This window comes from Neolamprologus brichardi, chromosome 12 (genome assembly GCF_056152115.1).
Source record: "Neolamprologus brichardi isolate AB-2024 chromosome 12, ASM5615211v1, whole genome shotgun sequence".
Taxonomy (NCBI): Eukaryota; Metazoa; Chordata; class Actinopteri; order Cichliformes; family Cichlidae; genus Neolamprologus; species Neolamprologus brichardi.
In genome coordinates, this window is record NC_142115.1 from 26,036,674 (window position 1) to 26,160,088 (window position 123,415).

General features: G+C 40.2%; 9 protein-coding genes across 16 annotated transcripts; 2 read left to right on the forward strand and 7 right to left on the reverse strand.

The window, feature by feature from the left end:
• Nucleotides 1-8,872: 8,872 nt before the first annotated feature.
• Nucleotides 8,873-21,707, reverse strand: ark2cb (arkadia (RNF111) C-terminal like ring finger ubiquitin ligase 2Cb). 4 transcript variants are annotated; one of them, XM_006789857.3, is made up of 8 exons: nt 20,951-21,599; nt 16,989-17,319; nt 16,688-16,816; nt 15,925-16,054; nt 15,637-15,741; nt 15,205-15,300; nt 14,571-14,674; nt 8,873-12,616 (listed from the first exon to the last, which is right to left on the reverse strand). In XM_006789857.3, exons 1-8 carry the CDS (start codon nt 21,009-21,011, stop codon nt 12,499-12,501), a joined length of 1,074 nt encoding a protein of 357 aa, XP_006789920.2. In that variant the 5' UTR covers nt 21,012-21,599; the 3' UTR covers nt 8,873-12,498. The 4 variants fall into 4 exon arrangements, 3 of the variants coding, with proteins under 3 accessions (XP_006789920.2, XP_006789921.2, XP_087705352.1); XM_006789858.3 differs by lacking the exon at nt 20,951-21,599 and adding an exon at nt 17,443-19,743 and having other exon boundaries at nt 16,688-16,819; XM_087849226.1 differs by lacking the exon at nt 20,951-21,599 and having other exon boundaries at nt 16,688-16,819; nt 16,989-19,743.
• Nucleotides 21,708-24,001: 2,294 nt separating this feature from the next.
• LOC102784348 (ATP synthase F(1) complex subunit alpha, mitochondrial-like) lies at nt 24,002-28,380 on the forward strand. The gene is made up of 11 exons (XM_006789859.3): nt 24,002-24,157; nt 24,629-24,704; nt 25,141-25,310; nt 25,490-25,663; nt 26,139-26,305; nt 26,411-26,711; nt 26,833-27,057; nt 27,155-27,262; nt 27,378-27,522; nt 27,608-27,758; nt 27,841-28,380. Exons 1-11 carry the CDS (start codon nt 24,098-24,100, stop codon nt 27,917-27,919), a joined length of 1,656 nt encoding a protein of 551 aa, XP_006789922.1. The 5' UTR covers nt 24,002-24,097; the 3' UTR covers nt 27,920-28,380.
• A 5,533-nt stretch (nt 28,381-33,913) lies between these two features.
• LOC102784633 (phospholipid phosphatase 1-like) lies at nt 33,914-41,967 on the reverse strand. Its single transcript, XM_006789860.2, has 7 exons — nt 41,855-41,967; nt 41,480-41,667; nt 39,039-39,190; nt 38,660-38,940; nt 35,157-35,214; nt 34,887-35,063; nt 33,914-34,801 (listed from the first exon to the last, which is right to left on the reverse strand). The coding sequence occupies exons 1-7, from the start codon at nt 41,878-41,880 to the stop codon at nt 34,676-34,678; spliced, it is 1,008 nt and encodes a 335-aa protein (XP_006789923.2). The 5' UTR covers nt 41,881-41,967; the 3' UTR covers nt 33,914-34,675.
• A 3,780-nt stretch (nt 41,968-45,747) lies between these two features.
• On the reverse strand, nt 45,748-54,484 carry LOC102794433 (chondroitin sulfate N-acetylgalactosaminyltransferase 1-like). Its single transcript, XM_035907356.2, has 10 exons — nt 54,366-54,484; nt 51,773-52,361; nt 51,599-51,699; nt 51,318-51,496; nt 50,954-51,170; nt 50,377-50,478; nt 49,730-49,911; nt 46,832-46,926; nt 46,669-46,750; nt 45,748-46,070 (listed from the first exon to the last, which is right to left on the reverse strand). The coding sequence occupies exons 2-10, from the start codon at nt 52,133-52,135 to the stop codon at nt 45,790-45,792; spliced, it is 1,602 nt and encodes a 533-aa protein (XP_035763249.1). The 5' UTR covers nt 52,136-52,361; nt 54,366-54,484; the 3' UTR covers nt 45,748-45,789.
• A 1,140-nt stretch (nt 54,485-55,624) lies between these two features.
• On the reverse strand, nt 55,625-78,115 carry rnf122 (ring finger protein 122). Of its 2 annotated transcripts, none has more exons than XM_006789862.3 (6): nt 77,720-78,115; nt 70,222-70,378; nt 59,857-59,902; nt 59,727-59,768; nt 59,530-59,609; nt 55,625-57,775 (listed from the first exon to the last, which is right to left on the reverse strand). In XM_006789862.3, the coding sequence occupies exons 1-6, from the start codon at nt 77,742-77,744 to the stop codon at nt 57,661-57,663; spliced, it is 465 nt and encodes a 154-aa protein (XP_006789925.1). In that variant the 5' UTR covers nt 77,745-78,115; the 3' UTR covers nt 55,625-57,660. The 2 variants fall into 2 exon arrangements, with proteins under 2 accessions (XP_006789925.1, XP_006789924.1); XM_006789861.3 differs by having other exon boundaries at nt 59,530-59,612.
• Nucleotides 78,116-78,654: 539 nt separating this feature from the next.
• gghl (gamma-glutamyl hydrolase like) lies at nt 78,655-85,715 on the reverse strand. Of its 3 annotated transcripts, none has more exons than XM_035907308.2 (10): nt 85,686-85,715; nt 84,938-85,136; nt 84,681-84,795; nt 84,257-84,307; nt 84,081-84,165; nt 83,485-83,623; nt 82,114-82,220; nt 81,640-81,733; nt 81,412-81,549; nt 78,655-79,136 (listed from the first exon to the last, which is right to left on the reverse strand). In XM_035907308.2, the coding sequence occupies exons 2-10, from the start codon at nt 85,053-85,055 to the stop codon at nt 79,018-79,020; spliced, it is 966 nt and encodes a 321-aa protein (XP_035763201.2). In that variant the 5' UTR covers nt 85,056-85,136; nt 85,686-85,715; the 3' UTR covers nt 78,655-79,017. The 3 variants fall into 3 exon arrangements, with proteins under 3 accessions (XP_035763201.2, XP_006789926.2, XP_087705353.1); XM_006789863.3 differs by having other exon boundaries at nt 84,938-85,113; nt 85,686-85,714; XM_087849227.1 differs by lacking the exon at nt 85,686-85,715 and having other exon boundaries at nt 84,938-85,594.
• Nucleotides 85,716-87,618: 1,903 nt separating this feature from the next.
• Nucleotides 87,619-92,646, reverse strand: nmrk1 (nicotinamide riboside kinase 1). 2 transcript variants are annotated; one of them, XM_006789864.3, is made up of 8 exons: nt 92,510-92,646; nt 90,393-90,483; nt 90,264-90,312; nt 89,298-89,466; nt 88,863-88,934; nt 88,636-88,742; nt 88,424-88,507; nt 87,619-88,062 (listed from the first exon to the last, which is right to left on the reverse strand). In XM_006789864.3, exons 1-8 carry the CDS (start codon nt 92,536-92,538, stop codon nt 88,052-88,054), a joined length of 612 nt encoding a protein of 203 aa, XP_006789927.1. In that variant the 5' UTR covers nt 92,539-92,646; the 3' UTR covers nt 87,619-88,051. The 2 variants fall into 2 exon arrangements, with proteins under 2 accessions (XP_006789927.1, XP_006789928.1); XM_006789865.3 differs by having other exon boundaries at nt 92,514-92,618.
• A 310-nt stretch (nt 92,647-92,956) lies between these two features.
• ostf1 (osteoclast stimulating factor 1) lies at nt 92,957-101,441 on the forward strand. Its single transcript, XM_006789866.3, has 10 exons — nt 92,957-93,228; nt 96,419-96,465; nt 97,844-97,894; nt 98,178-98,241; nt 98,386-98,439; nt 98,683-98,790; nt 99,018-99,067; nt 99,347-99,425; nt 100,089-100,187; nt 100,597-101,441. Exons 1-10 carry the CDS (start codon nt 93,195-93,197, stop codon nt 100,653-100,655), a joined length of 645 nt encoding a protein of 214 aa, XP_006789929.1. The 5' UTR covers nt 92,957-93,194; the 3' UTR covers nt 100,656-101,441.
• Nucleotides 101,442-104,662: 3,221 nt separating this feature from the next.
• On the reverse strand, nt 104,663-119,877 carry mapkapk5 (MAPK activated protein kinase 5). Its single transcript, XM_006789867.2, has 14 exons — nt 118,941-119,877; nt 117,073-117,146; nt 112,402-112,477; nt 111,536-111,633; nt 111,313-111,421; nt 111,012-111,101; nt 110,464-110,559; nt 110,274-110,354; nt 109,994-110,181; nt 109,024-109,144; nt 108,356-108,486; nt 108,113-108,228; nt 106,746-106,850; nt 104,663-106,441 (listed from the first exon to the last, which is right to left on the reverse strand). The coding sequence occupies exons 1-14, from the start codon at nt 118,974-118,976 to the stop codon at nt 106,347-106,349; spliced, it is 1,416 nt and encodes a 471-aa protein (XP_006789930.1). The 5' UTR covers nt 118,977-119,877; the 3' UTR covers nt 104,663-106,346.
• Nucleotides 119,878-123,415: the final 3,538 nt, after the last annotated feature.

Below are 123,415 nucleotides of genomic sequence, written 5' to 3' on the forward strand. Positions count from 1 at the left end.
TGGACGTCCTCGTACATGGACTAGGCTGGCAGCGAATGACTGGTTGGCTGGGGTGCGAAGGCATCGTCTCCTCTTCTTCATCGTCTTGAAGAGCGAAGGAGAAGACAGAACTTAACCCATGCAGAAAGGTCTGAACGCTCTTTAACAGAGGCTTACCAGGCTTGATGTACTGCAGCCGATCAGGAGGATTCCTGGCGCGGGTTGAGTGCCTCAAGGGTGGTTCTGCCCCAGGACTGAGAGGTTCTGATTCAGTAGGTGAGTGTTGTGACAAGTTATTTCTGGATGCTTCTGAATCGGCAGACAGACTTTCTTCATCGGGAGAAGTTTCAGCAAGAGTAACTGGCACAGAGCCAGCTTCCAATGTTTCGTTATCAATGACTTGTTCCTCTTCAACAGGTACAAGTATAGGTTCCTCTGAGAGAATAGCGTTCTCTTCCTCTGTAGCCAATACTACAGGGACGTCTGGCTGGTTGATAACTGGAACAGGTTGCGGAGTATTGGGTAAGTCAATGGTTGTTGTGAAGGTAACAGGTTCAGCACAGACAGGAACAGGTAGGTATGAGATGGGTTCCTCTTCATCATTGTCATCATCATCATCATGTACAGGAGACACAGGTAAGGCAGGCATTTTTCTCTTCTGCTTAGTAAGCATGTCCTTGTCAGAAGGTGGTAAATACCCACAGGGCAGTAGGAGGTCTCGATGTAAAGTTCGCAGGGGCTTGTCTTGGCCTTCGGGTCGAACTGTATACACAGGAAGAGTGCCGGCTTTCTTCACTACAATGTACACAGATGACTCCCATTTATCTGCAAGCTTGTGTTTGCCTCTTAGCCGCACATTCCTTACAAGAACTCTGTCTCCAACATTCAGCTGTGACGCAGTGACATTTTTATCAAATCTGTTTTTGTTACGTTTCATCACCTTTTCTGAGTTTTCGATGGCCAGCTTATAACTTTCTTCCAGGTGGGACTTTAGTTTTTCCACATATTGTGTGTGGGATGTTGTTCCTTCTTTGGCATGGGGTAGTCCAAAGGCCAAGTCCACCGGTAAGCGAGGTTGGCGGCCAAACATAAGCTCATATGGTGAGAAACCTGTAACATCATTTCTTGTGCAATTGTATGCATGCACCAGGGGTTTTACGAAATCTTTCCAATGAGATTTCTGTTGAGCTGTCAGTGTTCCTAGCATATCCAGTAATGTTCGGTTAAACCGTTCAACAGGATTGCTTCTTGGATGGTATGGAGTGGTTCTTATTTTGTGGATCCCAGCCATTTCACAAAGCTCTCGGATGATTCTGGATTCAAAGTCAGGGCCTTGGTCACTGTGCAAGCGTTCTGGGATACCATAATGCACAAGAAAGTTGTCCCATAAACATTTGGCAACAGTCCTGGCTTTCTGGTTTGGTGTTGGCACAGCAATGGCATATTTTGTGAAATGGTCAGTTATGACAAGTATGTCTTTGACTCCACGATCTGGTTCCACAGAGAGAAAATCCATACACACCAGTTCCATGGGATGAGAGGTTTTGATATTGACCAGAGGTGCGGCTCGTTCAGATGGGGATTTGCGTCTCACGCATCTTTCGCAGTGTCTTATTTTATTGACCACATCACTAGTCATCTTAGGCCAATAAAACCGGGAACGGACCAAGTCCAGCGTTCTGTCAATTCCCATGTGACCCATTTGATCGTGTAGGTGGTGTAGTACAACTGGTCGATATTCCTCGGGTAGCACTAGCTGGTATGTGAAGTCACTTCCCACTTGTCTCTTCCTGACGAGAAGGGTGTTATGGAGCTCCAGTTTATTTACTTCTCGCAGTAATAGAGGTAGTTCGGGAAGTTCTTCCCTCAGGAATGGCGGTGGTGACTCTCCTCGCTCAAGCTGAGCTATGACATGCCGAATGACAGGGTCAAGGCGTTGTTTGTCTGCAAGGTCAGCTGTTGAGATTTGGGGGAGTACCATGGAGGTGAACTGGATGTCGTCCGTGAAACTGTCAGGCAGACTGTTGACATTGACAGACATGGATAACACCAGCGCAAGATCAGGATCAGTGCTTGAACTGTACACCAGATGACGGTCACAAACTGCGTTGATGGTATGCTGGTCAATAGAGACATGATCTGGTTCATTGAGATATTGCCATGCGAATCTCCAGATTCGCTCACGTTCTTTCTGTGACAGAGGATCATCAGACAATCCACCATGAGGTCGGCGAGACAGACCATCAGCATCCGAGTTCTGCTTTCCTGCTCTGTAGATTAATTTGAAGGTGAAAGGGGACAAAGCTGAAAGCCATCTGTAACCGGTAGCGTCAAGTTTTGCTGATGATAAGAGGTATGTTAATGGGTTGCTGTCGGTCACAACTGTAAACTGAGCACCATAAAGATAGTCGTGGAATTTTTCAGTCACCGCCCATTTCAAAGCAAGAAACTCCAATTTGTGGGCGGGATACTTTGACTCACTCTGGGAAAGACCTCTGCTGGCATATGCTACAACTCTGTTTTTTCCATCCTGCTCTTGATACAGCACTGCACCAAGACCTGTGGCACTGGCATCAGTGTGGAGTGTGTATGGTTTTCTGGGATCAGCAAATGCCAGAACTGGGGCAGAAGTTAGGGTGTCAATAATGGACTCAAAAGCTTGTTGACACATTTGCGTCCATCGTCCTCCAAATGGCTCTTTGGGGTTGAGGTAATTCTCTGGCTTTACTGTTCGTCTCAGCTTCCTCTGGGAAGGTGGATAACCAGCAGTGAGATCATGCAACGGCTTGACAATGGCTGAATACCCCTGGACAAAACGTCTGTAGTACCCAGCAAAACCAAGGAAAGATCTTAATTCCTTCAAGTTTTTCGGCACTGGCCAAGAGGTGAGTGTGGAAATCTTGTCCGGATCAGTTTCAACACCAGCCTGGGACACTACATGGCCCAGATACTTCACAGATGTCTGGAAGAACATGCATTTCTCAAGTGAAAGCTTCAAGCCAAAATCTTTCAGTCTGGTGAGAACGTTCATCAGGCGAGCTTCATGTTCCTCAAGAGTTGGTGCAAAAACAATGAGATCGTCAATGAAAACCAGGACTTCTTTTAGATTCAATTCTCCCATGCATTTTTCCATTAGCCGTTGGAATGTGCTTGGTGCATTAGTAATCCCCTGTGGCATCCGATTAAATTCCCAAAATCCTAATGGGCAGACAAAGGCAGTCTTTGCTTTATCCTTCTCCTCCATTTCAATTTGGTAGTATCCCGACTTGAGGTCTAGCACCGTGAACCACTTTGATCCTGCAAGTGCAGAGAAGGTGTCTTCCAATTTGGGCAGAGCATAAGCATCTTTGATTGTTTGCAGATTGAGTTTGCGGTAGTCAATACAAAGACGTACACTGCCGTTCTTTTTACGTGCAACCACAATTGGAGAGGCAAATGGGGAGTCTGATTCTCTGATAACGCCAGTCAAGAAGTTCCTGCAGGTGTTTCCTTACAGCATCAAGATCTTGAGGGTGAATTGGTCGTGGTCTTTGCTTGAAAGGAGTTGGGTCAGACAATTTGATTTGGTGTTTAACTTTGTCGGTCCTGCCGAAATCCAGATCGTGTTTGGCAAATACTTCAGGAATACTGTTGAGTTTATGAACAATGCGTTCTTTCCAGTCTGGAGTTAAAGGGGAATCTCCAAAGTTGTAATTTGGTTGAGATGGCGGTAATGACTCTGTAGATGGATCTGAATAACGCATGTGTTGCTCTTTGGAAATGACTTCCTGGAAGGCGCTGATTTCTGCAATAATAGCTCGAGCTGGAATATGGATTTCATGGTCAGACTCATTACTTACTACAACAGGCAGAAAACATGGCCGACATTTAGGTAAGTCCACCAGGCAGGTTTTTACTAGGAGTCCACCAGGCAGAGAACTGGAGGTGGGGTATTCCAGAATAACCGCTTTCTCGCCTTGGAATAGCCTTGTGACCAGGGATCCCTCAAGGACAGTGGTTTGGCCGGCAGTAATGGTATGTGGTTGGTCTGACTTCAAGATCACAGGAGCATACTGGTCATCTGAATTCTGGAAACGGCGACACTGGAGGATTCTATAAACTGCAATGTAACCGGAACCAGTTGGCAGGAATGACTGCTCAGAGTGGGTATCACAGTGTTTGCTGTACGCAACGTCAAGAGTGTTGGTACCAACAAGTATCATTGGGTGTGATTGCTGGACGTCAGGCACGACAAGAGCAAGTGTATCAACATTAATAGATGAACCAAGAAAATCAGCTGGGAACGTCATGTTAATCTCAATGTATCCCAGGTAAGGTACGGCTTGTCCATTTGCTCCTTCTATTTCCAACAGATCATTTAATGGTTTGATTGGATGGTCTGAAAGATGAGTATTATAGAAGGAATAAGGAATGGTAGTAACCTGAGAGCCAGAATCAAGAAGACAGCTGAAATGGTCGCCCTTGATTTGAATTTGTCCTGTGCTTTTGGTCCCCACCAGCCCTTTTGGCAGCAATGGAACTCTCTTGTGGTTTCTGGGACTGTTAGTGCACGCAGCTCCTGTGTGTCCCACCGCAGAAGCTCCTTCTAGTTTAAAGATGAAGTATTTCTAGCATCCCATTCTTGCTGTTTTTTCCTTAATTGGTTCTTTTTCTGTTCAACGAGACAGGGGTTTGCTCTGTTGTTGCAGGTGGAAGAAACATGGCCATCTTCTCCACAGTTAAAACAGTACCATGGCTTGGGTTTGGTATTTGACTGAGGTGAAGAATGACAGGTCTTGTTTTGTCGTGGCTTAAACTTTGACTCGGTTGGACTTTTTCGGGACAAAAGTTGGGACATTCGCTGTTGGAGGGTTTGGAGTTGTTTTTTCATTTCTTTTAGCTCTTCATTGGCTGTTGAGTGCCCACAAGAACAAGTACTTTGGGATTGGATGTTGGCTTTTTGTTTTGATGAACCGATGTATTTTTTCATAAGTGACTCCTTAGCAATTTGTCTGTCTTCTTCTGTCCGTAACGACAACAATAAGTCAGAGAAAGGTGGTGGGTTGTCCTTTTGCTGTTCTAATTGTAATTTGGTTAGTATAGTGTTATCCCAACACCCACGACAAAACTGCTTCAGCAGATGTTTATCCATGTCAGCAGCTGCAAGTCCTCCTTGCTTTACAACAGTGCTGAGGGTTAGCTGCAGTCTTTGGAGGTAAGCGGATGGTCGTTCACCTGGATTTTGGAGAATATTTAAATATTGAGCATACAATTCTTCACCATCTTGCACTGTTCCAAAAGCTGAGTCAAGTACACTAAGGATGACTGCAGGCAAGGTGTTGGGACTTAGACCTTTAACCAAATCAGCAGCAGGTGACAACAGGCTCTCTATAATACGTCTGGTGACGTATAGAGCTGACAAACTGGGGTCGGCAAGCAGTAGCTCAATTTGGGAACGCCATGATTCAAAATCTGCTTCACTACTTGGCTTAGGAATCCTTCCTGAAAAAGCACGGAGACGTAGTGAAGTTGTGGCGCTTATGTCTGGGTTTCGGACCACATGCTCAACAACAACCCTTTGTATTTGTGGTGGGTTGAGATCATGTGCTGTGAGTGATACTCTTGGAGCTGGTCCAGTCTGGCTCTGACGAGGTCGTGCCCCCTGCTGGTCAGTGGAAACCTGTCTGGCAGGAGGTGAAGACAGTTTCTGCCGCTCCAGTTCCCTTTCTTCTTCCTCTACGCCAATGTCCTCGTCTGCTCCATTTTCTTCATCATATTCACTTTTTCCATTATCACCTGCTCCTGCGTCATGCAAATGTTGACCAATCTGCCCCATTACTGTCTTCAAGACATCTTCAAACCGGTGCCCGCTACGATCAGCAATATGCTTGAGCTCCTTGAGGTAATTGGGAGGGGGACTGCTGCTGTCCTCTGTGGTGGCGTACTCACAGGCCAAAGCTGTGACGCGGAAGACAAGGTCGGCAACAATTTTAGAACAGTGGGTGTAAGCCAGAAGCGGCTCTAGAGTTGTAAAAGCAAAGGTATCCACAAACTCAGCGATCAGGTTTTTAAAGAAAGTACTCGCAGGATCATTTACGTAAAAATGACGCTTAAGATTACCATAAGTACGCAAGTAATCAAGTATTTCAGTATCAGCTTTTGTGTTAGACACACCGGAGATCATCACAGACTGTGATATATTTATGCCGGAAAGTGCAACTGAATCCATTTCTGATTTTCAACTAAAACGAAGCAATTAAGTAAAGAAAAGTTGTGTTCGTGACCCCAAAATATTCACACACAAAGGCTCCTGGCTGGCTCGCCACTTGTAACGCGGTTGCAGGACCAGGGCGCCTGACTGCAGCTACATAGACAATGAGCTCTCAGAAGTAGTCTCGACTATGGAGCCTGAGTGTGTGAAGAAAACACAGGAAACCAAAAGTAGAGCTCAAAAATATATATATATTGTGTTTGTTATGATAAATATAGAGACAGATATACAAAAAAAATATATGTATAATATATCACAAACAAAATAACGCTAACAATACAAAACAGCTTATTATGGTCCAAAAGGAGGTGGGATGAGGTTTAGTCCAGTATGAGATTTGGTTCGGTTCCATGGACCTGTGATAGGTCACGTGACAACAGTTTTTGTAATTCAGTCCATAGGTTTATGATTCCTACCGCAACATAGCGGTGGTCGGGTGGCTCGCCATCCCGCGCTGATCAGGACTGATCGCGGGAAAAAAAACCTGACCGTTGAGTCGATTGTGAGGTAGTGTAAAGATGAATGAATCGGCCGGGTTATTGCACGCTGTCAACTAGTATGCAATGTAAAATTTGTCAATATCTGACAAGTACGCCAACCACAGGGACAACAGCAGCCGGGGAAGCAGGGAAGATGCAGCTGATTGACCCGGAAGTTATATGGGGTTCATTCCCGCCACAATAAAGGGACTAGCGGAAGTGGGAACAGAAGTCACCGTGGTTACATTCAGGAAACCTGAAGGGCCATGAACGCACCATCACGCCTGGGCATATTTCAAAATGGTGCTCTATGAGATTGGTATGGCCGGGCAGGAGGGAGAACACATCTGCAAAATGCTGTTGCAATGCAACAACATCCGCTCTCTGAGCCTGTGTGAGATGGTTATCACAATGAATGGAGGATGGAATGGTGGAATTTGCCATCTCTGGTCCTAACTCATCTGTCTCCTTCACCAGAGTCACCAGAGAAGCAATCTGAAGGTGGTAGATGTTGGTCCAAACAGACCAGTACCTACCAGTCAGTCAGTATCTCTTTCGGGATGCCAAATCAGGAGAGGACCTGAAACAGCGCCTGCGCTGCACTCTTAGAAATGGTGCACAGTGGCACTGCTTCGGGATATCGCGTTGCATAATCCACCAGAACTAATACACAGTGATGCTTCATTACATCACAGATCAAATTTTGTTGACCGTTAAGTATGGACGAGATACATTGAACGTGACACGTGAAACAAAGACAAAAGGAGAACATATAACATTTGTAGGGGGATGATGAAATAAACATAATATAAACCAAATTCAAAAGAATGTATTCATAATTTATAATAAATATTCCAATAAAAACTTTTTTTAACATACAGATTTCATGTTTGTGCAGTCTTGTTTCGATTGGCCCACCTGTTGAGGAGTAGATAAAGACATACACATAATCACACGCATAATGTGATCATTAGAGTAACATTTTACAGTGTCCCAGTTATTTATTTATATGTTGATTGTTTTTTTTAAATAAGTGTATCACCACATGGACATTATCTATGATTTTCAGATTTCAGGCAATCTTGGATTGCATAAGAAATACAAAAAACAGAACTTCATTGTCATAAGTAGCTCATCTGGCTTACTGTGACTATTGTCTATAACAATTTACAAGGTATTGTAATCTGTGAAATACAGAAAGAATGCGATATAGTAGGCTTCCTTGTCATTGTGGCTATATTGCACAAACTAATCAGGATGAAAATCCAGTGAGAACAATAAATGTGACCTTGAGCTTGACCGTGAGCACAATATCAATCAATCAATCTTTATTTATAAAGCACTTTTCATACAAAAAATGTAGCACAAAGAGCTTTACATGGTTAAAAGCAGCCCACCCCACCCCGCCCTCCAACTCACTCCCCACACTGTAATTAACATAAACAATCACGAATACACACATCCCCCCCCCCCCCCCCCCCCCCCACACACACACACACACACACACACACACACACGCACACTTAAAGAGTAAAATTGGGCTGGGTACGCATGAGCCAAGTGGGAAACCCACTAGGTGATCAAATCTGACCAATACTCCAGGAGGATTAGTGAATCTTGTCAGCTGTGGATGGATGGACAGATGACGGACACCTTGCCAAGGCATGACTTTATCGGTCATGCTTGTCTTATTTAGTGAAGATACTTTAACAAGTGGGCAATATATTTGTCAACTAAAAAAAAAAAGTCCTGATTTTTCTTTTAGCTGCTCCCTTTGGGGATCGCCACAGCAGCTCATCTGCCTCCATCTCACCCTATCCCTAGCATCCTCCTTTGTCAAGCCAGACCTCGGCATGTCCTCCTTCACTGCATCCACTAGCACACAGAGCCTGTTTCAGGTACTCCCTCTCCTCTGCATTCCTGATTCTACACCTTCCACTGTTTAATAACATCTTGATTGCTTAATTTAAAATCCAATACAGTGGTGTACAGAGGCAAGCTTGGAAAGATTGTGCCGTTTTCCAAAATGTGTGGACCCACTGTATGCCGTTACAGATCTGTCTGTGATATGTTGTCCAACAACAATTCATATAGCTTACAGTTCCATAAATGAAATGTTTTTTCTAAATTAAAATGACTCCAAATGACACACGGATCAGATTAGTTCTCAGCATTTTAGGCAGTTTATTTGAAAAACACATACAAAAAGATCATATACAAGACAATAAATAAAAAAGAGACAGAACAGTTTGGGTTAAGCTATGCAACTTTTTGCATCATCATTAGTAATAAATACAGTACAAAATCCACCCAGAGTGAATCTAAAGATTTTCCACAATATTCACTGATCATGTTATTCTTCATTATGATTTAGCTATTGCTTTCATATTATTGATACATACTTCTACTTTTCTATAAAATACTCAAGATCATAAAACATTGCGCGGTTACAGCAAAACAGCAGTGTGTTGTACAAAGATGGCCACTTCCCTTTTTCACTGGCAGGTTAATAATCAACATTTTTTCAGCAGCAAAGAAACATCTGAAATATTCAAGAAGGTACAGCATCATATTAAACACATCTACAGAGCTACTCCCACATACACATAGGAAAACCTGAGAAGGACATGCATTAAAAAGCTTGTGCTTTAAGTTCTACTGTTCATTCCGGTTCATCAGCTTGAGTTAATACTATGGCTACTGTCCAGTTCGCTCTGGAGTTATGGGGTACACTGTGGAGGGCACGGGGTAAGGCCAGTGAGAGCACGAAATGAAATCATAATAGTAAGACCAGCCAGCTTCATTCCAATCCAATATATGTTATAATAATTTGCAGGATTAGTAGAGTATTAATAAGAAATGCACACCGAAAACGTAGTTAGCTTATTATACCCAGGTGTAAAACATCTATATTGTATAACCACAGTACACCAGAAGTTTGCTCAATAAGATCAATGGCTCAAGTTAGCATGTTAGATATACGTTCCATAATCCCACACAAAGCAACTGCCAGCAACAAATAATACAGCTTGTAATGTGGGCCGTAAAGAGAAGCACTAAATTGAGACCCAGATATGATTTATATTGTGGTCAACTTAAAATGTGGAAAAACTAAAATAAATGTGACTGATTATGACAACAGAAGCGAGCTAAGACAAAAAACAAAAAAAAGGGCTGCACCCTGACATCTGCTTTGCATCAAAGCAGGGATGATGTCTAGAAAGTAAAACATTTATTAACAAAGAAAAATCGAGAGATGATATGAATGGAATGTAATCCAGATCAACAGCACCATGCTGGCTAGAAAAAATGTGTCGGGGGAAACAACCCCAGTCGATTTTTCAACAAGTTTCTTTTTTTTTTTATCTCGCCTCCGAAAAAAGAAAACACAGACGGCATGCAAAAGCATCCCCACCGACCAATGCATAATGAGGTATTCTTTTTTTTAATATTTTGTGTTATTTTAAATAAATATATTGATTAAATTGCAAAGTTATGAGATAGAGACATTAAATATTCCACCACAATAGCTAGCTAGCTACAGTTAGTAATAAATAATGATTGTTAAATACTTAAGGCATCTTTAATCACAGCATTCTATGTGAACTAGCAAACCTCCATTTTCATCCATCTGTAGTTTTTTGGATGGAGGTTTCATACGAAAAGAAAGGGAAAAAAAAAACGAAAAAAACAAACGCAACACAAACAGTCAAGTTACCCTCCAATAATACACAAGGAAGCATGAAAATATTTAACTGAACTGGAACACAAACTCTAGGACAAGAAGAACCCACACCACCAAAACAAAAAAAGAAAAAAAAATCAGGCAACTCCATATTATAGTGCATTTACAAAACACAAGCTACATTAGAACAACAATAAATATGTTTTTGCAGCATTGCAGCTTTTTCTTCACTATGGTTAAAGTGGACAAGGACTCGGCATATTAGTACCATGTCCAGATTGGCATGTGAGCAAAACAAAAAGAAAAAGAAGGAAGAAAGAAAAGTGTACAGGTAATAAAAAAGAAAGAACGAAATGGCAGGGAAAAAAAGACAATTAAAACAAAATTAATGTTAAGAACAATTGTTTGGTATTTTTCAAATGGATGGCTTTTTCTCCCTTTCACCCTCCTTCAAGTGAACTACGCCAACATGGTTCATGCATGATATAGAAAAACAGCTTCTATCACTGAACGTATCACAGTTGTTCTAGCAATACCATACACTACGACCATGGGGGGAGAGGGGGTGGGGACAGTCATACACATTCTAGCACATATCACAGGCAAACTAGTTTGTATTGTCCCTGTAACACCAGAAACAATCTTTTTTTCTTCTTTTTTTGTTTTTAAATCAAACAGTGGGAGCAACTCAGATTGAAATGAAAGGAGCCGATACACAACAGAGGCCATTCACTGGATATAGAAATCACGTGTGCTTGTTCGATAGGCAATAAGGTTCTGGTGATAGGTAATACAAATGTCAGGTACTCTGATGGCAAGACTCAGGCACTGCATCCTCAAGCCCATGCCGGCCTCTCATGATCACGAGCGTGACCATGACCATGAGCGAGGCCACAGAGAGGAGTTGCTGTTAGACACGGATCCACCGGCAGCTCTTTGAGTCCTGTTAGGAGCGCAATGCTTAGCTGGGCGGTGATCAGTGTCTAACGGCAACTTTGGTCTACTCGGGATGAGTGGGGAAGGGTGCGGGGGAAGGAGTGGGGAAGGGGGTATCAGGTGCATTCTTGTCCTCCTCTATGAATGAGTGGGATCATCAGAGTCATAATATACGGTTCACATGCACAGACACAGTCCCTGTTTCTACTGCTCCACAATATTAACGACACAGCCCAAGCCTGCCATACAGCATGCACATCAGAGGCCTCTGCTCTAGATTATAGAGGCCCGACTACGACACTACACAGATCACTGGAAGCCATGCCTGCAGTTAGCGTTTTTAGCATCAACTCTGATGGCATCTACTAACTGTAAATCCAAAACCATGTTAGACAAGAAAGAGGGATTTTTGGCCTTTTTACATGACTAGCTCTTTCTCTGGTTGCCTACGATTAAACACACTGAATATTCTTACTGTTAGAGCTGTATTCACCCTCTCTGTAGGTTTTATTTTTCACAAACATATTTCTCAAAAGGCTTTTGCTTGCTACACAACACTGTTACTCTGTAAATACTTATTCAGTACTATACTCCATTACACCACAAGCGTTCAGCTACAAGAGTTCACACCAAACAACCTCATGCTAATCATTTGATAATGTTCTGTACAGATGTGCTGAGGGCTTGGGCAGAGTGCAGCTTCAAGGATTTTTCACAGGCCTGGGGAGAGGGATGGGGCAAAGGGTTTGGTTATAGTGGCAGAGAAATGGCCTTGATACACCACACTGAGCTGGGGAGGTTGGTCGTCAGAGTACCCTTTCTCTTGGCGGCTGTATGGAGAAATGTACACAATCTGACAGAACTGTGTGAAGCCTCAGCACATCTGTCCATATGTCCATACACGTCCACTCCTACCTTTAACATCCAGCCAAGTCCATTAAACCGAACCTCAGTCCAGGCGCCTATCTGTGCATCAACCCCCCCGTCCCTCTTTGCGTTGTAGGTGAGTGTGCTTTGTTGATCCCTCTGTCACAGCTGTCTCAGAAGGCAGGCTCGTTGAGTGATGCAGAGGGGAAGAGGGGTGTTTGGCAGAGCCTCTCCCCTTGGAGGGAGGGCAATGGAAAATTAACAAGACCAAGATCCATAGCTGCAGAAGTCAACAGGAGCTATCAACTGTCGGGGGTCAGCTGAGTCTCAATGTCCACTCTGCAGATGGGGCATTTCCTGCTGGTGGCCAACCACTGGTCCACACACGCCTGGTGGAAGAGATGCATGCAGGGTAATCTCCTGAGGAGACAGGAGAGACATGGTCAGGAATTTAAAACAAGCGTAAAAGCATCCTTCCAAAATGTCAAGCTGTGTAATAATCCCAGAGGTTTACGGTATAAGTGGCTGATTGATCACCAAATCTAAGCAAAAGTCACTTTTCCTGGAAAAAAGAACATTCACAGAAATGTTGATTGCACACCATTGCTTTCTATTTTATAACCACAACATAATCAGCACATCTTGAGAAGATGTTAAAGAGCAATTGCAGTGAAAGTTTTTTCACAGTGTGCCAATTACTTGCTTTTAAAGTACAACCTAATCACTGCAAGATTATTTACATTCGAAATCTGAATTTCCTAATGTTTTCTAATGCATTTACTTATGCAGCTGAATTAAGTTGTTTTTTTTCATGTGTCTACAACAGCTGTTAAAGTTAAATTTGATATTTCACTAATTGTTAAAAAAAAAATACCAAAAACACAGAGCTGCTGCTTCGTCAAGGTGAGAATTTGTTTTTCTTCACCAATGAGTGAAAGTAACTAAAGCTTTTTGACAATACAAGCACACCATTTTCTCAAATAACAAAAACAAAACTATAAATGGACATTTGTATGATTTTTTTTCCTATTTACACCTTTTTCTCACACTCTTAGGTTGAATAATATTTAATATTAAACATTTAAACGTGGTTTCCTGCTTGATGTGAACCCAGAAGTGACAACAAGCTTCATCCTTCAGCTCAACTGGATACACAGCTGGATAAAACAACTGTTGTTGCTCTGCTTTGTTACACAAACTTCACGGTCTTTAAGGCTTCCACATGCGTATGATTCATAGGTCTGTCATACCCAGGAATCCATTTGTACCCAGAATAAATCCAGCCATTGGACTATGATTCACGTTTGACATCTGAAAGCAGCTCACATTTGACTTTCATATGTGGGGGGAATAAGCTTAACGTGTACGTCATAAGGAGGATATCTGTGTTTGAGGTACAATAACGATATATTTACTGTAGGTGTTCCCTCATATCAAATCACCCGATATGTATTTTAGGACCACACGTGCCAAGATTTGCTTGTGTCATAAATAATGGAGGATTTTCAACATAAACCAGAGCAAACGTAACACAATCAACTGAGATGTTGGGTGTATGCTTTGTTTGAATAGAATTAAAGTCTACTACCATATCACAGCTCCATCCCTCCCTTAAATGCAGAAGATTCTGTTTATTCTTGCCTCTTTTCCGCATATTCAGTGGGTAAAATAATTTGCTCTGTCACTTCTGAACACATCACAACACCGGACACACATCAAAAGATTTTGCGAGAAGCTAATGCTGCCCGCGGGGAGGGTTTTTAAGATGAGGTGCTGGGAGAAATCCAGTGATGGGATTTTAAGACATGAAGCTTTTTAACTTAGGTGGCAGAACCAGTTTAGGGTTTAGAAATGCTTTGATCCTGTGTCTTTATATCCAGTTTATGGGAAAGAAATGTGGTTAAGGATAAATTAGTAAATTAATCTCTGAGGACTAATCATCAGCAAAAGCATTTACCCTGACAGGCTTTGGGAGAAATTGTTTTTTAGAGGGGTAACTAAACCCAGTTGTCTGTGAGGGTAATGCAATTAGTTTTGTAGGTATTAATATAGTCATGAACCCAAGTTAAGGGACACATTTAAGTTTAGTTAGGAGATGAGCAAAGTAATTCCGATTCCTCCTGAGGGGGACATGAATGTGTAAATTGAAATTCAATGCAATGCATCCAAATCCACAAATCAACCTCAACCTGCTGTTACAGGCACTAATCATTTAACTGAACCACAGTGGTACATTCACTGAATGACAAACAGACTGATAATGCGATACTATTTCAGGATGTGAGAAACAAATACATCCTTCTAGGGAAAAAAAAGCGCTTTTATGCACAACCTACATCAACATCTGCATAACCAACCAAAGAAAAAGCAGTACCTGACATCCTCGCCATCCTCCAGCATCGACAGACATATGGTGCATTTTTCATCGGTGTCAAGCTCCTCATCATCCAGACACATCTTCAGGTCCTGTGGTATTCTCTGCACAGAAAACCACACAAGAGCAAACACACTTTAATTACTGAAGTGTGCAGTGTTTATGCCACAGGGGTCTCTGAGTCAGCTCAGGCAGAATAAAAAAAAAAGTCTTTGAATTATACTTCCCAGAAAAAAAATAGACATCAAGATGGAAATGACTCAATTACTCCTGCTCACTCAAAATGTACCAAATAATCTTGCATTCTGAGTATTTGGGTCATATTTGGCATAGACGTTTCTTTAAATTCATTCCACGTACATATCTGCAGACAGCTAGATGAGTCATCCAGCGCCTTGAACTGTGAAGACTGCAGCCCTGTCTCGCTAATCTGGCAACGGAAATTAGTTTGACCTTTGAACTATAGTGAGAGACGTGACCTTCATTCCACTGTCGTCTTTGCTCTTTGATCCTTTCAACCTGCTGCTGCCTTTCGCTATCCCTTTCTTTCGCATCTTCAGTTCTTCCCCTTTACCGTACCCCGTCAAAAAGGTATATTTAATCCAGCTAGGAGCTAAAGAGTCTCCAGCCCTACCTTTTTGTACTTGTGGGGGAAAGTGAATCTCTCGATGGTGGTTTGGACCGCTCCACGGTTTACGCTGCCCAGTCTGTCCTCCAGCTGCAGAAGCTCCTATGAAAAAAATTCCAGTTGCCTTTAAAGGAAGGACCTTTCTGTATTTTGCCACTAAAATAACACAAATAAATATGCACAATAAAAAGATATTAAAGTGTGTAATGTAATCATATCGGTGCCTTAAGGAACAGGACACCTTGCTTGAAATGAAAACAAATGGCATAAGATTAAAGGCAGCTGGACCATTTAAAGAATCTGGAGCCCTGGGTAATTGGAAATAAGAAAATCAGCTACCACTCAAGCCTATCCAGAGATTGGTCACAAAGAAAACAATGATAAATTAGTGTAGACTGGTGCGTCTGCTGAGGAGAGCGAGGAAATAGGCGCACAAACCTCATAGCTCTCTCTAACTGCAGATGCGTGGCGGGAGGGGTTGAGACTCTGCAGAGCCAGCAAGTGCAACTGGGGATATGGGTAGTTTCTGATCTCATGGACAACCTAGGAGATGACAGATAAAAGAAGCTAGCGTCAGCTTTGCAGCAGAAATCTGAAAGAACAATAGGGACACGGGTCATCCCCGGTTGCTGGGTGTTGAGATTAATCTCAGAAACCAGGAGAAGAGTCGCGGTGAGTTCATCGAGATGAACATGATTGATCATATGGAGGCAGAGGGGAGCTCACCACTTGCGTTGAGGCATTGTTTCTAGGGAAGTGGTGCATCCTAGGAGAGGTCAAGTAGTGCTGATAGTGCTGCGGCAGCGGGTGGATGTGATACTGGTGGGGGGGAAGCCCAGCGTCCACACTTAGATCCCTGGACAGAAATGGAAAAAACAAATCAGCCAGTGGAACACTGCGAGGTCTCTGGAACACTGAGTTTCGATAACAGCAGACTTGTGTACTTCTGTAGCTGCTCAATGGGTAAATCTTTTAAACAGTGAGATTGTAATATGATTTTTTTTTTATATATATATCCCCATACCAGGTCAGATACAACAAATTTGATTACATGAAAATTGGTTATCATGCAAGCAAATGTGTGAGAGTTGATATTATAAAAGTAATCAATACACATGGACCAGCAGAAGGTAACTGGACAAATGGCTGTAGCACACATAGCTAAAATTAAGTGATGAGCTACTTAAATAAATACATTAAGAAGAAGTTTGGGTTTTTTGAGTCATTATTTTGTGTTTGTTTTTTGGTCTTTATAAGTTGTACTCTGTGATTTCACTCAAGACTCCCATTGACAAGAGTGCTACAACAGCAATTTATTTGCTTTCAACTCTTCATCTTGAACTCATTCATTCAGATCTAAAATGTGTCTGTAACTGACATTTATCTTAAATGGTCTAAAGATGAGCTGGTAAAAAATTGTTTTCACAAGAAAAATAGCTTTTTGCATCTGTGGCGCTGCATGTGTAGTTGAGAGAGATGCACTGCTTACCAGTCTGTGCCCTCAGCCAGGTAGCGGGGCTGCTGAACCACAGGCTGCGGAGGGACATGGAGGGGGGGAGCAAACTCATAGCCGGGTCGCAGCCTGTGGGGTTGGTGAGGAACTCTCTCTGGGGTCCGTCTACTAAGACAAATAACTAAGCATTTGAAAACATCCTGGAAAATAAGAGTTTATCATTTAAATTTAAAATGTCACTGCACAACTCCAGTAGTTACCAACGAGGTGCTTAAACTAAATATTTTTCCTTTTCCTCTTTATTTTTTTTTTTTGTACCATAAAGCTGTGTGGATACCTGGAGGGTGGCAGGATGTGTCGGTGCTGGGCCTCGAGGATCTGCTGCTGGAGGAGGTATTGCTGGTGTAATGCCTGAGGTAGGAAGGGAGGGGCAGGGATGTCCTGGAACTGGGGTGCAGGCAAAGGGTTGAGGGGCGAGTGGAGCGGAGGGCCGTGTTGGTGGCTGGGCGGGGCCAGGTGGGGGTTAATGCCTGACTGTGGCTGCCCTGGGTGGGGCATGGGGAAGTCCATGGGCAGCGGGGCCTGAGGACCTAACTGGAAGTGCCGGCAAGAGGTAGCATGGCTGTGCTGCTGCTGCTGTTGTTGCTGTTGCCGGTTGAAATGGGATCCTGTGGAGTATAAGGAGAAGTTATCAGGTACCTGAGGGGGGAAATTAGTTGGAATTAATAGTAGGTGAAATGTGGTGTCACTGTGTGTGAGATATAGCATGTTAATGAAGCCCTACCTCTTACCTAGGGTGAAAAATACTTCTGTGGGGGTGGGAAAATGATGGTTACCACAAGTACCATGAGAATGAAAACCATTTTTGGTGCTCCACACAAAGCGCAAGCGTTCATTTCTTTAAATGTATTTCCAGCCCCTGGATCGACTCCTCGTCTTCACAGACAAAGGAACTGGATCAGAACAGAAGAACTGTACCCCTATACGGATATTGACGTAGCTCAGTTCTTGTAAATTCTGCAGCTGACAGCAGGTCAGTGCACTCAGAGGTAAACCATTATTACCTCACTGCCTGTAAGAAATACATTAAACTGTTTCTCTGCCAAGTCTCTATCTACACAACTGTAAAGAACAATCTGTTCCATATAAAAAATTAAACTAGACATTAAATTCACATTATAAATGTGCTCTACTGAAATCAGCTGTCTCTCTGCGTTATACACTTCCAGTAAAGCTCTGCTATTCTTCTCCCATATGAACATTCAGGAGTTGACAGGAAATAGCTTGAATGCTTTTTTTAACTCTCTCCAACCACAGCTATTTGGCAACTGCAGCGAACAGACTGCTGTCGAGACTTGACAAGGAGTGGAAAATAAAGACATAGGCTAGCTTGTGCTGTGTTGCAATATGGTTTTAATACCCTGGTTAAGCTTAAGGAGACCTTATTGTATCATAGTGGGACTGAGAATAATTAAATTTAGCTTTGATCAGATTTTGGGGGGAGGGGATCTCTGCCAGAGGGAACCACAGTTATGCTCTGCCATGTCTGACTTTTAAACAGTTTCTTATAGAAGTGCAAAAGACAAGACTACTTTGCTCGTAAACACTTGATTTCTCCAAAAAAATAAATAAATAATAATTTATGAAGAAAAAGGCAAAGTCTACATTGCATTTACTCGGAGCACGCTTGAAAATTGCAGTTTGAATTTTAAATACAGGAAAGACAAGCAGTGTAGCTTTCCAGATTTCGCATTTCAGCTTGACAGTTTGTCAGCGTAGCCGAGCAAACAAGATATGACCTTGCTGCCGTGGGTCAAAGTCTCAGAGTCTAGACTGCAAGTAGCACACTGCGTTTTCAAGCGTCTCAGTGAGAACGATCACCATGAATGACAGCAGATAGACTCATTCAGGGCCCTGCGATGAAGTAAGCGTGGAAATCGTCTATCTTTGTCACAGCAGGAGAGGAGGTGGGTAGGTGGGTTGGTGGGGACAGGGGTGGAGGGAGGGGAAGGGGAAGGAGGGGAGGGAGCAGATAGGGGACAAGGGAGAGGGAGGACAATAAATGGAAATCAGCAAGAAGCACACTGAAGGTTAGGAAAAACACTATATTCTTTATTGAAAAATATTAGTATTTGTGGAATTTGTGTTTTCTTTCTTGTTTGTTTGTAATAATAGTATAACTCCATGCAACAAAAATAAACAACATACACTGAAGGCAAGGCCCACCATGCTCCATATAGGGTTAAAAAGAACAAAAGCGGCATCCAATGAGCAGACGTGTTGGCTACAGCACATGATTTCAGTACAGCAGGGTACATCTTTTCTACAGAAAGATTACATTGGATTTTTCACTAGTCAAATGTAGAAAAAACATAAACAAAAAATTATGAATCATAAATGTGACCATGCATTGAAAGTACTATTACCAGAACAAAAGGTAAAGAGAAACCACAACCAAACAATAAAGACGTTATTACTAATAGAGGATCTCTTTAGCAGTGCAGGAAAAATAGGCATCCCTGTGAAATGGATAGCATTTTGGTCTTATGTTAGTGGGGTAAATTGAGAAGTGATGAACCACCAGTGAGCATGTTTTCCTACTTAAACGTTTAGAGTTTCAGATGCCAGTAAAAGGGCAAAACAGGCCCTGACAATTCAGTGTGATTCAAAGCTTGAAATTTGCAAAAAGGGAACAAAAGGATTACACAAAAAAATGGAGACAGTTATGGCAGGTTGTTGTGTGGAGGTGCAGTGTACCTTCAGTCATTTCAAGTGACATCGCCACTGGTTTAAATGTTACGTTTTTAACAGTACAAAATGGCATGCACGTGGTCCCAATTTGTATGCTTTAATTTATTTATTTGTTGTTTTCAATCGCAGGTCACTTTAATCATGTACATTGCACCTTGTGTGAAGAGAAGAAAAAGATGAGCCAAATTCTGGTGTTCAACAATGCAGTGCAGTATTTGAGATCATGCAAAATGTATCCACTTTACAGGAATTTACAGCATGTTGTCTATCAAGACTGGATGGGAGGTACACAATGACATTCAACTGATCTAGAAAAGAGCTAAAAATGTTTACTCAGTGCTACAGCAATTTGACAGAAAAAAAGACAAAAAAAAGGTGCTCTGTCCTAGGTGTTAGATATTGTTTTAGTCTGTTTAACATGGAAAGTCTATGGCTGAGTACATCTTGGGAAAGGGGGGGGGTGCTTTTTTTAATACCAATGTCGTCTTCTGATGGAAAGAGGAAATGAAGAAGGGATTCACAATACAGCTAAATGCAGAGAACAGGCAGAGGCCACGCCACACCACACAGCAGCAGATGATCATTAGCTACACAATGGGGGGGACGACAAAGATCTGATAAATGCAGAATGTAGAGCCAGCCTCCATACTATGAAACAGGGAAATAAGAACAGAAATAAAAGCACAATGAAAATTACTGATGCCACTGTTGTGAAATTAATGTTGCACTGTAGCTTTATCATTGTTTAACTGATACCCCACACTCGATTCTTTTTCTTTTTGCAATTCGGCTGCTTCAAACAAACAGCTGCTGAATTGCCAATTAGCAAATGAGAGAAAAGGGCGACGGATACACTGATAGCCCGGAATTAAAGGCTCCCCGGTCGACTGGCCACTTATCGATTAGCACACTGGCCAATTGAGAGGGGTAATAATTGTAATAACTACTGAAATCACGGTGGAAAAAACGGCGAGCGTTAGCAGAAGCAGATGATCTTCAAATGACATCATCCGTGCACAGATAAGCTGACTGGCTGGAAAGGCTACGTCTATTTTGCGGTATTTTTCTTTACAGCACAAACACGGTAGTTTCGAGGAAACGTTGGATATTTTTCTTAAAACCTCACAAATAAAAATGCACCGCACGTTAATAAAGACGTCTTTTTATGTAGGAATGTGTTTCTTTTTCTTTTTTTTACATGAGGCATTTTGGCCGCATGTCGCGTGCATGTGCAAGCCTTTGTGAGAAATGTTTCAAGAAATAGTCTGAGCCCAAGAAGCCAGTTAGCTTATCTGTAACAACGAAGTTAATTTTTAATTCGCTGTATTTGCACCAAGCAAACCTTATAATTCGGTGCCTTATATTAATCTGCGACGGATGCGAATATAAAGCGTTATCGCGTCGGCAAGCAATTTGACCGTTAATTTCATGCTAGCTAACGGGAGCTAACCCAACGGCGGAGCTCGAGCTAGCTAGCCCAACAGCTGCAGTGAATATTAAGATAAACAGGGCACATGTTTTGGATCGATATGAATATTAATACCGTACCTCTGTTTCTTACTGAGCCGAATACAGGAAGAACCAGATATCCGACATGCACTAACACCATCCTGGGATCCTTATTTTATGATTCCGCTGGGTTATTTGGAGATATACAGTGGTAGTAGCCCATGCGGATCTACATTCAGGCGGCTGGTTGTTGCTGGCTGGCTGGCTTGGCTAAACACTACAGGCGAACCAAACGACTGTCTGACTCGCCTGGTTGTCGTTGACAAAAGCAGACATGTCATTTGATGTACGGAGCAAAAGAGGGCGATGTTGCAGCGCTACATGCCAAAGCTGCAGCTATCTCTGGGTTAACCTATCCGACCTTGCCAAGTTAATCTTTATAGAAACAATGTAAACACATTAACAGACTTAAAAACGCAAACGGCACATTGAAGTAACTTGTAGTCTTGACTTTAAATAATGAAATCTTCACTTAAGGACCACTGTTGTTTAGTAATGTATGCCCGCAACATTAGCAGACTCACTGGAAACCTATTTGAAAGAAATAGTAGAATAGATAAATAAATAAACACATTAGAGACAAAGATGTCCTGGCTAGATGCGCTAAGCCCTACAATTCCCATGATTCAACGCAATTGCTCCTTTCTTAAGCATTCGCGGAGAGTAGGAAATAATCAAAAATATGATTTCCCTGTTAGCAAAAAAAAATCACACTTAAGGTACCCTCAACTCGGAAAAGCAAGTTAATAGATAAGATAAATAAGTACGTATAAGAATGTTATCGCGTGTACTTCAATATACTCACTGACCGATTTGTTTGGTTTTGTTTAGTTCCCTGTTAATATAAATAATCAGCCAATCACATGGCATCAGCTCAAGGCACTGACCTGCTGAAGTTCAAACAGAGCATCAGAATGGGGGAGAAAGCGAATATAAGTGACTGCGAAAGTGGCGTGGTTGCTGGTGCCAGATGAGTTGGTATGAGCATTTCACAAACTGCAGATGTTATGGGATGCCTTGTTGATTTTAGAGGCCAGGGGACTAAGGTCTGGCTGCCAAAAACCACAACAACAAAAATGAAAACAGCGGGCTGCTTTGAAAAGGAGAAGCGCTCTTCATTTAGCACGGTAAACAAGAAGCTTTGAAGTCAGCCATTTAAAATAGGATTTACATGAATAGGAAGGCAACAAACTCACATAACCTCTTTTACAACCAAACTTGGAGAATATAAGTTCTTCTGATGGCTGTTATCAACAGGAGCTTTCATTGTACTCAAATGGTCTCCACATTGACCAGATCTAACTCCAGTAATATACTTTTGGGATGTGGTAGAACCAAAGATTTCCACCATGGATGTGCATCAGACAAATTTACTATGATGCTGTATGGAGCAAAATCTCTGAAGAGTATTTCCAGCACTTTGTTGAAACTTTGTCACGAAGAATTAAAGCAGTTCTGAAGGCAAAGCGGGATTCAAACAGTACCAGCAAGGTGTAACTAATAAAGTTACCAGTGAGAAAAACCTTTTATTGTCAGTAACCCCAATAACAACTAAAGTAAAGCATTATCTACTATTATACTGGGAACTGCTTTTGACTGGTTGTTTAAAGGCATTAAATTAAAAGAGAGGATTATCTTCACATGCATCGAAAATATATATGCATATAAATGTTCTAAATTCAGAACAGCAATGTACCAAATCCCAGTCTGTTTTGTTAGTTGTGCTTTGCTGTTATGCTTTCTCTTATTTTTGTATATATTTCTCTTGTTTTTTATATTTCCCTCTTAATTGTCTATATTTCTCCTGTTTGCTATTTATTCTTGCTGTCTACTATTTATTACTATACTTTACTTTACTTTACTTACTTTACTATTTTATTTTGGCACAGTTGGTGCAATGCACCCACAGTTTAGTTTTACATCTTTTTTTTTTGCCATTTTCAACGCCTTCTGAACACACTCTTTTCACTCATTAGTATTAGTTTTATTTTCATCCTTAATCACTCTAAACTCCTGCACATCCCTTCCAGCTTTCTCTCTCTGTCCAGCCAATCAAGACTTTTTCTCCTTCCTCAAATACCAGCCTTACATGTAAGTCAGTATATTCCTTTGCCTTTGCCACCTCTCTCTTAGCCATCTCTCAGCCTCCCAGTATTGCTATTTGCTCCGAAGGCAACAGTTTCTTCCCCTACACTCTGATGAACAGAGCTAAATAACCCACTGTTCTATCATTTAGGTCATGTGGACATATGCACATTGCACTACTCAATTTTGCAATTATAGTTTATACAGCTTCTTAAGACTTTCTGTATATATTGCATATACTGCCTATGTTAAAAAAAAAAAAAAAGAAAAAGAAAACATTTATTTTTCTTGTATGCAGAGAGCAAAGTGAACCGGAGTCATATTTATATCACTCCGGGGAACAACTAAGCTGTAGTGCCTCTTCACTTCACTGTGCAATTACCTTTTGTGCAATACTTTTTGTTAATAATCAGCGGTGCAATAGACTCCATACTTGAAATGTGCAATTCACTTGTATTTTTATTTTTATTTTTATTCCTATTTATCCCCTTTGTATATTTTATCTATATATGTATTTGTATTATATATATATATATATATATATATATATATATATATATATATATATATATATATATATATATATATATATAATATTCTGTAACTCTGTAACTTCTGTCGGTGCTGTGCTTTTTTGGAAACCAAATTTCCCAGAGGAACCCACCCGAGGGATTAATAAAGTTTTATCTTATCTTATCTTATCTTATCTTATCTTATCTTATCTTATCTTATCTTATTTCTCATTTGCTTACACAAACCTGGCCAAGTAAAGATGATTCTGATTGTAGTCTCTTAATTTCTTTGCTTATCTCAACTTTTATTTACTGAAAAAAATAGGTCCAGTTTTGTACCGAAAGTTTTTTGTTTGTTGGTTTTTATAACCTATTCCCCGATTTAAGTTAAGTTGGTTTGCACAAAATAACGTTTTTATTTTGTGCAACGTATAATTTCCGCGTCAGTAGGGGGCACCGATGAGCATTAAAGTGGGAACCAGGACCACAGTCGCTTAAATAGAAGAAGAGTTCATTCAGCCATTACGTTCACTCACAGGCAGGTCGGAGCTGCTAACAGTTGAGGACAGGTCATTAGCAACCCGAGAAAATGCTATCCGTTAGAGTTGCAGCAGCTTTGGCCAGAACCCTGCCTAGAAGGGCTGGATTCGTAAGTACTTTAAGCAAGCAAGTTGCATTTATTAAGAATATTGCAGTAAGTTTATTTAATATCCGTGCGAGCATTTATGGGTGTGAAGGGTAACGTTAATGCCGCAGGCCGCTAGCTAACCTGTCACCGGCTTATGAATGCTTGCGAATACCCTTCTAATAAGTCCTAGTTAATAATCGATGCTAAAAGTCTTGAAATTGGATGTTTAATCGTGTTTTTTAATGTTGCCCTTGTGAAGTGACTGACCTCGTCCTGTAGCACTAAATGTAGCACTCAAGCTAATGCTAGCTGTCAGCTAACAGCTCATTCAGCCACGCTTTGAAGGTCAGAAAGCCTGACAGCGCAACTCCTCTTCGCTGCACAAACTTACATTTGCCTCACTGCAAGAAGCGCAGTTGTAATCCTTATTTAAATGTCTCTTAACTTTCATTTGCGCTCAACTTTTAATTAAGTGCTTGTTATTGAATCCAGGTGTCAAAGACTATTCCGGCCGCCTGCGTTGGGGTCAACCACCTCCACACACACAGACCATGGCTGCAGAAGACAGGTGAGAAAGTAAAAAACAACAGACCAGAAACTTCATCCTGTACAATGCAGGGCATCTCATAAAGGCGACTTATTAAAATAATTGGTTCTGCTATGCTGTGTAATCCCTGTATATACGTCTAATAACACCTTATCTTAGAAAAGGCATCATCAGTGTTTGGTGTTTGAGACCCATATAACTCTTCATTTTAATTATGTCACTTAGAAATTTAAACCATGCATATTTTCTTTCTTTGATTTTTTTATTTTTTTTTTTTGGATAAAAGCACATTGAGGTGACAAAATTAATCCTTTTTGCAGCATAAAACCATGAGGTTTCACAACTGTTTCTCAACTGTTCCTCTACTTCTAAGTGTTTCAATAGATTATTGGGGAAAGCTTTTCTAATCATTTTAACATCCAGTTGTATTTATTTTTTGACGTTTTGTCTTTCACAGGCACAGCCGAGGTGTCCTCCATCCTGGAGGAGAAGATCCTGGGAGCTGACACCTCTGCAGACCTGGAGGAGACGGGGCGTGTGCTGTCTATTGGTGACGGTATTGCCAGAGTGTATGGACTGAGGAATGTCCAGGCAGAAGAGATGGTGGAATTTTCCTCTGGCCTGAAAGTAAGTCCAAAGGCACAAGGTTTCTCTCCAACCTGCACATCTTTTATATATAAAAATGGTTAAAGAGGAGCGCACCGTGGGTTTATCTTGTTGAACTGACAAAATTCTAAAAAAAATGCTAACAGTTTCAATTCAGTGATGTTATGTTTTTTCAAGAAACCATATTTATTATCCTCCAGGGCATGTCTCTGAACTTGGAGCCTGACAACGTTGGTGTTGTGGTGTTCGGTAATGACAAGCTGATCAAGGAGGGCGACATCGTGAAGAGGACCGGTGCCATTGTGGATGTTCCTGTGGGAGAGGAGCTGCTTGGCCGTGTAGTGGATGCTCTGGGAAATGCCATCGATGGGAAGGTAATTTAAAAACTTTTTAAAAATAATTTTTTGTTTGGGATTGTGACATTCAAGTTGATTAACTAGGGCCTTTTTAAAGAACTCATCACCAGACATTATCTTGTAGAGCAGCTAGACTGCCTATTAATCAGCAAAACTCTGCCAGTTTAAGCTTTCATAAATGACCTTGTCTCTCATTAGTAAGCATCCACATGAGTTATTTGGACCAGTGACGAAATCTTGCCTGTTTTTTTTTTTTTTTGTTTGTTTGTTTGTTTTTGGGGGGGTTTTTGTTGTTGGTTTTTTTTTTTTTGGGGGGGGGGGGGGGGGGGGGGGTTGTTTTTTTGTTTTTGTTTTTTTCCTACCTATTCATGACTAGTTCAGTAATTAAATGGCAGTCATTGCAACAGGACTTTTATTTCCCACCATTATAATACTTGCAACCATTTTGATGTTGAAGTTTGCCTTAAATTAACATTCTCTCTCACTCTCTCAGGGTCCTCTGGGCTCCAAGGTCCGTAGGCGTGTGGGTCTGAAGGCCCCAGGTATCATCCCCCGTATCTCTGTGAGGGAGCCCATGCAGACTGGAATCAAGGCTGTGGACAGTCTGGTGCCCATTGGCAGAGGCCAGCGTGAGCTGATCATTGGTGACAGACAGACTGGGTAATTATCAAAATTCAGAGATGGGTTTTAACAGTGGTTTGGTCTTGATAGGAGAGCTGTAGATGAGTGGAATATTTTTTTTAAGTTCAATATTCCACATTCCAGCAAAACTGCCATTGCCATCGACACAATCATCAACCAGAAACGCTTCAATGACGGAACTGATGAGAAGAAGAAGCTGTACTGCATCTATGTTGCCATTGGACAGAAGAGGTCTACTGTGGCTCAGCTGGTGAAGAGGCTGACTGATGCCGATGCCATGAAGTACACCATCGTGGTCTCTGCCACTGCCTCTGATGCTGCTCCGCTGCAGTACCTGGCTCCATACTCTGGCTGCTCCATGGGAGAGTACTTCAGAGACAATGGCAAGCATGCCCTGATCATCTATGATGATCTGTCCAAACAGGTGAGGATTTGCAGATGATTCTGCAAACTTTGTTCATCAGTAAAGTTTAGCATGTTGTGCAGACTTCTATTGGCAAATGTCACTATTATTCTCAAATTGAATAATTTTCTTTCTCCCACAGGCTGTTGCCTACCGTCAGATGTCCCTACTGCTCCGCCGTCCCCCTGGTCGTGAGGCCTACCCAGGTGACGTGTTCTACCTGCACTCCCGTCTGCTGGAGAGAGCTGCCAAGATGAACGACAATTTCGGTGGTGGCTCCCTCACCGCCCTGCCAGTCATTGAGACTCAGGCCGGTGACGTGTCCGCCTACATCCCCACCAACGTCATTTCCATCACAGACGGACAGGTTTGTTTGAAAAGTGTTTGGAGCTGATGTGCATCTGTTCATGTTTTGTATTGCACCTCTGACTTCTCCATGCCCCCCCCCCCCTCCCCCCCTTTAGATCTTCTTGGAGACTGAGCTGTTCTACAAGGGTATCCGCCCAGCTATCAATGTGGGTCTGTCTGTGTCCAGAGTAGGCTCTGCTGCCCAGACTAGAGCCATGAAGCAGGTAACATCTGGCTGACCTCCTTTTTAAATGTATTCAAGAATAAGATTTGCATGTAATTCAGCAGGAGGCTAAAATCTTAGATTCTCTCTCATTTCATATTTTCCTAACTTTATAGGTGGCTGGTACCATGAAGCTGGAGTTGGCCCAGTACCGTGAGGTGGCTGCCTTCGCCCAGTTCGGCTCTGACTTGGATGCCGCCACCCAGCAGCTCCTTAACAGGGGTGTCAGACTCACTGAACTGCTGAAGCAGGGCCAATACTGTGAGTTACTATTATTATTTTTATTTCTCTAGAAATCCTCATGGTATTTTACAGTGCAACTAACTGTCTTTAATTGTTCTTCCAGCTCCCATGGCCATCGAGGAGCAGGTAGCAGTCATCTATGCTGGTGTCAGGGGTCACCTGGACAAGATGGAGCCAAGCAAGATCACAAAATTTGAGAAGGCTTTCTTGCAACACATTTTGAGCCAGCACCAGGACCTGCTTTCCAGCATCAAGTAAGAAGAAAAACAAATCTGTATGTTTGAGCCTTTAAAAACCAAAATTGTTCAATCTGACCTCATCCGTTTTTCGTTTCAGGGCTGACGGCAAGATCTCAGAAGCATCAGATGCTAAACTGAAGCAGATTGTACTGAACTTCCTCGCCAGTTTTGAGTAATAGCACTTCGATTGATCTTCAGTGAGCTAACTGTCTGTGTCCCCAGTCTGCTTATATATGTGAACACACTGAAGGCCAAAACCTCCATGTACAGATTTGTCCAAATAAAATTTTACAACCCTGCAGTGGTGTAAAACTCTTCTGATTGTTTGGAGTTCAAGTTGGTTCCCTCTGAGCAGTTTTCAGTTTGACGAGAACAAAAGCAAACATGTTTTGAATAAATCTATTTAAACATATCAAAATGGAGAGGGTGATACTGCACATAATGAATTCATCAATGCTGTTTACTGTAAGTTGTTCTTCATAGGAGCATCATATTAAAAGGGGCTGATAAATGAGTATAGATTGACTTAAATGCTTTTCTCTGCTGGTTTCAGAACTTGGAGGGAAATGTAAGCCCAGTTTCTCAACTGTAGGGAGAAAATGCTTAAATAAATTCAGTGACGCTGTCATGAATCAGATCCCTGAGTACTGTCTTATTTTGAGAGATTGAAGAGACAATGTTTGTCTGCCTGGCTTAAATCAATACTGCATTTTACAGCTCAACGCGTATTTATGCAGTTTTTAAATCTGAACGAATGACTACTTAAAGGAGCTGCAACAAAATGTTTCATTGTGTATTGACTTATTCTTTGAAATGTTCCTCACAAAAGGCAGTGCCTTCTAGTTATGCTTTTTCTTAACGAGCTATGTCAGTGGGAGAAATGAAAAGTGGTAAATCTACATATGTTTCTCTTCATGTCCAGCAGGTGGCCATAAAATCTTAAATACTGCTGCTAATGAAGCTAAGAGGTGGTTTATCACTAGATCTTAACTGTTGGCATTGTTGACCTGGAGTACAAAAGAATTGGTAGAAATTACAAGATCACTGTTTATGATGTAAATTAAAACAGAATGCAATGATTCGTGTATCTCATAAACCAAATTTTAGTCACTATAAAATATGAAACAAGTGTTTAAACTAACACATCTGAAGAAAGTTGGGACACAAGGCTGAAAAGTAAGTGATATAGTAGAAGGAACATTTCACAGCTAATTAGGTTAACTGTTAGCAGGTCAGTACTACCTAGTGTAATACCCAGCATTATTGGGTATTTTTTTTAAAAAAAAAAAAGCATCTTAGAGAGGAAGAGTGAAGACTTTTACTATCTCATCATTTACAATATTCTGAGAATATGAAGAAATCTATGTAAGCAATGAACAAGTGAACAAAAAATCAGTGTTGGATGTCTGTGACCTTCAGGTGCTCAGACAGAACTGTATTAAAAGCCATGATTCTGTCATGGAAATCACTGCATGGGCTCAGGAATCCTTCAAGAACTCAATGTCTGTGAACACAGTTCTCCATGCCATCCACAAATGCAGGTTAAAGATCTTCTGTACAAAGAAGTACCCATATTTGAACACCCAGAACACCACCATCTTTTCTGGGCCAAAGCCTATTTAAAATGGACTGAGGCAAACTGGAAAACTGATCAGGTGGGGGGAAAAAAATAAAAATAATTTTGGAAAACATGGACGCCACATCTAAACTGAAGCAAAGAGTCACCATCCAGCTTATCAACTTTCCAAAAACCTGCATCTCTGATGATATCAGAGTGACCAGATATCCCTATTTATGTGGCTTGTACATACTAAAAAACAATTCAGTAAGATATGCAGTTTTAATTGTTAAGTTAGATATAAACACCTCTCAGCACTGTCCCACACAATTAATGTTTTCCCCAATCGATGCTGAAAACTATGTACAGGTAGAGCAATATGTGGACCCATTCAGATGATGTTGTTTTATTTGCATCTTTTACCAAGACAATGCTAAACTGCATACTCTAGCAGCAACTGTAGGCAGGCTTAAAAGGCTAAACTGGTCTGCCTGCAGTCCCAATATGTTATCAGTTGACAACATGTGATGCAGCATGAAACAAAAATATGACAAAGAACCCAGGACTGTTGAGCAGCTAGAATCCTGTGTCACACAGGAATGGGACAGCTTTCCTCTCCCAAAAGTCCAGCAGCTGGTCTTCTAAGTTTCCAGACATTTCTGGACTGTTGTTAAAAGAAGAGGTGATGCTATGAAGGGTAAACATAGTCCTGGCGCAACTTTTTTGAGACATGTTGCTGCCATGAAATTCAAAGTGGCCTTATTTTCCCTTTAAAATGTTACATTTTCTCAGTTTAAACATTTTTATAGGTTCTATTGCAAATAAAATATGGGTTTATGATACTCGAAAATCATTGCATTCTGTTTTTTATTTACATTTTATACAGCGTGCCACCATTTCTGGAAGTGAGTTACATTTTGCGGCTGATGGGAAAGTTAAAAAGTGCTAACGTGAATACAAACTACCGCATACCATTTCTCATTCATAGATGTCTTTCCTGACATACCACTGCAAGTCTACTGCTGATAAGCTGCATTTTTCTCTTCCTCTCCTGGGCGGCTGTGTTTCTCTTTCACACTTCTCTGTTTGTCTCTCCTTAAACAGGACAAAAAGTACATTTTTTGCAGTTAAGAACTTTGTTCTCTTTTGGTTACCATATCAAAAACCAAAGTTTATCACAACGTTGGCTCTCATTATTCCTTCATTTTCTGTAGGGTTTTTTTTTTTCTTACCTTGTTTTTTTTTCTTATCCACATAAATAAATTATCCGGAATTTTTCAACTTACATAACATCATCTTTTTTTCACTGACCACTCTTAAAAAGTTGCCATTTCACATTGTGCTCTGAGTCGCTTGTTCCTCCAACAGCATCACTGCCTGGCAAGATATAGTGAGACATGTGACAGAGAGTGAATGGAGATGCTTTCAATAAGCGCTATTGTTGATGTCAGTGTGACAAGAGAGATTAGGGTGACCAGATCTCAACAAACTAAATGTAGGACAAATCCAGTGTTTGTCTGGGACAAAGTGGGACATGTCAACAATGCTGGGCGGTAGACAAGTATATTTTATTTGAATGCAACTTTTCCATCACTATTGTAAAGGAAATATAATAAGAACAATAGGAAGCTGAAGTTTGGTCTCATGCAATAGTCTATCTCTGGTGACAGTCTTTGGGTTTCAGTAGGGATACATCCATTGCTTGGCATACCTTTTTTGAGCTATATCTAACAATTGTAGCAAGTTTTAGCCAAATATGACACACACATATTTTATCATTACTACATACTGCTGCGTCCTTTTATGTGTCATAGTTTCCGTCATATTCACCATAATCTGCAAAGCTTGTGACTTTTTGGTAACTTCCCTGATTGGCATAGCATTAGACAGGCTAACCTTAATTTGATTATAATAACAAGCTTTCCCTCCACATGCACTGGGAAAATAAAAATGCAGTGTTGTCCCAAATAAACATGGTCATCTGGTCATCTTAAAAGAAATTTTAGGCAACCTAATTGGTCAAAGGTGAAGCTTTTAATCACCAGATACACTTGAACTATCTATATATAATATTATTACTACTATTACTACTTATTATCCTTTAGCAGTCCTACATGCCAAAACTGTGAAACACCAAATCATAGTCCACCTAGAAAGCAAAGTGTGTCTCCAGTGTGCACAAAGGAGCAGTGTGCCCCTAAATCAAATTTGCTCTGTGAGGTTAGGAGTTTAGTCAAACGAGCAACAATAGTCAGCTGTCTCTGAATTTTTCATATCATCACATTCCTCAAAACTGCCACCATGTGTATGTTACTGTTTGTGAATATCCAAAATTATGTGGGAATTACCGAGTCTTTAACAGGAATTGAAACTGTACACGTGAGGTGATTTTAGACATTCAGGAAGGAGGAAGTTTGTCTCTAAGTGGAAGTTAGAGACTGATCTTTGTACAAAATATAGTTATTAGACTGCATTAACAGCCTATGAGACTGATTTGAGGTCAGGTTAGTATGTAGGTTTGTTTATGTCATCTACCCATTCTGCCATACTTGGAAATGAAAGCTAATATAAACTTCTCAGACCAGCAGTGGTTATTCCATAACCATGGCTGGCAGAGTTCCATGGTAGTTACAATATAACCAGAGACACTATCAGTGATCCTTTTAGAGAAACTTTGGTGTGAGTGACCTTTGGTGTGCTGGATCCACCACTTAGAGATTAAACAAGTTGACAGAGCTTTGTTCACATTACTTTTTTGGACCATTAGCAGCAGGTTTGTTTTTTTATTTAAACTTTTTGTGATAATTTGCAGTCATAGAATTTATATTTTCAGATAACTAAGCTGCTGTTGCGCTGGGAGGCTAATGCATCTCAAACCTTCTGTTTGAGAGGGGAAGCAAGTGAGGAAAACAAAGCTGTCTATAAGGTAGAGATGCTAAAATGGCTTTTTAGACAGGGGGTAAACACAGGGCAAGGAATAAAGATCAGTTTGAACTGTGAATCCTGCAAAGCTACTCAGTTAGTTACTTTTGGCTGCTTTCTTGTTTCCCTAACAGAGCACCACAGGAAATGGATCCACATGTTTGATTTGGCACAGATTTTATGTCACAACCCTTTCCTGACACAGCCCTGCCATCTGGGCTTGGGACTGGTATGAGAATCACACCAGCTCGTGTCCACCTGAGGGTGGGTTTGTGTGTCCAACGGGTCTTAAACTGGAGTTATTTCCATGTTCTGTGCAATATTTTTGGCTCATGTGCAATATCCTTGGTATGTGCAATATTTTGGTCCCAGTAGAACTACCATCTCCACCCTAAATGACCATAGCCCCTCCACCCTTATTTATTTATTATATTATATAACTGCCCTTGTATACAGACCCACAATGTTTCTGTTTCAATGTTTCTTACACATACACCCTGTATATAGTTTCACTCACATAAATGTATACATATACATTGCTTTTTATTTTATTTTATTTATTTATTTTCCCCTTGTTGTATATTGGTTTCTCTTCTTCTTACTTTTGCACCTTTGTGGTCCAGCTACCCAATTTCGCTGTGCAAGAAACTACACAATGACAATAAAAAGCTCTAAGTCTCTCTTTTGCATGTAAGGTAAATGTGTTAACCACCACACAGAGTATGTTAATATGTTAAAACTCCAGTTAGCCACAACTCTTTTGTCTAATTTGACAATTAACTAATAATTAACTAGTCTAGTCTATCACTAATGGACGGGTGGAACCACATTTTAATTTGTTGTCCACTTTGACCTTACTTCCAGCAGAGACCTCTCCTGCTTTCATCTTCATTTAGAAATGTTTTTAGTTCACCACAAAGAATCACAAATGTCCTTATGATGCAAACATACTGTAGCTGCTTTTGCATTGAGATTAAGATAATGCTTTAACTATTTCTTTAACTATTAGCAAGTGCATAAATGAGGTGATTTACCCTATTTAGGATCACAAACCAAAATTAAACAACTTTAGTACATCTGAGCTGATATTTGTGTGTTCTACTGCTATTACTGAGTGCTAAAGAACTAGCTAGCGTGCAGGTAATTAAATCAGGTTGATGGGATTTCAACTCTAAAGAACATTCTTACCTCAGTCATTTGCAACCACGGGTGACAAATGTGTAGTGATAGTCTTCCTGTTAGCATGCTTACTGGTGCTTACCCTATATATCCACATAACCATAACATCACTTGGAAAAGAAGTATCCTTTGATAAAATCCTCTACATTTGCATACTTGCGGTTTAAAAGGTCACCTACACTGACTAAATGACAAGCCAAGCCAGTGTTTTGTATTAATAACTTTTAGGTTTTAGTGTGGATTCTAAGAGTATTCTTAGATATACTCTAGAAGAGCATTCTAGAGTGATGGTGATTTTCCAAATCATCATCACTCTATTCCTTCCCTCTTTTTCAAATCTTTTATTTTCCCAAGACATTAAATTAGCTACTCTGCAGCAGCAAATTAGTCTACTTTTGTAAAATAAATAAATAAATTCACAAGTCACTAGTTACTTGCATTATATCTACACTGTATTTTGAACAGATAAGGCATAAAAGAATTAGCTTATTTTCTTTGATTCAAAGTAGCAAAATGACATTTTCTTTATTATTTGTCTCATTTCTTCCCAGTATTGGAAACGGTACTTTTAAAAGCTTAAATGTGGACAGAAACATAGCAATGTATACAATCTATAAAAGAAACAAAAAAAAGTCAATAAACTGTATTTTACATAGATTAAATTATATTGGGGAAATTACTTAACAGCAGGTAGCAGCATAACTCTAAGGCAAAAATAAACATAAGATGAGCACAAGATTTCTCAGTTCACTCTATTTTAAGGGCAGTCTTGGTTTTCTTATTCACAGGTTTCAGGCCTCTAAACGCCTGCTTGCAGTGCACACACAGACACTCTTTATATTCTGGGCAAAAGGAATTCCATTCATTCATGATGGTAGCATTAAACCAATACGCAAGAGTAACCACATTTCCAGAAGCTCACACTGTAAATTAAAACATAAAAATAACTTAAACCCAACATGCTGTGTTTTGTTTTACGGCTGCAGAATAAACAGCATTATATTGGATTTAACTAAAACTCGCCAGGAAGTCATGCTTCTTTTGCGATGCAAGTCTCATCCTCTGTAGTGCATTTTCTTCCTGTGACCAAAGTTTCATGGCTACACTAGGTAGCAGCTAAAGCCTGCAGGCTGTTGCAATGGCTACTGCATGGTGGCAAAACGTGTTCAAGACATGCACACAAAAAACGGACAGCAATTTAAAACAAATTCTTCAGTTCCATGGATTTAAAGGATAGAGGTCCCCACACTGTACTGTCTGTTGGGCCTCATGTTTAGTCAGTGCTGCCATAGTGGTTCCCATTGGAAGGGTTGTCCTGTAAACTGGCATGTGAGGCTTCTTCCGCCTGTGTCACCACTGGCTCCACTGGTTGTGAAAAGAAGTTGGCGACACAGAAAACCTGCAGGAAACGTGAGAAAGTTAGTACTCTAGTATTGTAACTGTACTAGAAATATTTAAAAAAAGAATAATAACATGAAACTTACTGTTAGAGCAGCCACTATACCGCCCTGCAGAAGGCCAGCGAGCACATCACTCCAGTGATGTTTGTAATCGGACACCCGAGATAGACCCACATACACTGCAGTAGCAATCAGGAAAAACTGAATGGTGGGACGCAAAAGCCTCGCCCATTGTGACCTCAGCCGGGCTTGAATGTATAGCTACAGTAGCAAGAGAGCAAATACCAAAGATTTTAGTATCTTCTCTTTAACAAAGCAACAAATCAGTTTGTATTAAAGACAATATATACTTACAACAAGGAACAGCATGCAGTACATAGAGAAGGATGAATGACCAGAGTAGAAGGACAGTCTACAATAAATAAATGAGAAATTGAAATTTAGAAGAAAAGAAAAAAAAAAATCAGCCTTTTATGTTTAAGTCCTTCTGTCATAATCAGTGTCTAAAACTGTCCTGTTGTACACCATCCATCCATCTTCTTCCGCTTTATCCAGGGCCGGGTCGCGGGTGCAGCAGCCTAAGCAGAGAAGCCCAGACCTCCCTCTCCCCAGCCACCTCCTCCAGCTTATCCGGGGGAACACCAAGGCGTTCCCAGGCCAGCCGAGAGATATAATCTCTCCAGCGTGTCCTGGGTCTGTCCTGGGGCCTCCTCCCAGTGGGACATGCCCGGAACACCTCACCCAGGAGGCATCCTTGTCAGATGCCCGAACCACCTCAGCTGGCTCCTTTCGATATGGAGGAGCAGCGGCTCTACTCTGAACCCCTCCCGGATGGCTGAGCTTCTCACCCTATCTCTAAGGGAGAGGCCAGCCACCCTTCGGAGGAAGCTCATTTCCGCCGCTTGTATCCACGATCTCGTTCTTTCGGTCACTACCCACAGCTCGTGGCCATAGGTGAGGGTAGGGACGTAGATCGACCAGTAAATTGAGAGCTTCGCTTTTACACTCAGCTCCCTCTTCACCATGACGGACCGGTGCAGCGTCTGCATCACTGCAGCTGCAGCACCAATCCCTCTGTCGATCTCCGGCTCCCTTCTCCCATCACTCGCGAACAAGACCCCGAGATACTTGAACTCTTCCACTTGGGGCAGGAACTCATCCCCGACCCAGAGTGGGCACTCCACCCTTTTCCGGCTGAGAACCATGGCCTCAGATTTGGAGGTGCTGATACTCATTCCTGCTGCTTCACACTCGGCTGCGAACCGTTCCAGTGCGAGCTGGAGGCCATCACCCGATGAAACCAATAGAACCACAGCATCCGCAAAGAGCAGAGATGAGATTCTGAGGCCACCGAAGTGAAAGCCCTCCGCCACTTGGCTGCGCCTAGAAATCCTGTCCATAAAAATTATGAACAGAATCGGTGACAAAGGGCAGCCCTGGCGGAGCCCATCACCCACCGGGAATGAGTCCGACTTATTTCCGGCAATGCGAACCGAGCTCTTGCAACAGTTGTACAGGGATCGAATGGCCCATCGCAATGGGCCAAACACCCCATACTCCCGCAACACCTCCCACAGGACACCCCGAGGGACACGGTCGAATGCCTTCTCCAAGTCCACAAAATACATGTAGACTGGTTGGGCAAACTCCCATGCACCCTCAAGTATCCTTGAGACGATACAGTGTTCCGCGACCAGGACGAAAACCACATTGTTCCTCCTGTATCTGAGGTTCAACTAGCGGACGAACTCTCCTTTCCAGCACCCTGGCATAGACTTTCCCGGGGAGGCTGAGGAGTGTGATCCCCCTATAGTTGGAACACACCCTCCGGTCCCCCTTCTTAAAGATGGGGACCACCACCCCGGTCTGCCAGTCCAGGGGTACTGCCCCTCTCCACGTAACATTGTAGAGGCGTGTTAACCAGGACGGCCCTACAATGTCCAGAGCCTTCAGGAACTCGGGGCGGACCTCATCCACACTAGGGGCTCTGCCACCAAGGAGTTGTTTAAATGCCTCAGTGACCTCGACCCCGGAAATTGGCGGGTCATCCCCGTCATCCCCAGACTCTGCTTCCTCCTCGGAAGACGTGTCAGTGGAATTAAGGAGGTCCTCAAGTATTCCTTCCACCGTCCGACAATTTTCTCAGTCGAAGTCAGCAGCACTCCGCCAGCACTATACACAGTGCAGGTAGAGCACCGCTTTCCCCTCCTGAGACGCCTGACAGTTTGCCAGAATCTCTTCGAGGCAGTCCAAAAGTCTTTTTCCATGGTCTCTCCGAACTCCTACCACACCCGAGTTTTTGCTTCAGCCACTGCCCAAGCCGCATTGTGCCTGGCCTGTCGGTACCTGTCAGCTGCCTCCGGAGTCCCACAGGCTAACCAAGCCCGATAGGACTCCTTCTTCAGCCTGGTGGCTCCCTTCACCTCTGGTGTCCACCATTTGGTTCGGGGATTACCACCACGACAGGCACCAACCACCTTGCGGCAACAGCTCAATGCAGCAGCTTCGGCAATGGAGACGCTGAACATGGTCCATTCAGACTCAATGTCCCCAGTCTCCCTCAGAATGCTGTTGAAGCTCTGCCGGAGATGTGCGTTGAAGATCTCGCGGACTGGGGCCTCTGCTAGGCGTTCCCAGCACACCCTCACTACGCGTTTAGGTGCACCAGGTCTGTCCAGTGTCCTCCCCCGACACCTGATCCAACTCACCACCAGGTGGTGATCAGTTGACAGCTCAGCCCCTCCCTTTACCCGAGTGTCCAGAACATATGGTCGCAGGTCTGGTGATACGTTTACAAAATTGATCATTGACCTGCGGCCTAGAGCCTCCTGGTGCCACGTGCACTTATGGACACTTTATGTTCGAACAAAGTGTTCGTTATGGCCAAACTGTGATTTGCACAGAAGTCCAATAACAAAACACTGCTCGGGTTCAGATCAGGGAGGCCGTTCCCAATCACGCCCCTCCAGGTCTCGCTGCCGTTACCCACGTGAGCATTGAAGTCTCCCAGTAGGACAACAGAGTCTCCAGGAGACTGGTTCCAGAGTTCCAGAGCCCAAGCCATAATCACATCATAAACATCTTCAGTGTCAGTTACAAGCACTGGTGTACAGACAATAGCATGAAGTGTAGAGGTGAGTTCATGTGAATTGTGAGCCCGACTATATCTAGCCGGTACCTCTCAACCTCACGCACTAACTCAGGCTCCTTCCCCACCAGAGAGGTGACATTCCATGTCCCAATTGCCAGTCTTAGTAGCCGGAGATCAGTCCACCAGGGCCTCCGCTCCTGGCCACTGCCCGGCACACAATGCACCCAACCCCTACGGCACCTCCTGCGGGTGGTGGGCCTGCGGGAGGATGGGCCCATGTCCCCTTTTCGGGCTGTGCCCAGCTGGGCCCCATGGACTAAGGCCCGGCCACCAGACGCTCGCCCTCGGGCACCCTCCCCGGGCCTGGCTCCAGGGCGGGGCCCCGATAAGCCTATCCCGGGCAGGGTAAACTGTTCCCTCTATGTTTTTCTCATAAGGGTCGTCTGAATCGCTCTTTGTCTGGTCCCTCACCCAGGACCAATTTGCCATGGAGACCTGGTAGGAGACCCTACCAGGGGGCAAAAGCCCCCAGATAACATAGCCCCTGGGATCCCTGGGACACACAAACCCCTCCACCACGATAAGGTAGCAATTCACGGAGAGGCTGTTGTACACAGTAATTATTATTAATGTGGGTGTATTTCATATCTCACTTGTAAACAGCAAATGCTAAACAGTATAAAAAAAATATAGGGCAAATCCACTGCAACTATCACACCACATTAAATCAAATATGTTTCATTTGGTTTGTGCTCAGGATCTTTACCTGGCTTCATCCACCAGAAATTCATCGCCACTGCAGGTGAAGTTCACGATGTATCCACCAGCTTTGCAGTTGATACGGTCCCACACCGGGTTGCATACAGCCAGGAAGTTTGGCCTCAAACGACCAATGGAGTATTTGGCTATGTCCGTCAGAGACTGGCTGGCAGCAGCTCCAAACACGTAGCTCCCCACAGCTTTGTAAAGACATGAAATATACTTGGTCCCCAAAGACTGGTTCCTGACGCGCGACAGGTAAACAGAAAGGCACTCTCCACATACGATCTGAGGAAAAAGATCAAAAGTGGGGGGAAAAATAGTCACACATGTTGACCAAAGGCAAAATAAGAGGCTTTGGTTGTAGAAGAATACTCCTGACTTACTACAATCAGTGTGAAGGGGATCATGACTCCTCCCAGCAGCTGGTAGGATATGGTGTCCTCTTTGAGCGGGTACCTGATGGACTCATCGTTACAGAAGAAACCCCGTTTGAAAGGGCTGTGTTTCGGGGTAAGGATAAAAAATGGAAGCCCAACTAAAAATAAAATGGAGCAAATGGAACAATTTCAGGTTTCAGCTCATCTTATGTCATTAATATTTGCATCATACCAACACAGGGAGTGAAGAGGCAATGCTGCTGCTATACAGTGCTTTAAAAAGTGTTATGATTCAGACACAGGAAACATAATCTGTCTGGATCACACAGACAATCTTTCTTCTCGAAGAGACACTTTCAACACTTCTTCATTGTGAGATTTCCCTTTCCCTTTCCCCCCAAAAAGGGCATACTATTTCATAATTAACTGCCTGAGGCCTTGAATTACTGCAAAAACATTTTTCAAAAAGTAACCAGGCAAATCTGTGAATATACAGCAGGAAGACCATTTTTATTGGCATATAAGTCACATGTTTAGCGTTAAACACTGAACCCATGATGTTAATCTGTACAGAAAACACCATAACATATGAAACGTGCTCTGACTTGTGCTCTTCCCTTCCCCTGTGGCTTCTTTAGACATTACAAAACTGCACCATCTCTTGGCTAAACTGAAAACAGTACTGCAATAACAGGCATATTTCCAAACATGAAGACTGAGGAATCATTGGTATTGATGCTTTTAGGCTAAATGACCAAATATAGAGTCACTGAAGCACAAAGTAAATCGTTCTGAAATCCTGAATAAACTTGAACTTACTGTTCAGGACATATGAGGTATAATTGTGCAGACATTTTAATTACGCAAATCAAACAATAAAATAAGGAACCAGTTCATTAACTAGTTTGTTCATTTTCTGTCTTCTTTGTTGACATCAGGTTGAAATCGGTTTAAAAGTACAGTACAGTTTAAAAGTGTACTGTTTTGTTTTCATTTTAGTTAGTTAGTACAAACATCTTAATCTTTGTCAGGGATTTATATGGTTCCCTGGCTATATGGTCCCCTGCTCAACCAGTCAGCTAAACTGGGATCCCCACCATCGTGAACTTTAGAGCTTAACATGCTAAATTGGACCTGGAGAGTCTAAGAGTCTAAGCTCTTGGATTTTGGGAGAATTTTCACAGTTTGACGTAAAGGTGAATTTGTCAGAAGCTCCACTTCACTCCAAGACTTGAGCAATGTAAATGGTAAATGGCCAATGTGTCTACATGCAACTGATTGCTCCAGAGCAGCAGAATGACAAAACTTCTGCTTTTAAAGATATGCTCACCCTTGCTGATGAGCAATTAATCAAGTGCATTTCACTAGCAGCACAAGGCTGCTACTTACCATCTTAAATCCTAGGAAGCAGGAAGGGTGTAGTTAGTTTTTCACAGGTAGTCTAGATATATAAGACTATATATACACATGCACCTTATTGAAGTATGACCATAATACCTTATATGTTATTTCAGAGATGAACACTGTACATCTGTTTGTTTGATAACTGTAAAAAAAAAAAAAAAAAAAAAAACCTCTGTAATCAGTGCACAGAGTTGTTCAGTCCTACTTTTAACACAGCCTTCAAATGCTGCTTATACAATGATTCATCCAGTATTGTTACTGTTTTGCATGGATGCTTTTACTGCAGTACACCTTAAATGCAGGTATTTCACTCATTTCACGTAAATAAATGGATTTCAATATTTCTTTCAATTATAAGTTCTGTTTAAGAATTAAAAACAGGGTAAACATCAGAGACTCAGTTTTTCCAGTCTGACTGTTGCCAGCTCCAAAACAAAACAAGCAATGACATGTACGACTCAGCATTGCACAGTCAACCACAAGACCCTGACTAAGCAGTGAAGCAGGAGTGCCTTGTAATCACAGGGAAGGGCTTGAGTGTCTGCCTGTATCTGTCCTTATCAAACACGGCAACTATCAAACTGAAGTGAGTGTCCCAGATACAAGGTTCAAGGCTTTTACAGCTATCACTAAAACTCCAGTCATTGTCTTTTATTGCATGATTAACTCAGCACTGTCGGATCCCTTTCGCAGACGTGCACCAGGCTCTGTGCTATTATTACATTTCAAACAGTGGGCTAAAAATACGGCTTTGCTCGGGAAACACAAACAGGGTGGGACTTTATCGCCCTTTTTCCATCTTCCTGCCAGGTTACCTAAACATCAAGCCTTCCCATGAGCATTTACATAATATATATCCATACCATTTGAATAGATTTGCTTTGACATCAACTTTATCTAACGTCTCTCTGACAGATCACTCCTTTAAATTCAGTTTGATGTAAAAACAAATCCTACGAAACAAACTTTTTTGTTAGATATTGGTAGCCGATGAATAAACAGTTTACAAGTCTTCAGGCTGGGACAGAATTTGATTTACATACCCAGGATAAGACACGCGATATCCAGCGCGATGAGAGGGATTCCAGTGGATTCAAACATGTTGCTCCTTCTTGCTCTGGGGGTTTCTGCCTTTAGAATAAATGGACAGTCCCGACTGACTCGGCTGCTGATCGGCCGTCGGCTGCTTTTTGGAGTGACGAGATGCAGCCTATCTGCTGCACATGTCTCGCTACTCAGTCCAGAAAATTAAAACACACCAGGGTCATTATCCTGGAACTGCCAAGGAGCTTCTAAATCTACCGGGGAGATAAAATATACTCTGGGAGTTTTTAAAAAAGGAAGAAGAAGAAGAAGACACTTAACTAAAGGCTAAATCTAATCTAAAAACACCACCACACACGTGACGAGCCTCTCACCCTTTGAGCTGCTCACAAACCATCATAACTCAGCGGGATTTCTTCGGCTCATAATACCCTCCAGTCCCCAGATGAAATATTACCGGTGACGCTGTGACACAAGCGCCTCTCTCCAGTTGTGATTAAAGATGCCTTCACTGACAGCTGGGAAAATATGTAATTTCGCTTAATCCGCCATTCAGGCCTACCGATACATAAGAATCGAATTCGGCCATTTTAACGACAATTTAAGTGGATAATTAATCAGCACATAAATAATGTTTGTAATAATGTTTCCTCCCCTCCTGTTTTTAGGAGTTTTGAGGGGCTTAAGACCTAAATCGCAACAAAAACCAATAGAGATGAAAGTTTGTTTAACCGGTTTTAGGGATGTTTAATGCAAACCTGTAAAGTTCCAACTGGTGACAGGTTATTTACTTAATTAACAGGATGTCAAAATAAGTAAAATTATACAGACAGGCGCAAACAGACTAAAGTCCTGTTAAAGTTAAGAAAACACCACGAGGAGTTTAGAATCTCTTTTTGCCCTTGGAAACATTTTGTTGAATTTCCGAAGGATGCCTGAAGGCAGCACTCAACGTGGAAGCGGTAATAGGAATCTTAGACCTATGGCGTGCCTGTGCTCTCTGCGACAGTCATGGGCCGATACAGAGCTGCTCCTCCCTCAGGAGCTGTAATGAGGTTTCAACGCCACTGCTATTAATAGGAGAGAGCTTCCGTAGGCCTAATCGGTCAAACATATTGATCTGATGCTGCTTCAGGGAGCTTCCTCGGGTTGAGTGTGTGTAGCAAGCATTTGAAAGAGAACCAAAACACATTTCCTGTTGGATCAAAACATGGGAAATACTTCTTCCTCAAACATACAGCGTTGTACTGTTTGCCTTGTTTAGTCTTTTGGGGTTTTCTTGGAAAACTGCAGGGAGCTTTAGGGATAGTTTTTGCCTCTTCATTTCCCTTACTCACTTTCAGGAGTTGGGGAGGACCCAGAACCAAAATTGCTTCTTAAATAGGAACTTTGCAAAGTTAAAATAGACCTGTTCTGTTAAGTGACAAGAGGAGCAAAAAAAAAAAAAAAAAAAAGACAGCATGTGCAGGACAAAGACGCAATGTGGAAGACAGCCAGTGATTAATAATGATTCATGATTAAATGCAGAGAGGTGCATAAACACATAGTGAGTAAAAAAGGCGACTCCAGATGAAACACTCAATGCGTCATGGGAATCCCCCAGCAGCCCAGGCCTATTGCAGCATAACGCGAGGATTCAGGGTCGCCCGATCCAGCCCCAAGTAAAAGTTTTGTCCAAAAGGACAGTTTTAAGCCTAAATTTAAAAGTAGAGGCGATTTCTGTCTCCTGAATCCAAACTAGAAGCGGGATATGGGACAGGGGTCTGAAAGCAGAAAGCTCTGCCTCAGGCTCTACTTTTAAATACTCAGGAACCATAAGCAAGCCTGCAGTGTGAGAGCAAAGTGCTCTAATTGGGTGATGCGGTCATTAAGATAAGATGGAGCCTGATTATTCAAGATCTGGTATGGGATGAGAATGATTTTAAATTTGAATATGGATTTAACGGGGAGCCAATGACGAGAAGCCAATATAGGAGAAATATGCTCTCTCTTTCTAGTCCCTGTCAGTACTCTTACTGCAGCATTTTGGATTAGCTGAACGCTTTTCGGGGAGTTTTAGGACATCCTGATAATAATGAATTACAGTAGTCCAGCCAAGAAGTAATAAATGGATGAACTAGTTTTTCAGTGTCATTCTGAAACAGGATGTTTCTCATTTTGGAGATATTGCAAAAATGAAAGAAAGCAGTCCTTCATATTTGTTTAATATGTGCATTGAAGGACACTTCTGGGTCAAAAACGACTCCAAGATTCATCACAGTGTTACTGGAATATCAATCTGTGTAGGATCATATTGTTTACAGAGTTTCCCCTGTTTCCAGCAGTGTTGAAGTATATTTATTTGGCAGTTTAATGTAATTTTTAAATACCATCTGTATTTTAGTGCAACGACTCACCTGACCAAACAAAATAAATCAGTCTGATCGCAAGCTGTAACAATTGTCATTACACCCTAAGCCTTATTTTACCTTAACCCTTTAAAACCCACATATTTCAAACATTGCCTGGACTTATTTTGTCATTTTGGCTGTAAAATTACAAAAAATTCTTATCTTTCAAGAAACATGGTAGCTTTGTGCTGCCGTGATACACACAACATCCCTGTAAAGCATTATAAATTATTTCCTAATTTCCTGGATGCTCCTTTTTCTTAAAGATGAGGTGTTGCAACCTCTTGCTTAAAAGCCTACGTGTGCAAGAGGTGCTACAAAAACCTCTACAAAACATTTATTTATAACTACTTTAAAATATTGAAGTAAGTAAACAAAGAAAAGGAAAACAGATAGACATCAGGGTCTCCAACAAGCAAGATCCCCTCACTCTTACTTGGAAGAAAAATACAATGCTTAAGCTCCCTGGTGGGCCACAGAACAGATTCAGTTTCATTCAAATTTATTTATATTTCACAACAGATTTGTTCTGTTAAAAAACAGGAACAAATCACCAGCAGAACCAGGCTCAGGGAGTGGCAGCCATTCCCTGTGACTGGTTGGGGGTGGGAGGGGTGAGACAGGATAAAAGACACACTTTGGAAAAGAGACAGAAATTAATACCAGCTAATGATTAAATGCAGAGCGCTGTGAAAAAGGTAAGTGAAACTGCAGACAACCCTTATAAATCTTTTCCCCAACACATAGGGAAGTTTAGCTAAACAGAGCAGAACAGGTCTGACAGGTTTCCCATGATTCATCTTTTAAGATCACGTGAAGTTCACACTGACCAGCAATACTCCTGCAACCACACAACACAGAATGCTGTTCAGCTATGGCAATAAGGTGTTGCAAATGAGGACCAGAGAGAGAGCAGATCTGTTTCATGAACAGGCCACAGAGATCAGTGGTTATAGCACCAGGGCCTTTGGATCTGACCGTAAGCAAATGGGGCCATAACTGGATATGACAGCAGTCTGCAGTATGAATTTCTTTCATAGACTTCATGGATTCTCATATTTGTTTTGGGGTTTTTTCTCCCTCAGTCAGGTTAAGTTGCCTATAATTTATCTTAATACTATTTGTGATATATTTCATGTTTTGGTTTCCCTGTTTTGCAAAACATTGGATAAAATAAAATGTTTTGATCTGTCAATCCTGTTTAACTAGCGAAACTCTTAATTACAAACCCTGTTTTTCTTTTTTTTTTTCTTTCCTTTTAAGATGGTTAAGTAAGAAAGATCAGAAAAAAGATCAGAAGCAGCACCTTAAAGTTGTTTGCCAAACTCAAAAAATCGAGGAAAAAAAAAGTTGGGGAGAAAAATGAAATATTTCAAACAAAGACACAGTTAATGCTGGCAGTTCAGCTTGTGCTACAGGGCAGCAGTTTAGGTCACTGGTTGAGCAGGTGCCTGTATGCCATAGAGTGTGCTGGGTCTGACCAGCACCCATATCCTGTGTGTCTTCTCCAGGTCGCTGTCCTGTCTACTCTTCACTGCTGAACTGTCAAATAAACGCTGAAAAGCCCAAAAATAAATCTTAAGAGAGAGTGTATAGAAGTTTTTATTGGTAATAATAATTTATTTTATTTTATTTTTTAATTTTCGCTTTAAAAAACTCAAATGAAACATGTGATTCAGGTTCTTTATGTCCTTTCAACAAACAGGTGCTTTTTGTCATCGCGTCTTTTGCTGAAGAAATTTACAGTAACGATGCCAAAAGAAACTTATTAGATAAGGAAAAAACACACAGGAGACAAGCAGATAAGATATCTCAGTTTTATCAACACAAAACATAACATGAATCTCATCATGAACTCATCACAAAACATCCTCTTTATCAGTGAATTATAATGTTTTTATTATATAAACTAACTTCTCTCATGAAGTTCCTCGTTTCATCTGTTTCTGAGCGTGAACCTGAATCTCTTGTTTGGAGAAGAGCTCCCCCAGCTGGCTGTGCGAAGCTTCGCTCATGGCTTTTGTCTGCATACACATCTTGTACTTGTCTGGAGGAAGCTCATCTGCACAGCTCTTCTCGTGCCACAAATGGAAAAGGCTGCGAGTTGGAAAGCGAATCACCATCAGCTTACTGTGAAGGTACTTCCTGTACAGGTGCACGTCCTCCAGGCCCCAACCTTTGATGCTGCGATCAAAACCACCTGACAGGAGAAAAAATCCCAAGGCTGGATTAAATCAAGAAGTTGCTATTAATTTGACTTCTACTGCCCATGACTGTCTTTTTTTAACAGCCCAATCAACCAAAATTTAAAGCAGATCTGAAGCTAACTAGTCAATTAACTGGTTAATCAGGTAAAGTTCAGTTTTGGTTATTTTAACATAAATGAAAAGCAGTTAAGCTCCTCGGCAGATTATATGTATAAGAAATATCGAACCTAAAATTTCGAACCCATTTTTCTAACATTCTATAAAAATGAACTTGACATTTTTACTATATTACTATGTAAAAATCTCTGGTTTGCTATCTTGTAATGATCCACTGCCTGAGGCTACCAAATCAAAGTCATTTGGCAGTAAAAAGGAAACAATTATAACTTTTAAATAAATAACTGAAAGATAAAAATTAACAATTAACATATTTAAAAGAAAAACATTTTGCAGGGGTTTCTTGTGAATAAATTCGAGGGGTTTTGTTAACCCTGAACTTTAGTTGGTTTTTTTAAAGGCTTATCTTTAGTTGAGCAGTAACATTTAACTTTATTCTGTTCCTTCACATGAAATTAATATATCTGTCTTTACCTATGTTGATGAAATCAGACCTGTACTGGCATGTCATGCCGAACCCAAAGTCACGCCAGAATCCGCTCTCCTTCCTTATCACCTGAGGGAAGAGGAGCAGCCAGAAATCACCTCCGGATGACATTTGCTGTAACTGAGCTGTTTGTGTGTTGTATTAACCTACCAGCTGCTGCTGAAGTGAAGGCAGGAGCGTCTGATTTCTGTAGATGATAGATGGGTTGTACTGGCTAAAGAGCACTGGGTAGTACACTCTCTTACCTACAAGAACAGTTTAAACAGACACACTGAATCCTGTGACAGGTTACTTTAAAACATTTACAGTCATTTAATGTGCATTTTATATAGCATAGAGTATTACAAAAGTATGTAATCTAATTTAAATAATCTCATATAAATATTACCTTGAACTCAAACAATGAATTTCCTGCACTCTGTATGGAAATAAATAAACCCCCACAACAAAGTTCAAAAAGATGGTTTTTCTCATAATCTTAAAACTGACCATCTGTAAAGAGATAATTAATTAATCCTAATTATATAACAATCTTTTTAAAATGTGATCTGCTTTAATAATTGTAATATAGTAGTAATAGTAATATTACAAATAATATAATATTTCTTAGTAATCTGATTGTGCAGCTTTTTACCATCCATCACCAAACATGTCACACTTCTACAAACAAAAAACAGGAAGTGTAAAACACTAATAAAACAATTATTTTAATATTTCACCTAATGATTCAAGCTGTAGCATGCACATTTTCTATTTTTAACACTTGGTGACCGGTGGGTCTGTCTCACTCTCGGTTTTTTGCTGTAAAAAAAAAAAAACTTTGGCAGTGAGGGGAGAGATGGATTTTTCTTTACTGGCAGCAACAGAGGGTTTCATTGGAGTGAAAAGAATAGAACTGTGTGGTTGGTATGGGAAGCGATAACCAGCAAGCCTGAACAAAGAAATGAAAGAACACAATTTCCAGAGAATCACACTTCTGTGCTATAATAAGAGACTGCTAACAAACTTCCAGAAATATCAGAAATGCCACAAAGACTGAGACAAAATCTAAAAAGTTTCATATTTCTCAAAGCAGACACAAGTTCTGTTACCCCCCAAAATGACAGTAATGACTATTCATCCATCATTTATTTACTAAAAGTTAACACCCGTGTAAGCTGACTGTTACTTACATGGTGGATAAAAAAAATGAAGGGTCAACGTTTGTAAATCTTGTCCTTATTAGCCAAATCGATAATCAAACAACTTTTTTTATCTGAAAAACTTGAGATATGGGGTGATGGTGGCTCAAGAGCTGGGAGTTCGCCTTGTAATCGGAAGGTTGCCGGTTCGAGCCCGTCCCGGCTTGGACAGTCTCGGTTGTGTCCTTGGGCAAGACACTTCACCCGTTGCCTACTAGTGGTGGTCAGAGGGCCCGGTTGCGCCAGTATCCGGCAGCCTCGCCTCTGTCAGTGTGCCCCAGGGTGGCTGTGGCTACAATGTAGCTTGCCATCACCAGTGTGTGAATGTGTGTGTGACTGGATGTGTAAAGCGCTTTGGGGTCCTTAGGGACTAGTAAAGCGCTATACAAATACAGGCCATTTACCATTTTTTTACATTTCAAACCTATTTACCTTAACCTGTTTATTGCCTCTTCTTGTTTGATAGCTGTGCCCATGTGATTTTTCAGAACAGACAGTGCAGACACCTGTAGCATGCTAGCTCTGGCAGATGCCTGTTCAGTGGAGCTGGGCCATAATTTATGAGGCCAGGACCGTGCTGCTCGTTGCATAGCAGCAAGAGCAGATGTGACACTGAATCTCCATCAGCTAATAATCACACACCACGAGGTGTTAAAGATACTGATAGAAATGAGAATTTAATGTTGTTGGCTGACACAGTACAGTAGCAGTTTATTTTTTGGATTCAGCCACAATAATTTACCTATATTCTGTCCAAAAATGCAAGATATTCTTTCTACCTGCTCAACAGAGCAAATTATTGAAGTGTCACATGTCGCAGGTAAGCTTTTTGGAGACCACCCAAAAACCTAGGTGAACAGAAATTTGCTAACAGTGGCAAAAAGTGTCCCAGTAAGACTAAAAATGAAGGTCATGCATAAGTTCAATAAGGAGGATCTGTAATCACTCATCTGCTGGCTTTCCTGGGCATTAGGCCCCATGTCTCTGTGTCTTTACATCACTACCACTTTCCCACACTGTCAGGCTCAATACTGACATCATTACTCCAGTCCAGTCATCTTCTTGTTCATCTTCTTTGAGTCAATCAGCCTCTACTCTCTGTGGCTTAAATCTCTGCTCACTGCTATCATCCCCGCCAGACTCTCATGCAACCCACCTCCTCCCCATCTCCACCTCACAGAAACCTCAGTCAGCGCTCCATTCAAGCCTCAGTCTTAATCTTCACCACCTGTGCTAAATCCTAGCACTGCTGGGATTCTGTGAGATGATGTGAGAAACCTGATTCTTAGATGATGGGTCATCTAAGTCTAATCGCCAAATACTTTAATTAATTTCTCTATCTTAGTAAATCATGTTCACTTCTGCAAAGGGATCTCTCCTTACTGAACTGTGGGGTAATTTTGAAACCACAAAGATGGTCAAAGAAGTGTTAAGTTTCAAGGGGAAATTCATTTTTAAATATTAATTGGGTCAGTAAACCCTTTACCAGATTTGACTTGTGATTCTATACATGCGGTTTTGTAAGTGGAGCTAAATAAGTGCCCCGAGGCATCTCAAGGTGACTGTCGGGTGACAGGTCTTCCCGTTTGCATAAAAATCAGTGTAACCATTGTAAGTAGAACCTGTGGTTTACCTTATATGAGAACTTACTACTCTGTCCTTGAAAATGTTTAACAGTTTATATTGCATGTTGATGACTTTACAGACCAGCTCAAAGGAAAGCGCTCACCTTCAGCCTGAGATCTAATCAACCACAATATTTAATAACACCCACAGAACTGATTTTATCTGCTCCATCAGCTGTAGTTTCTCATTAAGCTATCTTATTCATGATTGCAGGAACCACTTGGGGAGGGGGGACTCTCACCAGGTTCTGCATTGAGACGACAGGAAGTTAAGAAATCAGCTGTAAAGTGAATGTCAACATCACAGAAGAAGAGCAGAATGTTCTGGCTGCGCCTCCAGGCCCTGGCACCCACGTCTAAGCCCCGGCCGCGAGAAAACTCCTCATTCAGCTGGATCAACGTGAAGCTCCTGAACCGAGTCTCTCTGAGGGGAAAGACGGAAAAAGAAAACAGGAGGACTTTCATGGATGTTTGATTAGTCTTAATATTTCTGCAGCCTGCAGATATATATGTACAAGCTGTGATGATAACACCACAATAGCCTGCACAGCCACAGCATGTGTGTATCCCTGGAGGTGCAGAAGCCTCACAGGACTTATTTTTGTTTGCCCGCAGCCGTTAAACACTCGTGCCCGAGCACAGACACACTTCTTAAGACTGAAGAGACAAGGGGAGTTTAATATTTTTCTTGCAAGTGCACATTATCATGAGAGTGATAAATCTGTAGAGTCTCGTCACAATTTCACTATAACTGATTGATGCAAAAATCTCCAACTCCTGCAAATTTAAGCGTTATAGACAACTCTGGACTAATCTGCAAGCAATCAATATTAGACATGAGATATTAGAAATTAGATGATGAGTGAACTATAAAATGGTTTGTACATACCTAGTGGTCTGGTCCAGCACAGCTTTTACCTCGTCTATCTGATCTCGACCAAAGTAGACCACGGTGAGATGAACCCTGCCGTCCTGCTGGATGCATACCTCTCTAAATGAAGCAGACATATAAACAAATGTGGGAAAATTTCAATGAAACAGAGAGCTGAAAATGACCTTTTTTTAAAAAAATTAGGGCCGTCTTTAAATCTGTGCATTGTCTCCTTACTAAGAGGCAATGAGTTTTATTGGTTTCCAGATGTATCTCCAGATGTCTGTGCTGGGATCAGATGTACAGCAAAAATCCCCCACTGTGGGTAGCTGTGGGGCTGTGAGGCCAGAGCAAACCCACACTTATTCCAGGTCGACCCCAAGTTGGTGTCTAAACACAAGCCCCACAGCAGTTTTGCTCTTTGGGGCCCTTATATGGGTTTTCTATGGTCAAGCCCACTGTGGCCCTGGAACCAGCATGAAATGTGGAGCAACTCCTCACCACATTTCCGAGCAGTACTGGGGTCTTTCCACTGTGGCCCCATGTGGAGTATGTTTACTGGGTGCCTGTTTGTTAATTTACTTCTAAATGTTACCTGAAGTTTTTGATGAATTGTTTGAATGTGTCCACCCTCTTGGACAGAGGTACGATGATGTTGATGATGATGCTTTGCGTGTTCACAATTTCGCTCTTCACTTTCATCACGGGGCCAAAAGGCCTGAAGAGTACAAGCTGCGTGAAGTCCTGTGGACTGTCACCTTTAAACGTCAGCTCGTAAATGCTTCCTCTGTCCCGCTCTGTGCGAGTCAGCCCTGCGATGGAGCAGAAAGCATCATGATATGCATTCTGTTTTATTGGGCCACTATTTTCCTACAATTTCTTAGCTCTCTGCAAACAAATTAATGCAGTGTATGAAGCTGTGTGTACAACATGAATGAATAACCTGAGGTCATATTCACCTTGGATAAAGTCTGAAGGGGAGAATGTGTGTTTTCTCCTGATGTTGTCAGTGTGATGCTTGGGTCCATTCAGGACATGCAGAGCTGTTTCCACAGTCCCTATCAGCTCATCTCTGCGGTCTTTTCTCACAGGCCTCTCCGCTGGATGCCTGGTCAGCCCTGTTTCCAGCTGGTACACGCTGGATGAAAAAACAAAACCCCATTTAACAGCCAACATAAGGTAAGATTTAAGTGCTACACAGCGCTCCTGGGGGCTCCTGCTGCGCCGCTGTCCCACTTACCTCTGCAGGGTGAAAGTGTCAAAAGGAATTAGTGCATATTCGCTGGGCAGCTTCACACCTGAGTTCACCTCTGCCTGGTTCAGTTGGGAGCGGAAGAACTCCTGGAGGACATCATGTAGCATTTACTACTACAGCTATAATGTCACACAAAATGTATTTATTTTCTTGTCCTACCTTCAGATCAGACTGCGTTGGGGTTTTGTGCAGGCTCTCCAAACCCTGAGGTAGGATCCCTTTGATTTTAGCTTTATCCAGGGACTCCTGAAGCTGCTGCGTCCTCTCCTGCAGAGCTTCCTTCAGCTGGGCTATTTGCTTTGTCAGGCTGTTGATGTAATGTCTGTGAGAGTCTTCCCTCTCCTGCAGTAAAGCCATGTACCTCTCCTTACTGGTGGCACTTCCAGACCATGGCAAAGACTGCTGGCTGCCGTGAGATACAGGTTTGCAGGCCAGGAGATACAGCAGTAGCACGCAACAGCAGAGGGTCAGCACAATGAGGCCAACACGGGCCACCAGGGCCATCAGCCACCGTTTGAACATGGTGGATTGTCTTTTAAGGAAATCCTAAACACTTAAGGCTAAAGATGCACCTAGGAAAAGACAAGTGACCCATTGTTCCTAAAGATAAATTAAAACATGTGGCTTTTAGTCCTCCGCTTTTCTTGTGATGTCCCCTTCTTTCATATCCTCAGATAGCATCTTGGCACGTGGTTTGGATGGTCATTTGTTTTCAACAAATCTGTTTGTCTTGAAGTGCTGAAAATCACTAGAATGAAAAATATACCACTTTAAGTTGTTGTTCTCAATCACTTAGGCTATTTAGAGTAACAGAAGGTAGACCTAGAGATGGCAAAGTTGAAAATGATAGCATTTTTACTGGGAGTGATCAGGATCAACAGGATTACAAATGAGCATATCAGAGGATCAGCTCAGGTTGAGCATTTTGGAGGCAAAGTTAGAGAAGCAAGGGCTGAGATGGACTGGATATGTACAGAGGAGGAAAAGGGGATATGTTGGATAAAGGATGTTGAAGACGGAGCTGCCAGGTCAGAGGAAAAAAGGAAGATCGCAGAAAAGTTTCATAGATGTAGTGATTTAGGACATGCAGATGGCTGGTGTGACAGAGGAAGATGCTATAGACGGGGTTAGATTCAGGCAGATGACCTGCTGTGATGACCTCTGATTGGGCCAGTCAAAAGAAGAAGAGGTACATGAACCTTCATTAGTGGTTGTGAACATACAAAGGTTCCAGTATCTTCCTACAGAAATCTGTCTGTGTGTTTGCTTCTTTGGCCATTAACACATCTAGTCCCATCTACTTGATCAGAACTTGAACAGCTAAAGTTGGCACACAAGTACATCTTAACCCTCTGACGGCCCTTAACGATATGAAATGTTATGATGCCATCATATTACCTCGCAACTACCTGGCCATGGGATAAAATTACCTGTCTTTTACCTTTATGCACCTACAACAACTCATGAAAACATGTTATCATCTTAATTTAATGGCCAGCACCACAAAAAGGCCAAACAACACTGTAACATGGCCATGTACAAGTTTCATCTACAGCTGCAATCACAGTTCTGTGAAGCAGTGCTGGGAGTTAACTAACATTCAAAGGCCAACATGCTGACTGACGTGTAACACCATATAAAGTACAACTAATGCTACGGAAGGGGAAAATACTAGTTTTAAGATCAGCTGAAGTTCACCAAAGTTAATGCAGCTGAATACGAAGGCCAACGTCAGCCTGAAACATGCAGCAACAAATCCTCAAACAAAGATGCCATCAGAAAATGGGGGAAAAACAATCCTCCTAATGACCTTTGACGTCTAAGGGGATTATTGAAGGTTGAAGTGTCTTATAAAATAAGATGTATTTTATGTAAATATGATGTATTTTATACCCCTAGCCTAGAGTTGGTTAGAGGTATAAAGAAAATCTGTACGTGTAAAACATCAAAGAAAACACAGATCTAAGGAGGCAGATTGTGTATCTCTGGACAAACCTGTGCCAGCAGCAGATATACTAGACAAAAAACAAGTCGATAGATAAAAAATATATATATATAAAAAAAAAGAAAAAGCACCAAAAGAAACTGAGATAAAATCATGAAGGAAAATCTTGATGCTTTTATCTTCAGTGTGAGTTTTTGTTACTAGTTTCATCGTTTCATTGCTGTTGGACTGCTGGTTAGATTTAGTTTGGTCGCTGTAAAACACACAGAAAGAGAAATACTCTGACCTGACTGCCACAACCCCCGAAAGTGGGAAGTGACAGAAACAAGCATTTCTCTGTGTGTTTCTCTCCACCCTATGTGTGTGTGTGTGTGTGTGTGCTGCCATAATCAGTTTATTCACAGCACAGTTGGCTCTTTATAACTCAGGTAGAAGCTGATTTTATGAAAGACACTTATGTTTGCACGTCCATCCAGGCGCTATGTGTTAACATACATGTAGGTATGAGATCATAATATGTTGACCTTTAGAAACTGTGTATAATTAATATAAGTAATTACAAGTTAAAAAGTTTACAATCTCACTTCCATTTAAAATCAGTATTACAGTCATGCCTTTAATCTCTCTCTCTTAATGCTCCTATTAAAGTCTTTCATCTGTTTCACATAAAGCTTTCATCCACCTTCTGGCAGTAAATAAATCATCACATTTATAACTAAAACATTGAAATGCGACCTCAAAGCAAAGTTTTCACTATAAATCTGCAATTAAAGACAAAAAAAAAAAAGATGAAAGAAATGCACTCACCTTCTGCTGAAGGGAAGTTATGATAGGGCGTCCATTGTCCTAAACAGCTTGTCTCCTTTACTTTAAAAATGTGTGGAGACATTAAAACATCTCCCTGCCCTATCAAAAAAAGAGGACTGAAGTGCCTTCACAACTGAACTGAGGACCTCCTCTCTCCGTTCCTCTTTCCTCGTAGTCTCCACCTTTTTCCAGCACCTCCTCTCTTCTTCTCTTCCTGCCTTTTCCCTTTTATTACTTTTCATACTTCTACTTGCCCTAAAAGATCTCACACCATCTGCCTTCATCCTTAATTCCCTTTCAGTTCTTCCCAGGCTCCGCTCCACCCTTAAGACTACTTAAAAGGCAAACAGAGTAAAGAATGCCATTCAGACTTCGATGCTCTGCCACCTGCAAGCTGCTGTGAGGGAAGTAGCTAGGTACCCATCCGGTCCCATCATTAGGATGGGGTCTTGCACATTTAATGAGACACTGTACAGATGGTCCTTGTTTTCATTCAGCCGTCAACTCCTGAGGTCAGACTCCTTAGGGGCTTGAAGTTTGCTGATTCGTTACTGCTCATAGATTTTCTTTCTAAGTGCAGTTACTTCAATTTGATATTTAAGTTTTCTCTTTTTTCATCAATATTTTAAATAGTGTTTCTGAAATTTCCATTATTGTAATGTAAGTAAAATTAAACTCAGGCACAGAATAGATGGGATTTAGTTAGTCTTGTTACATTGTCTGATTCACTGCTTTTAATTCACCCAAGCCAAACACCTTCTTTTCACCTGCTTTAGTCACACTTTTCTGGATTTTGAACTCTTAAAAAAAACTGTTAAACACACTTTTGTTCATACTTTTTTGTTTGTTTTTGTCTTTCATCGTAAAGCAGTCTCATGGGTGCTTACTCGTGGAATATCAAGCAAATCATTCCATATAAACATATGTTGCCTGCTTCAGTGCATACTGCTTAGAATTAACTGAAATTTGCTCTGTACTGAGTTTTGATCATCTTGGAGTCTCGGAGACAGAGTCAAAGTCTAAAAAAGATTCAGGAAAAACTATCTGCATGGCTAGATGTCACTGCAAGCTGGTGAGAAACATAAATTGGTTGTTATTTGTGCTATTTGACAATTAAAATCCAAAGTCTCAATAAATTATAACAACAACTGTTTCTAAAATATAACTCTAGTATTAACAAAACAAACAACAATCAAGAGTTTTCTCAAGTTAAAAACAAATAGTGGCTGTAGTGCTGGAAAGAGGAACTCGAACATTACTTGTGTATTTAATTAGTGTATTTAATTGAAAATTCAGTGCAAACAGTCTGGTTTCCACCAAGACTCTAAAACCTTTGACAACTGTTTGACAAGTAAATAAACAACCTTAAAACAATGTACATAACATACACTTGATTTCACCTGATGGTGGTGCCATAACCATGATTTTCAAGAAATAAGCAGGAGCCTGCATGACCAGAGAACTGTAGTTTTTATTGTTTAACTTATTTACATCTGTTGGATTACAAAATGTGGAATGTGGTCAGAATCAGAGTGAACATTTCTTTTTCTTGTGTGCAGAAAATGAAACATGATCAACTCTTTTTTTGTTTGTTTGTTTGTTGTTTTCTTTTCTTTCTTTTTGGCACATGGCACATTTTAATTACAGTGCAGCTGCCTGCTGTATCTGGACAATGTGCTTTGTGAGTTTTGTGCTCAATTTAGGCAGTGTTTTGCTTTCAAATCACAAAATAGACAAAAATAACTTACGACTGAGGAATGTATACCACCTGCAATAATGCCACGAAAACGCGGTTTATGAGAGTGAGATTTAGTTGCTTCCCAGGTGAATTCATTGAGGGCTTGCACTGCTGCTCCCTTTATCACCCAGCTCTGGTACTTCACAGACTTTTATGAAAGATTCACCACACCTCAAAACACAGCTGTGCTGTAACCAAACCGAAGTCTAACATTTATAAGAACAAAGGCATGGAAATGTGTGTGTGTGTGTGTGTGTGTGTGTGTGTGTGTGTGTGTGTGTGTCTGAATTCAAAGTGCAAAACCTAAAAATAAAAAACCTTTCAACACATTTCAACAAAACTGTTACCGTGAACCTCAGGATGTGTTCCTTCTATATTAACATGAGAACACAACAGGACAATAAAACATCCCCTTGAACAACAACAACAGAAAACAGCTAGAGCCTGTGGTGGTGTGAACTGTAGGGGTTGGCACCAGTATGGATTTTAGACATTATATCAGAAATAACTGGTTTGTAAGAGACTTGATGCAGACGTTTACCACACATGGATGAAAGCTGGAGCTGCATCTCGAAGGCTGTTTTTACAAACGTTCGGCAGTCCTGGACTTTTTTCTATATATAGAGCAGCCAACTGTCTGGAGGATTCACAGCAAACGGGTCTTCTGCACATTAAACCTAGGCACCACGCCTCAGCTCAGCCTTTCAGAACATTTCTAGTAAATTCATTACCTTTCGCGTGCTACATGTGAGCAAGGGCAGCTTCATGTCCTGCTCTTTTTCTACCACTGTTCTGAGTTCATCTGAATAAATGCAATATGAATAACCGTTTCCTTGAATTTTAAGCAGCATGACCTCAATTTAATCATAAAAAAAGTATTTCTTAGTTTTATTAAGCCCTCTGTGTCTTTGCTACAGTGATATTTATTCTCCTCGGCTGCAGTTTGTTGTTCTTTTCTACTACATCTTAAAAACTGACCTTGAGCTACTGCTGGGAATGTCAAACACAGACTATAATTTTGTCTCAAAGCTTGTCAACTGAAAATAATTCATGGAGTGCCACGTACTGGAATAATTTTTCCCATTTGAGTTTTAAATAACTCAGCCAATATGGATAATATTTAACCCCAGGTAGAACATGACAGGCAGCATTGATACACACTCAGGGGGGATCGGCATCTTCTTGCGAGCACTGCTGTTCATCAACACTCATTTGTCCACTTCAGTGAGAAAAAACTGCCCTCTGTTCAGTGCTGTTGTTAACCTCAGTCGAACCAACAAGAGAGGATGTGAGGGACGTGGAGAAAAGGCATGTAGAACAGGATCGTGAAAGGAGAGTGCTGGAGTGATGTGTGGGTGGCTGAAGATAATCTCAACCACAAGGTGTTGTGTTGCTATCATGGAGATTGTTGCTAGGCAACAGCATCCTTCAGTTCATTTTTGTGCTTTGCCGTGTTTAAACAGCAAAGCGGTCTCCCTCTTCCTGATGGTCTGTAACTCACACCAGCTAGTTTGGCCGGGCGTCGGCGTCCCAACCAGGCTGGTTGAGGTTGAGAGGTTATACCAGTTCATCCAGCAGAGTTCCTATACTGTGGTGCTGCTCAGGCGGGCCGGCTATGGGTTTGTTGCACATGGGGCAGACGCAGCGCACCTCCAGCCACTTTACCAAACACCTGCATAGAGGAACACAGACAGGACAGGAATGAGGAAAAAGAAAGCTAGACTACCTTCAAAAAAATCTTCAACGTTTAACAGCTTAGTCATTTTTTCACAGAGTGGCAAGCTTATGACCCATGCATGAGTATGTGAGAGCCCTTTAGAACTCACTTACACCAGCAATCAAAATGCGATGCTGCCGCCATTCATGCGTAAGCAGCATTTGCAGAAACTATTTCTAGGCTGGGGGCAGTTAATTCCTGGAGCCTGTGCTGGTTGTCTCACAGTGATGACAAGACTGCAGAAAGTTGGACCGAAAATAGACCTATACACAGTCTCCCCAATGTGTCGGTTTTACAGTTTACGGAATGGACAAGCAGAATGTGCTTTAGCTTTGCTGGTGCTGGTATGAAGGTTCTGTTACCTTTGGATGGAATCAGGTTCCCCACAGTTTTCCAGTGGTCATGGTAATAGATTTTTAAATATGCTACATCTTACTGAAGCTCTCCTTACTGAGAAAACAGCTGGACTGGTCACTTGTGCAAGCTGCTCCTGGAGTCATGTTTTAAAACCAAGAAATCTCTTTGGCCATCTGAATTGATCCAACTAAAGCTGTGTGTAATAAATGAAGGATGCTTATATTAAACAAGACCAGAGTTTCAAATAATGGGATCAGAGTATATACAAATAATACCTGTCTGCCAAAAGCTCAGGCTTCAGATGGTCCTAAAAATCGGCAGATACATGCAGCTCTGGCTGTGAGCACAGCAGCTCCACGTGCCTGCAGTTCAGACCTTCTGTTTGTGAGCTGGAGCCAATCAGAAAAAGGAAGAATTAAAAGGGGAGGAGCTATGGCTCATTTTAGAGAGGGGAATAAATGAAAGGCTGCACCGAAGCCGATTATTCAGAAACTTGCATGAAGTGTAGAAGTGTTCAAGAATAATAATGATCCTGGGTCCCCTCTAATGGGCTTGGTATCCTTGAAACCTAGAAAAGTGACATAACCCTGACAAAGCCGTTTTGGTGCCTAAACCTCAACAAACCACAGGAAAAGTTTAAAAAACAAAAACAAGCAAACAACAACAACAAAAAAAAAAACCCACGTTCTATATGAGAGGTAAACCCCCACACAGATAAGTGTGTTTGCCCCACCTCTGCAACACCTACTGTATCTCCTAATGCAAGTGTCATCTCAGGAATGCTTGACACAAGTGTCTTTAGGCAATAGCAGCAACCCACATATGGTTGTTTACTTACAATATTTGACTCATGGAGCTTTTTCAGTTCTATTTTTCTGTAAGAGTCTTAAGAAACCAAAATAATGTCCTGCTGCCTTTAACTGTAGTTAAAACATGAAGTAGAGAATGTTTAGCAATTTATACCAAAACTACTGTAGCCCAAGGCTGCTAGCCCAGAATATCAAATTGCTCCTCTGATAAGGCCTCTTTGCTTTTAAACTCTTCTCACAGAACCCAGTAAAAAAACACTTCTCACATTAAGAAGCATTTCAATTTTAGACAACTGAAAGCACAAGGATATAGCTTTGCCTCCTCTGCAAGGTCTTCAGACCAGCTCTGTCTGATTTGCATGCTGGGATCCTCAGCAGGAACCAAGACATGAATGACTGATGACGAGTACTCCACCAAAAATTTCCATTTAACTTTTGATCAATGGACTTCACATCAGACGTGACCATTTTCACTTTAACAAGCCCTAGCAGGTGCAAACTGGCAAGCGAGTGTGAAGAAAGACTCCACTGTGCTCTACTCACTTCCTGTGGAAAGCATGTTGGCATGGCAACACTCCCAGCTCGTCTTTCACTTTGAAGTCCTCCAGACACACAGCGCACGTCTGCTGCGTGAGTGACAGACGGAAGGAAGCGGGAGAGGACAGTCGTTAGATTAAATTATCCTGAGTCAACAGCTAAAGCTGAACGCAAACAGGTAGAAATGTCAATTTCATTCTTACCCCATGAAGACTCAACTTTTTTGGATCTCCTTTTAAAACTACCTGTAGGAATAACACAAGACATTTTTAAAGAAATGCTTTTTTTTAAATTAACAGTTTAAATATCTTAAATTATCAACACCAGTCTTACCTCTCTGTATCCAAACCGCTCACTCTGTGCTTGGTGTCGTAGTTTGCTGTGGATGAGCGGAGAAACACATAAATAAACTTTGGCAATTTGTAGAATGTTCCTTTAACCACAGTGTGCATGCATTTCTTGGTTTCTGTCTTAAAATACACCTGTAAAAAAACATAAATTCTTTTTTAGAGGCAAATTTTTATTTTTAAATAGATTTGCACAATTCATTGATCAAAATAATCTTCATTTACTTTAAAGTGGACCCTAATTTTCTTCTGATTGGCTCCCCCTCCCAAACAAAAGGTTTAAGAAGCAGTTGGGTGGGCTGCTGTGCTCTCTCTGTGTGTCTCTGACATCATGCAGATCCAAGATGGGATTGACCCCTTAATGTGCTCACTGTAACGATGTATATATGGCAGAAAATAAGGAAACAGATAAAAGCTCCCTCTTCATAAGACTTTTATTAACATCCTTAATTTTTTCAATAAATACCTAGGGTTGCTGGTTTAGCCCAGATGTTACTAAGCAACCACATACCTTGAGGTTAAATTTAGTAGCCCGGGTTCAACTCTAACTTGAGGCTTTGTCTGTTTCCCCACTTTTCTATCTAATCTTCACTATAAGATCAAATAACAGCAAAAAGCCTCCAAAAATGATCAAGATTATAAATATCTATATAACCATGAACAACTGCCAAGAAATCCTTAATTTTTTGATAATGGAGTGTTTGTTGTACCTTTTAGACAAAAAATATATAAAAATATATCAGATTTGAATCTGCATGTATGACTTTTAATTTGTATCACATTTGCTACATTAGCCATATTTTTGGAATTTAGTCATTAAAAATGTGTCATGCAATTTATATCATTTTTTGAGGGCTAAAAAAGGTCACGCTGATGATGTAGAAGTCTCAAAAACTTACAAAAACACATGTATCAAATACAATACGCTTGGCTTTAAAGGGCTAGTGAAGTACTGTCTGCACAAATATATGGTATCATATTGACTACTCATATTTTCTGTATGCAACCAGAAAAAATAGACAATGTACAAATGGTTTTTGAAAAGCATGTCAATGTGGGACAAGGTTGAAAAAGCAAGCTTACTGATGCTTACGCGTATTAGAGACAATTTCATGCTGAAAATAGCTTAATGATCTTCCTGCAATCTCTTCATATTTAACTTATTGTGTAACCTTCTTGTCACAGTCAGTAGCTACAACAGGCAGGCCCTTAATGACACAGTTAGTCACACAATTATGAGAGCAAGATTGCATAATTGTCCCTTGTGGTTCCACTTAAGAGTTTCAGGCTCAGAAAGACACTGAATGTCCAAAAGGAACTGCAAGGTACTCTCATGTGAATCCAACATGGGGATTTCTTACATGCAGAACCCAAAGTGAATGCTGATTCATTTTAAATTAATTAAACAGTTTTAAAAAGGCAATTAGCCATGAATGGGTGCTTCTTGATGCATTCTCACTGTTTGTGCTCTTTATTTGTTCTGCCTGTAGTTTCCTAATCAGTTTCTGTATCTGTAGCTGTGGTTTATGTATTTTTCAGTCTTACAGCGATTTAAAATGGAAGCTTATGCTAAAAATACTGAGGTGTATGGCATCAGTTCATGTCATATACTCGCATATATTCCCAGTACTAATAAACTTTAATAAAAATGTATCAACCACTTGATTAAAGTAAATACAGTAGACCAAAAATAGAATATTTACACATGAAACTCGATTTTTAACTGACGTTTTGTCATCAGGTTGTTGGTCTCAGATTAAAAAATTGTTTGGACAGTGTTTATGGATAAATACACACAGACACATTGTTCACTCACTTAGGTAATCATGCAACTACATTCAAAAATGCTAACACACACTTACGCGCACACACATGCACAAACAAGCTAATGAGTATGTTGCCTCTTTGAAACTCCGCACCACCCCTGAAACCAACAATGGAGAGATCTTTATCACTTGGCGAGCAGTGTCTATTCAAGAGGTTATTTTTGGCCTCTTGTTTTTGAACCAACCGAACATGGACCAAATGTCTGTCGCTGTCTGTAAATTGGGCCTGAAAGTATGTGCAGCGACAAAATCTGAGAACAAATTAAATGTTTATCTAGGATGATATCCCCCTAAGCAGTGATTCAGCGCTTACAGTAAGGAACTGACAATTTTTTCATTGTTAATGAAATTTGGTTGTAGTGTTTAGAACAGTTACTCCTAACATTTTTTTCACGTGAACAATGTGAGGATACACGTTTTTCTTGTTGAGGTTTCCCATGCTCGAATAATGATGTGAAGTGGGTGAAAGGGGCGCCATGACAGAGATTTCTGTGTTTCCCTCTAACCATTGTGCAGCAACATCTGCAAGACTTAAAATTCCTCTCGACAAACGTCAAAGCCTCTCATGCCATGTCCTGCTTAATTGTGTGCTCAAACATGAGACCCGTAACAGTGTTACAAAACACGGTTAAATGCTCGCATTGCTACACCTTTGAAATATATGTTTGAAATACTTTTTACAGTTAATTCCAAGCCGATTACTTGGTTAATAAATTGATCTGCTAATCTGCTACATTTGTATTAAAATAATCGCATCAGAAACATTTTCATAAACTTTAACTGACAAAAATTAAAAAGTTACTTAGCTTAGTCTTTAATACTGAATATCATTCAGATTTTAAGTATACAGCAGTGGTGAAAAAGGCATGAATGCCATGGTAATTTTGGTCTTTTAATCATTTCAATTTCAAATTTTAATTTATTTTGGATTTTCTCCAATCAATCAAAAGTATAAATTCAGGCTCAAAGATATACATACACCCCCACTAATATTTTATTAAATGTTAAATTTAATTAAATGCTACACTTTTGCTAGCCATGAAAAGCTTCTGACATAATTCTGACTGGATATTTGAACACTTTTTTAAATGAGTTTGTATAAATTGGCTAGTTTCCTTGGCATTCCACTTTGTTCCATGTTGTGTAGAAGATTCCAGTTACCTTCAGGATCTGTCACTATTCCCTGATATGATTTAAACAGAGCAATAAATTGATTAGCCGGAAACAACTTAATCAATAATTCCAACCCTACTACACAGAGACTTTTACGTAAATAAAAAAAAAAGATACTATCCATACCAATCAGGTGGAATTCCTCATTAAAGGGAGTTGGACACAAATCTTTCGTTCAAAAAACCCCAGCTAAAAATACTAAAAATACTCATGAGAGTCTTAAAAGGTCGAGTGAGCACAGGCCGTCTTCTGTGACATAAAGTCATTTGTCAGTATAACCTGGGGAAAATGAAGAGCCCCTCTTATGTGCAGAACATCAGCGAACATAAAACTCAAACTAACACAGCTGAAAAGACCACCACCATAAGCAACTGAGTAGCACAAGGATCAGTACTTCTACATCAATCCGAGCAGAGTTAAAACTGTAAAGGTCCCGACCAAGCAAGTATTTCCAACCAAGAGTCATCACAGGAAACTTAGAGTCCTTCCTGGTCGATGTTAAGATACTTCGACATGGACTCAAAGATGAAGTATACCTGGAGTGCAACAATGACAGAAAACAGTTCCAGGCCCAAACAAAAATGAGAAGCTGCCAAATCTGTGAGCTCCACCATGACTCCAAGACTGCACTAAGCCAAGAGTCCATACTGCATGCCCTAAACATAAATACCATGCCTTTGGCCTCCTAAGGCCATGGCTAAGGTCATGTCTCAACTCAATAAACAGTCTCTTTTCCCTCCCCCTTCTTAACGAATGGTGTTCCAACCAAAGTTCATTTTGGCTTCGCACGCTCTTCCAACTACAGTCTTGTAATACCCGAAAGTTGGCACCAAGACTGGTGCATACACTGTGGTAATCTGTCTTCACCATGCTCGATGGGGCACAAACATGGACGCCATACAAAAGGTATATTTAAAAAAACAAAACACTCCCAACATCTTGTGCCTTAAAAAGATGATCTCTTGGGAAGATCAGATCCCCTGGGCTGAGATCCTTTCCAAGACTAATCTGCATGGAAGCAGCAGTGGCCAAAAACCGCGTTTGCTAGACAAGCCATGGTAACCACATGGCTGACCTACATATACCCTTCCTAGCCCAGAAAACAAGCTGCTGATAGGGAAAAGAGGTGTTATAGAGAGAGAGACAGAAAGAGAGAGAGCAGATTCCTCAAAAAGGAAAGGAGAATTTAATAATTGCCAGTCAACATTCAAACTGGGAAACGTGTGCACAGTAGGCATATCTACTTGCTATCGTAGTAGGCATATAAATAAATGTACATTACATTATTAGCATGGCTTTTTATCAGTAAAGTGAAACCAGAGAGGTTGAGGTCAGCACTCTCGACTAATGAAGCAGTAGTATCGTGTAACTTTCTGCATGCGTATCAGAAGAGAAAAAAAGTTTTGTAACTCTGATTTTTGGGGCAAAGTCGGAAACCATTTGAAGAGGTTTTCATTTCCATGTATTCCATAAGTAACCTTTTTTATATCCTGGAGACCTTTGAAATAAAGGTTATGGATCTCTCCCCATTCATTTCAATAGAGGTTAAAAAATAACTACCCCGAGGCTGCCAACGACTTGCTTGACTACACCTAAAGTCTACTGCACAGGAAGTACCAACTATTTTGAACATCTGGCACTCAACAGATCAACCTGGACAGACTGAGACGACTGAAAGACGTGATAAACCTGGATTACCCCAGCATCTGGGCTCTTTTGCACCACATGTGAGCAAGCACAGCCGTGGTGCTGAACCCCGCCATCCCCCGGTGCAAGCGTCATCATCTGACACCAAGGACAGCTAGAAAAAACGCTGACTGCGTCTCTGTTTTCACAGTAGATGACCTCCAGCATGTCCTTTTTGCTGCTGTAGCATTTCTGAAATAATCATCCTTTTGTTTTTGCTAAACTCAATCTGTCCTCAGAGTGTATGCAAGCGAGATGACGTCAGTTTAATGATGACAGACGAGGTTTAAGAAGCTCAGTTTGAGACTAAACTGTTGTTAGATGCACAGTTTGGATGTGAAAGGCTGCCGTAGATGAGTAACCATTTATATTTCCATGTTTTCAAATTAACTGTCTGTTGCTGTTCTTGTTGTTTTTCTGGGGTTTTCTCCAAGATCTCTCCCAGCAAATTAAAGTTTATTTTAGAAAGCCATTCACTTAACAGCTTAATATCTCTCCTCAGTCATTCTATTGTCTGGACAAAAACACATTACCACCTCCCTCTTGAGCCTCGTGGATCTTAAAATATCTCTCTGACTAGCTGCTGTGCTGCTGAGTACAAACCCTGTACTGCACTGTAAGACCAGATGGGGACGTAATTAAAGTTGTGATATTTTTGGCGTGCCCTTGGTGTGGAACACTTGTGTCTTTTCGGTCTCGTACTTTACAGGTACAGCTGCGAAGATCCCGACTCTGTGCAAGAAGTGGCGTGTATTTGCTAAAGAAAGCTAAATCGTAGCAAACTTTAACCACCGCATCTTAAAAATTAAAATAGTTTTAATAGTGGTGGTCGGGCATAGATTTTTCGGTCGCAATCTAATGTTACAGCTGTGCATCACAAACACGATGACACACAGGATTAAGAAAAGAGCCTGTCTGAAAGAGATAATAGGAGACCTGCCCCCTAACACAGAGCGCCTTTCATCACTCAGTATTCATGTTATGAATCACCCGGTCTATAAATGAATTCACAATCACACTCCCACCCAAGAGTACCTTCAGCATGTTAATGGAGCCAAAGGAAGTGAATCGCTGGTTATGATTCTTCAGAAAGGGCTTTAAGAGAAACAGGAAGGATCTGAGCTCTTTCAGACAGAGTTGATGCTCAATTTAGTGGTGAAGCCAGGTCACAGAAAACATTTTCAATCAATGAAGCGTGTCTTCAGCATGTGAACATGAGTCAGTCCAAACTGAAACAAATATTTACCACTTACAATTTATCATTGTAGCTGCTGATCTTTTGAGCATATGAAGGACTTAATGGTTGAGGCTCAAAGTTATTCCAGATCTTGAATACAAAAAGTGAAAGATTAATCTCGCCACAAAGTCCATTTAGAGCTAGGGTTCGCTTTAGGGAGCAAGCACATCAGCGAGAGACGCAGAGGAAAAATGCACGCCTCAAACACTTTCCATTAGTGTTTGTAATGAATCTGTTCAGAGGATGGTGGTTTATGAATTGTCATTTTCATGCTGCTTTATGGTTGTTTTTTATTTATTTATTTTTCTTACCCATTAGTGCATAGTTGTTGTTTTTTTTAAAATCGGCTATACTTGTCATTGTTAGGACAGCTTGTAATAATGGCCTTCCTTCTTGTTCTGTGGTGCCGCAGTATTACAGTGTGTGTGTGTGCGCCTATCATTAGTGTTATTATTTTCATAATTATCACTATTGCTACTGATTTTGATATCACGTCCATTTTTGGTGCAAACACTAAGTTTAAAAGAATTACTCAGTGATAGTTCTTCTTTTTTAAAAATACATTCTTTTTTAAATGTATGCGTACATTTTAGGTCACTTTGTTAGGTACACCTGTTCAACTGCCCCTGAGCACAAATATTGAATCCTTCAACCACATGCATTTAGCCATGTGGATATGGTCAAGACAACCCGTTGAAGCTCAAACAAAGCATCAAAATTGACTTCAGTGACTTTGAACATGGTTTTGGTTGTTAGTGCCGGTTGGTCCGGGCTGATTATTTCAGAAAACGCTGATCTATGCCCACTTTCTGGCTGCTTCCAGTAGGATAACACACCACAAAGTTCAAGTCATCTCAAACGCGTTTCTTTAAAATGATGATGACTTCAAATAAAGCACAGAGCATCTTTAGGATGTGTTGAAACAGGAGATTCACATCGTGGATGTGCAGCTGACAAATGTGAAGCGACTGTGTGACGCTGTCATGTTAATATAGACCAGAATCTCTGAGAAATGTTTCCAGCAACTAGTTCAATACGTGCCACAAAGAATTAAGGCATTCCTGATGGCAAAAGGGTGTATCTTATACGTTTATAAAGTGGGTGGTGAGTGTATATCTCTTTAAAAGAAGAAAAAATAAGATGAAAAAAGGCATCAAACACAATGTGCTTCCTTTTGAACATAACCAAAAGAACAGGACTTCTTTGTTACTATTTTCAGGCAGCAGAGGAGGAAATGAGATGCACGCTTGTAGATACAATCTGACATAAATACACCCTTATTCCCAACTTTCTGGAATATGTTGCCAGCATTAAACTCAAATGAGCACATATTTAAAGAAACATTTTCGTCATTTAATAGCTTCTCCTGTGGTGTAGGGGTTTACATATTTTCCTGACAAGCAGAAGATCCCCAGTTTGATTCTGGAAGGGTGCAGTAACACTTTTGGGGTTGTGTTAAAAGGAGGATCTGGTGTATATAAAAAAGAAAATCTACCAAGTCAAACATGCGGAGGTATCTGCTGTGGTGACCTCCTTGTGTAAAAGGGAGATGCTGAAAGCAGCTTTTAAAATCAATGATTTTTTAGTTATTTCACTGTTTTTATTGGCCTCTTTTACAAACATTGTTGTAGTTTGGACATAAGAGTGGATGTAAACACCTTAAAATACTCAAAGAACACTGAGTATATTTCAGAGCCTGTACTTTTTCACTTGTGGTTCAGCTTTTACCAGAGAATTTTATAAAACAACAATCTTTTCTTCCACTTAAGTGACAAATGTGTGTACTTTTGCCACCTCTGCTAAATTGCCTTTTGGGATAACAATATTTTGTCTTAAGGAAATTAACTTTAGGTTTAGATTAATTTAGGTGTGTAGTGATGAAATTTATTTCACTAGATTTCCATTATATTTAATTATAAGAATTAAAACGACTGAGGAACAGAGGAGGGATGTTATCTGCACAAATGCGAATCAAGATTCTCGCTGACGTCCGTCTTTATTCTGACGTTATTTTCTGTGATTTATTTCCTGAACAGCACATTCGTCCTGCCTGTCTTCCAGACAGAAAATATCTTAAACTCTCTGGCATTTTGATAACACTAAAATTTGAACAACATTTCAAATTCATTTAAATGTCCAACAATAGCACACCACATCATGAGACATCAAGCAATTTTCCAAAAACAGATGCTTAGTCATCCAGAGAGAGCTCAAGATGAAACACAATCCCTACAGCAGGTGCTGACGTTTCCTTTTTGTTCACTGTGGACCTTCATGTATGATGGCTTTATGTTTTCCAACTGTGCGCTATTTGTGCCGTGTTTATTCTGAACACAGTTTCTCCTTTCCTCACTGCTGTCTTCACACATTGTGACGGGAGGCTTCCTGTTGCCTCACATCCCGTCCTCCCATCCTCAACTCATCAGGGAGTTCACAGTCAACAGCAGGATAGGTCACCCTGTTCCTCTTTTTTTAACCTCAGTCCCTCCTACAGTGTGTTTCTTGCCTCCACACACATACAATGTCTCTACAGTGGAGATATTTAGGGATTACGATGTTGGTCTCGGTGGTGTAGTTTGGTTTAGGCCGGAATTCAATGCCTACAATCACAGATGCTTAACTTTTCCTGATGATTTATCATGAGAACCTTTTATGTGTTTATTTGTTTCCAACTAAAATAAATGTATACAAATAATTTACAGACATTTATATTTCCCATTGCATTATTTCCTATTGCTTAATAGGGTCAATATTATCCCTCTGGCCAGTTTGTAAATGTATAACTGAATTAGTAGAACTTACAGTTTGTCTGAGCAGATCTGAATATGAAGTCTTTGTTTGTGGGGGGTAATTTATGTTACTCGAATTGAGAGTTGGCTGTATTCATTGTTTGGCTGTATTTCAGGAGGGAAAGCAGATCATGTACTAATCGGAAGGTTGGCGGTTCAATTTCTGGCTGCCCTGGTCTGCATGCATGTCCTTGGGCAAGATACTGAAGCCCAAATTGCGCTCCGATTCATTGGAGTGTGAATGTGTGCAATAGAAAGCACTTAGTTAGGAGAAAGTGCTTGTATGAATGGGTGATTAAGCAATTTATAAGAACAAGTCCATTTACTATGAATCTGATTAAACTATGAAGCATTTTCTGAAACTGTGAACTAAATTCTTGTAGTCAGGTGTACTTAAGATAACATAAACCCAAAGTTGTTAGCATCTACAATAGCCTGAGATCTTCTCAGTAATCAAACCAGATAAATTTGAAGTAAACAGAAATTTCTCCTTAATATGAAACATAAGTGTTTATTTCGCTTGCCTGTAGGGCTATTTGTCCATCTTGGTTCTTTTTCCATTCATGAATACATTTCACCATTTATTTGAGAGGCTTCTTCAGTTTAAAAAACAGATGGGAAGTCTTATCAAGCGGGGTTGTCCACTTCAGTTGGTCCTGATGCTGCACTTCATTTGATCCAGTTGAGTATGTTCCAACAAAAAACAGAACTCGTCTGGTCCTTAGCAAGGTAGAATTACTCATGCATTACTCGCAGTACAGAGCAGTGATTTTTAAGAATTGTCTTTTTGCACTTAAAAACATCGCGGCGCCACGTTCATCAACACAGCCTTTGCGTATGACTTCTTTAGCCAGACACAAATACACAACAAGTTTTAGAGGTTTACCAATGTTTGCATGGGCAACTTATGCCTGATTCAGACTCCTTTTCAAACCCTACATAACCTGACATGCACCTCTAGGGAAATATAACTACTGTTGGATCAACGCAGCCTTCAACAACTGAATGGCAAGCAAGGTTACAGCGTAGGGTTGAAAGCAGTTTCTGGTTATGTCGTCAGTTAGGCCATAGATTTTTCTGCAGAAGTCTTAATCAAGTTTTAGATTGTTAAGTTGAGGTTGGTGGGGCTGTTCCAATTTTCCAACTTGAGGGTCGCTCCAGGTTAAAAACAAACCATGGGAGTCAGTGGCCCGGGCTATTGTTATGTGAGTTGTTAAGTTTTACAAGAGGTATGAATCAGGAGTGGGTCATTATGGTCACAACAGCCATTCAGTGAATTCTTGGTGAGACACTGCCACACTCTGACAAATGAGGTCTGCCTGACTCATAGCTGGTGTCACCACCTCCATTCAATAACTCAGTAATTCACAGTGGACATAGATTTTATCCTTACTCCTCTTATTTAATTCTAATCAAGGGAAAGCAGATGTCTAACTGGGCAATTCTCACCAAAACAGTTCTGAAAGATAAATAGCACCACATGCAAGAGGAGTTATATATCATTTATATAAAGTTGTTTTGCTGTGAAACGTTAACACATCTAGAATCTGAAACAAGGAGAAAACAATTCCTACAAACTCTGCTGTGATTTGAAGTGGATTAAGACTTTGGTCTTGCTGTACGATTCTGTTGTCTCTCACCTAATGAAATAACAGCAGAAGATGAGGCTCAGGATGAAGACAAAGATGCCTGTCCCGAAGATCACCATGTAGATGTTGAGAGGTAGGTCCTGGAAGGTGATGGGCGGCATGGTGCACGACTTGTTGGAGTAAACGAGTCCGAGACCACAGAAGCACCCTAAAACAACAACAAAAACAAATTTACAGGAAGGGTATAGCATGAAACAGCTAAACACTGAAAGCCTGACACTAACACTAACACCCACACACACACAAATATACCGCAAAACAAAAACTGAATGTAACCTGTAACCTCATCTCTTTTCTGAGGCTCAGACCTGCATTGTGAATCTCAACGAGAATCCACAACCCGAGCCTTTAAACACAACAGGCGGTTAGACTGCCACTGTGCACATGTGATGGTTTTAATGTACTTTCATATATATGCAACAAACGTTTTGTCTGTTAACAAGCAGTTTTCAGACTCTGAGACTCACACACCAAGAATCGGTGAATCTGTTTTCATTAAAATGGCAAAATACAATCTGTAACTTTTCCTGTTTTTTTTCCCTGTTCTTGACAATAGCATCCATATAATCTACTGATACTTGTGCAAATATAGCACAAATGCAGCACTGAACATTTTTTGAAGAATACTGCAGCATGAACCAATCAGAAGAGATGGTAACCTATGAAACGTGCCATGCTTCCTTCCTACTTTGATGCTGCACCCTGCACACGGTTTTCAGTATTTGATCAGGGGTGTTTATTATTGTTATACCAAAGCCACTGTAGTCTCCTTGGTTGAAATGTTTGAAATAACTGTAAGTAACTGGTTAATTTAACTGTTTATTTGCTCATCTGCATCTACCCTAAAGGATTAAACAGTTGGTTAATCGCCAACAGCACCACCCAGCGTAATTGCATATCATATAATTCAAAATCCCCAAACAAATGAGGACTCATTAGCAATTGTGAAGCCTGGTAGTGTGACTCCAGGGCATAGCTGCAGAGGAAGATGTGGTGAAATCTCCACAAATGGAGCGCTATGTAACCAGATCTCTGCTTGACAAGCTGTTTTCAATAATAACATGCAACAGAGCACATAGCTGTGTTCTGTAAAAAAGGGGGAAAAAAGACAGAAAATTCTGAGCTGACTCTTAAAACAGCAGGAAACGGTGACTTATGCTCAAAAACACGACATTAAGTTCAAAATTAGCAATTTGTGTAAATAAACTACTGATAATTGACTGATAATACCCTCCGGTATTTGAATTAGGTGCTATCCAGTTTTGCTATCCCAATAGAGAAATCAGTCTAAAGTTTGACCTTTATATACATTAATAAAATAATAAACAGGAAATAACCTTAAATCCACACAAGCATGAACTGACAAGCTGTTTTTAAGTTAGATAAACAGAGACGCAGAGAGCACACTATGTGTTTTGTGCATCTGAGTGAGTAATGAGAAGTCAGCATGTGAGAAGGAGCTTTGTGAGATCAGGGTCATGCTAACCCAGGGAGTGATAGTGAAGTGGAGCTCACGCAGTACTCGTCACACTCAGGCTTCTCATGTCCAGATTAGAGCAGCAACAAGGCAGAAAGCTGAGAGAGTCTGCAGGTTTTCATTTTCATCAGACACCGCAGCAGCTGATTTCACTGATTAGCATATTCACCCAGAGACAAGGTGCTAATCAGTGAACTTAGCCCGTGTGCTCTTTCACAGAGACACTTTTGGCCTTCCAGGGCACACGCATGGAAACAAATTTAATGTAAAAACAAACTGCAACAAACTTAGCCTGAAACAAATTTAACACCCATTCCGTCTGCTTTGCTCTGTCTGTGGGTGTTCGTGTGTTATTTGTCTTTGCTTACTAATCCTGTGCTGGACAAGCCCTCCATCATCATAGGAAAGATCGATTTTCAGCACCATATTTTAATTTAATTTTAACTTCTAGACTCTATGAGAGGAGCTATGTATGCCTCAGAGGACCAAATGATTGATATTTATCTTTAAGAGGTTTCTTAAGTGGCGTTGTGACCCAACCACAGGTCCTAAGGGAAATGTGTACTCCCAGACTGGTTGGTGAGTGGTTGCCAGAGGTTGTTACAGCAAGCGTTTGCAGACAAGTTGATACAAACTAAGAGAAACTGCAGATATCTGCAAGTGACAAAAGCTGTCACAAGGACATTTTTGACAGCCAATTAGGTACTACATGTTTTTCCATAACTGGGGCTTTTTTTTTTTTTTGCCTGTCCCGTTTGGCTCTTTTGCCATCAGAATTATTGTCTGAAGGCGAAGAAAGATGCCCAACGGATTTTCTTTACCAAATTGACCATCCCAGCTTCGCCGTAATGGTCCATTTGATTCACCTTTTATTATTTATTTTATTTTCACTTGCTGAATACGGGACAGACTTGACTGGGGGAAAGAAAAGGGAGAAAGAAAGAGCTAAAGAAAAACAGTTGAGAAGAGGGACGGGGGAGAAGGGCAAAAAACAAAAACCAACAGAATAAGCAGAAAAAAAAACAAAAAACAAATATCGATCACCTGGATCACCTGTTGAGAAAGAAAAAAGAAAACAAGCAGAAGAAAACGAGAGTAATAGAATAAACAACATCACAATGATATATGGGAATATGACAGTAAATACTAAATATTCAACATTATTGTGCAGCACGTAAGATCGACAGCACAGTGTGCTTTTAGGTAGGAGCCAAAAAGGGTGTAGTTTGTGTGTGTGAGCACCCGTGTGTACACCTGTGAGCATGGATGCGCTTGTTTTTTAAAAGGTTCCTTCATGTAATGATCTGCTAGAGGGTGTGGGGGGCCACTGCCCCGTCCTCCAGGGCATGAAGCAGGTATGGAGGAGATCCAAACTCCAGACATCCAGAGGCCCCCAGAACACAAGAGACCGAGGAAGACCAACAGAGGGGCAGCCGTGCCACTGTCCCAGAAAGAGCTGAGGAGAGTCCCAGATGAGGGGTCATTCAGCAGCCACGGAGCAGAAGCCAGGGGGGGTTGCAGTGACGTGCCCGTGAGCTCCGCCGGCAGCCAGCTGTGCCTGAGTGACCGAGCCCCAGGCCAAGAGGCCGGGGGCACCCCACCTCCGAAGTGGCCCGAGCGAGCCCCAGGCTCCAGGCCCCGATAAGCAGCCGCCAAGGAGTGAGCCGGTGTGTACCTGGACGCCCATCCCCGCCCACCAACTGGGGCTTTTTTAACTTGACCAAACTGTGTCATGTGGTTAGCAGTGTGACTGTAAAATTTCAGTACTGGTCCTTGGTACAGCCCCTTCCACCTTCCTATTATTTTCTGCCTGTAACAAACAAAATATTTAAGCCATAGAAGAGCTGGGCTTCTGTACCAACAGATGATATTAGCTCTCATTCATATCACATAGAGCCAGGATTTAAATAAACAAATAAATAAAAAACACCCAAAAACTGAGCAATTAGAGCGCCTGAGACCTGAGATTTTGGCTCACAAGGAGCACAACCTTTGAGAGGCTGAGCATTTTTAATTTAAGCATCCACCATTATAAAAATATGTTTATTTAACAGAAATTCAAGAAAAGCTGAATGAGTCAACTTACTGAAGAGATGGATGAACAGGTGGAGGAATAGATGAAGATCTTTACCAGTTTCATTTTCGTGGGTATTATTTTCTTCCAGCACCACTTTTTAATCAATGAGGAGATTTCCAGTTAGTCCCGCAGCCAAAGTAATAGACTGACATTTCTATCTGACGCCTCTCCCGCCTCACAGTGGAAACAGAAGTATCAGGGGATCAATACTATCCGCCTCTTGGTTCCACTCGTGCTGAACAAGCAGAGCATGTCTATTAATCAAGGATCGTTGATGGCTGCGAATTCAAGTTCCACCACTTCACTCAGCCAGAAGCAATCAATGGTAGATACACTAAGGGTTGAGCCAGATTTTTAACCAAAAAGCCACAAATGCCTGAAAAGAGTCTAAACAGGACAAAACCAGCCAGCCTTATGATTATTCATGTGACTGACTGGAGAGAACTGGCATCAGGGTTGGAAAGTGTAGCACAGCTGACAGGATTTGACAAAGATTTTGAGAGATTTAAAAATGTAAGAAGTGAAATAAAACCCACAATATTTTTAATAATGCTCCTTTCTTTTCAAAAAAATATCTTTCACATACAACATTTTTTTTCATCAAATGTGCCCATGCAACACATGTGCAATTAACTAATAAGGGGCCTATTAAGCTCTATTTAAAACCATTGTACTAAATACCCAACATTAAGCATCCCTCTCATCGTGTAATGAAATGTGCTATACAGCTACTGTCACTGTCATCCCCGCTACCAGTTATTAAAGGTAGGCCTTAACTACCGAGCTTGATTTTTGTGAGGTCCGTGCGATCACAGCTAACATCATTCTACGAGAAACAACTGGCAAAAAAGGTCAAAGTTACTTTGGTTTAGTAACAGCTGATAGAACAGCAGGTTTGTCCAATCACCTACCAAATATTTTTCCCATATTCTTGCCGGTGATAGCCTTTTATGTGCTATGTCTCCTTACAAAGACATGCAAAGTAATTATACTGATTGCTCACTGGCTTTCACACTTTGTCACAGTTTAGTTTGCTTGTCTTTTTCACACTCTCTACTTCCTGTATGGCTAGAAAAGGGGTAGAGACGGTGATAGACAGCTCCACTAGTCCTCTGACAAGTATTTATGACAAGTGAGTACTTGCAAGTGCTTTTGTGCACAAATTATCCTCTTTGGTCATCTATACAATTCATAATTACAGACAGAATAAAAAAGGGGTGCAACTTCCAGGTCTGAAAAGTGAAACCAACACTGAAGTGTCTTTCTTATGGTAACCAGGGTTTCACAAAGAAAAACAGGGCTCTGACTGGACTAAACACTTTCCTCTTGAGTTTAAGGCCTCAGTCACTCATTTCAGATCATGTTGAATAAATCATTAAGTCCTTTTTTTTGTACATTTTGGTTGTTCTACAAGTCAGTGTGTTCCTTTTTCATCATATTGTTGCCCAGAATAAAACACACTGGAGAAATCCAAATATTCAAACAGTCCTGCTGAAAGCATGCATTACTAATATTTTCTGTTCCACAATTTCAACTCACTATTGTCACACCTCTATTTAGATCTGACACAGAGAAATTTCTACTACATAAAATGTCAGATAACTATGTTTCTCACATTTTGAAATAAAGACACGCCCTTTATTTTTAATTGCAGATGTTTACTCTCTCATAATTAAGTTTTCTTTTTTTTACAGTGCAATTAGGTGGATGGATCAGACTGATGCTACATTCCCTGAATATAACCGAGGACACAGAAAGATGCAAGGCGATCGAATTTACTTCATCCTCTTTACACATGTCAAACAATCTGCCTCACAAAGATCATCAGCATACAAAGAGACACACACAGTGAGAGAGAACGGTGTAAATGTCAGCTCCTGTATTCATGTCACTGCCCTGCTGATGACACAAATCACCTGAGCAGACTCACAGTCCAAATCTAGGGCATTTGCATTCAAACCTTTGTGTGTGCGCACCATGTCACATCACGTCGCATTTCCCTCCTCCACCTTTGTATGCGGGGAGAGCAGCTATATTAAGTGATTTTTTGATTTGGTTGAAGTCTTGCATGACCAGTGACCTATATATCAACAATCTTATGAGGCGTGCCGTTGCCATGGAGTAGTAGATGCAGAAAGCGGCTGAAGGTTAGCTAATGAAAGTTCTCATTTCAGGACAAAGAGAATCCGAGAGATTCTCGAGTTGTTCTTCAAAAAGGCAGGAAATTCCCTCTGAGATTTGATCGAGCTGTAAAATACCTCGACTATTGCAGTTTCCCTGACAGCTCCTATGAGATGCCTGCTGGGGTTTTGTCCTATATATGTCGTGTTCAAACAAAACTGCTTTCTGCTGCTGTTGCTGCTGCTGCCTTTGCTAAAGACTGAGCTTCCCATCAAATATTCAGCAGTTCACATAGGGGGGAATCACTCAGGCCTGCCTGCATGGCTGCTGCTGTTTTCAAGACGAAAGTAGGTTGGGGCACAAATCTCCCCATCACATGCATGAAAGCACGACATGTGTCACATATAAACAGTAGAATGAATAGGCACGATCACAGAAACACTGACACACACACAGAGTTGCGGCTGCCTGTTACTGCTTCATTTTTCCAGCAGAATGTTACTCTTTGATACTCTGTGTGTGTGTGTGTGTGTGTTATTTCCAATATGAATGGCAGGCGAGTTGCTGCACAAAGGGAGTAATTGTTCTTGTCTGAACACCAACAGTCCACCGAGGAGGCTGCTGTAGTTGTGCATTCAAACAGGCAAAGTCAGAGGAAAAAGACCCCCAATCCATCATCTTCACCCAGTCTCACCATGACAAAGAAACACTGAAAGACAATTTCACTGGAATGAAGGGTTTCATTTTTGTTTAAGTGTGACTGCTTTTGTTCACACTTTTGGCCTGTTGGAAGATAATCAGCTGAAGCTGTAAAGAGTATAAGTGAGAGACTGTAGATAGGGTCAGAGCAAACAAGATTACCTAGAGAGGCAAAACATTATACAAAGAGCACAATGACCAGGTCCTTGGTTAACTCTCTGGAGTGAGTTTAGGTCAAAATAAAGGTTTTTATCAGGTCAGGTAGACTCTTAACCTACAAATCAATACAAAAACTGACCAAATTTCTGATTGCCTAATCGCCCTTTTGGTGGATAGTGTATTAATTTAGGTAGATTACAACGTTTATAACATGCTGTAATCTATAAGGCTGCAGCTTATGATAACTTTCTTTATTGGTCATTTTCTTTGATTGTTGCGTCTATAAAATATCAGACAGTCGTGGCAAAAGCCTTACAGCCAAAAAATTATGCATTCAAGCTTCAAATTAATTATTCAAATCTTCACGTTTGAGAAGCTAGAACTGGGTGATGTGCACATTGCAGCTTCAAAAAAAGATTTTTTATTAATACTGCTGCTGATTAATCTTCTAATTACTGCAGCTCTAACAGGCATTTTTCTAGTATTCACTCAGCACTTCTAACTTTTGCTGTTAATACTTTTCTTTTCCGTGGACTTTGACTTATTGGACAGGACGAAGTATAGAGCTGCTTGTGGACAAGAAATCACTTATCACTAATACCACTACTATGCAGCTGTCTGCTTACATTAGTCTATTTAACGAAACTAGATTTTCGTGTGTTTAACATTTAGCACGTTTATAGGGTGTTTATATGTCATTATTAGGGACACTTTTAAGAACAAATGAAGCACCGAGCACACAGCTTATGACAACTCATTTTGTGTCTCTTTGTTAAGATCCTGCACATTGTCGTTGCACTCGCTGGGGATGTCTAAATTTAGAAAGCACTGGCCTGAGTCAGTCTTGTTCTAAAATCTCCGTTTTAATCCTACTAAAATAATAGGACGTATTGTTCATTATTGTCACAGAGACTAGCAAAACAAAACAAAAAACAACAACAAAAATGACTCCTCACCGTTACACCACTGAAACGGGTGCATCAATGCACCAGATGGAGTCCTTGCCGTCGGGATCCGATTCGTGTTTACCAACAAACCGCAGGCCTCCTCGCAGATGGATGACCGCAATGAAGTGCACAAGTAGAGCCGGTGACTGCCCGCCAGCTGTGTCAAAGGTGAGCGAGACAATAGCAGCCCTGAAGAGGTCGTGAAAGACGAATAAAAAGGTGGATAAAGGGCGTTTAATCTTTTTGTATCGGAAGTTGCAGCTGGGTTATGTCACATTGTCCACGTTGGCTCGTCTCAAAAAGCAGAAATGCTGATGTGAGTGTTTCCCCAGCTTCTCCTCGCTGTCGCTGTTTTGACTCTGTTATTATTAAAAGACGGCATGACACTGACCCAGCTGCAGCATCTGTGTGAGAAGAGAAACTAGAGCACAGGCTCGATTTCCCTGCTCCCGCCCCCTCTCCGGCAGACTGACGTCCGGGGAGACCAATGGCGAGGCCGGTTGATCCGCGCTGTGATGTGACGGGCTGGTGTGTTTCCTGTAGCTCATTAACGTCTGCAGCTTACTGATGCATGTATGTGTTACAGCAAGGGGTCTGGTTCACTGTAGCTCACGAGCCAATCACCAGTGTGGCATAACAACCTGTATATTAACGCACACACACTCACACACCTCTAAATGTCACGTCTTTAATAGATTCACAGTGCCCCCCAAAGGTACTGGAACAGCCAGTCTAATTAATGTGTTTTTCTGTGCGCTGAAGATGTTTGAGAGCTTTTATTTCCATTTTTTTTGCATTACACACATCATAAATGTGTTACCTCCTATGCTGAAGAGCAAAGGAGGTAACAAATTTATGATTCCCATGTTTGTCATAAGAAATTACGCTTAATTATTAAGTAGAACTGGAAGATATTTTTCACTTGGCCTTAAAATAAATTTAAAAAAAAAACGCCACACACATTAAAAAATTGTTTAAATGACAACCAAGTACAAAAGACGTGGACCTAGTTCTCCTAAAATCTATCCTGATGTTCTACTTCAAACACAGTCACACTTCACTATGATAAACGAGCACATTAATGTGTTATTTTTCCCATTAAAGTAATAGTTCTGCATCGGTAATGCCATAATTGCCAGCAAAAATACTTCCTTAGTGAAATACAAATATACACTGAATCAGCACAAAGGTTTAAACAGCGCTTTTGATTATCTGGGATTAAAACCAGCAGACTTCGCGAGCGTCCTACAGACACTAGAGCATATAAACATTTACATGTGCAGAGATCATTCAGCTGCAGGAGTAGCTCAGAAGAAGTAGACCTGCTCATATGATGTGATGTTTGCAACATAGACAGGTGAGTAGTTGTAAATCAGTGAGGATTCCTCTTCTGCAGGACTGTCAAAGTGATGTAAACTTCTCCTTGCTAAACAAAGCAGAGCAGACATACATGTGGTTAGGTTACGTTAGAATAAAATAGCTTAATGGAGGAATTTGATAGATCGGCATATATATAAGCTTTAATGGTAATATTTTTTGGTGCTGGTCTGTTCTGCTCTTATGTGGTTCATGTACAAATCCTGTGTACATTTTAGCCGTTTATCATGGACTGATGGAATTTTGAACATTTAGTTTTAGACCTGCGGTCATGTGAAAATCCTGTGAAAAACTAAGTATACGTTTACTTCTTTAATAGCAATTAATCAATCTCACTTGCTAAAATAATCGACAGCAAGTAACGATTTTATAGACCCCTTCTATACAAGCAGAAATTTTGACAGTTTGCAAGTCTGGAGCGTTTAGGTGTGTGCCATAGTTTTCCCAGAAGAGGACATCCCAGCAAATTCACTTCAAGTGCAATACTCAGAAATTTAAAGAAACAAAACAAACAAGAGCCAAAACAAGACATCTCATACTTGGGCCTTAGTAACCACGTTAAATGCTACAATGCATGAGAGTTTACTGATGGATACAAATATAGCTTGTTTGGAAGGGCTGCCAAGACAAAGCGACATGTTTCCTAAAAAGAACACGGCAGCACAGTTTAGGTTTGCAAAGATGCATCTGAACAAACTGCAAGATTTCTGGAACAAAGTTCTTTGGAAAGCCAAGACCAAAGTAGAGATGTTTGGGCATTATGCTAAGTGCCATGTTTGGAGAAAACCAAGCAAATGCAAATGAGCACTAACCCCTCACACCACCTGCCAAGCACAATGGTGGAGGGTAATTATTTGTGCTCTTTTTCCAGTCACAGGACCTGCATGCCTTGCAGTCACCAAGTTAACCATGAACTCCAAATAGTAGTGATGCTCCATCACTGCATCTCACTGGGTGTTAGCTCGCTCTGCGGTAAGTAGTATCACTTCCCGTTCCTGTTACAGCGCAGTGGGGCCTTTGTAGCCTTTCTACTTAGCCAATTTAATCGAAAGCGTCTAAATTCATAGTGTAATCTTCACATGCTTTATTCAAAATTGTTGGGACAACGATCCCAAGCACAGCAGCAAACCTGCAACAGAATGGCTAAAAAAAAAGAAAACGAAAGAATCAAGGTGTTGCAACGGCTCAAATTCCAGACCTCAACCTTAGTGAAATCCTGTCACGGGAAACTAAAGGAGCCGTGCATAAACAATTGTCTGCAATCTTTAATGAACTGAAGCACTGCTGTAAAGAACAGAGGGCCCAAATTCCCCCACAGTGACATGACAGACCGATAAAGTCACACAAAAGGATTACTTAATCTATTGCCACTAAAAGTGGTTCTGCAAGCTACGAGTTTACACAGCACTGCATGGAGTCCTGTGAAGTTGTTTTTTTTTCCCCACGTCTGCAAGTGAAACTGATCAAAACAGGGCAATAAATATACCCACAGTTCTAGCACGCTGTTTTATATAAGGTTTGCATCACTGATGCTGATTAGTTAAGTTGGTTTCACCAGGAAATAGCGGTCACCACAAAGGAAGCAAAAAAATAAATAAAAATAAAAGATTAAAAAAAACAACACACACACACACACACACACACACACACACACACACACACAGTCTTCATTGTCTTCAGCACTCAGTTTCACTTCACTACAAAGAAGTTTTTTTTATTACCACTCATTTTTTTTTCCTCTGTGTTTTTGGTTATGCCAGTAAAATTACTATGGCATCCAATAATTTCATAAATGATTATTTTCAGCATTAGGCACAGGGCTCACTAGAGCACGGCAAGCCTTCTTGCTACAGTGAGTTTCTGATTGTTTGGTCAGAGACATTCATACTAGTGGCCTACTGGAAGTGATTTTGTAGGACAACAGCAGCGCTCATCCTGTTCGTTTCAAAAAGGAGCAGATACCAGTCCTGGTGATGGGTTAGGACCTTCTATAGCTCTGTCCAACTCCTTTTGGTCATTGTACACGCTGCTGTGTTATCCTGGAGGTGTTGGACTACCTGTGCAACCTATGTAGGGTCCATGTATCACCTTATGCTACCAGAAGTGACATTGACCCTAGCTGAATGCAAAACTAGCTGAATGCATCTGTTGATTTCATGTAACACCAATGCAACTGAAAACTGATTAACAACTCCCCCTGCTTCTTATTCGACTAGATTAATATCCCAGTTTAATTGGGTTGATACTATACTCTGATTAAAAAGTGTTCCTTTAATTTTGTTGAGCAGTGTATGTTTTTTGATAATGCATGCTTGTCATGTTACCTTCATTGACAAAAAATTCAGCTAGCAGCGACGATAACTGCACAGCGTGACGGGAGTGAGGGAAGTTCAGCTTTCTGTACCACTGAAAACGATTCACCTCCGGGTGCCACTGAACTCCGTAGAAAGGATATCTTTTACCTGTCATAACAAAACAATATATCTCTTGGTACAGTGCTGTTTCATGGAAATCCTTCAGCTTCCCAAATAAAAAAAAATAAACCTTGTAACCTTCGAAAGTTGACACAAAGTGAGCTCCGTTCTTAGCGATGTTTGTTGACAAGATGGTGAAGAAACTCTGTAGCATCTCATTTTCCTGGAAGTCCTGTGAGAACATTCGTCATTTTAGCAGTTATCATTTAAGTGTCTCTATTTGTTATTATTTTAACTCTCCTTCCTGTATGCAATACTCAGAACTGTTTGGATTTATTAGAAGAATTCGCATTTGGGCTTCATTTCTACTAATGCTTTGTTTAATGTCTGCTCAAATGACGACAACTCTTTTCATGGCAGACAAATTCATTCTGAATGCAGATTAAAAGACATCTGTATAGTAGATCTGTTAAACCCCTGCTGAAACAAAGGCTCCTAACTGTGATCATTGGCTGGGGTTTTATTTCTCCAAACAATAACTATTCAAAACCTAACAGAGGAAGTAAAACTTTCTGTTTGGCGACACTGGTCAGAAGGAGGCTTATGCTGTACCTGTATTGTAATTCCATAGTTGTGAAAATTGCCAGTCAGAGGTTCCTGGGTCAAAGCATTGATGAGCTCATCTGGGAAAGTATTGAACATCCGGCTGGAATGCGCCTCTGCACGCAACACATTTGATTAAGTCCACTTATAAAATTGAACACATTTAACACAAAAGAAGAAAAAAACATCTGAATAGATAGCGCCCAGCAGACTGTTCACAAAGCTGAGGGATCTAGGACACAACAGCTGTCTGTGTGCATGGGTGTTGGACTTCCTCACTGGCAGAACTCAGGTTGTGAGGGTGGGTAGGTGCGTCTCCGACAGCATCACCATCAACACAGGAGCGCCACAGGGCTGTGTACTCTCGCCACTGCTCTACTCCCTCTACACTTCAGACTGTGTGGCCACTCTTGGCTCCAATACAATTATGAAGTTTGCTGACGACACAGTGGTGTTGGGTGCCATCTCCAATAACAATGAGGCGGCCTACATGGATGAAGTGAAGAATCTGGCATCGTGGTGCCGGGACAACCAAGTGCAGCTGAATGTCTGCAAGACCAAGGAGCTGGTGGTGGACTTCAGAAGGAGTAAGCACAGAGACCACAAGCCCATTATCATCAACGGGGCTCCAGTGGAGACGGTATAGTCCTTCAAGTACCTCAGTATCCACATCTCCTCAGATCTGACATGATCTGCCCACATTCAGGTCCAGTCCTAAAAGGCTAGGCAGCGCCTGCACCACCTACGACAACTGAGGAAGTTCAGGGTCTCTCTAGGGATCCTCAGGACTTTCTATGCAGGTGCTGTGGAGAGCATCCTCACACAGAACATCACATCCTGGTATGGGAACAGCTGTGTCAAGGACAAAAAAGCTCTTCAGAGAGCGTACAGCAGAACGCTGCTGCAGGACTGCTCTCTCCTCCCTTCAGGACATCTATACCAGGAGATGCTGCTCTAGAGCAGCTCAGATACTGAAGGACCCGTTGCACGCCAGCAATAAACTGTTCCAGCTTCTGTAATCAGGCAGAAGGTTCCACACCATCCGGGCAAGAACAGAGGCTCAAGAGGAGCTTCTTAGGGTAAGAGTAAAGTTAGGGTCAAAGAATTACAACAACAATCTCATCCAAAGAGCACATCACATATATGCAGAAAGAGCATTTAAAGTTGGGGCCAAAAATCCCTCAGATTTTGTAACTTGCCTCTAAGCGTTTTGTTCAGGCACTCTTCTGCAAAAAATTTCTAACCACTGAAGAAAAAAAAAAAGTTCCCGCTAGCTTGCTTGCATGCATACATACAAAAACACATTCCTCCTGTTAATTCAAAGAGTAAAAAAAATAAAAATAACACAGATTCACATAAAGACAGCAACCAAGCACGAACCTGTGGTTAAGTTGAGGGGCAATGCTAAGTTCTCAGCTGGGGTTTTTGTCAGGAGATTTTCACCAGCCACCAGCACAGTGAGTAGCTGCAATCCCATGCATGTGCCCCAAATAGGGAAGTAGTCCCCGGCGTCATTAGCCTGAAAGTCACAAGAAGTTGGAAATGTAATTTTTCTGCACCAAGAGCAGGAAACCAAAACAAAAATTTACGCTAACGTACAAAATGTTGCTAATTTTTTTCTTTTTTTTCCTTTTGTAATCAACAGTAGCTTAAATGTCCTGCAGATGTAGGGCAAGTGTACGTCACATTAACAACAAACTAGTCTTGATCTTAAACAATGTTCTCGGTGCAAAGATTAACCTCAAACTATTAATTGATTGAAGTTAACATTAATTTTGTAGAGCAGAATTTCAAAATGCCAAGTGTAAGTGTTCAAATATTGTTCAATAAGAAGCCCTTATTTTTCTTTGCTATTAAGCATTGGAAACCTTCAGGACAGGTACAAGATCTTCCCCTAAGAGGAGTTCATTTCTGCACAAACGAGACAGGCTTTTGAAGCAGAAAACAATAAACAGAGAATGATGTTCTGTACTAACCGCCAGAGCGAGCCTGTAAAAAATCTTCGCCACCCGGGCAAAGTCTGAAGTCTCCAAATCTGCAGCTCCCCCAATGAAAATCAACCTGAACCAACATGGCAAATAAAACTTAGTGTAATCTATTTAGACACAAATTTCAGTTACCAACAAATTTAAATCAATATACAGTAGCTCACCCGTTTATCTTCCTGAAAATGTTCTCATATTCAGATGCAGTCAGAGTTAATCTGTGCAGGGAAACAAAAAACAATGAGTGTTGTACTATTTTCCATTGTTCAGACTACACAATGGTGAGCTCACACAGGGGGTCAACTTCTTCTTCCACAAAATGTCAGCAACAATGGAAACATTAGGCGAGTTAACATTCACCTAATGTTGAACGCTGATGCAAAGTCACCAAGCTCCAATGACTCAAAATGAGTTTGCTCAAAGAAACCCTCTCTCTGTTTTTAAATATGCAGATTTAAAGAGACTGTTGTTTTGAGTGAGGTTTAATAGGCATAATGAGCTCTAAATACACAGAGTTCTTTCCTTTTCATTGGAGCCAACAGAACAGACTTCTTTAAAAGCTCATCTTTACTCTTAAATGACTCAACCCACCTTATAGGCATCACTCTGCTGCCCCCAGACTCGATGTATTTCACGTAAGAGGAAGGTATGTAAGTCCTCCCAAATGGTTTCATAATTTCATCTGTAACAACCTGAGTTAAAACACCTGTGGAACAAAAATCACAGCAGCTCTGATTGAACAGTCAACAGTGACACAGCTACAGAAGTGATTCGCTCTGCTTTCTAAAGACATGTATCTCTGTGAGTGAAATACCAAATATAAAGTCCTGATGGTGTATTTTACTCACCTATCACAGATCTGTCATTCACAGCCTCGTTGCTGAGTTTAGTCGGCATAGCTCTGCTGCAGCAGAAGCAGCAGGCAAAAAACAAGCACAGATAGGTCGAAACTCCTGTGTTAAACATGTTTTTTGGTCACCAGCTTAGTTCAGCAGAGAAGTCTTCTTTTACAAAACTGTCAGAGCTGTGGATAATGAAAGCAGCCGACTTATATAAGTCGTGTTAGAACAGGATATAGTCAGTTCAGGGAAGTGAGGAATGCCCAGATTTACATGTGACAACTCCTGTACCGCACATGCCGGTCAAGCAACATGACTGCTGAGGTAAACATAAAGGTTTTGCTGACAGCGCGGAGTTTTTGGCAACATTTTTGATCATTGAGTTTATTGGAAATTACGTAGCCTCATTGGTTTGTGCTGAGGTTTATAGTAGAGGTCATGTGACCACTATAGCAGCCAGCTGCAGTTTCATGCATGGATAAAAACTGCTGTCAGACAAGTTTCTGTTCCAAAGTTAAAGTTTAAAAAGTTTAAAGGTGTTGCAGTCAAATTTTTCCAATAGTGCTGTTTAAATACAAGTTCCTCATAAGAGACCAAAATAACAATCCCCATGCATGACTGTTGCAACTTTTCTAATGCTTTATGTTAAAAGTGGCAAAAACAACTGATTTTGTAACTAATACAGTTGATTCACAGATTGTGTAACACATGTTTGTTTGTTTTTTAACTTCAACCACTGATGAACACACATTCCTACCTTAAATTATGCAGACAGATGGCTTATGGTTTAGGAAGAGGGTAAAAAAAAAAAAGCAATTGGTGCTCCAAGGGTTTCTAATACAGCCCGCCCAAATTCTTGCGGGCATAAGGAAACGCTGACATGAAGGCTGCTTGTGTAAATGGAAAAATTCAACATTCGGTTTAGGCAAACACATGTTATGCAACAATAAGATGTTATTGTAACCACCGAAGCTTAACATGTATTTAAATACCATACATAACGTTTATGTAAAATGTCACTTAATGCTTTACTTTCATATTTTAAATGGACTAACCTGAATCAACAGGAAGGATTTGAGTCACCGAAACAACTGTGCACCATTTGAGCACTCCAGCCTTTCCACTCATGGAGGATTGTTTGCATCCAGGGCTTTCTGCCAAATGGGCAAAAGTACAACAACAACTCCAAAAAAAGGCATAGTTTGGTATAAACTGGACTCCGTGAGCAGAATCAAGCAGATGTTTGCACGTCTTCATTAGAAAACGGAAAAGCAGGTTCTTGTGAGTGACTAGTTGCTTAACTGAGTTAACAGCCATGCTACTGGGAGCTCTGTCAGACAGGAGAATGACTATTAGTGGAGTACCAGGTAAGTTTATTTATTTTATTTATTCTGCATTTGTAATTGATTGCAGTCCAACATAAAAAGATGGCTTGCAGTTGCAGGTAGTAAATAAGAAAAACTGCCTGGAGGTGCTCACAGTCCACAGGAGTGTTTGTATTGTTGTTCAAAGGTTTCCTGGCAGCTAGAGGAGGAGCAGAAAATACAGGTTATACAAGGTAAGTGCAGGAAATTACTCAAAACCAAGGAGGCCTGACGGTCACCATGTCAGGAATATCTGAGAACTGTGGCAGCCAACAGTCAAGCTCTTGATTACGCCATAGAAAACAGCTGGGGGAACGACAACATAAGAGGGAAAGTGCTGGCCCAGCTATTCCACCTGAGGCTAAGAACAGAGGTTAACAAATAATAAAAAATAAATAAATAGAAGTAAACCATGACAAAATCAGGATGCTATAAGATGTAAATAAAAACTGACCCCCCCCCCCCCCCCTCAAAGGTAAACTGAACATCAAGAGATTTTTGTTTCTAAAAAAAAAAAAGCTTATCAAGTTATCTTCCTGTTACTAAATGTAAGGTATATATGTAAGGCAATACTTTCCTCAAAGACGATAAAGAAATTGTGAAACATGATATTGTGTTGCCTGTTAGTCATGTCAACAAGTCACCCCTGATGGAAGCAAGCTTGTCAGATTTTGCTCTAGTATCTGTTGTCAGATCTGAAGACTCTTCATATCATTCAAAAGGTCTGAAGGGACGTTGTTACCTGGAAAATATTTCTCCCTGTTAATGTATCCCATCAACAGATTGTCCAGGTATTCCTCATCAGTGTCATTCCAAATGTCACCATAGACATTTTTTTCCAGATTTGTCACACCAATGACAACTCTCTTTAGTGACAATGGCATAACCAGATCAAAACATGTTTTGGTGTCACTTATTCTTGTCACAGAAAACCTTGCAATCCCAGGGGTCATTTTGATGACATTTGTAGCAGTTGCCCTGCCATATAAGCCACAAGGTACTGGACTCCAAGAGATGGTACCGCTTTTGAATTTGTGTGTTACAGGAAGAGCAGCTTCAGGCCCCATGACCGCCTCATAAGACCTCATATCATTGTCCTCTTCAGAAACCGGCTCGTCCATATTTCTGTTTTGTGTCCTCTGCCTTTAGCAGAGCAAAATCTAAATTTAAATACAAATTTAAAAGGCCCTTTTATGTATTTAAAACCTAAAAACAAGTCGGTGCTGACCCCTACACAAGAGGAAGGTTAATCTGTCTCCAGTATATTCAGTTCAGTCGTCAGATAATAACGAATTATGATAAATGATACACAGACATCAGATAACATTTAGTGTTTCTGTTAAGCTGCTTTAATGGATGTACACTTAACAATTTATTTTACAGAACATATTAGAAAAAACAAACTTTAAAAATTTCCTCACAGGATGCAGAGATCGAGTAAGAAAATGGAGTTAAAACCAAACTTAAGCTTACACATACCGATACGATTATTGGATTAGTAAACTGCAAGTCCTCAAACATCACATTTATATGTCCCACAGTGTTTGTCTTTTCAAAATACTGTACATTTATGGTAAAGACATTTGCTTCAGTCTCCAGGCAGATAACTTCAGATGCTACAGCTCGTTTATTCCAGGATATTCGCACAGCTTAATTTGGTCCTTTCAGTCACACATTAGTCTAATTAAGAGTGGTCCTAACATCCATGGGAGCAGTGATCTTCATCTTCAAATGGCAAATAAATAATACTCTGGTCAATTCAGTTTTTCTCTGAAAAGAAAATAGACAAAATGGTACAAACTTAAACTTAAATAATAAATATTTATTTATTATTCAAATTATAAATTGGCACAGTTAGGTCCTCGTGCTTTTGCTGGCTTATACAGAAAGCACTTCATATGATTCTTAATTTTAGAAATGATTTAAAACTAAAATTATTTAACTAAAAAAGTCTGGAAAACTTGTTTTTCAGAATAAGGAACAATCATGCATACCTGACACTGATTTTTGTGATCAGATGGTTTTCTTATTGTATACAGTATAATCACAAATAAAACGTAGTAATCTAGTTTTAAAGTAGATAATATATTTCAAACAAAATAGCAAAACAATATCAAGCAGACAGACTTACCTCTGAGTCTTTGTATTTCCTGACAAATATCTTTATACACAGCTGCCAGCAGCTCTTCTTTTGGCTTCAAACCATCCAGAAATACTGGGGAAAAAAATGCCACATTAAAAAAAAAACACATCAGTGTCATTTATTTTATTATTCAGTGATAGTGCAGTTTGTTTGTTTTGTTTAATAATATTTTGCTCTAATCATCACACATGCATTTTTACCAAATTCTGATGTGTCGCTCTCGATCTCTTCTCGGTTTTTCAGGTACATTGGCCACACGTATCCGTCGAAGTAGCCGGGAGGATCAGGAGGTGTGTACACTCTTAAACTGTTGAAGACAGAAAGTAACACAGTTACTTTCTTTTTTTGCATTAAGCAATACAACAGAATAAAAGTGCACAAATAATGTCAAGAACTTCATACAAATACTCGATAATCAAATAAATACCTTCGTCTCCTCTTGCAGGCATCATAAGGTATTTCCATGAAATATTTTTTGTCAAACAGTTCATCCAGAGGCCTGGAAGGGTAAAACATAATAAACCAGTAGAAATCGCCATCAGATAAACACAATTCACAAATTCTTCAGTATAAATTATTATTTCTATTTATATCTGTCAGTTTTTTTCTAGAAACAATAATACATTAATGAATGCTATATCTTTGCCTAACATTTAACGTAAGGCTCAATAATTGCCCCAAGTGATTTAAAAAAAAAAATAGAATTTCATAAAAACTGACATGAACGGCAAATTCCAGTATTATAAACAAAGTATTTAGTTACTTTCCAAAACATAAAGTCCTGTAAATCTTAAGATTTAATTTGCTAAATTTATAACTGAAACACACATGATGTCCTTTTATTTAATCCTCATTTGTGTACCTGTAGTTGAAAATGAGGAAGCCTTCCACTATGAGCACGAACACCTGATTATAGACTGATGGTTCTATAAGCTGGGTCTCCAGGCCTTGCTGTCTGAGGAACGACTCGGGATCTCTTCGCCAGGAGTCAACGTCCCTCATCATCATCTGCATGTGCATAGCCTCGAGGACTTAAATAGACCAGTGAGCATGACTTTCTTTCACATTTAAAATGAAAAAAATTAAATAACTGAATAAATATTGCAGTCAGCCAACTATTGTTTGGATACTTCTCCTTTATTTTCTGCTATTGTGACATTTTTATATCTTTCAGACTGTTGATTGACAAAAAGTGATTTTTAAGGTGTCACATTTTTAACATTTAATTTTAATTTGATTGCAATGAATGGAGAAGAAAATCAGTGATACCCCACATTACAATACATTACAATACCCTGTATTTCTTTTTTAAAATGCTTAGAAATGCTTATTGTAGTCAACCAACCACGTTTCTATATTTTACATACATTTTAATGCAATTTTTAAACATGATTTCTTAATGTCCTTACACTATTTTTCACAGTTATTGACCCTAATAGTGGTGCATATTAACATTTTCAGACTTTAAAAACTTCTCCAGTTTGCAAAAACTTGGGAACTCGTATAAAAAAAATACCACAGGTCATATTTTCAGATGGACAGATGAACTACAAATTCTGTAGTGATCATAAGTCTGGATATCAAAGATGAATGTAGCCACCAAGTCTGAAATGTGAAGCTGAAGGACAAATGCCCTAAAACCTGCAACCTTTCTACTGTCCAGTAGGGGGCGATTTTTCTTGCTGCACAAAGAAGTCTAATTGTATAGAGGTCTATGAGAAAAAACAACCTATTTCTAGCTTTTATCACCACAGGTTTTTCCAATAATCCGTCCTAGATAAGTCTTATCTAATATGTTGTAATACAGTGTAAAGCAAATTGTCCTTACTGTCATATTGCTTGAACCCATTGCTGTCCATCGGCACCTCAGAGTCATCCTGAAGAAAGAAGCATATGTGATGCTTGCACCAAGGCTGGAAAAGTAGCAGTATGGCTTGAACACAGCCTCACAGTCTACCTTAAAATATGAATCCTGTGCAATGATGCAGCTGTTGGGTATTTGCTCTTGCAGACTTGTGGCAAGTGTAGTTTTTCCCCCATTGGTCATCCTAAAGGAAAAAGAACACACATTAACTAATGAACATGTACTTTTAACAGTAAATCTACAAAAATAGCCTTGATATTGTTTTTAATGTTTGCCTCTTTCATTTAACTAAACTCTCTGAAATCACAGTCAATACAGAAATGTTTATCTGTAAAATGTCCTGCTCAGCCAGTGTTTCCTTCTATTACCGAAATTACTGCAACTGACAAAGAGGTTTCTTGCCATCCATATGTTCATGAATAAATAACTGAATACGTTTTTTAATTATTCTGATGCTCCTTTTTGTCTCTCCCTTTGTTTTGTCTCTTAATTTCTTTTCCACTTCCTGTTTTATTTGCCTTTCCCATCTCTTATTCCACCTGCACCTTGTCATCACATATGACAGTTTTCCTGCCCTCTTTCTAGTTTCACCTTTGTCTAATCAGCCTTGTGTGTATATACACACACTGGTCACTTTATTAGGTACACCTCCTTAACTGCTTGTGAATATCTAATCGGCCGATCATATGGTAAATGGTAAATGGCCTGTATTTGTATAGCGCTTTACTTAGTCCCTAAGGACCCTAAAGCGCTTTACACTACATTCAGTCATTCACCCATTCACCCACACATTCACACACTGGTGGTGGCAAGCTACATTGTAGCCACAGCTGCCCTGGGGCGCACTGACAGAGGCACATGGCAGCAACTCATTGCATTTATGCATGTAGAGATGATGAAGATGATCTGAAATTAAACCTTGATTGGGGGAAAAAGATGATTTACGTTTAATGTGGCATGGTTGTTCAGCCATGTCTGCTACAGCAGACGTCAGAAAAATTGCACAATACATTTTTAAATGACATTTTTAATTATCTAGCAATTATTTCATGGTACACACTTTAAAGGGTTAAGGTATCCTCATTGCAAATGTTGCTCATTATTTTTATTTATTGTAAAATTAAAAAAGAATAACTGATTATTATGGTGCTATCAGCATCAGTTAGGCCCTAGCTGGTTCTGTTTATTTTTTGTGTGAATGTGTGTGTGAATGGGTGGATGACTGGTTGTGTAAAGCGCTTTGGAGTCCTTAGGGACTAGTAAAGCACTACAAATGCAGGCCATTTATCTGCAACATGTGTTGTCAAATGCAAAATAAATGGTTTAAATTCTTTAAGGAACTTTTTTTTTTTATTTTGAAAAAAGTTGTTAAAATAGTACCAGTTGACATGTTTTTATAACACTCTCAGCTATTTGTATATCAGCCTAAAAATAGATGTAGTTAGGGGTACAGCCAGCATTTGCCCCATATCAAACTACACCCATCCGCAGTTTTGGGTGTGGTCTGAGGTTTAACTAGAAAACTTTAAAATGCAGATTAGTAAAGAATTTCTGCATGCTGTTGGTAATAAATAGGCAGTGCAAAGTTCAGTGCCCCTTCTTTCATCCTTCCATCAGCCTATGTACCATTTTCAGAGGAAGGGTTATCTTAAAACTGCACCTTCTACTGTGGAAGCAGATATTCAAAGCATGGTTTGCAAACCTTTTTTTGGAATATTTAAAATAAGCATTTGCAGACAAGGTTTGCATTGATCATCATTAAACACATAACATTAGATTAATACTAGGAGAACCAATGCAATTATCTGTTGTATTTAAGTTATATTTAAGTAAAAAACCCAGGGAGATTGGGGCTCACGTGTCTAAAGAGTAAACAACTCTTATCAGTGTTTTGACATCACTGCCATATGCAGTGGCTTACTAACACGTGTGCCCTCTGCTGCACTGTGATACATGCATGCTAAACACCACTGGTGAGTAATTTAACATTTAATAAACTAATATATTTTGTTGCCTTTCTTATCTGCCTGTACTTTTGTACTCATATGAGCAATTACCAAAAAGGATTTCACATTAAAAATTAAAATAAATAAATAAAACTTGAGCATGGAAAATATCCTCAAATGTCCCAAAATGACCTAAAAAGAAGTAGGCTGTAAAATTGGTGTTTTGCAAAAGGTTCAAAATTATTAGTGTGTTTAATCACTTACCCACCAATTCCTACAATTAGTGTCTTCATTCCAATTGTCTGCGTCTGCTCGCCGCAAAGCTACCGATTTATAGAACTTGTAATACTAACGTAATTAAGGAGTCACGTGCAAATGTATACACCACGCTGGTAGCTAGTCCTGCGAACGCAACAGTCCTCCCACGTGCTATTCTGGACGCTTACGATTTGCCGTTGGAGCCTCTACGTCACTCACGACCTGCCCATTGAGGGGAAAAAAAATTGTTTGTTTTTTATTCATGTTGTTTTCTCTTCTTTAATCATTTATTACATTTTATACTGATATGTTCGTACTCAAATATTTATTTGCAAAAACATTGTTTCAAAGTGTTACAACTTAAATCTAAACTTGTACAGTTATGAAATAACAATAAAAAAAATGTAAATATATTTATACTTAATATATAGTCTATCATTATAATCTATAATATAATCTATAATTTGTTTGTTGTGAAACGTTGAAAACTTGAAAAAAAGCGCTACATTACATCTAAAAGGCAATCGATTGAGCGAGCCACAGGTTGGCGCATGCGCTGAATAACTTTTCCGCGTACTGAGCCGAACTTCCTCATTGAGGGTGCTAACTGCAGAAAACTCGACAGTCTTGCGACGATTGTGACTGAAACAGCACAGCGCGCTTCTTTTCGCTTTATCCGCCAGCCTCACAAATGTCGAAGCCTCCTCCCAAACCAGCCAAGCCAGGTAAGACCAAAACTACGAGGACATGTTGTTTAAACTTAACCCAAACTTGTGACGTGTTTATACGAGGACAACGCACCTTGTTGGCGTTAAACGGTTAATGGGCGGGCGCTCAACACTCCTCCACGGGCTCGGTTGATTTCTGTTGTTTGTCTGTGAAACCTTGTTTAGCTAATAGAAAGACAGGTCTTAAACTTTAATTGGAAGCCGTGTCGCTTTATCGCTAGCCCTGCCAGGACCGCGTTGGAGTTATTGAAAGCGCTTTCTCGCCATTCAGTACACTGACGGGGCCATCCAGCTCTTACCAGCAGGCCTCTGTCACTTCCCTATTTCCATCACTCATGCAAAGAGAGCACCGCGAGTCAGTGGCTTTGGGTGAATAGATGATAAGTCTGCGTGGTCAGTGACATCAGCTCTACTTCCTCCTTGCTCTGATTATTCTGGTAACCTCTTCCCAAACCTTACTTACCAACGTTAGAGCACGTCATAGCGTTAGCATTTACCTACGCACTGTGTCAGTGCAACAGGTGTACACAAGCAGCCTGTGTAGGAAGGAGAGGCGATATTCAGCTTAATAGGTATCCTTTGTTCAAAGCAATTACACAGATCTCCTGGTGCATGTGTTTGAGGCTAAAAGTGAAACTGTGACTTCTCCCTCAATAAACTTGTAATTTCTATTTATTAAACAAAGTGTAAAATTTCATCCATCATGGTTGTAAGTACAGCATATGTGCACCTGTGATGAAATTTTAAGGCAGCGTGATGAGAGGGAGGCAGAAAATTGTACTTTAATGCGATAAAAAAAACACCTTTTGATTTATTGTTGTAATCATTTTTGAGCATTTCGTTTGTGCCCATGCTGCACTCTACTGCGCTGGTCCACCCATATTGAAATTGGGTGACTATTAATGTTTTTATATGATTTGTAAAACTTTGGGATGTACAGAAAGACATTTAAATGTCCACAATGTCAAATCAAAGCTTTCTAAAGGAAAAAGTCAATTTCTTTACATCTTCTAGTCAATGGTTTCTGCAGTAGTGTTGGCTAATTGCACCTAGTACACTATTCTCATCTTATGAATCAAATGTGGACGCAGGTAAATGCAGGTGTTTGGAGAAAAAAAATCTCCATCTCACAGATGGGGAGAGAAGCATAAAATAACCTTCCTCATGTGTGAAGTTAAAGGTGGTTTATGTCTACGAACATGCTGACACAGCGAACACAGGCGCATCTCTTTACCCGCATGAAACACAATCTTTTGCACTCCTCACAGTCCTTGACGAATCAGTCACGATGCCTCACCTGGCTGTAGGTGAGATCGCCTGTCAGTGACAGGTGGCAGGCCGGTGGGGCTCATGCAGGAGTAACTGATCCATCCTGCTAAATCTATTTTATCCAGATTCAGGATTGGTTTTCTGTAACTTTCCCTTTGGTGGATGTGCTCGGTGGATGTGCTCAGTGTCTGTGCATGAATTGGCTTTGGAGAAAAAAAAAACATTGGCAAGTGTTTGTAGCCATGTGTGACCAAATAGCACCCCGGGGTATGCGTTCAGCTTGAACAAGAGCTAGCATGTTTTCTTTTGGTTTTTTTGGTTGGTTGTTTTTTGCACCCACTTAGCCACATTTTTACAAGAAGGTTATGATTCTGTTTTTAAGGTATGTGCAGTTTAACAGAGGGAGCCCTGTGCAAACTCTGGTTTAGCAGATTAGAAGTTTAGATTACATTGTTAAACTGAGCACTGAACATGACTGAGGGATCACATAACCACCATGACCAGACATGCTTTTTCAGAAGAGCTGCTGCAATAAAGTAAAATGTACAAAAAAAACCCCACATAACTGGAATTCATTAAAAAGCTCACACAGTAATAGATGAAATATATACTGTCATTGCTTTGCTCATGTTAAGGCACAAATTTTCTTCTTTGTTTATTCATTAGATTTCTTTTTATCTTATTGTGTGCCCAGGGTTTAAAATGTAGCAAGAATTTAACTGAGTCAGCACAGGCCCTCAGTATGGGTCTGCAAAGCAGACGTTCTTACTGTGTTTGAACAGAGCTGGACTTGTGCGGCGGCTCAGCCTCCGTCAATCTGAGACACCGATGCAGTGTGTTCACTAAACAGAAATCCTGAGTAACAGCACAGGCAGAGGGGATTTGCAGGGTCCAGCGGTTAGGCCTGTGAAGTAAAGAGATCAGGAACGATGGACTCTAACTGGCCTTAAATGTAAGACGGTGAATCAGTCACCTTTTGTTTAGTTGTGTTGAACACCTTTAACATATAATTTCCTCTGTTAGACAGTTGACACTGTGATAATCTTTCAAGTTCAAGCTGAAAGGATTGATAAAATAACCAAATAAAGGCATGATTGAAGATATCAGATATGCACCAATTGTGGGGGCGGACACATATTTTTTCACTGGGTATATTATTTAAAGCATATTATTAACGTCTGTCTCCAATTTAAAACAAAAAACAGGTGTGTCAAAATTTAAAAGGAAGTCCAAATTACGCTTATCTACCAGTCGATGCAAATCACAGGAAATTCTTAAACTTTGCAGGAGAGCATATTTATCCTGGTTTTGTTAACCAAAACAGGGTCGCTATTTGAGGGCTGAGTGCAACCAGCTCAGTAGTCTGTTTAGTAAACTTTGTGTCTATGTTGTAAACAACACAGCAGACTATATGTAACCTTACGTTAATGCCCAGAAACGTGCAGCTAGTTGAAAATTAAAATGTTTATATCAAGTATTTAAATACGTTTTGAAAGCTTGACCGTGGCTGTTCAAGCTTTTGATGTAGTTTAGCAGTCGACTAAAGCCACAGCATAGTAGCATCTCAGCAGCAGAGCTCAACCTCAAGTTTGAGCTACCAGTGGCCCCGAGTGCAGCTAGGCACAACAACCACTCACACTGTTGATGCTGTTTTTTGTGCCTGTTGTACGTGCTGAAATGTGTCTTTTTGTTTACATAATAGATAACGTCTCACCTTTGATTTGTGCACTTGACAAAAGAGAGTAGTTTACCACATTAGAAGCTGCCTTCTGCACGCTCTCACCTGCATACTCACCGGACTGAAACTAGCTGGGTGTTCTGCAAGGCTTAACCAGGAGTGGTTTCACCTCACTTTTGTTTGTCACAGAGTGCGCACACATATTGTGTCTAACATCTAGTCTGTTTTTGTCTTCACTAGGCCAAGTCAAGGTTTTCAGAGCTTTGTTCACCTTCGACCCACGGACAGTAAGAGTTTTTTCTTTGTTGAGATTGATTCTTTTTCTTTTTACTTTCATAACTTTATTCTGATCATCAATTAATCTTAGTGTTTCTCACAAGGTTAGGATGCTAGGGATGGGGTAATGCCTGAACTGTGTTTCAGCTGGAAATCTACGACATAACCAGAGAATCCTTTTAACCCTATGCCATAACCTGATGTGCACCTCCCAGAAAGTGTAACTACACTTTGAGTAAACACAGCCTGCAATGACTTTGAATGGTGTGGAAGGCTGTGGTGTAGCGTTAAGAGTAGTTTCCAGTTAGTTCGTAAGAGGCAGCTAGAAGAAGATGGTGATGACGCAGGGGAATCAAAACAAAGTCCCAAAATCTGAATATTTGATCATAAAATCTTAATTATACTTAAATATTAGAAGATTTTATTTATACTAATATATCAATACACTCCTCCACTGGTCCTGTCTAGGCTGTCGGCCAAAGCAATCTTAACAGTACTTCAAACCAGTGGCTCTGGTGGGTGGGCATCAGGAAGGGCCAGTCACATTTCAGTAGGAAGTACCATCCCACCACTCTGCATGCTTCCTGCAGCTCAGAGCAGGTGTTTTGAGCAGAAGGACTGCTGTTTCAAGCTGTAGTTCATGATGATGTAGGTGGATTGTATCCATCTTTGTGATAAGATCTCACTGGGGAAGTGGTTAACTGATATCGAGCACCACCACAATAGTAACCTAGACAGGAAGGTAGCAAGTACGTGAAGCTAAATTCGGGAAGGGTGGGGCCAGCTTGTTAGCAATGACTGAACTTTCAAAGTAAGAGCGAAGGGATGACTCACTGGTAAATTAGCATCAGAAGGTGTCATTTTTTTTTTTTAGACTTACTAAGAAAAAATAAATAACCTACTAAACCTACCATAAGAGGTAATTCTGTTCATGTGGGAATAGCAACGTCCACACGAACAGAACAGAATCAGCTCTTTGGGATTTCCTTAAATGAATGATTGCACATGCATCAAGATACCAAACCTTTCCTCCAAGTAAGCGCTATACATGGGAAACACTTTGGCGGAATAAGTCTAAACCACTGAATTTCAAACTGAGTTACCAGTTGCTTTCATGTTTTTCATGTGTTGGTCTAGATTTGGTTGCAGAAAAAAAGAGGGGCGGCTGCTTAAAATACAACACAAATCTGATATTAGTGTTGAGGTCAGAGAAGTGTGAATGCCACATCCTGGGTCACTGATGGTTATAAATGGCCTGTACTTGTATAGAGCTTTACTTAGTCCCTAAGGGCCCCAAAGGCTTCACACTACATTCAGTCATTCACCCATTCACACACACACATTCACACACCGGTTATCAACTTGTAACAGTGTCTTTTTGTTTTCTAGCCAGATGAGTTATATTTCGAAGAAGGAGACATCTTGTACATCTCTGACACAGTAAGTGGAAACCCTAGAAGCTACATCATGTAACAGCCATCTTTTATTCCACAGTTTTGTTTCCCATAGAGTTTTAATTTAACTTAAGTTTTTCTTCCTCTTTCTGTGGAATCATAATCTTGCTTTCTTTGCATTTTTTGCCTTCCTTTTGTGTTATTATTTTTCCATTTTTACACCTCCCCCCACTTCAGTGTTGTATTGAAGCAGATTAACTTATTGCTTCATTTAGTTTTTAATTTATTTTGGTCATTTCTTTCTTAACAAATACTTCTTTATTACTCAGAGTGACACTAACTGGTGGAAAGGGACATGTAGAGGAAGAACAGGATTAATTCCAAGTAACTATGGTGAGTACACATCTTAATTTCACAGTTAAATAGCAGATATATTAATGAGTACAGTACTATGCGGTGTAGCTCGTACAAAAACGATAGTTCTGTCCCTTAAGTTAATTTTCCATGATGCACTGATGCCCTTGTTTTGTTTTTCAGTGGCTGAGCAGGCAGAGTCTATCGACAATCCGATGCATGAGGCAGCCAAACGAGGTAGATGTCAATATTTCTACTAGTCTTTATTTGTTGCTCTTAATTCTTGATTGAGGTGTGGCTGCATTTAGATACAGGAGGGTTTTTTTTTTAATCCTAAGACAGTTCTCTTTTGTCTGTCTGTGTAACTGTTATGACAGTGTTTCTGTTCCTGCTGAAAACCTGTACCACTGTTTACATTATTAGTAAAGTTCTCCATTTGACTCTGTGTGTTCGTTGTGTACATACTGGTTATTTAAACAGGCAATCTGAGCTGGCTGAGAGAATGTTTGGACAATAAAGTTGGAATAAACGGGCTGGATAAGGCTGGAAACACTGCCCTCTACTGGGGATGCCATGGAGGACATAAAGGTAAGAGTAAAGTAGTTTTTTGATGTCAGAGATTATGGATCAGCTACTTATTACATTTCAGAAATCTTAAATGTTGACAGACACATACACACATACACAGGGAGCTCTGTTTCCAGTGAAAAGTTAAATACAAGAAAATAGGAACTTGTTCTTTGCCCTCCATTGTTTCTCCATTACTGTTAGGTAACATTTAACATGAAATCTCTTCTCTTGTATTTCTGTACCAGATGTGGTGGAGCTTTTGCTCACCCAGCCCAATGTGGAGCTCAACCAGCAGGTGAGGCAGGTTTAAAGTCACATTCAGAAATCAGAATTCAGAAGGTTTGGAAGGAGTGTCAACAGTTTAATGTGTGTAAAGAAACTGATGTTATTCAATGCCCAGTTTATCATGCTAGAAAAACAGAGAAGAAACTGTTGTGGACAAAAAATTGATCAACAAAAAGTTCAGTGTGATGATGTCTGTTATGATTTCATAAACCTTGTGTGGTTTGGGTGAAAGTAGATGCTTGATGCTTGTCAGGGTGTTTGCCAGTAACAATCATGTTTTGTGTTTCAGAATAAACTCGGAGATACCCCACTGCACGCTGCCTCCTGGAAGGGTTATTCTGACATAGTGGAAATGCTGCTTAACAAGAGTGAGTATACGTCCATGCCGCTTTTTTATGTTTAAAAGAATACATTGGTCAGCAGGGTCATCTTTGCTGTTTTGCTAGAAACTCTGCAGGGATGGAGGGAAAGAAATCTCCTGAAATATTTTATGAAACTCTGAGATGGGAGCGTGCGGCTTCAGTTTGAGTAGACAATAAGTGACTGTGATGCACACATTAAAACAAAGTTTTTCATGAAAACAGGTTTCATCTTTATCAGTTTTCATTGGCTGTTGTATATTCTATGTACAAATTACACGTAAAGAAAAAAAAATGCTGCCTGACATTAAAATATACATGGGTAGTTCAAGACAAGGAAACTGCCGTCAAAGTACTGACATTATAGAAACATAACTAAAATTACACATCCTGTTGGGCTGATTTAAAAAAAAAAAAAAAAAAAAGTAGATCTTACCACTTGAAGGGAGGTAATGTGGTATTATTGAAGAAAAAGCCTGCATTTCCTGTTAAATCTACACCGAGGATCTGGTTTACTCATACTCAGAATTCTTCAGTTTGTTTAACAAATAACGTCTTTTTAATCCAAGCAAAGGTGGGTGGCAAGATAGACTTTCAAGTTAAAAGAAAAATTCTAGCTGCAGACCAGTCTGGATGTCAGGTGAAAATTTATGTTACTTATGTTTGTTTCAGATGCGAGAATAGACATCAGGAATAACGAGAACAAGTTGGCTGTGGACATGGCCACGAATGCCCAGTGTGCGTCGCTTATCAAAAGGAGGCAGGGAGGCCGTAAGTAAAGCTGCCGTTACGGAGCAGCCACACAGCATAACCCACACACACTCACACAATCTCACATTCACACAGTCCCAGAAACTCTCTCTGCTCAGTCAGTGTAAGTTCAGCACGTACCACAAGAGTCCCTTGTTGTAGTTACTGAGCTGATCACAGGAAAACTGAACTACAGTCAAGTAAAAAAAAGTACACCCTCTTGTAATGACAATAATAATAACGAGTGAAAGCAGCACATAACATATTACATCATGCCACCATTTATTTAACAAAAATGAAGCCAAAAATTTTTTTCCCCCATTCGTCAGTTGAGGAAAGACATGAAGTGTACAGAGATGATGCAGTTACACATATTATGTAAAAATACTGGAGTATGTTTGTCATTAACTATCCGTTTCCTGTGTTGCAGAAACCACCCGCACACACAGCAATGCTGAAGAGTATTTGGACGATGAGGACTCGGACTGAGCTGGCCCCATTAAACCATTGCCTCTGTCTTCCATTGGGTTTGGGGGTCGTGATCCTTGCAGAGTTTTATTACAGGACCTAAAGTGGAATTGCTGTGTAACTGTAACTTCATTTTAGTTCAGTTATTTTGTTCAAACACCTCACTCCTCTGCCCTCAGCCTCACTTCAGTGTGAGTCTCAGAGCTTTGAATTAGTGTGTTTTACAGTTGACCTGCTTTTTCTACCCCGAGTGGATTTCCACACGTGGGGGATTTGTCTTGGAGGATCGATTGTGCACTGTGGGCTGAAGGGCAGAGTATATGCAGTAGCGGAAAAGGGACCAAAACTCTTAGAAACACATTCCAAACATACAGCTTATGTTTAACCTATTAAAGTGCCAATGCAGATTAAACATTGATCTGGTGTGTTTCTACTTAAGTTTTTCAAGCTCCACTTAAATTGCTGAACTACAAACATGACCAGAAGGAATTGGAAACACATTATCACAACTACAAACCTTTATGTACATTAGGAAGACTATTAAACATGTATTTAGCTCCAACGTTTCCCCCCCTAATAGATTTCCCCACGTATATTCTCAACACTTAAATTATGCATGCAACCGATGTGCATAAATGGGCTTAATGTGGCGGAGTATGTGTAAGCATCTCATCTAGCAGTAAACTCACTTGTTGAACTCTATACTGCTTGTGTTTTTATAACATTTCCACCACCGTTAAGAGCCTGCTTTCAGCTCACTGTAATTAAAAATAATATTCCTCATGTAAACTAAACATTACTCTGAACTCTTTCAAGCTTTTGATTTCCATCTTGTGAGCATATTTCTGGTTTTATTGCTGCTTTCCAACAGATTGAGGGGGGAAAAGTGCCTTAAATGTAAATTCGTGCGAGTGTTTGCGGTTGTTTTTCTCTTCTTCAGTGTGAACATGTTTGTCTTCAGAGATTATGAATTTCGTAAGAGGACTGTTCAGGATTTCTGTCTGCTCTTTCGTCAATCTCAAATAAAGATTTTTTTTTTTAACTTATAATGTACACTGAATGTATATTTTTGAAAGCAAATAGAGAAATGTGTCTTGACAGAAGCAGTGCAGTGGGATTATACACTTACTGACCACTTTATTGGGTACACGTGTTCAGCTTTAACACAGATATCAAATCCTTCAATCACATGGCAGCAACTCTATGCATGTAGACATGGTCTGCATTCACACTGAGTATCACAATGGGGAAGAAACTTTGAATGTGGCTCAATCATGCAGTTTGGAAAAGTGTGGGGGATAATTTATTGGCCTATCACCAACTGAGCATCATTTAAACACTACAGCCTGCCTAAGTATTATTATTAATAAATTGTTGAACCTGTCTTCTGATGGTTGCTCAACACAGTATGTAGTGGAACGGGAGATTCCCGTTATGGATCTGCAGCGCCAGCTCTACGATATCGTCATCTGAAAATGGACCAAAATCTCTGAGGGATCTTTCTGGCAACTTATGAATCACATGACGAATTAGGGCAACTCTGAAGGCAAAAGGGTGTCCAACTATGTACTAGCAAGCCACACTCAAAGTGGGCAGTAAGTGTAATTAACTACTCATAGCCTCTCATCCAAACAAATTCCTCTCATTACTAAATGCACATGTGAAAACATGTAATAAGGTTATAAACTCGAATAATTATAATAATTCAATAAAGAACATGTTCCAAAAAATTTCCTCAGACCAACAAAAATAAATTCATAAAAGTTAAAGATTTCCTTTATTACAAAGTCGGCATGTTGATGACATTCCACAAAGGCAAAAAAATACAAGAACCCAAAAATACAGCAAGTCTTTGATGAGGGATTCATGCTACATGACTGCAGGACCAGAGAAACTAAGAGGACAGGTAGAGCAGAACCAGGACATCGTGTTCTTCCTCAGTTTCCTCCTGATATACTGACATAGTAAGAACTTTGTTTTTCTACATCCATTCAATGCCAGATGCAAAAATAAATAAATAAACCAAACAGTTACTGAACATGTTTCCTATACAGCAGAAGAAAGGGAAGCAGCTGCTTTTATTTAATCAAGAGCTTTGAATGAGTTGGTTCTTTTTTGTATTCTTTTAGGACTTGATTATTCTTTGCTGGGACAACGTTTTTGCTTTTTTAAAGAAATGTTGTCCTTTTCCTTATATAAAATTATGAAACTAATTTATCTTCATTCAGCAGACAAGGAAGAGAAGATGAAAACTAGATTTTACCTAATATTTAATAAAATATTTCTGCAGCTGAGTGGTAAAAGAATGTAGTCTCTTTGAAAAAAATCTACCCAGCAGGATGTTTAGTAACACCGAGCAGCAAACAGCATGTAAATGGTGTCTCAGCAGGACTGCGTTTCACTCCTAGAACTATCAATATAAAGATGCATGCCTTGACTTCACAGTAAAAAACTGGTAATAAATACACGGCTCACTGTCAGGTAGCAAAAGATACAAATGATGCTATCTGTGGATTCCACATTATCTGTGGAAGCCATTAAAGAAGCTCTGATTGACCTCCAGAGATACAAAGGTTCTTCATAGTGAACCACACACAGAGGCATACATATATGTATATATTTATAAATTAATTACACAGGTTCACACAGTCAAATAAAAAACCCCAAATCATGTCCACTCTTTTCAAGAAGCTCTAGAAATTCTGCAGGATTTAAAGTAGCAGTACTTGTAAGACTTACTAAAACACACTTTTCGTCTCTTTTTAAAGCAAGGGTGTCAAACTTATGGTCCACAGGCCAGAACCAGCCTGCCAAAGGATCCAATCAGGCTCGTTGCGTGACTTTTCCAAGTGTGAAATTTGCAAAGAAGACATTAATTTTAGGTTTTCATTTTCTTTTGCACCGGTAAGCAAAATGTTCTGAATAAACGATGATGAAAGTGTTATTGTCCATCTGAATCATCATTAGTCTGAATGTGGAAAAACAACCGTTTTTCTTAAAGATGTTTCAGTTTGCGCATCATCAGTTTTATAAATAGATCATTAGCAATAACCTGAATGTACTGAAACTGCTCTTCACAAAAAGAAAGGGGAACAATTAGTCAGAAGCTTCAGCGATGCAGGCGGCCCACTTGAGCTGTAAGTCACTTATGAGCAAAGATGAGTCTGAAACCCTTGTTCTGAAAATGCAAAAACCACATTTCCTCATTTTCCGTGACGTTTCTGTCAGACTGCGGTTCAGGCCGTTACAGGCGACCAGTTGAGCCCATTGGTTACATAAATGGTCTACATTGTCGACTCTACAACACATAAAGCACCCTGTGTGAAGGGGAAACTAAATGGTAAATGGCCTGTATTTACTAGGTTTTTAAACTTTTTTTTTTTTTCAAAAACACAGATTCGAGACCTATTTTTTTACTTTTAGAGGCATCTGTGGGAAGAACTTGTTGCTGTGTAAACATACCCAGTGGAGCATTTTACAAACTTATCTAATCTTTCAGTTGTTAAAAAAGGACACTTTTTTCTGCTAATATGGTGCTACTTTAATTTCAGTGTTGTCAAATCCATAACCTTCATATTTTCATATAAAAAAACCCAGCAAATTACAGCCAGAAGCTTCCCCTAATTCCTGTCAATTATTTCCAACTAAGTAAAGGATGGAGATGCCGCCCTTTCAAACAAGGCACATTTGAGTGTGAAACTTGAATAAGGCCTTGAATAAGGCCTTTTTAAACACAAGCTGTGGTTATCATTAAGCTTTAAGGGGAACTGAAAGAAAGTGAAAATGATCCCGCCTAATTGTCAACGCCACCTAAATTAGAAATACAGACATAAAAAGGAAGACTTGCACTTTGCCATCTCCTGCCTCCAAAGAAATAAATATTAAGAAAAGCAGACATTTAGGCTGAAACTATGCTTTTTTTTTTTTATGATAATGCAATGAGTTTAAAATCTGACCATGTCCCCCCCAAAAAAGGAAAAAAAAGTCAGAGAGAGCAGAGATGACAGTGATGATATATTGCACCAGTGTTTGCAAATTACTCAGAAGAAACACTTCTTTTTAATGAAGATCACATAGTTAATGCAGTAATCTTGACAAGAATTTATGTTCACAGAAAAAGTTCTGTAAAAGACTTCATCAAAGAAGAATCTCAGGACAGACGAGGTTTTCCAAAACACAAAATAAACATTTCCAGCTGTTCAGCAGACTCAGTGTGGCCTCAATCAAACACCTTAAGAGGAACCCTTTCTCCAAACGCCTCTTATAAAGGATATTATTGTTAGATATGAGTAAACCACAAGAGTCAAACAGTGTAGTGAAGATTTCACTCTGACCAATCAACTAATGATATGACATTAATCACACCTTAAGGGTGAGGATGTGGGAACATTTCTGGGTATTCAAACCTCTGAAATGAAATGACATGAAACATGGAAGGCCTCTGATAAACAGTAATACTGACACATTAGATAAGTACGGTCTCAGTATGTACATGCATTGGGGGGGGGAAAGCATGATCACATTATAGCCCCTATTGCACATTCAGTTGAACATCAAGTTATGACACTGAAATCCAGTCCTTCCCCCCTGATCTGCTCTGGTCTAAGACCACACTGGACCAAAAACACCGGGGGGGTTTCTTTTGTGTGTGTGTTTCTTTGAGCTCAAGTAACAACCACTCCTGCTAGGAAAGAGTTCAAATATTAACTATGCAGGTCTAAATTCCAGCAGATACAACTGTGACGTGAAAGCAGCAGAGATTGTGTCAGTTTCACAGATAAACAACTTGAAATAAAACAGTGGACTCTCATCAAAACCATCAGAAATCAGAAAAACACATTGTTACTTTTATTAATTTTTTTGAAAGGGGGGGGGGATTTTTGGGGGGCTTCGAAAACGTCTTAACTAAAGCTCATAAAAAAGGTATTCAGATTTTATTTTTTTGGCTCAAACGATTTAATAACTAATAAATTTAGTTGGAAGAGAGGTACTGTGAAACAAAATGAGCAAATCTACCTCCATTTTTCTGATTTATGATGCTTTCTTTTACCCGCATTTCTGCTTCTCCCCAACCTCTAAACAACAAAAAAGGTCGAGGGAAAGACACACGAGACGACGGAAAACCCAAAGCTTCAGACCATTTCTCTCTAGCGTGAGATTTTAAAGGTGTGTGGAAGAACAAAATCACATTGTAGAGCGCTTCTGTCAACTTTCGGACCCCAACCTACGAGTAAGGTATAAAATAATGGAATTTTGTTTAAATAAATACATTCCTTAGCAAGGTTAAAATAAAATAACATAAAATAGAATAAAATGAAATAACTGGGATAAAACACATGACATCTTGAATAAGCTGGACAAACAGCTAATAAAAATTTCCTCCCAGAAAATAATTTCTTTCACAGATTTTCATTTTTTTGGTCTTGCTTTTTTTGTTTTTGTTTTTTTTTGCAAAAATGAAAATATAGTTGTTGGTTTTTTTCTCCCCACATTCTTTGCAAGTATCCATAAAAAAAAATTATAGTACCAATGAGTCATCTTTGAAATATATCTACAGCTGTACAATAGCTCTTGCAACAGTTTGACAATAAATCTTGCAAGTAAATTTACGAAGAAAAAAAAAAATTTATACATAAAAAAGCTTTTTTACAGATATGAGTTAAAAAGGGTAATAACAAACAATATAAAAAGAAGATAGAAAGACAGCAGCTGCTAATGAGATTCTTGGAGATTTGTCTTCTCTTCGATGGCCTGTTTCACTATTTCAGCCAACTTCAAGCGGTCGACTTTATCGGAGAAGGCTCGTCCTGCAATGAAAAGCTGCTGGTTAAGGATCTGGTAACTGGTAACAATAAAATTACACTCCTAAATGAGAGCCATGCTTAGTCTTTTTCCCCTAATCTTATAATAACAGAGACAATTAATCTGGTTTCTGTAGATTTTTGTCAATCTGAATAATTAGGGGTGCAGCGATATTGTTTAAACAGTCTTTTCTGATCTTTGCACTAAGCTATTCATTCACCACACATAAGCTCACAACTGAAAAGTGAATGAAAAAAAACAAAAAAAAAAAAAACATGGATGACTTTAGAGAGAGCAAGCAACACTGACCGTCCCAACTGAGCCCCTGCAGGCCATCCCTCAGCAGCTTACAGTCTCTGTTGAACCTCCAGGCTTCATACATCACCTCATTCAGCTTCTCATCCTCGTTCTCTCCTGGGAAAAAAAAAAAATTTTTACTTCAGAAGTTTTTTTTTCTCTCTGAGAGATGTGCAACATTGTTTAACAGAAAAAAATCACAAGCAGACTCCATATAGACTTTAATGTACACTATCCATGGCCACTTTGTTAGGTACACCTATTCAACTCCTTCTTAATGCAAATATCTAATCAGCCAATCACATGGAAGCAAAAAAATTAGTCACAGGGAAGGAAAGTGATTTCGCACACTAACATCTCTGCCGTTTACAGAGACCAAAAAATGCCTTGTTGATGCTAGGCGGACAGCTTTGAGCTGACAGGAAGGCAACAGTAACTCAAATAACCACTCGTTACAACCAAGGTATGCAGAAGAGCATCTCTGAATACACAACATGTCAAACGTTGAAGCAGTTTCGCTACATCAGCAGAAAACCAAACCTGGAGCCAATCACATCAGCTGAGAACAGAAAACAGAGGCTGTAAGTCACACAGGCTCAACAAAATTGAACAATGTAAAGGTGTGGGGGATATTTTATTGGCACACTTTAGCTCCCTTAATACCAAGTGAGCGTCAGTTTAACACAGCCTACTGCAGTGTTACTGCTCATGATATCCATGACTTTATGGCTACAGTGTACCCATCTTCCAATGGCTGCTTCCAGCAGCTTAACGCACCATGTCACAAAGCCCAAACTGATTTCTTTATACTCAGAGGACCTGCACAGTCTCCAGATCTCAGTCCAATAAAGCACCTTTGAGGTGGAACAAGAGATTGCTGCCTGCACATCCATCATGCCAAATCTGCAGCGACTCTTTGATGCCATCATGTCAAAATGTACCAAAATCTCTGAGGAATGTTTCCAGCACCTTGCTGAAGAATTAATGAAGAATTAAGGCAGTTCTGGAGGAAAAAACAAGGTCCAACAAAATACTAGAAAGGTGTACCTAATAAAGTGGTCAGTGAGTGTCTATAACATACAGCCTGATTAGAATTCCAGCAATTATTAGTCATAAATGTTCAAACATCAGTGAGTTTCTCTGCATTTTCAAGTTACGTTACAACCAATTAAAGGTTTGGGGAAAAAAAAAAAAAAGCTTAGCTGATCATCTGTTCCTCTGTACTTTGGCAGTTCTTATGTTTACTTTTCATCACAGACTGCCAAAATGCTTCTTAGTTGAATAGAAGTCAAAAACAGACGCCAAACTCAACAAGCCAGCACAACTTCTCATACTTCTTCATTAAAATGCTAGTTGTATACTGGCGTGGGTTTACTGACCAGCTTGTGGTAGTATACACTGTGCAATGACATCTCGTAATTTTTCCAGTGCTACGTTGGAGTCTTCCCCTCCGTTTTCTGGGTCGTGAATGAAGAAACTGTCACTGGGCTTTGGGCTGCAACATGGACAGAAAAACATATTTCAGAGCAGATCCTTTTTTTTTTTAATACAAGGACTTCCAAATAAAAAAAACTTTGGAGACACACACACACACAAAAACAACAACAAAAGAGCAACTATACCCTAGAAGTTTCCGCTTCCTGAGGATTGGGTTGTTGACAGAGTTTAGGGGCTTCAGGCTGACATTCAGATCCTGAATTCTCATGTTGGCCAGCTGCTCTGCGTGGGCCTGCTGAATCCCTGCAACTACCGCCTGGGAAGCAGAAAGAGGACAGTCAAAGCTGGTATCTATATTTCTGCCTAAGGAGGGCTATACGTAGACTCCAAGCATATGCCCTAAAAATGATCCGCGCTCTCCTCGAAAAACAAACTAAACATGGTGTTGACAGAAGGCAGAAACTGAAACTGATCCCCTGTTTCACCAACAAACTTAGAACAAAGAGATAACTCTTCAGGCTTCTCCCCACAGTGTCTATACATCAGAAGCTCCCTATTCACTAACAAGAGTTACATAAATATCATTAAATATTACTGTGAAGCAGCTCCGGTGCTATTGAGTTGTGTGTGTAAAAGAAGAAACACGAGACCTAATTGAAAATAAGTAAGTATCATTGAAGAGGTTTCTATCAGCTAACAATCAAAACCTGCAGCATGACTCCTGTTAATCTGAAATGACTATAAATCCAACATCAGGAAAGGTAGAAACTAAGTCTGTTATATTATAATAATTAAGAATACTCATTTAGCACAGTTTCCTCTGCCAGTCAGATCACTGACGCAATGCACTCACCTTATCCATCATCATCTGTGCCGAGGGCAGCACGTTGTCAAGAGCCTCGGTGCAGTTAAGCCAAGGATGAGCCAAGACTCCCTCGATTGTTAGCCTCTCCTCTGGCTTCACCTTCAGCAGCCTGCAGGGAGGAAACAAAGAGGCAACAGAAAATACATGTGGGTCAGAAAAAGAATGAATGAGTGAGACTAACAGAGGGATGGGACAAATAAACACAAGGAAGACAGAGGAGAAAAGGAAGGCAATATGGGGTAAACAAGATGACAGGAGAGTTACTGAGTCTGCTGAGGGGTGTACTACAAAATATGCTGGACAAAGTCAGGTATTCTTTGCATCAACTGGATTGACAAACCTAAACCATAAATCAGAGATAATGGGTACGACAGTAGGGATTGCAAAGTTTCGTTGTTCTCAGGCTCTGTGCCTACTCACAAAAAAAATAAAAAAAAAGGGGGGGGGGGGGGGGGGGCTTGATGGGTCATGTGATTCTTCAGTTTTCTTCAATTAAAAGGAAAAGGTCACAAAGGACGATGAAGAACATTTAAAAAATTTTCATGGCAAAAAGCAAAACTTGTGCAGAGTGTTATTGGCGTGAATGACTATTTTATTATATAAATATTTAATATCATTTTTATTTTGGTCATTTATTTATTTTAGATCATTTGAAGGCTTTTTTTAGTTTTTATTGTGATAGGAGTGTAGAGAAACAACAGGAAGCTGGAAATAAGATCAGATGAGGACAAACCCAGCCCTGTGCCCTCAGAGAGCTAAAGTGGCACCCCAATTTTCCATTTATTTCTCATGTTGGAGCTGCTCATCTGAACTCTGATACATACAAACTTAATATTTTAAAAAAAAAAAGGTGACTGAGATCGGAAATTGTTTCATAATGAAGGACGTGTGATAATCTATTAGGTTATAGAAAAAATCCTGTAGGTAGACAAAGATTAGAAATAGGAAGAAGACTTACTTGCGTACAATGTCCTTGGCCATCTCAGAGATCTGGCTCCACTCGTCTTCGGGAAAGTCAAAGCTGCCGGTCATAATCTTCTTCCTCATGTCCTTTGGGATGGTGCGACTGTGATGCTTGGAGTAGAACGGAGGGTAGCCACACAGCATTACGTAGATAATCACACCGAGAGACCACAAGTCACAGCTCTGTAGACAGAAAAGAAACCTTTTTAAAAAATAATTCACCAGTGAACCAGGCCTGATGCACCTACAGCAGGAATCCCAGATATGAGTCTTGCCTTGTTATAGGTGTAAGGAGTGGGTGAGGTAGGTATAATTCCAGACTTTTCCTTCTGGTGCCTTCTTTGAGCCTCAAGTACCTGTACAGAAAACAGGGCCAGAATACATCATTCAGATATGATGCATTCAGTCGTTACTGATGTGTCAGCCGTCAGTGAAATGAGAAAGCAAGTGCATCTTTTTTTTAACCTGAGGTGCTACGTAGTAAGGAGTAAACTGAGGGGTCATCAAGTCTCCTTGGTCGATTTTGGCAAAGCCAAAGTCACACAGCTTCACAGGTGCATCCTGCAGAACAGACAGAATCACCGAATGAGAGATACAAATATGTTTTGAGCATAAAAACTTTTTATTAGCAACTTCATGTAAGATATTTTCTCTGGGGCTTCACAGAGTTTCACTTGATGGGATTTCTTAGCTGGAACACCTTTGGGACATTACTGAAATTGCTGCAAGAGCAGAATTGATTTCCAAGTCTGTCACAGCCACTGCAGATTTTCTAATTCTACATTATCTTTGCCAAACTCTGCTAGATATAGTCTGAGAAAAAAAACCCCAAAAAAACCCTTTGATTGACTGTGTCGAAAAGTCTAGCAAAGCTTCTACTCTTTTGCATTTCATTCTGTATTTTGTATAAATAATTAATTAGCTAAAAGTAATGGGCTGTGGCAGCTTTAACGTTACTTCAAAACTGCAGTATTTACATCTGTGTGTGCAACAACGCAGCATCAGGAGCTTACCAGAGAGTTATCTTTGAAGAGAAGGTTCTCTGGCTTCAGGTCACGATGTGCAATATTTAGAGAGTGACAATGCTCCAACGCTTGGCTGATCTACAGGGAGGGAGACATAAAACTGAGACACCATCTATAGATTTATTAAAAACAGCCTAGGGTTGAACTAGTGTGTGCCACTTAATCCAAACAGCAGGTAGTAATGACAAGGCGAGGCTGTGTGACATGTTACTGCAGCTTTACAGGAAAAGACAGATGATGTCACAAAACACAAGATAAAGGTGGGCCACAGTTAGGTCTGTTCACCTACCTGTTTGGTGACCTGACTGGCCATCTTTTCAGTAAAGTGCCTGTGCTGACTGATTCTGTGGAACAGCTCGCCACCCTCCATCATTTCCATAACAATCAGGAGCCTCGCTCTGTGAAGAACGATTGGAGGAAACCGTGAAAACCAGGAGATGGAGATATGTTAAATTCTTTCTTTTATGACAAGAGATTCACTGAATCCTACAAAAACAGACTGAGCGCCTCACCTTGGGCTAGATTCATGGGGGAATTGAACACTGTTGGCATAAACTTCCAGGATTTGCACTATGTTTGGGTGGTTGGCACACATCATATGGAGACGCACCTGGAGAGAAAACAATCAAAGTGAATTTAGAGTAACTCTCTTAAATCGTTTAAATTCTCCATGTTTAAGCCAGGTGAAAGTCATTGCAACAGAGAATAGCATCATATCATCAGTGCAGTCACTCTGATGTGCAGTGTCGGCACTTCCCAGGCAAAAAGAGAAATTTAATGTGAGATCAGTGACATCTATTAGTATTCAAATGTTTAAACTACATCAAAGCTGACACAGAATTCATTTTATTACACGTTTCCACCGCTTTACTGGTTTTATTAAGCAGATGAGTCAACTAATGCACATTCGTTACCAATGAATGCCAAAAATTTACAAATTCTGCAAATGTAAATGCAAATTAAGCAGCTGCAAATACCAATACCTTCTTCTAAATAATTAGACCATCGGAAATTATACAGTGTCAGACTCAGAAAAAAGCAGATTGCAAAACAGACAAAGACAGTACGCCAACACCAAGTCTGTGTAGCTTGTTTTGACTGCACTGCTTAACTGCTGCATAAGCTGCTTGATCAAAACAGTGGGCTGCTAATGACACAGAGAGGCTGCTAAGACAAACTGTTCGCTGCAGGGAGACAGCGTTACAGACAAAGGCGCTCATACAAACAGGCTGAAGTACAAGAGAAGCAAGGAAGAAAAAAAAACAAAAACAGGAATTAATACAGACTGATAACAGGCAGGCAGAACAAAGCATACTGACACAGCCCCAGACAACAAACAGCAGGTATTAATCACAGCCATGACAGTGTTTCCTCTAACCTCATTTCTGGCCTTGGGGCGATCAATAAGGATCTTTAGAGCCAGGCGTTCCTGAGTTGACTTCTTCACACAAACTCTGCAAAAAAAGAAAACAAGTATCAACAAACACCTCACGCACCATGATAGATGTGTCAGATGTGTGCCTGTGCCAAGAATCAGGAATTAAGTATATCTAAACTCGCAGGACTTTTCTCATTTTCTGGTGTTTCTATTAACAATCAGTTGTTCTGCTTGTCACTCATTTGTATTACGTGATCTGTTCTCAACAATAAAAGACGGGCTAATGTAAGGAAAGATCTGAAGGGATGATCTGTTACAAAGCTTAGTGACAACATCTGAAAGGTGGAGTTGTTTTAGGTGCATCAAGAACCTAATATATTCAGATTAAAACCTAAAAACTGTGCAAACTCTTTAACACGTTATTGACATAACTTTATAGCAAATTGGCTTAATTATTTACAGTTTCACCTGAAAACAATTTAAGCCTTGCAAGCTTTTCACGACATCCTGATAAACACACTAAATCATTAAAAGGCGTCTCTCTTATACTTGCAACCAGCTCCTCTACATGAGGTCACAGGTGAAATCATTAAACCGCTATGTCACATAAAACAAGCATTTTATAGCATTCCCATCTACCTATCTGATTAAGAAACAAGATTATCATCAAGTCCAGTCAGATTAAACTGCATTCCCCAAATCCACAACAAATAAAATGCCAGACAGTGTCCTGTCTTTACTTAAACAAAACAGCTGATATCAATGAGGGACAATGTGTAGGCTGACAATGTCTGGACACTTTTTTTCTTTTAACTTGAGATGCCATTTCACCCTTAAAAAAGCTTTAAAGTAGATAAAAAACATAATTCAACATTATCTACAGTTTCAGATATATATTTTGTCTGCAGACAGCTAATTATTTGCATGTTATTTAAAATAAATATTCTTCTGTTAATAGACTAATCACTTTAGGACTTATATTTATAATCTGTGGATATGTAAATACTTTATCTGTAAAGCTTGAATTTATATTAGCGTAGGCATTCTTATTTTATTTAAAAGACTTTAAAGTTGTAAAGGTAGTTTCTGTGTGCTAACGTGCTGTTTTAGACTATTACACTCCTACATACCGCCTGGATATGATCTGATGTTGAATTAAATAAGGCCAAACAGAAGCATAGAGAAGACATCAGCTGACTAGCTGGATTTACTTTATTTTGTCAATATCAAAGTTTGTTGTGGGAATGGTGAATCTGCTCGGCATCTTTGTATGTAGAGTAAACCAAAGGAAAAGTCATCTGTGGATGCATATTTTTCATCGTCACAAGGATAAAATGAAGTAAATAACTCCTGGAAATGGGTTTCCTCAATCCACATTTTGAACTGCACACTCATTAAATATGAAACGTGCAGATACATAATTCATTTTTGGAAGAATCTAATAACTCCCTTTCCCTCTCCTCTAATCTACAGGGGCTCAAATATTCACTTTAAACACTTACTTTGAATTCAGATTACACTATTAAAGTATTACTGGGAGAAACATTCAGCTCTGGCCAAAGTTCACTTCACTAGAAACCAATACCTTCCCAAATGAATGACAGAATTAGTCCGGTGGCGGGGGATACAGTAAAAGACATGAATGTGGTAGCAGACGGAGGCAGGGAAGAAGGAAGTAATAAGAGTTCCGAGCAAAAAAACGAATTAGAAATATAAAACATGAGGTGAGCAAAAGTTGGTCAAAAAATAGCATGAATCATACCAGCATGTTTACATGGTGGGCTGATGAGTCAATTTCACTGTTTTCTCATCACTCAAGGCCAAAAATATACACATTGGGTAATAACAGATTGCTCTCGCTTGATCCAGACTAATGATAGCCTCAAAGTGCAGAATGAGCAGAAGAAGTCAGTGGCAGACACTGATATATTACCACTGGCATCTAACTAGAATCAGCAAGACGGACAGACCTGCACTAAAAAGACTGCGTATAGCATAAACAGACTTAAATCTGCTGGCAGAGCTGCTGCCTCTCTGTAAAGTTCAGCAGAAACAGAATGAATCTAAAAGTCATTCCTGTGAACAGATATCCCAGTGAAGCAGGGCAATGCAGCGTTTACTAATTTTTAATATTAAAAGGAGTCATTTATAACAGTGATTGCTACTTGTGCATATGCGGTATAAGCTTTTTCCTGTGATCGATTACTCCCCATTTTACGGTGTGAAGACAATTAGAGGAATATAGAAGGGAAATGGACGACTTAAGCAAACTGCTATGTTTTATAATTGATCCCTTGTGTATCCACAGCTAGACTAAACCCAACAAAGCCAAGGAATTGGAAATAAACTCACTTTCTTGAAGAGGATTACGATTTTAAGCTGTTAGTTTACACAACACATGGGTAGTAATGCTTTTAACAGTGAGTCTGTGAACTGAATCCCAGCGAGTCTGACCATTTGTTGTATTCTACTCACTTCTCGCACTTCATGTTTCTTGTCCCTCTCAACTGTTCCCATCAATATGGGTGCAACAGGCTTGAAAAAACCTACCATGCCCACACGCTGCTGTGTTTTTTACAGCATGTCTACACATTTTTAAACTCTCATTCTGCAATGCCAAAAGAACCTGCACAAATGGGCACAAATGCTGAACTCCCAAACTCTGCTTAGGGCCACCATCCTGTTAAAGGAACTTTCTTTTGGACTGGCTGCCCCTTGCTAACAGATTGTCTTCCAGAGCAGCTGTGTGGAGCTGCTGTGCTCACAGCCAGAGCTGCATGCCTGAAACGACCATATTATCACTGACGCCATAAAGAAGAAAGAGTAGAGACAAAAACATCTGAAACTGAACTGAGTAACTGAGGTTACTTGCACACATACTTACCTCATTATGGCACAATGCCAAGTGTTGGATGGAGCGGTGTAAAGCACACCACTACTGGACTCTGGACAAGTCTAGGTTTGGAGAATGCCAGGAGAACATTACTGACCTGACTGCACTATGCCAGGTGTTAAGTTTGGTGGAAGAAGAAGAATGCTATGGGACTATTTTTTTCTGGGGTCTACCTGGGCCTCTTAGTTCCATTTTTCGAGTTTTAATGTTTGACTCTGCTATGAAAGAACTTGTCTGCCCTGACACCTTTGGGATAAACTAGAAGCTATAGGCCAGCTAATGGACAGCTTGACTGACGCATGCTTGCATATCTCACTTAGACTGACTTCGCAGGGGAGATGGAGAGAGCTTAGCTTCCCTGCCAATGGAGCTGTCAGGTCGAGATGCCAGGGCAGCATAGCATCATCCTCATTCTCATTATTATCATCTCTGATGATATCCATGATAACATCCTCCTCCTTGTCTTCTCCATGCTTCTCTTAGGAGTTGAAGAACTCCAGGTTCTCGTGGGGGGCTAGAGACTGTTACAAAAAGGGTCAGGAAACCCCATGTCCTTGAAGTCATTGATCTGACGTCGTGGTAGTGGAGCCTGAATGGTCATTCAGAGGTCATTTCCCATAGTGAGCTACCTCACTTGGTTTTCAGAGAACTGGGGTTACGCCAGTAACCAAAGGATTCTTCAGTGTCTGATCTGATAAATGCTCTTTTAAATGAGTGGGGTGAAAAAATTCCCACAGACACATCCCAAAATCTTGCAGGAATCCTTTCCAAAATTGTGGAAGCTATTATAGCCACAAATTGGGACCAACTTCATATTAATGCCTCATATTAATAGAATATGATGTCAGAAAATCGCCTTTAGGTGTAATGTTTAGGTAGCCTAATACTTTTTCTCATATGGTGTACATGAACATAACAAAATGAAAACATAATGAGTCCAGTTTAACTGACTTCCACTGAGGTTTTGAGGGATACGTGCATTGGGTGGGATTCAAGTCCACCATGCTGCATTTACATAGACTGTGCTTGTGCCAACTGAGCCACCTCCAAAAACAACAGAAATCGTGCCTGTGCCAAACATTTTAAGCTCCCAGCTGCAATGCTCTTACACACGGGTAGCAGGTCCAGTCAGTTATAGCAAGTGACAAGCACCTGGTCCTTTCATAATTTTTAATGTGTTAACGTGCCAAGGATAAGGTCAGGCTGTGCAACAGCAAATTTAATGCAAGAGAACCGCTGGAAATGCATACAGACGAGTTTGTCTAGTCAATCGCTCAGCTAACAAATAAATCTAAATCAGCTCTGACATCGACTCTGCGGTGTATTCAGAGACTCAGATGTATACATAGATTTAATCATACACTGCATGGGGACACAACAATCTGTCACCCTCTTCAATCAAATCACTTTACTTAAAAATACTCTGAATCACAATAATCTATTTTCAGGTATAAACAAAACTACACTGTAACCTCAGTTAACACTGACTGCGTTCTCACAGTTGTGTTTAACCCAGGAGTGTTAAGAGTTCTCCCTGTGGGATTCTGCAGCACTAATAAATGACAATAACTCATTTCCATAGACGTCAGAAGCACAGGTAAAAAGGTGATTTCTCAATCACAAACAGATATCATGATAATGTTTCCTGGTTGTGTAATACTCCTCACACTGGCCATAGTTCAAGAAAAATAATCCCGTTCCAAATTTTGGCACCAACAGACTGCAGCAGAAAAGATACAATTTCAAGAATAAAGAAAAGTCTTTTTAAAAAGACTTACCTGACAGGGCCACTGATGCCAGCTCCCAGTTTCTGTGTCCAGTTTATGTTGTACTCGTCCAAAATAGATGTCTCCTGTTAAAAAGACAAAATAATACCATATAGTATATCGGAACATTGAAGAAAAGGTAGAGCACCGTGGTAGACAGGAATGTTAAAAAAAGACCTAGGCTTAAGTTTAAGAATCATCTGTGCCTTTCACAACAGTCAGCACGGGGTATGTCATGCTTTATGATCATTAGCTCACGAGAAAGAAAATACTGTATATAAAAAAAACAAAACCAAAAAACTCCCCCAAACATTTGATCAATGCCAATACACAGGTAGTGATTATACCAGTACACAGAATATGATGTTTATTATAATACATACTGTATGTTATATTCATAAACTATATACAAAAGACTACTGCAGATACTAGTTACATTATACTAAAGAAAGAAACACATTAACCCTACTGTGTTAACACTGGGTGGTGTAATAGCTATACATCTATGGGTTCTAGTTTCACAATACTACCATTCCTTGACAGAAAAAAGATTTAGAAAAAAGACAGCTTGGCTGCTATAACACAAATGCACCTGTAAAATCATGCTGCTACTACTGGTGTCCAAATAAATTATTTAAGGACAAGTTCACCCAGACAAGTTCAGTAATCAACTAAAAAAATCAAAATAAAACAAATCAACTTCTCTTTGACAAACCCCCAAACTTGAGCCCAGACATTTTTGGCATTAGTCCCTTTTCCGTATAACATAATTTACTGGGACATGTGAACATTAGCTGATTAAAATATAACTGTTGCAACACTTGACAATGTTTTACTACAGCTTGACAACCAGGACAGTGCGATTTTGTGTCAAGACACTATTAAAGTAATCTAAAAAAAGATATCCTCTTATTTGGTCAAGGTGGAGTATTCGGCCGAAATCTCCCATAGCTGTTTAACTGGGACTAGACTTGCTGATTGTGAAAGCCATAGCATATAATTCACATGATGTTCACACTCATCAAACCCTATGTTTGATGAATGTGAGGTTTAGTGAATCACTGGTGACTCACTGAACCAAAAGACAGAAGCACTGTCATTCTGGAAAAACACCCCTCCATTTAGTTTCACTAAGAGATAAACACAGTCAACAGAACAACTCTATTGATTTGCAGTGACTTTTCATTCTAAGGGGACCCAAATGTTGTCAGCAAACCCCCACAACCTAACAAAGTCAACAGATCTCATCACTTTAAGAGGGAGTCCAGGGTTCTTTAATCACAAAACTTGAAGGACGAGTGATCAAAAACTACGCAGATTTGTAATGCTTTAATACTTTTTTTTTCTGGAGCAAGGAAACATGCAAGATTATTTCCCAGCAATTGGTTTTTAATGCGCCAGGAAATTGATAAAACAGAGTCAGGGTTAAGCCGAAACCTACTCAGCGAACGTGTGCTCCAGTTCTAGAGTACCTCTTGCCCAACCATGAAAGCAGGGGCCAGGGCAACTCCAGATCACATTTTACTGTTGACATAGATGCCAGGGCAATGACACACTGAGGGGAGCGAGCCAGGAACAAACCCCAGATCCAGTTTGCAGGGAAATAAGGCTGGTTAATGATCATGACCATTGTTAAATGGGTCTAAACTGCAAAGAAATTAATATTATGTTTTTTAAAACATGTTCAACATTTCTGCCATGCAAATCAGACATAAAACTCATCTGCTGTCAATAAATATGAGTTTATGACTGTCTCATGAAACAAGATAAAACTGCGCTCTTCATGTAGCATGCATTGAGCAACAGCTTTAAAAAGATAACAATATTTCCATCACCTGAGTGGACCAGTAACCAAGCAGAAGAAGTGTCATTTAGGTTACCTTGATGAATTTGTCTGCGTTGTTATCCTCCGACATGGTTTTGTGCTCCGGACAGATGAAGTCTGCCTCCCCAAACTGAGACTGAACACAGTGGAAACGAAGGTTCACGTTTGTGTCTTGTCTGACCTTTTTAAAGTACCCCGGGCTGCACCAAGGCTTTCTATACTACTAGTTATAACAGGAAAAGGCCATCGGGGCAAAATGATACTCGGCTACAGAGCAACCAAAGCCGAGTGCCGTTCCTTTGGAAAACTGAAGCCCAGCAGCTGGTACGATTTAACGTTAGATCAGACCAGCTCGGCTCACAACCTCGGGGCCCGACTCGCTCTTCCAGTCGTCTCAAATTCACTGTAGTGACCATGTAGAGTGGCAAACTGCGAGCAAGGTGACCAGAAAAGAGAAGTCCAACAGGGACAAGTCCAGCACTTTTGGAGGCGCAGCGAGCAGGGGGGCCTTACAGTGGTATTTTTAGCCAGCGCAGTGAGAGCAGTGCTCTGCTAACGCTGCGGAGACACTGAAGACTGGCCAAGCTGCTGCTACATTTCACGGTGAAAGCAGTCGATTACATAACAAAGACAACAGTGAACGATACGGCGGAACGAAGATACTCTCTGAAAATTAGTGATAGTACACTGGGTGACACCTGGGTTGATCTGACAAGAAGAGCACACCGCGTTCTCAGCAGCAGGACAATCTATTATGTCGTCGAGCCTTCTAACACGCTAGGTAACGAGCTAACCGAGTCGCGTCCGTTTTCCTGCTCCAGTCAAAGCCAGTGATGTTAAAATTCTCAGCAGACCGTGATAACTATCAGAACTCGTATGGAACAGCAACAACACATAGCAGATGACAGGAATTATCGGAGACTGCATTCAGCGGTGGCCAAAAGATATCCGCATCTCTGGACTGTTTTGCTAATCCCATAGGGGTCTTGCCAGAGGAATACACACAACGCCTGTCCGAACAGACCGCCTGATCAAAATTATTGACAACATTAATAAATTCGGACAATATGTGAGGCTACACGTTCTAATCTATCACACACCACGTAATTTTCGGCGTATAATACATGTATTTGTTTTTTGTATTTTTGAAACAACAAATTATTTTTTACAATCAAATACGTTTGAACTGGATACACTGTAATGGGTCCTTATAAGGACCTAGTTTTCAATGCGGACTCAAGTCCCATAAGCAGCATTGTAAACTACCAATTACTTAACAGTGGAAGAAGTTGAACTACAGTAGAACTACCCCTGGCGGAAATATAGTTAAGCTCAACTTAAAAATCTACACATTATAGGAAATTTTATTATATTTAAAAAGTTAAATGCCAGCAAAAAACAAGCAAACAAAAAATCAACCATCACACTTTAATTAATATCAGAATGTGCTAAAATTAATTAATTAAGATCATTTGTTAAACACCTACTTTCCAAAAAAAAAACCCTATCCCCCCAGGTGGCAGTATTCCATCAGGTAACCCCTAAAAATAAGACTTCCACGACTTCTTTAAAAATGTTTCTTATACAGAGATATTACCTGCACACCCAATGAGCTTTAGCTAAATCCAAGTGTGAAAAAAAAAAAATCTCATTCGCTTTCAAATTTTTATTTATTTAATTAGATTTGATGTACTTTAACATAATATAGACTTTATCAAATAATCGGAAATACCAAGAAAAATAGATACTGTCAAATGAGATAACAGACTCTTCTGTTCATGGCATGGGTACTCACCCACCAACGACTCATTTTGGGGCAGGATAATACAATTCACTAAACAATTGTAATAAATAACAATAAATGTAACAATAAATTATTTGGGGGAGGGAGCATTTGGTATGATTGTCTTTATTCTTTAACACAGCCTGACACAAACTTTACACAAACTTTATTGTAATTTCTTTAAGTAGTCTTCAAGAATAGTTCTTCAGGCTTCTTGAAACACAGTCAAAGCTCTTCTTTGGATGTTGGCTGCCTTTTGTTCTGTTCTTTTTCAACATGATCCCTCACTGCTTCAATAATATTGACACCTGAGGATCCATCAATGCTTTTACTGCATTGGAAATGTGTTTGGGATCACTGTCATGCTAATGGTACTTTTCTGGATTCATAATTCCATGAATTTCCATAAGATCCCAAACATCACTGGAATGCTGAAATGCAGTCTCAAACCATAACAGAGCCTCCAGTGTGTTTTACAGATGGTTGTAGATACTCACTGTTGTACCTTTCTCCTGACCTCCTCTGTACATATTCGTGACAATTTGAACCAAAAATGTCAAATTTAGACTAATCATTCCATCAGACCTGTTGCCACTTAGCTTACATCTAGTTCTTGATACATCAGTCTTTTCTCCCTGTTTCTCTTCTTGACAGGCACCATTTAACTGAGACCAATTCTGGTGAGGGCTCAGCAGACCAAATGCATCTCTGAAGGACCAGATAAATCTCAGGTGTTCTGTGTCAGATCTTTGCTGCATTCCCCCCCATATTTCTCAAGGACATGATTTTCAGATACTGTTCATCAGCTGCAAACAGTTCTTTAAGCCCGTTGCTTTTTCTTTTGTCCTTCCCCTGTCCAGTTTTCTCAATATGCACACCATACTGAGATTTGCTACATTTCCAGCTTATCTGTCTTTGGTAATCACCTTCTTTGGCATTTTTTGTAGATTCAACAAAAGAAATGGGGACAAATTATGCATTTTTGTGAAAGGCTGCTAATAACAAAGTCCCCAAAGGTATAATTTAAAATTGGTTCTTTGCTAAGATGGCTGTTATGTGTCGACACATCACATTATATAGATAATTTACTACAACGCTATATGTCAGTAATAGTGTCAGAAAACCCAGCTAATTATGTTTTCTTCTCACCACAGAATGTCAAACAGTGAAATCTGTGCTGCTCAAGCACGTAAATAGGTGGAAATTTCTTGCTGCACCACCTATACTACTATACAGTCCTTTAGTTAGTGCTCAAGTTATGCGCAAGAGAAGAAGGAATTTTATTTTATGACCACCCAAGGTGAAAATAAAACTTGATAAGTGGAGTTATCACCATCACATGCATTTGATGGTGTTAGGCACTTATGGGCTTTTATTTAGTGTGCACAAGTTATCTTGTAAGATTATAACTTGTCCAGTCAAGATAAGAAACATCATACCAGAGAATCCATCCCAGAGCAAGTAGTAACAGCATCAGAGTATTGCGCAGCACTGAATCATTCTATTTACAATTCACCAAATGTGTTTGTCTGTGGGTTCTTTGCTGTGTTGGGTAGATGAAGAAAAATATATGGAACAAAGTAATCACAGCAAGGCTTTGGGGTGGGGTTTTTATTTATTTACTTGTTTTAACTAAACCATCAGTTGGGGGCACATTGTGGAGGACAAAATGGGAAAGACTAAAGTGTTATGACAAGATTAAGGAAAGGTCATACTGGTCATTGCAATTCTCCCTTTATGGTTGAAAAGCATAAAGCATTTTCTCCCTCCCTCACTTTTTTCTTTTTTTGAGAATGGTTAGATTGCAGACCTTTGGGCCACAGTCCAGCTCAGATTGTAGTAATGCAGCTGAAAGATGTTTGCCAACCATAATAAATCCAAAAGAGGAAGACAACAGAAAAATAGCACTTGATAGGCATACACTTTGTCCAGGATAACATCTTCAATAATAGCTTCAATATTAATACCATTTTAATAATTTACATGACATAAATATTCATGAATCTCATTTAATCCACAGGCTACAACATTAAAGTGGCAAATGTATCCATCAATACCTACTTAAAGGACTATGTTTATCTCTTATTGTTGGTCTTTACATATGTTTCAGTTCCATATAAATTATGAAGTGATATCTTTTGATTATTATAGAACAGAAAGTCCTGATATTTCTTCATGCAGTGACTCATTATGTTAGACCAACAGGTCAAACCTTTGAACTTTTCTCAATAATATATTTCATATTTGACCGTGGAAATTTTAAATGGAAAAAAAGGACAATGACAATTAATATTATTTATTTTAAAAAATATTGGAAATAAACTTCAGACACAACATGGACATGTTGTGAAGCTCTTTTCCCCCCAATGTTATTTATAATATTATAACATTATATTCATTTTTCATTTTTATCAGAAATTAGTCTCTCTTTCAATTAAAAAAGAAAGACAGATGGAAAAAACCCAGGAAGATCAAAAGCAACATTCAAAAATTTGAAGAAAATTAAGAAATGCTGAATTATGACTATCAAAATAAGTGCACTATGACCCTAAATTGAATAAGGAAGAAAACAGATACTCGAATGAAAATCCCTTGCAATGACTGCCTGAAGTTTAAAACCCATGGACATCACCAAATCCTGTTTCTACACTTAAGTTGTTCATTTAGGTTTTTACTGCAGCCACCTCCAGTTGCTCCTAGTTTGTGTCGCTCTGCCCTTGAGTAAGTGAAAAGCATACTCTGTTAGA

Bases quoted from the DNA above. Each gene is read 5' to 3' on its own strand.
- LOC102784348 (XM_006789859.3), top strand. From the start codon at position 24,098: ATGCTATCCGTTAGAGTTGCAGCAGCTTTGGCCAGAACCCTGCCTAGA. The intron at 24,705-25,140 runs GTGAGAAAGTAA...TGTCTTTCACAG, and splicing joins ACCATGGCTGCAGAAGACAG to GCACAGCCGAGGTGTCCTCC. The intron at 27,058-27,154 runs GTTTGTTTGAAA...CCCCCCCTTTAG, and splicing joins TTTCCATCACAGACGGACAG to ATCTTCTTGGAGACTGAGCT.
- LOC102784633 (XM_006789860.2), bottom strand. From the start codon at position 41,880: ATGATGGTTTGTGAGCAGCTCAAAGG. The intron at 35,215-38,659 runs GTAAAGATCCTG...TATTTATTGTAG, and splicing joins TTTCTGGTGGATGAAGCCAG to ACTGTCCTTCTACTCTGGTC. The intron at 34,802-34,886 runs GTAAGTTTCATG...CGTTTCCTGCAG, and splicing joins GTATAGTGGCTGCTCTAACA to GTTTTCTGTGTCGCCAACTT.
- ark2cb (XM_087849226.1), bottom strand. From the start codon at position 17,419: ATGCTATATCTCACACACAGTGACACCACATTTCACCTACTATTAATT. The intron at 15,301-15,636 runs GTTTGTGCGCCT...TTTTTTTCATAG, and splicing joins CAGTTAGAGAGAGCTATGAG to GAGCTTCTGCAGCTGGAGGA. The intron at 12,617-14,570 runs GTACTGCTTTTT...CTGTCTCCTCAG, and splicing joins GAGGATGGCGAGGATGTCAG to GAGATTACCCTGCATGCATC.
- rnf122 (XM_006789861.3), bottom strand. From the start codon at position 77,744: ATGCACCCGTTTCAGTGGTGTAACG. The intron at 70,379-77,719 runs GTGAGGAGTCAT...TTGTTGTTTTAG, and splicing joins CCCGTTTCAGTGGTGTAACG to GGTGCTTCTGTGGTCTCGGA. The intron at 59,769-59,856 runs GTAAGACTGGTG...TTATTCCTACAG, and splicing joins AGCGGTTTGGATACAGAGAG to GTAGTTTTAAAAGGAGATCC.
- nmrk1 (XM_006789864.3), bottom strand. From the start codon at position 92,538: ATGAAGACACTAATTGTAGGAATTGGTGG. The intron at 90,313-90,392 runs GTAGACTGTGAG...TTCTTTCTTCAG, and splicing joins CACAGGATTCATATTTTAAG to GATGACTCTGAGGTGCCGAT. The intron at 89,467-90,263 runs GTAAGGACAATT...GGTCTATTTAAG, and splicing joins TGGGTTCAAGCAATATGACA to TCCTCGAGGCTATGCACATG.
- ostf1 (XM_006789866.3), top strand. From the start codon at position 93,195: ATGTCGAAGCCTCCTCCCAAACCAGCCAAGCCAG. The intron at 97,895-98,177 runs GTAAGTGGAAAC...TTTATTACTCAG, and splicing joins TCTTGTACATCTCTGACACA to AGTGACACTAACTGGTGGAA. The intron at 99,068-99,346 runs GTGAGGCAGGTT...TTTGTGTTTCAG, and splicing joins ATGTGGAGCTCAACCAGCAG to AATAAACTCGGAGATACCCC.
- LOC102794433 (XM_035907356.2), bottom strand. From the start codon at position 52,135: ATGTTCAAACGGTGGCTGATGGCCCTGGTGGCCCGTGTTGGCCTCATT. The intron at 49,912-50,376 runs GTATGTACAAAC...CTTTCCCCTCAG, and splicing joins GTGCTGGACCAGACCACTAG to AGAGACTCGGTTCAGGAGCT. The intron at 46,927-49,729 runs GTGAGAGTCCCC...CTGTTCTTGTAG, and splicing joins TCGTCTCAATGCAGAACCTG to GTAAGAGAGTGTACTACCCA.
- mapkapk5 (XM_006789867.2), bottom strand. From the start codon at position 118,976: ATGTCGGAGGATAACAACGCAGACAAATTCATCAAG. The intron at 110,355-110,463 runs GTTAAAAAAAAG...TTTTCTGTACAG, and splicing joins CTTACTACGTAGCACCTCAG to GTACTTGAGGCTCAAAGAAG. The intron at 108,229-108,355 runs GTATAGTTGCTC...TCCATGTTGCAG, and splicing joins AGGAAGCGGAAACTTCTAGG to CCCAAAGCCCAGTGACAGTT.
- gghl (XM_035907308.2), bottom strand. From the start codon at position 85,055: ATGTTTAACACAGGAGTTTCGACCTATCTGTGCTTGTTTTTTGCCTGC. The intron at 84,796-84,937 runs GTGAGTAAAATA...TTTGTTCCACAG, and splicing joins GAATGACAGATCTGTGATAG to GTGTTTTAACTCAGGTTGTT. The intron at 84,308-84,680 runs GTGGGTTGAGTC...TTCCCTGCACAG, and splicing joins AGCAGAGTGATGCCTATAAG to ATTAACTCTGACTGCATCTG.